The 144,179-nt window shown below is 39.1% G+C and overlaps 1 protein-coding gene across 2 annotated transcripts; it reads right to left on the bottom strand.

Annotated features, from left to right (window-relative positions):
* Positions 1-61,309: 61,309 nt before the first annotated feature.
* Positions 61,310-130,524, bottom strand: MSR1 (macrophage scavenger receptor 1; the record flags this gene model as incomplete). 2 transcript variants are annotated; one of them, XM_081085119.1, is made up of 10 exons in its annotated part: positions 61,310-62,175; positions 70,875-71,063; positions 90,431-90,484; positions 94,782-94,871; positions 99,236-99,316; positions 107,490-107,676; positions 110,900-111,312; positions 117,334-117,447; positions 122,242-122,348; positions 130,421-130,524. In XM_081085119.1, the coding sequence occupies 10 exons, from the start codon at positions 130,522-130,524 to the stop codon at positions 62,042-62,044; spliced, it is 1,473 nt and encodes a 490-aa protein (XP_080941245.1). In that variant the 3' UTR covers positions 61,310-62,041. The 2 variants fall into 2 exon arrangements, with proteins under 2 accessions (XP_080941245.1, XP_080941246.1); XM_081085120.1 differs by lacking the exons at positions 61,310-62,175; positions 70,875-71,063 and adding an exon at positions 86,622-88,045 and having other exon boundaries at positions 130,421-130,496.
* Between the last annotated feature and the right edge of the window lie 13,655 nt (positions 130,525-144,179).

Here is a 144,179-nt window from a genome sequence, read left to right as displayed (position 1 = left end):
AGAGATAGTTAGCGAGTGATTATTTCTAAAAGAGTATGTAAGGCAGAGGGGAGCAGCAGTGCAAAGGCTCTGACGTGGGAGCATGCCTTGCAGGTTTGAACACAGTGGAGCAGAGTGAGGTAGAGGGAGAGGAAGAAGAGGCAAGCTCAAGAGATAATGGGGTGAGAATGAGGGGTGGAGAGATCAGATGGGGACTTGCATGCAGTGGGAGGACTTCAGTTTTACTAAGTGAAATGGGTCCAAGAGTAAGGTCGTCTGATGGCTATGTTGATAACAGGTTCTTGGGAAGCAATGGAGGAGTCAGTGAGACTCGTTCCTGGGCTATTACAGTAACTCAGGAAACACATGGTGGTAGGTGGTGAATCAGATGAGAAATCATTGGATTTTGGATGTATTTTAAGATAGAGCCAGCTACATTTATTTTGTGGAATTAGAGGTGAGGAGTGAGAAAAAAATGAATGAGCGAGAATAAAATATGAGAAGAGTAGGCTTGGAGGAGATAATGCCAAGAGTCCTGTTTTAGATTTGTTGTTTTGAGGTGTTACTTTTTGATATTAAATTAGTTGTGCGGATTTTAACAGTTGGATATGTGATTCTGAAGGTCTAGGATACACGTATATGTTTGCATGTTGTGGGCTTGTGTATGGTATTTAAAGTTATAAGACTTCTTAGATCACCAAGGATGTTAGAGTAAATGAATTGGGAAGAAGGTGAATAGAGCAGTGGGCTTGCATGAACAGGAGGAGGGATCAGCAAAGGGTACTGAGAATGGGAAGGCAGTGAGTTTGGAAGAAAATGTATCCTGAAAGCCACGTGAAGGAAGTGTAACAAGGATGAGAAAGAGACCACCTGGGTCCGCACTGTGGTAGTTCAAGTTAAGGTAAAGACTGAATGTTGACCATTAGATTTAGAAAGTAGACATTGTCGAACTTCTCAAAAGTGGTTTCATGGAGTTTTGTACTGGCAAGGCCTGATTGTTTTGTCTAAGTCCTTTTCCAAGTTAATCAGGATAGTTATTTTATACTTATTGGTTTGTATATTATCTATTCTTCCAACTAATATTGCTAATATTACACATTTATCTTGCAAATATACTTCATTCTGAAATATGTATGCTTATTTATATATATATATAAAAGGCTAATATGCTAAGTGTCTGACCATCCAACCGGTCGCTATGATGCACACTGACCACCAGGGGGCAGATACTCAATACAGGAGCTGCCGAGCTGCAGTGACTTGGCAACAGCAGTTCTCGGGTAACACACCCTGAAACCAGAGAGGATGGAGCCCAATTCCTTGACGGACAGAGTGATTCACCTTCGGATTCACCTTCGGCCCTGGGTTATGTTGTTGCTGGGGCACTGTGAGCCCCGAATCTGCTTTACTGCACACTTACATTGCGTTCCACACCCTGTATGACAGCAACTTTGCAGATGCCCTCTTGTACTCTCGAACCCCTCAGGGGATGTCAGAGAGCCGGTTTGGTTCAATCCCACAGGCCAGGCCAAGGGACCCCACCTGCCAGAGGGACCCCGCTCACTCCGCAGATGCCCTTAGAGCCATGGCACCACCCTAGGTGCGGCTGGCCAGGGAGGGACTGTGGAAGATTGGCTCCAGGGTGTGTCCTGCCTGTCTCACCCAGTCCCGCCCTGCCGGCCACCTTCTAATTAATTTCCTTTCAATGTGCATGAATCCATGCACTGGGTCACCAGTTTTCTTATAATTCAGTTATGGTTTTATTTTATAGAAATTAAACCTAACTTATTTGTATTTTATATTGTGAACTTACATACAGAGTCCTACTCTACTTTTCACCCTAATAAACAAATGTCACAGCAGCATTTGTTGAATAATTTACCTTCTAATTACTGCTTTAAAATGTCACTTTCACCTTAACCTACAATATTTCATATGATAACGAATGTTCCTAGACTTTCTGTTTTGTTTGTTGGAACACTTTATTCTTATACCAGTTTCATATTCTTTAATTATTCCTTTACAGAATGTGTTTCTAGCTGCTGGATATATATATATTAGAGGCCCAGTACACGCATTTGTACATGAGTGGAATCCCTCACCCTGGCCGGAGATCGGGGCCGATGGCGAGGGGCGGGGGCTGGGGGCAGGTCTTTATATATGAAGTTAAGCATTCATCGTCACCTGTTAGACTCTGTTTATAGCACCTCAATAAAATTCAGCCTATAGACTGATTGCTTCATTGTTCTTATTTTTGAAGAAAGCTCATTTGACTGATGGAAATGTACAGTACTCTAGCCAATCACCAAGCCCGAGCTCTAGATCCACCAACAAGATTTCTATTTCCTAAATCAGACACCCAACTTTTCTTTGTTACAGGAAATGGAAATAGATGTGTGTTGCCTTTTGCTTTTACGTCCGCTGCACAGTGGGTCTGTAAGTGGTCGCGACTGCGGAATGGCAGTGCCAACAGGGAGCTGGTGGCATTATGAAGTATGGCTCTGCCATCTATTTTCCCAGAACGCGTGCGAGGCTTTACAATTTCCTGGGAGTCAATTTTGTTTCTGCTGACAATAAGAGTCTTATTGTGCCTTGAAGGAAACAGCTTAACTATTAAATTTACTTAGCTTATTCTGAAAATAAAAAGTTTGTATTCCTGTAAATTAAAAATATTCAACTGTAATGTTCCGCTGCTCTCGGTGGCATTTATGCATTGTAGTTCCACACACAGTACTTTCTGGGTTCAATACAATGGGAGGAAAGGCCGTCACTAAAGGTGGCTGTTGATTATATTATGTTCTGCTCCCTTTTATTTAGAATTATTACTTATGGGGAATGGTGACCAAGCTCAGAAAGCAGTGCTGCTCCCCTAACCTCTCCCTGCAGGCCGAGCAAAACACTGAACATACAGAAGCACAGAGACAATTACCCTTAAACATTTCCTTACACATTTCAGTTATTTCTTCCTGGGTTTCCTGAATCAAATTAAACCTGGATAAACAGGGGACAAATCCTGAAAGATATAATGAGAAATGAGTTTGCTTTGAATTACTTGGAAAGGAAATGTCAAAATGGCCAATTTAGTGCCTTCAGGAATACAGTGGCTTCTTAAAGAATTAGAGTTCAGAAGGCAGCATGATAAGCAGTAAATTCCAAAGCAAGTGACCTGGCCATGTTCAGCCTCTTTCCTCCTTAGTCTCATCTCCTCATAAAGAGCCCATTTGGGCAGCAAGGACAAACTGGAGATTAGCAATGCTTTTTCTTCAACAGGGATTGGTTCCATTCTCTTTTTCTTCCTTTCCTCCAGGAAATTGGAAGTTAGAAAGCAAACTTCTTTTAGATAGGAGGAAGAAAAGGTGTGTGTGTGTGTGTGCGCGCGCGCATGTGCATGTGCGTGTGCGTGTGTGTGTGTGTGTGTGTGTCTGGGTTTGTGTGTATCCACTAACGAAGCAGTACTTCTTATGTTTGGCACCTTATCTCAGGTTTCAGGTTTCCTGCAATTCAGAACCCATCTAAATACTTCAATGGGGTGAGGGGGTTCAGCGTGGGAGTGATTCACTCACAGCTTTCTGCTGTGAACCTCCAGGTCCATCAGTAGACAGAGTGCTCAGACTACTTCTAAGTAGATACTAGTACATTTAATCAAAAGGCCCAAGACTCAGGGATGCCCCGAGAAGCTATGCCCCATGGTTGTGCCTAGTTCACGATGGCTGTCTGGCAAGTCCACCCTGTGACAAAATTCTTTCTCCTGGTTTTTCTGCTCAGTGCTCAGTCGTTTTTACTATTAATGCTACTACAAGAATTCTCCCAGCTTTCTACCACTATCCAACTTTCTGAAATTCCTACATCCTCACCACCACCCCAAAGGCAAGTCTACCAAGAGTTCTCTCTCGCTCTGCTTCAGTCAACTACTCATTTATTTTTTAGGATGAAGAAATCTTATTTTTAAAATATCCCCCAGGAAGCCCCTGGAGCTGCACTGGGGTCAGTTTCAATCATGTTGGCTCCAAAGCTACCAAACTCTGCATTTTCCATTTCACTTTCCATACGGAAGTAAACGTGGCTCTTAAAACCGTACTGAGAAATGAGAAACGTCCTCTTTCCTCCTGCAGCCCCTACCTTGTTTGGTTTTAAGAGCTCTGGCTCCAAATAAGTAAATGCATGACTCCCGAGGAAGTGAAACCCCTAAATAGACATGCCAGGTCTGTTAGAGCAAGAAGATAAAAGTCTTTGGAAGAGGCTGAGTTGAGCAGCACAGCCTGCGTCTTCACTGATTATGAAAGACCTTATTCTGTCCACATTTAACTTTTCTCATCCAGGAAATGGGACTCATACACATGCTCATAAATTAGTTATGGAAGATAAATACAAAAATATACATGGAACATTTCATACGGTACCTAACGCATAGCATGCTCAGGCAATGTTTTATTCCCTTGTTTTCTTATCCCACTTCCCTCCCCGCCCCATCCTCAGACCACTTACACTGAGTTCAAAATAGAAAAAGTACAGTAATTTTATCATAACTGACAGGTGGGAGCCCCAGTATCTGATCATAAACTATGAAACCATCCCGGTGTCGATATTAATCACCTTCTTCCAAATATACTCTAGTGATTAATGCTATGACTTCTGCCCCCAATTAACTCAATCGATCTGCTTTTATCAAACAAAAATATACTAATATGTTTAAAAATTATACATAAGTACTTATTCCACAGAGATGCACTTAAAGCACTTCTGAACAGCATAGGTCTTATCTCCAAGAAAACTAGAGATTGGTCAAAATTTGCTTCTCTTTTTGGATGCTTATGAGAACTGACAGAAAACCTTTGCAATAACCAAAGTGTAATTCTCCCTTGATATTTTCATTTTCTCTACTACTTATTGAGAGGAACCTGGCGGAAGTTAGAAAAGTAGTTGGCAATCAGCAAGCATGTTGGTTCAGGATGTTATGAACTGTCAAAAACCAGACTTCCCAATGTGATCACAAATTACCCCTCGCTGGCCCTATTACAGTGCATAATTGAACTGTCACCTACTTGTTTTATTCATTATGATAATGGATGCAGTTGGTAGAGGTATGCAAAGTGTAGCAAGCAAGGTTAGGGACTGTTAGGAGGACAATTTGATGTGTCCTGCATTTCAGCCTTTGGAAGACATCAGTCAAAATCTGGGATCTGTGTAAGCTGACATCTGAGCTCTGACGGGAATGATAAGCCATCTCTGCAGTGAGCAAAGTGCTGCTTTACCTGCAGATACGTGTTGCGTTAATAGTGTGTACTTTTAGAATCACTGAAGGTAACAACTACTTTTCCTTCTCCATCTTCTTCCTATTTCCTGTTTCCTACTCTTCCTCCTCCCCCTCCAACTCCCCCTCTTCCTTTTTCTCCTTTGCCCCAGAGCTGTGTAGAAAAGACTGCCTGCTCACTGCCTATATATTTTCACTCCTTCCTTAGTTGCACAGTCCAAATTTTATTTGGGGTTATAACGTACTCATCTAACGTAGAAATCATTTTCAAGTAGTTCTGGGTGATTACTAACAAATGAGTCGTGTGAGCTTTCTGGAAATGCTGCTGAAAAAAAAAGTGCTGACTCAATTGCTTCCTGGACTGGGACCAAAATGGAATAAATCGTGGCAGCTAATTTGGTCTATGAACTGACCTTCAGGACAGAAGCCACAGGTGAGGAGATAGAACAGAAAGATGGAAGGAGCATGAGTCCTGAGGACTCTGGAACCTCACAGTTTTGACAACATCTTCCAGGTTCCTTTGCCTGAGAGAAAAATAAAATTCTATATTGTGTAAGCCTCCTTTATTTATGCATTTTTCTTTAATGTGGAGCACATAAAAATCTAAGTGATACAAATAGCACTGTATGCTCTTCCATGAAATATTATTATTGTGTTTTGATATAAAAAAATAATAAACAACCCCAAAACACTACTAAGCAAACATGTAAAAAAAAAAATAAGAAAACACTGAATTTGAGGTCAATTAAGTCTGTAAAACAATTCATTCTAATACATACATGGCCAATGTGCATGCCCACAGTCTACAGGAGCAAATTAAAGTCCCTGTAGCTGCCGTTGAAAAGAAAATTAGTTCACTTTGACCCAGCCCTTCCTCAAACTGATTATTTGTCCATGGATCCTTTCCTTGCAAAACACTTGTTAATATCTTATAGAAAGGTGTCTTGGGGTCATTGTAGGAAACATTACTTTTGTGATGGTACAGAATACCGGGCACGATGAGGTCTGAGTGTTGTCTCTCTAGGTGAGTCTATCGTCTGAATTCCACTGGTTAGGTGCTTTCAGCACTAACATTCTATACAGCTGACAGGTTATGCCTGAGTAAATGGTTATCTTTTGGGTGTCCCTGGACCTAAGCAGATGCAAATAATCTCCCTTATATATACAAAAGCAGAAAACAAAGTCTCAAATTTTGAATTCTTCTCTAGTTTCAAAAACACCTCATCCAAGAGTTAAGATACTGCAATTTTCTCATGGCTTTGTTTTCTGACTCCCTTTACATTTACCCATATGTTTTCTGTTATGGGTATGTGGCTAGTGATTACATTCATGATTGAATTAGAAGATGGAGTGGGCCATTTATTCAGATGAATATTTTGAGATTATTATCTTTTAACTAATTTAACGCTGTCCACATTCAGCCTTGAAGTGGTTAACTAACACAATTGCAAACTATTACTCCTTATAACCACAGGTTAGGTTAGGGTTGTTGCAATCAGTGGGACTATGATTTTTATACTAAACAGAAAAGCCTTCTAAGCACTCTGAACTAAGCAACTTAAAAAACATTAGGAGAAAGAATATCCAAATGCATTTGCACTTTTGGCTAATCTTCTTATATTTAAAATTGCATAGTTTTGCTTTATAAATAGGAAAAGTAAAAATTTATATTAATTTTTCATAAAAATCTACTTTATGGAAATGTAGACCCACAGATTAATTTGAACTTCAAAAAATTTAATTGAATTTTCAAAAGTTTTCATATATTTTTATCTTTAGAATTTAACTTTACATACCTGATAACAGGTTATTTTACACAGGAAATTATTTTAACACTAGAGGCCTGATTCACAAAATTCATGCAAGAGTAGGCCTTCACAGCCACGGCGGCTGCCTGGATCCCTCCCTCACAGCCATGGTGGCTGCCTTGATCCCACAGCTGCAGCCCTGGCTTCATCCAGGAAGATCATCTGGAAGGACTTCTGGTCTAATTAGCATATTATGCTTTTATTATTATAGATGGAGCAATCTATAATAATAAAAAAGCCTTCTAATTACTCTGAATGAAGCAACTTAAAAAACATCAGGAGAAAGAATATTTGATCTATAATAATAAAAGTATAATATGCTAATTAGACCAGGCATCCTTCCAGATGACTTTCCAGATGAAGACAGGGCTGTGAGGGAAGCTCTGAGCCTGGGTGCCTGCCGGCGGCTGGAGGGAAGCCCGGGTCCAGGAGGGAAGCTGGTGCCGGCAGCCAGGGGAAGGAAAGCCTACTCTTGCATGAATTTCATGCATCGGGCCTCTAATATGGTATAATGATCACGAACACAGGCTCTTTATACTGTACAGGACAGCTAAATTCCATCTAACTGAACATAAAAAAAGTTTAAAATACACAAATCTACATTTGCACAAAAGAGGAATTAAGAAGAGATTCTTCATTTCACTGGGATTTTCTTCATTTACCAGTTTCTCTTACAGTTTGACTCTTGAAAGTAACTCAACAATCCACCGGAAACATATTTTGACGAACAAAACATGGTTTCATAGACCTCTTTTATAAGCATAAAGCAAGATAGACTGAAGTGCCTACACAAGAGTCAATTCTAAAAGGTGTCTGTGTATATTAAAAATCTGGTGTGGATGCAAGCCTATCAAATCCAGCTCTGCAGAAACGTCTCTGAACCCCCTTGAAGGTCCCATGGGACGGATGGAGAGCGTTACAGATGCAGGTAACACACCAAACACATTTGCTATGGCCACCAGCACAAAACAAGGCTGCGTGTGCTCCCCGTTGTTTATTATCTTGTTTTTGGTAGTGTTCCTGGTTGCCTTCAGAGACTGAGTTCGGATATGAACATTGAGTTTCGGTTACATAAGGCTCTGGTCGTTCTGTGACACTAATTGCAGAAACAAAGTGCCTCTCACTCTCTCTCTTTTTGTGGGCCACAGTCGGAATGATGGATGAATCTGTGGATTTATTCTGGCTCTAATGAGAAATCAGTGGTGTCGTCTGCGCAGGGGGATGGCCTGATCCAGCCAGATCCAATAACACTGCACCATGACCAGAATGTTTTTGCACTGCCCCGTGTGGTCGCCAAAGTGGACATAATATGTAGCTATTGAGCACTTGAAATGTGGCCAGTGTGCCTAAGTTATTGAATTTTTTATTTTATTTCATTTTAAAATATTTTAATTTAAATAGCCAGATGTGGCTTGTTGCGACCATATTGGGCAGCAGAGCTTTAGAAAGAGCTTTCTGGCTGATAGGTGAAGAATAAATTGTGGGCAGAGGTAAAAGCACAAAAATGGATACAGAGATGCCTATTAGGAAACTACTGACACAGTCTCGGCAAAAAACAGTGGAAGCCTGGGCCCTGGCAGAAGTAGCTGACAGGACTTGTTGGTGAATTCATATGGGGGAAGAATGAAACACCACACTGACCCAAAAATGACTCTTAGTGTTTTAGTTTGTGCAAATGAGTGGGGAGTGTCGATTATTCAAGATTATAAGACTAAAGAAGAGAAGATTGGAGGCTGGAAGAAAGTGTCTATTTTTTGGACATTTTAAGGTTTAGATGCTTATTTTTATTTTCTCAAGATAGCTACATGTTTTTAACTCTCTTTGTTCTTGGTTGTTCAATGATTTCAATAAATTAGACAACTCACGACCAGTGTAGCCCAACCTAAACCTTTTTTTCTGTGTGTGCTTTAAGACATTACTTGTTGGAAATACCTCATTTTTTTATTTTTTAAAATATTTTAAAAATATATTTCTTTATTGATTTCTGAGAGGATGGGAGGTGAGAGAGATAGAAAAATCAATGATGAGAGAGAATCACTGATCAGCTGCCTCCTGCACACCCCCTACTGGGGATTGAGCCTTCAACCCAGACATATGTCCTTGGCCAGAAACGAACCTGGGACCCTTCAGTCCACAGGCTGATGCTCTATCCACTGAGCCAAGCTTGCCAGGGCTGAAATACCTCACTTTTACCTGATTATATACTTCCTATTGGTAATACCCTCTGACATTTTATATTCTTTCAATTTGATTCTTTAAAAATACTGCACATACTCCATTAATTGATTTCTCTCCCATAAAAGGGTCAAGACCTAGAGTTTGAAATTCACTTAAAACTGATGACAAATCTTGCCTTTTCTCATTCTTCTCAAACTGCTGGGATTCTCTCTGCAGAAGCACATGCTATCTCTCTTAGGGTATTTACCATCCTCTGCCTTTTTCTTAACAAAACTCCTTTACTTTTCTTATCCATCTAATTTAATACAAGTCCTGTTATGGCAAATAATGATTATCTTTCACATTGCACAGAATAAAGTTGGTCTTCAAATCGGTGTGGAATTGAGTATAACGGGAAGATGTATTATTTTGCACTGTGTGTGGTACCACGACACCTAAACCCCAACACGTGATGTTTCAGAAATCATAGCTGGTCCATGACCATGGCTCTGTGTGTGAGACTCACACTCAACTAGCAATGGGTAAGAGCATCTTCCCTAACCTACTCTTCTTCTGTAATGCAGAGTTCTGAAGTTAACTTCTGACTCATGTTTACCCTGTGATCACATTTCATAATACTAATGCAACAGGATGACTCATTTCAGGAAACCACATCTCCCCTGCTTTGCCCTTCTTCCCCAGGACATTTCATCTTGAAAGTCTCTAATTCCAGGAGTATAGGAGGTGAAGGCATGTGTGTGTTGGGGGTCGGGGGGGGGGGGGCTGGGAGAGGTGAATGGGGGGGGAGGGGACATATATAATACTTGCAACAATAAAGATTTTTTAAAAATAAATTACTTATGTAGTACACACACACACACACACACACGTCTTTTTGTGCATTTGTTGTCAGAAAGGAGAAAGTTTAGGGTACATAGATTTCCCAGAAGAAAACCCCTAAAGAGGCTTTGTTGTTTTGGAACTGATTTCAGTGCATAAGCTGGGCTCGTACAAAGTCAGAGGAGATTTGGTGATGGGGAGACGCTGAGGGGGTTGCATTGAAGCCCCCAGACTGGGAAGGACACGAGGGCTTGTCTAAGTGTCACAGAGAGTCATACCTGCCCAAGCAGCTCCTTTGAGAGGGATGCATTCTGAAGGCTGCAAAGAACTCGACTGCTCCATGTGTTTGTAAAACACAGGACCTACGACATGGTTCCCAAGGGCTTTGGCATTGTCTGTTCCCTTCTCTCTTTTCCCCACCCACACAAAATTAGGGAGGGCGTTGCCAAAGCATCCAGCTTGTCTACACATGGAAGGACTCTAGTTTAAGGAAGATTCTATCATTTACATGCTCTATTCCTTCTGCTTTTCTGTATTAAAAGAAATCTACTGTGTGTCTAGGTGCGAGTGGGAACACACAGTGCCAGCACAAGGCACCTTAATGGAGGCATCAATCACACCCAGCACACGACGGGCTGTGAATACACAATGTGGGGGAGAGGAGGAGCACGCCATGCAGGCTCCTTTCTATTTTGGTGAAAAGTTCAGCACAAGATGTTTTCTTGAAGGTGGAACATTTTTCATGCTGTGTTTATGACCACAGAAATGGATTTGGACAGGTTCCTGTTTTTCTTTCTCTTCTCAAGAACAATTTAAATTAACCCAAATCACAATATCTCAGTGTATCTTTCCCTCTTATCGTTCCATATCTTATTTTGTTATTATTTAATTTTGAGTTTCATTCCCCGGCAAGAATTTTTTCAGTGTTGACATCTCATTGCACTGTTCGTTGGTTACTTTGGGTTGTTTGGAGATTATGACTGAAGAGCCATTAGCTATAGCACGCTGCTGGAAAAGGCTGTCCTATCTTTTTGGACAGCTCGTTTTCCTAGACAAAGAACACAGCAGAAGGTGAAAACTTCTTTGCCAGGTAGTCAGGTTGGCCAAATCACGATAAGCAATCAATGGATTGTAACATGGTCGAGACAAATAGTCTAGTCTCCTATATTAATAAAGAGTTTTTAGAAGAAAAATTATTAAGCTATATATACTGTTCCAGACTTTTTCCTCAATTGTCTGTTCAAAAGGCTTCTGGCTTTGTCTGGCAGTTTCCTATTGTTTTCTACCTTTCGTGGAAAATGTTGGCAGTTTTTAAACTCTTGTGAGATAGAATTTGTGGAAGTTGGGGGAAAGGAGGAGCAACATAAGGACAAAAGATCCCAAGGGCAGCTTTGGGGGTGCCTTCCATTCTCATCCTCCCCAGCACAGACTCCTGAATCTCCCTCACTGTGGTGGCCTGGCCACACCCCACTCTGACTAACCCAATCTGTGCTGAAGAAAAACAGTCCTAATTACCGATCTCGTTTCCAGTGGTTACCACAAATCTCCAGTTGGGCTTCAGCACTGCCCTTCAACCACTCATTTCCCCAGTCAGAAAACTCATCCACTCTCACGTCTTTGTTGCTGGTGGAATAGGATTTACACTGAGAAAAGCATTTCAGGGATCCACACAGACTCACTCTCCCAGAGCTTGGGCTGGGTCCTCCCCCTGGATCTTCTAAGGTTCCTGAACCTTATCCAATCAGAACCTTTCCCAGGTTTCCTCTGCCTTCACTCTGCCCCTTTGTGCTGCCATTTCTGGCTCCTACTGTGTGTTCTTCTAATTTTTTGCCTCCTCATCTGGTTTTACTGCATAACCACTTAGCCTTCCCAGGTGCCATCTTGGCTTCCACTGTGCATGTGCCCAGCAAAGGAATTCCCCCCACTGTTTTATTCCTCTCCCCATAATCTTGCTGCCAGACCAGTTGTCCTCTGGGGAGACTGATTCCTCCTGCAGGATTGGGGATTGCTCCGGGATTAAGTCCCTTCAGCATTCCCCAAGAGAGCCTGTAAATGCTGCAACTTCCTAGGGAATCAGGCTTCATGTCTGATTCAACTCCCTAGTTTATTAGGCTTACTGTCTGATTTCAGATGCACCCTTCCTTTATTAATAACTAGCTAGCTACCTGTGCTAACATCTTCCCCTCTTTTTCAAACCATCAACAGTCTCTTCACAGCCTCACTCTCAACAGGTGAACATGCTTCTTATTTACAAAAGAATGTTTCATTTTTTTCCTCTACCAAACTACCTCCTTGTATCTGGACACAGATAGTCTGTCTTTCCTCGGGTTATAATGAATGTTTCTGTTTGTCTATATTGATCCTTCTATTTATGTATAGAACACTATTGTTTCCCACTCAAGGTTTTCTTCCTACAAAAATCCTCTCTCTCATTCAGCATCTCTTCCTACACCCCACCTAGAATCATTTAAATCAGAAGATGATGAACTATTTCTCATCTTAAAACAGACCCTCTGCCTAGCACCTACATTGCCAACTAGCTGCTGCCTGATTTCATTGCTCTCTCAGGGAAAAACCCTCTGAAAACATTATCTATGTTTACTGCCTCTTTCGCTTCCCATTTTCACTGTTTGTTCTCTCTAGAAACTTTCCCTATTGGATTTTGTCCATACCGTACTGGAACAAATTCTGCCAAGGTCACTGAAGACCTCTATACTTTCCAATGCATTGCTTAATTCTTAGTGTTTGCCCTACTCAATTTTCTGCAGCATTTGGTAAAGTTAATCTCTCTTTCATCCTTTATATACTTCTCTGCCTGGCTAGAGAGACCATATTCTCCAAGCTTCTCCCTATCTCTCAGTATTCTTCCCATTGCTCTTTTTAATTAGATAGTCTGTCTCTTCCTTCTTCTACCTTTAAATGTTGGCATGCCCTCGGCAGTGGTTGGCAAACTGCAGCTCGGCAAACCGCGGCTCATGAGCCACATGCAACTCTTTGGCCTCTTGAGCGTGGCTCTTCCACAAAATACCGACTTCTGTGCACGGGCCACGAAGTTTCAATCACACTGTATGTGCACGCCTGCACATGGTATTTTGTGGAAGAGCCACACTCAAGGGCCCAAAGAGCCTCATGTGGCTCGCAGGCTGCGGTTTGCTGACCATGACTAGGGTCATGCTTTCACGTGGTAGCTTTGGGTAATCTCAGGTCTTACAGCTCCTTAATGATGACTCCCCAGACTTAGAGTGTGTGAGCTCCAGACTAAAAAATCCACCTGCTTATTTGACATATGTAGTAGGATGTCCAATAAGTAGCTTGAACTCGATATACCTAAAATAGAACCCTTGATTTCCCCTCATTGCTACAACCGTCACTTGACAAAAATCTCCACTCCTTCACCATGCTCAACTTGAAGGTTTTAGGTAGTTTCAGATTTTTAGTTCTAGAATATTATCAGAATTTTCTATGCTGTGCATCATTTTCACTTAAGGATTTCTTATTCAGAAATATATTGTACTTTCATCCTTTGCTCTACAAGATTGAAAGATTCCTTTGGTGATAGGACAGGACACCATGACACTCAGAAGGCAGGCAGGACCCTTTGTTACCTGCAGCTCCAGTTGGGAGAAAGCTATGAGGCAGTGCCATTTGGGGGGTGCATCAGGGCCAGGGGAACAACACGCAGAAGTCTATATATGGCAAGTGGTTACCCAGATTGTGCTGTACCTGTGGAGCCTGGCCACTTGGAACATTTATCTGGGCTCTGGGGCAATGGGGCTGTCCCTAATTGCCTAGTACCTGGCCCTGGGGAAATTAGGGGAGGTGTGTATAGTGGTCCAGACTGTGAGAGCCAGATAAGGAAAGTGTTTAGCTTATAGACTTAATCAGCGGCTGAAGAAGAGGAACTAGCTAGGGCAGTGATGGCGAACCTGTGACACGCGAACTCATTTTTTTGGTTGATTTTTCTTTGTTAAATGGCATTTAAATATATAAAATAAATATCAAAAATATAAATCTTTGTTTTACTATGGTTGCAAATATCAAAAAATTTCTATATGACACGGCACCAGAGTTAAGTTAGGGTTTTTCAAAATGCTGACACGCCAAGCTCAAAAGGTTCGCCATCACTGAGCTAGGGCCTCAAAACTAGGTTCAAGATAGCATTAAAAAGAGGAAAATAGCTATCACACATTTGACCTAGTATCATTCATCCATGCACGTATTTCGATGTGTATGTGTCTATGTCTACACATAAAGGTGTCCTGATTATTTTCCACTGGCTCTTCCTGGTCTGTCATCTTTAGGTTTATATTCAGATTTGTTTAGTTAAAACACTTTGTGGGGTGTTTTTTTGTTTGTTTTTCAGTTAGAGTACTTGGATGACAGTTTCCCTCGTAGTGTCTCAAATACGTTTCTTTAACCTTGAAATGAAATGGAATCTTCACAGAGTATCGCACCATTACCTCAGTGGTTGGTAGCTGCTCTTCTGGCTTCCACTGCTGTAGAGGAGGATCCTGACTTTTTGTCCCTTTTGTCTTTTTGTTTGCCCTGAATCCTACTTTTTTGGTTTTTGGGTTTGTTTTCCTTTTTCTCCCTGAGAGTTCAGAAATTTACAGGATGTCTTTAGGTGCCTCTTCTCATCACTCTGGCCTGGAGCTCTAAAAGCTCATTTAATCTGTGGCATCAGGTTTTAGTTCCCGGGAAAAAATTTCTATCATTTGTCTTTCTATTGACTCCCCACCATTTGTCTTTTTCCTCTTCCTAGTACTTATTTTAATCGTATATTAAGTCTCCTCTTAGATCCTCCACGATTCTTTTCTTTTACTCATGATTTTGTTTTTATTTCTTTGTTACTTTTTCTCTGTGCTTTGGACTATTTCTTGCACTTCATTTTCCAGAACACACATTTGAGTAATAAACATCTTCTCTTTCAACTCATCTCCTGAATTGTTTGGTTGATAAATTATGTTGTTAATCTATAAAGATCCTCTCATACGGTGCTTGCTATACTGGAATCTCTTTACATATTCTTGCTATTTGACATCAAATTATCATCTTATCTCTCAGTAGCGTTACTTCTCTGGATATGCATTCTGCTTCTTCTGGCCATTCATTCTTTGAATGTTGTTCTTTTTCAGACAGGTTGCTAAATTTCTTTTATTGAATGCTGAGGTTCAGGCACTAATGGGAACAGTCCCACAAGTAGAAGTCCACACCATCTCTATCCTAGAAGGGACAGTACAGAAGCAGACGACTGTCATGTCCTGCAAAGGCCCCTGGGGGTAAGTCGAGTGAATATGGATTTCCCTGTATCTCCAGGCCTTGAGAACAATCTAATTAGCAATCCACCTCTCCAGCTTCTTCGTGGCCCTTTTAGGGTGAAGAAGATCAGTTCTCTACAAAGGTAAGGGAGTTCTCATTATTTGAACCCCAAAAGTACCCAGATCTCTCTTAGCCCTCAGAAGTCATTTGGCTCACTAATTGCTCTATAATCTTATATTTTGCTTTATTTTTATTAGTTCACTCATTTAGATGTATATTATCTTATCCCCTCACCAGAATAAAAGGCCCCTGAGAGCCAAGACTTTGTGTGGTTCAGGGCTCTCTCTCCAGCGCTTGGCACATAGATAGTATGTGTTCCATAAATATTTTGGAAAGTTTGATGAACTAAGGAATGAGGAGAGTTTGGGAAGAAAAGGGCAGAGCAGCTGTGGGAGAGTGAGAGAAAAAGACAGAAGTGGAAAGAGTGACTAAGGGATGCTGCTGTGGAGAATATGTAAGGAAGAAATGTCAAAAAGCGCCTGAACAATGTTGAGATTTCTTGAGGTTCTTGTTTCTTTGTCTCAACAACATTCCTCAAGGATTTCAGCTTCAGGAGGTTCCTGAAGCTGAAATTAAACTGATTTGACTGTTTTATGTAGTTTGTATATAATTTTAATTGTAAAAATAAGAAGACATTTTATTTATATATGTAATCAACTAGTGCTAATAAGAAACTTTCATAGTGACATTATTAAATCACAGATTTGATTTTGAAAATTTCAAACCATTTGAGACATAGACAGCCTTAATGAACATTAATTTAGCAAAGCACATATCTGTAGTTAAATGCATCTACTATGGTATTTAGGGAACAAAATCATGCTTCTAGAGATTGGGCATTACATGGACAGAATCAAAAGGATTCTGAAGGTACAGAAAGACCAGAAGAAAAGTTTTGAAAGAGGTTCAGAAAAGCATATTGTGTCTTTCCCTCTGGAGCACAGGAACTTATCCACCATGGTGTACTATCTCTAATAAAAAATAAATAAATAAATAAATAAATAAATAAATAAATAATCAGGGAAGATTGGTTTTGCCTTGCTTTTTAAAGCACACTAGAAAATATCCAATTTTTTATGTGCCTTAGATGAGATTTGTTTAAAAGACTTAAACAGATAAAAGAATAAACATTAATTTGTATAAGTTCTACAATTGTGTGAATTTGTTAAATTTTATTTAACATGTGGATGAAGGAAAAAGAGGAAAGAGAGTGTGAAAAAGAGAAGGGAGGGAGGGAGGGAGGGAAGAAGGAAGGAACAGAAAGTAAAGACGGGAGGAATGGTGACAGACATGAAAGATTATGAGCCAGATGTCTTTCTATAAAAAAAAAACATGTACATATTTATAAAATCCGGGCATATTATATATTACTAGTAGCCCTGCACACGAATCCGTGTGCCAGTGGCTCTCTGCGGGGCCTTACCACTCCGTGCCTGCTGCCCAGAGGCTCTCCAGAGCCCAGAGGCCCATTCGCAGCCGGGCGCAGAACACTTGCGGCGGCAGCAAAGCAAGCATTCTGCCAGGGCACTCAGGCTGCCCACTCTCAGTGCCCACCCCCCTGGGCCTGGGGGACTCCTGCGGGGCTGAGAGGACTGGGCACCACCATCTTTGTGACGGAGTGATGGTTAATTTGCATATTACCCTTTTATTAAATAGGATTTGTAGAGCGAGAATAAAGCAAAGGGAAAAAAAAATTCAGGCATAAGCATGAGGAATCCTGAATTTTAGCTCTGATTTGTACAGTTTCATTTCTTAACATTTTGGTTTCTGAGATTTCTTTTTATAGAATGAGAATGTTATCTGTAGTATAATCTTATTGCCCTCCAACTATAGAACTTTAATGACAAGAATACATTCTGATTTAAAACTATTTTAATTACATTTCATCTTTTTTTCTTAATCCTCACTCAAGAATATGTTTTTATTGATCTTAGAAAGGAAGGGAAAGGGAGAGACACAGAGAGAGAGAAAGAGAATCATCCACTGGTTGCCTCCTGTACCTGCTCCTCCACCCTCACAGTCCCACCTCCGCAAACTTTCTGTGTACAAGGAAGATGCTCCAACCACTGAGCAACCCATTCAGAGCACATTTCATCTTAAGTGAGGAATTTGTGTGTATATGTGGTGTGGTGTGTACACATATATATATGTGCACATGTAAACACATAAATTTGTATGTTCAATGAAGTGAAGTTTTCAGTTAAAAATGTTAAATTTGACTAAATGCAGTTATATATTCACAAGAGGCCTGGTGCACGAAATTCGTGCATGGGTAGGGTCCCTTGGCCTAGCCAGTGATCAGGGCCGGTTGAGGCCTTCCTGGCTGCTGGCCAGGGCCTGCCTTCATTCTGCACCTCCTCCTGGTGGTCAGCTCACGTCATAGTGAGCCATCAGTCTCCCAGTTGAACTCCCTTGAGGACAATTGCATATTAGACAGATTATATATATATATATATATATATATATATATATATATATATGAATGCCTATTGTTTGAAGCAACTGTAGGAATCTGGTGAGAACCTATGATTTTGACATCAAGGATGTCAGAACACTTACATGTTTGCTTGACATCTTTCATCACAGTGCTATGAGTTCTTAGAATTGTCTAGCATATTACCTGAAATAAGCAATCAATGAACTATATTGGCAAACTTCAGCAAATGAAATGGGCCATATTTATTATATTACGCACATCAATAATGCTCAAAACATTATCTTTCCCAAGAATGTATATGCCTATGAATGTTAAGCAGGCAAAAGGTATGATGTTTTGAAAGTAAATCTGAGTCATTTGTAATTTTGTCAATTTAAACCTTTTCAGTCTACAATAGCTGTTAGGGTACTGTCATACATACATTTAGAAGGCTAAAATAATTTGTTCTTAAAATGCAAGTTTTTCCCCATAAATTTCTTTTTTTCTTATAGAGTAAATTGACAACAAATGCGTTGTGTTTTTCCTTTCTTGTATAAAATAGAACTTGATGATTATATTTTAATGAGGACTGTGATTTCAACATGTGAGGCAAGTAATTGCTCAGAAACCCTTTTGCAGTATTATTCAAATCATACTAAATATCTGAAAACTATACCAGAAAAATAAGAGACCAATTTTCAACCATTCTCTGTCACTGAATAAATAAAAACAAAAATGCTCACATCACACCTTATCATTATATCTCCCCTGCTGAGGTATAGCAAAAGGGGCAATTAAAAGATAACTATACAGAAATAATGGCTTAAATTTAGTATTGAAATAAAAGTCCAATGAGTTTGAGATTCAGAAGGATGTTTTTCTTGCTTCTCCCTCATCGCCATCTCTCCATGGATAGACTCTTCCTTGAACTACAGTGGTGTTAATGAGGGACACCCTTCAGATGGCATTCTGTGGTCTCCGCCTCAAAGGTTATGTCAGAGATATGCTAGCACTCTTTCTTTTCTGTATTTTTTTCTCTTTAGAGCATGTGTTTTTTACTTTTAGGGATGAGATCAAAGTAGTAAATGCATTTAGTTAAGCTGGTATATTAGTTTTCTATTGCTGCTATTAAAAATCGCTACAAATTTAGTGACTTCAAACAACACACATTATTAGGTTCCAGTTCTTTGTATCAGGAGTTTGGAATGGATGTTACTGGATTAAAACCATGTGTTGACAGCCCTGTATTCCTTCTGGAGTTTCTAGGAGAGGATCTTTTTCCTTCTCTCTCCAGCTCCAGGGGCCTCCTGTACCCTTGGCTGATGTGTACTCCCTTCCTGCACCTTCGAAGTCAGCAACAACAGGTGGGGTCTTTTCCATGTGGCATATTTCTCAACTTGATGTTTGTTTTTTAATCTTATTTATAATGTTTTCAGTGCACGGATATTTTTATAGCAACATAGTCACATGCACTGCCTTTACCAAGTATTAACCAATATACACATTCTGCAGAAAGAATCAATAGTGACAACTGTTAGGTGTATGAGAGAAGTTAGCAATCACTGTTTCTCTGCACGGGCTTCCCAGGGGAGCTAAGTACAGGAAGAAACAGAGCAACACTGCTGGGCAAAAAGCAGCCACCCCGTTATTAGCTGGGTTAGTGTGGAGTGCCTCAAGTTCAGCGTCCTCGTAAAACACACTTGGAGTTACAACCTTCAGAAGGGAACAGGTCACTTCCCATAAGCATAAATGCTAGTCCTATGGATTTACTTCCTTCTACCTGGCTGCACAATGCAAAGTAATAACCAGTCTGCGTTAGCTATGTGTACAAAGGAAAGAGTGAATGAAGGGGGAAATGGTTGGCTTACTAATTTCACCTGGAGGTGAGAGGAAGCCGGAATGAGGGTACCACAATGGTGGGCACTTCGACATGCAGTGACTCTGCCCATTAATAAAACAAGCCAAGCAATGCCTTTGAATATAATCAGGGAATGAAAGAAGTGATAGGTAAAAGGAACAGAGAGCATCTCATCCTACAACAAGATCAAAATTTTACAACAGCTTTAAAAGAATTCAAGCTCAATCAGCAGGAAGGACATATACTAGTATGAATCATGTCTAAACTCTATGGGTAAAATGTGCAAATAAATTTACTCCCTAAATGTCTGAAAAAAATTCCCAATGATGAGATAATAGTCACAGAAGTCATTACTTAAACTATCACAGCAGATGGGACTAATGGAGAATAAGCTTATTTGGAGATGCTTCTAAAGTAAACATAACTTTGGACTCTATGGGAAAGACTTTTTACTTATATCCACTGATCTTACATCTTAAATTTTTTACATGCAATATATTAAAGATACAAGTAAACACACAAAAAAATCCCATAAAGTATTAACTCAAAGATATAAGAAAACAAAATTGTTCCTTAAGAATAAATACTATACTTAACTCTAAGATAAATATAACCATATAAATAAGTAATAAAGCAGAGTTGGCCTTCATTTAACAGCTCCAAGCCACTACAATTCATGTATCTTCAACCATATTCTTCTTTTTCATAACCCTAATATGAAAAAGGCAGTTCTCTGAGTTGGGACTTGGAAATTAGCACATTGTCTAGGAATCTCTCCAGCAATTATCTCATTATATATGAGAGTGCACATTTAATTGATTTTCTATTTGTAGGCTATTTTGTAATTTTGTGGGTTAGAAATTAATTTGTACAGAACAATTGGTAATGCAAGCAATATTTGTCCATAGTAATACACATGAATTTTGTTCAGCGAGATACAAGTAATTTCTGTTGTGGAGAAAAGACAACCACAAATATCTAATTTTATTGCCCTAAAGGATAGGAATCTGTTTAGTATCAATTAACATTCATTTCAGCATACACACAGGTGCATATATGGTCTTCAAATTCTCTTAAATCAATTTTTGCATCTTATTAGTTTGCTCATTAATTTCTGAATTGAATAAAATTGCTAACTTCTGTTATTCTGTATTTGCATTTGACTCATAGTTTTAAAGTTATAAATCGCTATACACACAGATATCAATAAGAACATATTGATTTGAATGGATGTATAATAATAATTAGTGTTCCTGGGAAGTGTTTCAGAGTGGTCATAATGGGTATTGAGTTTCTTTATGACCAGTACAATGAGAACTTTTTTTTCATCTCTACCAAAAAAATGTGATAGCTTTTTGCCAAATCCATTAAAGTGCAGAGCCAATCTCTGCAGCCATGGCCTGTGTACTACGTAACCATGGGATGCCATTTTTACCATGCTACGCCAGGAGTCTGGTGACACTGTGGCTCTATTAAAGTAGAATGATAACATTTATTAAACTCTTATTATGCTGCAGACATTGTTTTAAATGTTCTACATATATATTAACTAGAGGCCCGGTGCACAAATTCATGCACAGGTGGGGTCCCTGGGCCTGGCCTGCAATGGGGCTGATTGGGGCCAGCCGGCCAGGGGGTGGGACCACCGGAAGTTGTCCAGCCATGGGAGGTTGGCTGCAGGAGTGCTCTGAACACTAGGGGGCAGCTCCTGCAATGAGCCTCTGCCCCTGGTGGTCAGTGCACATCATAGCAACCAGTCAAGTGGTCAACTGGTCATAATGGTCACTTAGGCTTTTATATATATATAGATTTATTTACTTGTTTTGTTTGATTGATAAGAAAGACAATTTAGTAGTATGGGGGAAAGTAGGCTGATGCAATCCTTAGATTCATAAGTAATTCACAATAAATCTGGGGAGGTGGTGGTAGAAATGCTTCCTGGAGGCAAGCATTTGGACAAACAGAGTAGCTTTTGTTCTTCCTATTTACTTAATAGTTCATTTATATTATCCCAACTGTTTTCTTTTCTTGTTTGTTTTTTGGTATCTTTTTTTTTCAAAGACACTATAGGCAAGAATTAAAAAATAAAATTACAGAACAATAAATGTAAACTCTAGCCAAAGAGGAAATGTTTTTTTTTTTAAATATGTGCTTTTAAAGTTATTAAAGCTTCATAAGAACACAGAGGCAATCTAAAATAATTCTGACAGGTAACTTACTACTCATGCTGACATTAATCCATGCTGACTGAACATCAAGGTCAACTGTCTAGAACATTTTAAGTTAATTTCAGGATTCTGGAAAGAATGGCGAGTTAGACCCTTTTTGTACATATTACTATGGTATTTAGGTTAAAATACTACATTTAATAACCCTTGAGGCATTAGATGTAAAATTATTTAAATGTTATTTCTTTGAAATAATAATAGAACTTCTTAAAGATCATCTTAAAAATTCACCCTTATCATATTTAAATGTCATCAATAAAATATTCTTCATGCATCCCAGACTCAATGCATACATTTCTAGTACTAAAAACAAAATCCTCACTATTTCCTTAAGGCAATGTAGGATATCTTTAGAAATATCCAATTTTTAATCAGCTCTTTATTGTTTGAGAAAAATCTTTACCCAGTTACCTCCCAAAAAATTGAAGGGAGAAAGTTGAGGATGGGTCTAACTTGAATTGCAGAAAGAGATAGAAGTGGAAAAAGAAAATCCTCAGAATTTGTAGGAGAAATAAATGCCCAGATTCAGACATGTGAGCAAACTTCAGTTAGTAAAATAAATCAAATCAATACCTTGGCACATTGTAGTGAAACTGCAGCATACCAAAGACAATAACCTTAAAAGCAACCAGAAAGAAAATAATTTACTTGAAAATAGGGAATTAGATGAAAAGCTCACTTCTTGCTACAAAATAAAAGCCAGAAAACTATGCAATAATATTTTCAAAGGACCGAGAAGTCAATAGAGTTACACAGTGAATATACTTAAAGCATGAAGGTGAAACAAAGATACTTACAGATAAAAATCTGTGAGAGTTTTCAACCAATATATAACTACTAGAGGCCTGGTGCATGAAATTTGTGCATCGGTGGAGGAGGGTATCCCTCAGCCCAGCCTGCACCCTCTCCAATCTGGGATCCCTTTCACAATTCAGGACTGCTGGCTCCTAACCACTCACCTGCCTGCCTGCCTGATTGCCCCTAACCACTCTGCCTGCCAGCCTGATAGCCCCTTAACTGCTCCCCTTCTGGCCAGATTGACATCTAACTGCTCCCCTACCGGCATGATCGTCCCCAACTGCCCTCTCCTGCTGGCCTGGTTGCCCCCAACCGGACTGGGGGACTCTGGCTGGGTGAGGCATGCAGTGCTTGCTGCCCCCATACAGGGCTGAGGGGACTGAGGCTGGATGAGACGAGGCTGAGGGGACTGGGTGCTGCCATCTTGTGAGGGCATGGCATTCAATTAGCATATTCCCTCTTTATAGACTGTGGATGCCATCATCTTGTGAGGGTATGACAATTAATTAGCATATTCCCTCTTTATTAGATAGGATACTCATTAGGCCATAGTCAGGAAGAAAAAAATATTATCATCACCAAACTATGTATGTTGGCCATGAAAATCCAACACCCTGATCTCCTGCTACAGGGGTCACAGTTGACTGTCAGCCCCAATGTGCCCTCTGGATGACATTATGTTTGTTTTCCTTGAGGCTTTGCTACTACCCAGGCTGATGCAAGCCAGTGACTGAGCATGGTGGGCATACCAATACAGCCCGTTTCTTTGACTTCTAATGGGCAGGAAAGAATGCTGATCAACCCAGCAGGAACTCTTGAACAGCTTCCCTGCAGTTTGAGACTTTTTCTACCATAATCTTCTTTCCCCTTCTCTGTAATCCTTCCTATTGTATTAATTATAATAATCACTTATCTTTCCTGTTGCTTTATAGTATCTTTATTTTAAAAAATATGGTATACACTTGGTACTAGAACTTCTCGTTGGTAGTCTCCTGAGGATAAATGTCGATGAATTGAGCAAGGAATCTTTTTTTTTAATATATTTTATTGATTTTTCACAGAGAGGAAGGGAGAGAGACAGAGAGCTAGAAACATCGATGAGAGAGAAACATCAATCAGCTGCCTCCTGCACATCTCCCACTGGGGATGTGCCTGCAACCCAGGTACATGCCCCCGACCGGAATCGAACCTGGGACCCCTCAGTCTGCAGACCGACACTCCATCCACTGAGCCAAACCGGTTTTGGCTGAGCAAGGAATCTTGATGGGATATCTTAATGGATCAGTTTCCTGGGATATGTCTTTTTTTTGGGGGGGGGGGATATATTTCTTAGTGGGTTCAGAACTGAAATGGAGTGAGGGGTAGTGTTAGTAGAGCCACCTTGAATCTGTGGTCACATCCAGCATGATGCTGTGCATCACAGATAATCAAGATTGAATGAAGGTATAAGTTCAAATCTGCCCTTCCTGTCAAGGTTGATAATTGTAACACACAACTTCTAATACCAGAGATTTAATCTACATTAACAGGTACTTATGTTTTCAGCCAGAAGATGATTCCATCATTTTCCTTTTCACCAATCATTCACAGGAAAGGGGAAGATTTTGCCAGTTGCCTTTTTTTTTTTTTTTTTTAGACTCTCATGTAGCCAAGCACCTTGGGAAAATGCTATATTCATTTGACTTTTAGAATAAAATAAAATCTCTTTTCCTAATTAGGTAATATCTGCTGTCAAAAAGGAAACCATAAAAGCATAATATTGTGCACTCCGGGAGACCTGGCACTGATAGGTCTCCTGTTGCAAGACTGCTGATCCACGAAGATGTGCCCGAAAAGAGGGTTGCGTTAAAAAAAAAAGAAGCATGGATTATTCCCTTTTCCCATTCCACTCTGCACATTCTCTTCAGTCCTACTTTTTAATTTCATCCTCAATAACATGGAAAGTGTTCTTAAAGCTTCCACGGGTTTTTAATCTTTATCCTCCTTTATAACACACAGCCTTCTTTGTGGGGCTCTGGAGTAAGGCTGTGACCACCTGGTCACTCAGACCTCAGGTCAGCCGGGATGATGCTCTCTGCCCCTGTCTCTTTCCATGATGTTGGCATCTGAGTGAGTCCTCAGCCTTCTCTTTACATCTCATTCCCTCTTCAGATCTTCGTTTTTCCCACGAGGAGAGAAAGCTTGACGTTCAAGTGGAGCTGGAGTGTTTACTGTCCAAGTTGCTGAGTCTCTTATAAAAATGGGTTTTGCTTTCCTTTTAGTTTTTTCCTGTTTTCAGTTTAGAACTTTCCCGTGTTTACAGCCAGGTAAAACAGCCTGTCTTCAAATCCAGGACAAAGTGCTTAAAGCCATGGAGACTTCGAAGGCACTAACATAGTCATGTAGAGGATTTCCTAATATAATGGGAACAATTATGCAAACATATAATTTGTAACATATGGTAAATTAATGGTTTTAAATAAAGAACCCAATTTTGATGGAGTTGGAAAATTTGGAGGGATTCCTCACATGAATCTCCACCTGTGAGTCCATGCAGACTCAGCAGAGTCTGAGCTGACTCAGCAGAGTTCATAACTCATGTCCAATAAACAAATGAAAGTTAAACTATATCTAGGCAGGGACTATTTTTAATTTTTAACTGGCTATCTGGGTCTTTAAAAATGTATAAATCTGGAGGTTGAGAATATTTCTAATGGAGACAAATATTTTAGTGTCTAAAAGTAAAACTTTCATCAAGATGAAATATGGGAGAAATGTCTAATTATGCATGTAGTTGCATAACTTTCCGTTTTAGAGGGCAATACAGTTAGACAGAACCTCAATAAATATTCCAGACCAGGTCCATTTTATAGATCACACAACTAAGTTTGGAACTGGTTAAATAGCTAGGAGGCACACATATAGAATATTCTAACCGACCTGAAGTAAGAATCAAGTCTCCTGTTTCTCAGGGCAGGGAATTTTATCATATACTTTCAGGATATCTTTCTTTATTACTTAAAATAGTGAAAGAAATAAATGTGTGTTACTGGAGCTAAGTACATCTCATTTAATACAAGAATCTTGAAAAATGTAAACAGGCCAAGCTACCACATTCATACAATGTTTTCACACACTCCACATTCACTAGTGCTCTCCGGAAAGGAATCAAGGTCGTTTTGGGCATAGAGATCCACATTATCTTAATTTCACCAAAATACTTTTCCCATGTTATTGTCATCAACCCAAAGCAGAAACTGGGCTTATTTGGAATTTGTCAGATGAGGCAACTCCAAATAAACCCTGGAGAAAGAAAAGCAATTATACCAATAAGAGATCCTTTCTTTTCCACCTTTTAAAAATGTGAATTTAGGGGAAAAAAAATTATTCAACAGTTTTGTTTCAATTAAACGCTTTTGTTATTATATTGAAAATTACTAGTTCTTAGAATAATCTTAATTGAAGTTTAAATTTTTATTGTATTTTTCTATTATTGAATAAAGCGAGAAAATTTTTAAATCACTCATTTCCCACCCTACTACATATTATTGATTGAGTTATATATGATGTATAATCATCCTATATAATAAAAGCCTAATATGCTAACTGTCTGGTCGTCTGGTCATCTGTTCAACTAATCAAAGCATAATATTCTAATGATATGCTAAAGCCACTCAACCACTCGCTATGATGTGCACTGACCACCAGGGGGCAGACAGTTGACCAGTCGACCAGTTGCTATGATGTGCACTGACCACCATGGGGCAGACGCTCCGACCAGTAGGTTAGCTTGCTGCTGGAGTCCAGCCAATCAGGACTGAATGAGATGGGCCAAACATGCCCTGGAGCCCTCCCACGTCCCTCCTTGGCCCTGATTGTGCACCGGTGGGGTCCCTCGGCCTGGCCTGCACCCTCTTGCAATCCGGGACCCCTCAGGGGATGTCAGAGAACCAGTTTTGGACCAATCCCACAGGCCAGGCTGAGGGACCCCACTGGTGCACGGATTCGTGCACCAGGCCTCTAGTGTGCATATAATTTAGTATCCAGATTTTATTTAATATTATCAAAAGCATTTTCTTGCAGTATATGGTACTGATAACTGCTATTTAAATGTGTGCCATCATTATTCACATTAGGTTCTTTATAGCTCTTTATTATTTTTTAAATGCTATGGAACTCTTTAGAGTTCCTTCTTCATTTAAATTATTTTTCTAGCATGAGTATCCTGAAGAGAGGTAACTTATCACAGGTGTTAGCATCTCTTCTCCTCTTGACAGTACTAAATATCGTTTTGCTTCCAGAAAGGTTATGTGCCACCAGCAATGTTCAGTCCCAACCAGCTTCAGTCCACCTTTACCAACATTGGGGAGTGCCCATAAAATGAATAAATAAGTTTGACCAAATGATTCCACATGGCAATCTTTGTTCTTAGTTTTCCAGTGTTGAAATGTGTCCTTATATTTCCTATCAAGTTTTATTTGTCTTCTGTACATTTTCTGTTCATGAATTTCGGTTTTTTTGTTGTTGTTGTTTATATATTGGTTCTTACATGGTTCTCTCTCTCTACAGATAACTTCTCATTGAACACGATAAATGCCTGGGGTAGGGGGCAGGGATGGACTAGAAGAGGTTAATGGGGGGAAAATGGGGACATATCTAATACTTTCAATAACCAAGATTTTTTTAAATTTCTTTATTGATTAAGGTATTACATATGTGCCCTTATCCCCCCATTCGCCCCCTACCCCCCCCCCCCACTCATGCCCTCACCCCCCTGTTGTCTGTGTCCATTGGTTAGGCTTATATGCATGCATACAAGTCCTTTCGTTGATAACCAAGATTTTTTTTAAAAAAAGAACACAATAAATGCATTTACTTTTGTTTTATCTACAAGGGTATTTTCCAGTCTCTCTCTTTCTTTCTTTCTTCCTTCTTTCCTTCCTTCCTTCCTTCCTTCCTTCCTTCCTTTCTTTTTTTTTTTTTTAGAAACAAAAACATAGATTTGTTGTTCCACTTATTTATGCATTCATTGGTTGATTCTTATATATGTCCTGACCACAGATCAAACCCAAAACCTTAGCATATTGGGACAATGCTCTAACCAACTGAACTACCTGGCCAGGGAAGTCTGCTTACTTTAATATGAAAAAAAAATTTAGGTGACTCTTTTCACTGTTGCATCATACCATAACCTTCAGAAATTAGGTCAATATCGAAGTTCATTTTCTGATTTTTTAACTGTTTTACTAATTATTTTCTAGTTCTTTAAAATTTCCTTTTTTGAAAGTAAGTGTTGTTTAACTCTCAAAAATCTCATTTTTTCCTTCAGTTTCTAAGTCCAACGGGGCCATTTGCAAAGGAACAAATTTGTGCACACAGTCCTTAAAGCATCTGAAGGCAGCACCACGGTAGGTACCTCATCAAGATCTGTTTTGCTATATCACCAAATTCAGTTTAAGTTAATTCTTTCTGCAATGAGTTAACATTTTTTTTCCAGTAAATAAATAAAACAGAGATCAAAAAATTTGTTTCCTCTCTGAGATCTCGATGGAAAATGGCTGAAATTTAGATTAAATGTTTCCACCAGCAGTGTGCCCAGCAGGTGAGATAAGTTCCAAACCAGAGCATGAAAGAGATGGTAGACAGAAACAACAGAAATTGCAAAGCTTACAAAAATCAATAGTATGTTATGGTCCGTGTGAGAGGAGCAGAAATTACTTTTAGGGGAATTATTGGAAAGCTGTGTGTCTGAGGACAAATTAGCCTTACTTTTAAGAGCTAAATGACTTGGAAGTACTCATTTAAAACTTCTTTATTTAGGCTAGGCCTAAGTTAGCAAAATTTAGTGGACAATTAAGGCTTGTCCCACCATGCATCCATTATCCACTAGGCCTGTCTGAAATGTCTTTTACGCTTTCAGGAAATCCATTTCCCCCTTTGGAAACACAGCTCAGTAGTATAGCTAGTACTTCAAGAAGTTTCACTGTTAAAATTCATTTAACTACGGTGATTTCTTGATTTGATGACACTCTTTACATACAGGGTGGGGCCAAAATAGGTTTTCACTTGTAAGTACACAGAGTTTATTCCTGTATTATTATATATTAAGTATTGACTTAGTTTCCATACAAGCAACTATAGACCTAGTTTTATTTTACCCAAGCCTGTATACCAATATGTATATGTTTTATAACTATCTCTGAATATAGCAGAAAAAAGATAGTCATAGACTTTATTACATTGATAAATCAGGCCAACCAATATTTTCTCACAAAATGACGAGGTGCTGTTTTGGGTTAAATTATTGGGATTACAGTGTTAGCTCTACTATTTGTTTTTATATCTTTGCAACTATAGATTTTGTTTTAGACAAATGTACTAGAAGAGAAAAGATAATTTAAGAGAAGTACTATTTATTTAAAGCTTGCTAAATCTGTTTTTAAATATGATGTTCATAGCTTGAGGTATAATTGAAAGCAAAAATAAATCAAAATTTTGAAATTTGAAAATATTTAATAATACACAATTTGATCTTCTGTTCTTTTAGGAAAAAAGCATGACAAACCACCGAAATTACATTACAAATAACAGAAATAATATTTCTTCAGATTATATTGCCATCCAGAGTTAGCCAACAATGAGCATATTAACCTTGGCCCTAATTTCTGTTGGAATATTTAATATTGTTTTCTACTCAAGAAAAATATGCAATAAAAATAGCTATTCCACCATTGGTACTGTTAAACATGAAATCTATCCTCTCTCCAGATCTTATCATGTTGATTTTGATTTTCATTCATTTGGTTTGAAAAACATTGAGTGCCTACTGTACTCAATAGCAGCAGTCTGCAAACTATGGCCTGCCATTCACTAGCACTTGTAAAGTATATTTTATTGAAACACAGTCACACCCGTTCATTCACACTAGAGTTGAGTACTTGTGGCTGTTTTCACACCAGAACACTAGAGTTGCGTTATTGTGACAGAGACCCTATGCCTGCAAAGCCTACAATATTTACCATGTAACCTTATACAAAAAAATGTTCACTGACCCCTACTCTACAGGATCATAAAAACTGATGGTGAACAAGGTAGATGCAGTTCCTGCCATCACTAGACTAGATGTAGGTATTATATAACCACAGGAGCGAGCATGACTGCAGTACGAGTGATGTAGAAAACTTCAAGTGTAAATTCTTATTGAAGCAGGTTTTCAGATTACAAATTTATTGACAAATGAGGCCTATATTCATAATACAAAATATATTAAAGTGTTCTGTGAAAATCATGTAGAATTTTCAGACATTAATAGATTGAAGAAAAATAATACCATTTGCTAATTTAAATGCTTCTATTCTAGATTATATGATAAAGGTAAGGAGAAGAGGTGGAGGGTTATCATAGATTTTCTCTTATTAATAATTATTTTATTCATAGTATCATTTCCAAAATAGAAGATTAATAAATTTTATTTGAATGACTGAAATTGTATGTTTTATATATATATACTAGAGGCCCTATGCACAAAATTCATGCAAGGGGCTCAGCCCCCGCCGCCACAGCAGCTGCCTCTGCCTCGGCCCCCGCCAGCCATGGCGGCTTTTGTCTGGAAGGCCGTCTGGTCTAATTAGCATATTATGTTTTTATTATTATAGATATATATAAATACATATTCACATAATTACAATTTTTTTAGTTGTTTAAAGAAATTATTTTTATACTAGAGGCCCAGTGCAGGAATCTGTACACCAGTGGGGTCCCTCATCCTGGTCTGTGGGATCAGGCTGAAACTGGCTCTCTGACATCCCCCAAGGGGTCCCAGATTGCAAGAGGATGCAGGCCAGGCTTGGGACCCCACCAGTGCACAATTGGGGCCGGGAAGAGACGTGGGACATTGGCCAGCTGGGGAGGAACCACCTGAGGGTTCCAGGGCACGTCCAGCCCATCTCGCCGAGTCCCGATCAGCCAGACCCCAGCAGGAAGCTAACCTATCAGTTGGAGCGTCTGCCCCCAGGTGGTCAGAGCATTTCATAGTGAGCAGCTGAGCGTTCTTAGGCCTTAGCATATCATTAGCATATATTATGCTTTGATTGGTTGAACGGCCAACCAGTTGGCCAGACACTTAGCATATTAGGCTTTTATTATATAGGATTCCAATTCTTAATTACAAAGTTTTCTTAAATGGCTTGTAATAAAAGATACATACAAGTAATAATGCAATAGAAATAGAAAATCGGAACCTAAGACTATGGGGATACAAATGCTAGTAGCCATGAAATTCAAAATAATTTTAAATTTGGATCTGAGCTTCCTCAAAATTATTACACAAAGGGAAATCTGATTTGTTTTAAAGTTCTCAATTAGGGAGAGAGCAAAAGCAAACCAAATCCTTAGAGAAATGTTAAACTTTCCTAAAATTATCTTAAAATGTTATTTCTTCCTTGGTAAAAATTAAATAGTTTAAAATTTTAATATATATTATTGATCTTCAGTATCTCTTTTAATATAGAAAAATAAGATATTTTGTGCATACTTATGCACAAAATGCTTACAAAATATCATTCCATATATTTTATATTATAAATATACTTTTCAATTGTCCATGAATTTATAGTCTGAAAACCTATTACATAAGAATTGATACTTCAAGTTTTCTACATTGATCTTTTGCAATCATACTTATGTCTGTGAATATTTAATATCTGCCTCTAATGTGGGCAGTACACATAGACACACACACACATTGTATTTTGTCTTCCCACACTGAAGAAAGTAATTTATATCAGTCAATTATAGTAAGATAGAGGAAGATCCCCGAAGTAACTAGTGAACTATTTTTCAGTGGTTTTTCTAAAGGTGTTTAGGGTGGCGACATTTTTGTGGATATAAACAGAGAGTATGGATGCCCTATTCTTTCAATCCTTAGATTCTCCAAGAGTTTAATGTTTAGATTCTCTAAAAGGGTGAATTCTCTGGTTGTTTTAGAAAGATCCTCTTTTCCTTGAACCTTTTTTAGTTCAGAAAAGAATTGCTTCTGGGAATCTTGTCTCCTGTTTTATTAAAACAAGGATCATGAAATTCTGCCACTGGTTTGCAGTGAATATCTATAGATGGTTTAGTTGTCACGCTTCAAGTAAAATTTGTCAGTGAATCCATCATGTTTTCTGATACTTTCTTGGCTGTACTTAGAAAAAAAATGAGGCTTCTTAAAAATACATAGGCATTCCCTAAGTCCATACTGAAGATATTCAACTTGTAAATATTTTCTTCTAACGTTACTTTTTGAATTATCTATTCTTGCTTAAAGTAAACCAAATGGGCTGATTTTTCAGCTTAGACCTAAAAGAGCACCATCAAAGTGTCTTTGCATGTGAAGATTATAATTATGGGGTCATTATTTTCCATAGCATCGCTTATAGCAATTTAGAATTAAAAAATAAGTGTGCAAAAATTAAGTATTTGTTGATTAAATTAAAAACATATAGTGGAATTTATAGTGGAAAGATGTATTTTTTCAAAAATCCCAAAATATATTTGCCAAAATGTTAACTTCAGCTAATGCTGATTGGTGGGATTTTTATTAATAATTACTTTCTTCATTGTGCTTTTCTGCAGATAATAAATAAACGTATTTTCTACCTATAATAAATGATTAATATTTTTTAAATTTAAGGGGTGAATTGACTTTGGAAAATGCTGTGTTGAGAATACGTGTTGATCATGGTGGTGACACAAGAGAACAAAATGATTTGGTTTAAGGAAATGACAGTCACTTGTTTGCTTGTAGGAGTAGGAGGAAGGGTATAAAAGGGATGCCACGGGAGGGAGGGAAGAGAAGGAATTGGTTTGCATTGACTCAGAAGATTGCAATGCGACAGTATGAAGCTCCTTGTGAATTCTCAGAAGTTGAAACACACCATCAAGGTGGTAGAATTCTTTGTGGGTTTACGAGTGTGTAGAAACTGCTGAAGAAGGAAAAGTTGTGCATTTGGATTTCCATAGGGTGAACCTGAAGCAACATATGAGGGTTCCAGAGCCAAGGCTGAAGGAGACCCACAAGAACAAGGATGGAGCAGAATGGTGGGGAAGATTAGAATCTCCCCACATTATAGAATTAGTGGCTCAAGACACTCTCTTCTGCTCAAGATTGAAGGGGCCTCAGCCACCCCTTCATGTGCTTGGAAGCTCTTCCAGGAAATATAAACTTCAAGTACACTTTCCTGATTTGCATCAGATGAAATCCCCCCACCAGCTCAGCAGAAGAACACTGTCAACACGACTCCAAAACAGAGGAATATCTGTGCTTAATAGGCTATTATGGCTCTGAGAATACTGCCTATTGGATCTGTAGGCTTTGAGATGGATTTATAGATATACACTGAGTAGCCAGATTTGTATGACCACCTGATGTTTGTAGGCAAATTAGCTATAATTTCGTGCTGAAGTTCGTGCGAGAGGGCCAGATCATTATAAATAGGGAAGCAGGTTGTTTACCACAACAGATGTGATTTTTCTCTGAAGATGGGGTAAACAATGCGATTTAACAGCCTTTGAACATGGGATATATAAAATAGGTCAGTATTACACAAACTTACAAGAGTGATAAAATTCATAAAGTTTTCCCATGAAGAAGCAGGTAAAGAAGCATTGTGCATCGAGAGATACATAATTATTTCTTTGGAAAATATGTATTTATTGTTCAAGAAAGACGGCCTATGGCTGTTGTATAAGATTCTCAAATGGTCCCTTTTCAGCTCTAAAGACAAGAAAGAATCCCCTGGAATACTGTTACCTACCATGGTTCTGTTTATTCAGCATTCTTTACAACATTTCTCTATGAGAAACCGGGGACATTCACACTATTTCAAAGATTGGAGAGAGAGATTTTGAGTTGGGAAGAATATACTACTAAAATATTACCGGATTGTCAGGCTTCAGAGTTGGAGAATAAAGATAGCTGGTAGAAAGTATGCTTAAGAGTCATGTGATCGGTAACAAATTAGAAATGTGTCCAGCTCTTTCTGAGCAGAATATCTGGCCAGCTACCACTAGTATCAATTATAGAAGCTCCCAGGGACTTACCTGGTAGACACTTTGGTTCTAACCACTCTCTTCTATGAGAAAAGATATCTGCATGTGGTTAAATTAAACTTTTGCAATAAATCATATGCAGAGTCACCCATTAGTGAAATTAGCTCAGGAGGCAGAAGGAAGAAAAGCAACATTAATTTCCACACAGGGAAAGAGCCCGAGTAGAGTTGGGACTGCGGTGACTTCACTCAGACACGGGAGTTGGACATGATGGATACATTCATCCTCTTGAGGTTCAATTGACAACCAGCAAGATCCAGGTAGTGAAAGTAAGGAGCTCTCCACCTTCAACCAGAGAACTCTCTAGAATGAGCCCCGGGACCTGGTCTGAGATTATGCCCATTGATTAGCCTTCCTATGGAGAATACCACGAGGCACAGAATCTTCAGGAACAATAGATACACATGTCCTGGCATCCGGCAGGCTACAGTCCGTATGGGGCAGATACAAGGAAAAGCACAGACCAGGGGCCCTGGTTGCAGAGAGGAGCGGCTCCTGTGGTGAATCTCCATCGTGAGATCTAGATGGCGGGGTTGGAGACAGAAGATGGCTCAGGGAAAGCTGGTCTTTTCTGTTCTTATTGGCTGGAGGATCCCATTCCTGATATACTTTCCTCACATCTGGGGGTTGGACACAGGGGTTTGGGGGCCTTGCTTTAGGAATAAAGACTCGAAATGGGAATCTATCTTTTTTTCTTTCTTAATTAAATCTAAAGGCGCTCTCTCTCTTGTTCGAATGAAAGACATCTGCACAGTTCTCAGATTGCAGCAGCCTACAGGCCACCAGGCTGCTGCAGAGGGAGAGGGGAACCGGTTGCTGGGCTTCAGTAAAGAGGAGGTTCATTGTGGGTAATTAATGCCCAAAGAGGAAGCTAGTGAGCAACAGGAAAATGCTGGGAGTAATACTCTCCTGAGACCTCAAAGAAGAGCCCTGCAGAAACCTAGATTAGAAAGAAACAAGAAAGGCTGGATGAAGACAGTGGGACTGTTTGTGCCTGTACTTCTTTTCTTTGACTCACCTAAGGTTTGAAGAGAGAATTTATGAAATAAATCTGGAAGGAGCTATAACTGTTTTGCTCACAGGAGAATGTAATGAGGGAGAAAATTGAGTTTTCATAGCTGGTAGGAAAAAACGACTTAGGGATCAAGCTGCCTTGGTTTGGAGCAAGCCTTGATTGGGCCACTTGGGTAAATGAGTGTCTGCAAGGCATGGACATGACCTGGCATTAGGACTTCGGAGATGGAGGATCTAGGGGAGCAGTAGCACAAGGCAAAGCATATCCTGCTGTGTCATGTGACCACCTCTGACCTCTGCCCTACAAAATGCGTGGTATGGGTGTGCGTGTATTCCTAATAAACAGGACTAAGCTTTGTGGAAGGATCAGCAAAAAACAGAAAAGGTGGATATAGAAAATGAGACAGAAATTAAAGGGAACTATGGACATACTTTTATAAATTAGTACAATTTAGGGAGAAAAGGAGTTTAGAGCTTCGCCATACTATGAAATTGGGGTTTGAGGTAATCCTATCTAGATTTAATGAACTGAGAAGACCCCATATTACATCTTGGTTAAACCTAACTAGCAAGCATACAATCTATTTTAGAAAAATGTGTAGGCAAAAAAATAATGTTTAAAGCCTCTGATAGCACTGGTGTTTATTTTCTGGGGAAGAACTATTAGTTTATTTATTCATTTCTTTCACAAGTATTTATTGAGCATCTACTATGTGTCAGCATTGTCCTAGGTGCCAGGGATACAGCTACTGATGCAAACAATGGAATTTAAAGCAGCCTGAAATGTTACCCATGTGATAGTTATACTTTAGCAGATAGGAAGTCTAGAGGTCCAATATTATTGATTGTATTGTTTTTTTACTTCAAAACTATTAGAAAAAGAAAATTTAAGATCGTCACCTTTGATGCTGTATTCCAACACCAATTCTCTGATATCAACCGGACATCTTACAGTTCAATTAAATTCTGACACTACCCAGAAATAGCTAAGACCCCACAAGTTAAAGGCACAGTACTTCACAAAACTCTTCAGGTTGCCATAACAAAATAACATAGGTTGAGTAGTTCAAACAACAGAAATTTAGTTTTCACAGTTCTGGAGGCTGGAGAATACGAGATAAATGTGCTAGTTGATTTTGTTGCTGGTGAGAGCTCTCTTCCTGGCTTGTAAATGTGAATGGAGGTAGCCCAGAATGGTAGGTAACCCACTTAGAGGAAATTATAAAAAGTTTTCTAATTGTCATAGCAAGTAGCATAAGATTGAGTTAACCAGATAAACATAGTAAGCAGTTTTGAGAGCTAATAATTATGCATTTATAATGGTATTAATTCATCTTTTATAATTTTTTCTAGTTGTATTTAGCTACCCAGACACTGCAACCAAGATGTATGCAATGATTTTATACAATAACTAGAGGCCCAATGCATGAAATTTGTGCAATGGGCTTGGACCTCACAGCCCCAGCTTCATCTGGAAGGTTGTCCAGAAGGACGTCCGAAAAGTTGTTCGGCTGTCCAATCTAATTAGTATATTATGCTTTTATTATTATAAATGTGTTATGGCCAGACCTGAATAAAGGATTAAGTATTGGGGGACTTTAAATTATTGGTAAGAAATTATCATATTTGTCAATAAAGGTTTGATTTCCCAGTAATGTTAACTGTTAGGGTTCTACCAGCAATTCAGTTTGCTGTTCACCTTCTATGATCTGGAGGTTTCCCAGTGACACAGGGGTGGTCAAAAATTTTTTAAAAATTTAATACTACAAATGGCCCCAAACCTTTGAATTATCCTGAACTCTGCTTTTTCTCTCACATCCCATTTTTAATCCATGATCATCCATTATCTTGGATTTCCCCCTACCAGCTGAAATTCCCTCCACTGGTTTTTCTTAAAGAAAAAATACAATCACAGAATAACTGTCTTAAAACTCATGATTTTAACATTATGTAATATAACCTCTTCTCCAAAAGCCAAGTTTATAACCTGCATTTTCTGGGCTCAATATGTGGTTAGGTTATGTTTTAGATCACAAAAGAAACAGAGAATACAGCTCTTAAGCAGTGAAAAATATTTATACAAGATTTCTGCTTTGGGCTTTTAAAACTAATGAAATGGAGTTAATTCAAGCTGTAATCTCCATGGAAACATTTCATTCTGAAGCCACATGATGGGCAATATCCGAATATGCAAAATTATCTAAGATGCCATACATTCCCATACCTGTTATTCTTGTGTGAAAGCTATCCTTCTAAATTTCAGTTACATTGAAAGTGCTCATTAAGTCAAATAGCTTTTATAGTGAACTTATTGGTCTCAAAGCACTTCAGTGGATATTTGGAAACATGCAATAATCAATCATATATGGCCTCAATTTTCAAGAGGCCTATGTGTTTGAATTATTTATAAAATAGAAATGCAGTAAAGACTTCGAGATTTTAAAAAATATGTTCTACCATGATTTCAGGGTGGATACTGTGAAGTTAATTGCAAACTTCTATGTGCATTTATTAGGAAAGGTGAGAGGATATGAAAAGTCCACTTCATGATAAGAGGGTGAACTAACAGTTGCCGATTACCACCCCAAAACATGACCCTGCTGGTATCTTGAAACAAGAGAACACTTGGCTTACCTCAGAACCTAATATTTAAATGGCAAGAAACTGCTGATCAGCTAGTCCTTGTGTAAGTTAAGGAAATAATGGTCTGGGTAGAAAGGAATAGGTACCAAGTAGAATCCCTTGGCAGCTCTTCTGATTGTGCCTGGTTGGACCAATTACTGCCCCAGCTCTGTATGGGGGCAGAACATCATCAGCAGCAGTTCAGTGCTGACTGGAGTCACTGGGGAAGCATCAGCAACGTGCTGACTAATGAGTGGATTATAAGAGAACTCCACATTGTGTTCATAGGTGGGTGACTATGAATTCGTCTTCATCTACCACCGCTAGGTGAATCAACCCTTTGCAAAGAGCATTGCCTAGAACTGAGATATTAACAGATGCCCTGAAAGACAAGCTTGGTCAGTGGAAGAGAAAGTGTAATGGGGAAAGTGTTAGGAATATATTAAATATTAGAAACTTTCTGCCCTAAAACAAACTCTACCACAATCTCCAAATACTCAGAAAGAGCAGAAGGTAGGACCTGGGGTTTCACCTCATCCTATCTCTCTACCTCCCTCCCTCCAATAACACATTACAGAATATGAATTCAAGGGACTACATAGATAAAAGTCCCTGAGAAGCATAAGGACCATAAGAGAAAGGCCCCAAAATAAACAATTTAAACAAATAATTTAAAGGCAAACAAAAAAAGAAATCACCTTTTCCTACTGCCCCAGCTACACCGCTAATTGGGGACCTTCTGACACAGAGATGACACCGGGATCCATTCTAATGCTACAGCAGATGTTGTCCTGATTCCTTGGAGTCCCTGTGCATGTATGTGGACATGTATATGAAAAGCAAACAGAGCAGCTCTTTAAGTAGCCCATGAAATAGAACTAATAGAAAAAATCCTAAGGAACAAAAAGGAAAGCTACATACTGGAAAAAAAGTGATATTCCATGAAGAAACAAGTCATAAACATTTGCAACAGAAAATATAGTCTGATAACATAAAAAGGAACACCTGACCAAATTCCAGAAGGAAATAAATGAATCCCAATGTATTTTGGGATTTTTAAGTCCTACTTTTCAGAAATTGATGGATCAAACAGTTGAAAAAAGTTTTCGAGGTTTTGTATGTATTGATAGTCTAATGCTATCAGGTATTCTAATAGGTATGCATTGTTGAGTGAAAATTCATGGGGAAGAAAAGTTAAGAGTATGTGACTTTCATGTCAGAATCGGGGGGAAACAAGAATATGTGTTGGATCTTCATATTTGCTTGTATTTGAGTAGAAGCACTGGAAAGGTAAACAAACAAAAATATTTATAAGGGACAGAGGAAGATGGTGGGTGTAAGGCATAAAATTAGATTTTTGTGTGTATATTTTAATGCAGTTTTGACTTTGTAGATACCTACACAAAAAATAAGTTGTTTTTTCTTAAAGAAGAAGCAGCTCAGGGCTTTCCAAGTCAACCACTTCAGATCCAATGGGGATGGCTTCTGGGATCTGAAGTTCCCCACTACAGAGGGATTGCCATAGGAAGGCTCTAAGACCCAAGTTCTGGAGGTCCTATTTGTGGGCACTAATGCTGTAGGTGGTGGCCAGCCCAACATTGTAGGTATGAAAAGAAGTCGGAGATGTGAGTCGGGTTTGAGGACAAAGATAGAGGGAAGATCCCCAGTTAGAACAGCTCTAGGGCAGGACCCCAAAACTACTTGTCAGAGATTTGCTCAGAGGTTGGGGATGCAACTATCAGAGCAGAGGGGAATGAGACACAGTCATCAAAACTCCGATCAATTGGTGTATCAGGCCATTTATACCAGACCTAGATAGACTAGGAGAAGGTGAGGGTGTTCCAAGACTGGCTTTGCAGGACTTTACTGTGGCTTCAATAAGGGCCAAGCCGATCCTGCTTGGCTGCTGGGCTCAAGGTAAATGAAAGGATTATGGAGAGAAGAGTGTCTATGTAAATCATGTAAGCAGGTCCTGAGGGAAAAGGTACATAGTTTTTTTACATTCTTATAGTAACGGTTGGGTTAAAAAGTGCTAAAGTACATCCATCATGTCATGTGATGCTCAGAAAAACTGTTAAATAACCAGAACTCATATGTCTGCTACTATTTCTTAGATAAGAAGACTGGTATCAAGTAAGTGAAATGGCAGGTTCATGTTCACCGAGAGAATCCAAGGCCATGCAGAGAAAGTACAATTCTTATTGCTGCTCATTGCCCTAGAGCAGTGGTTCTCAACCTTCTCTCCCTTTAAATACAGTTCCTCATGTTGTGACCCAACCATAAAATTATTTTCGTTGCTAATTCATAACTGTAATTTTGCTACTGTTATGAATCGTAATGTAAATATCTGATATGCAGGACGGTCTTAGGAGACCCCTGTGAAAGGGTCGTTCGACCGCCAAAGGGGTCGCGACCCACAGGTTGAGAACCACTGCCCTAATCAATAGTTTATTCACTTATCACTCATTCGAGTACCTGAAAAGTCAGGCACTAGTTAACAAGAGGCAGTCTTTTCCCTGAGCAGCTCAGAGTCCATGAGGTCCTTTTTCTGCTAATACTGTGTCCAAAAGGCATTTTCTTTTCCAGCCTTTAACTGCCACTGACAAGAAGAAATGCACAATAAAAGCATTAAATTCAGCTCCAAAGGGTGTGGAGACCTCACTGGGAGGCCAGAAAGCCCATTTATTCAGGGTCTAATTACTGACCTTTGTAGTTTGATGAGATTCCCTCACCTGTACAACCCACATGTTTGTTCCTTAGAACCTTCTCACTGATTATTAGCAGCAGCAGCAAGGAGAGGACAGGGAAATTAAAAAGATGAAACTCAAGTCCCTCAATTTTTCTACTTTTTAGTAGCCCGTGAGTAAGAGTGGTGAGGAAGCAGCTGGCCTACTGAAAAATGAGGTGATTGAGTCATTTGATGATCATTCAGCCCAACTTCCCTTCCTCCTTCTCCCCCACAACCATTGCCCTGGGTAATAAAGTTGGAGGATTCTCATGGGCACATGACAACTTGCCTTGGATTTTATGTTTTTCTATTCTTTTATGTTAAAAATTGTAAAGGCCTTCCCAAATATACTGAATTGTTTCCATGTTAAAAACATTGTTTGTTTGGTTGGTTGGTTTTAAGTTAATGGGAGAGTGAGTGGTAGAGATAATGTAAAAATTCCAGAAATGATAGACCTGCCATCAATCTGAGGTCTGCTAACCCAGATATTTTAAGATGGAAAACAACAACAAAAAACCATTATCAGAATTGAATGTGTGTGGGAAACAGCTTATTGTCTTCACTATCTGATAAGCATAGACAGAGAACAGGCCCGCCCCACCCTCCCCCCCCAAGGCTGGGTGCCTTTGAAGCCCTAGCAGAGGTCGGAGGTAGGCGCCACTTCTGTTTGTCCAGACAGTGGTAGCTGAAACTACTCCCCCATTTATTATTATGTAAATCCTTGCTGATGGGCCAGACTGCCTGTTGCAGGGGGTCACCTGCCTAAGGGCTATGCTATGGTGCTATGGGTGCATCCCAGAATCAATAAAAGCTTGGTAAGGCCTGAGCACGGGTGGAAGTCCTTCCCCTTGAGTTGGACTTGCCCGCCTGGCCCCCCAATATTCCCAAATTATCTCTTGTCTTCTCTTTCATTTGTGTGCGGCTCTGCTTCCAGTTCCTGGGAAGGAAACACTCAACATCTGGCGCCCGAAACACTCAACAAATGAGTAGATTATTTTTTAAACCATAAATGAAGGCATCAAGCAAACAAATTCAAGTGCATACTGCTTATAACTGGCTTCTAATAAAAGAATCTGCAGTTCACTGTAAAATATAACTTAAAAAATGAGATTGTTATTAAAATAATTAATTCCCAGGGAGACCTTGCTGGTCTGGAACATGTTTTTCACAGTATAATTTGATAAAACTATTTGCAACATCTGTCACAAAGAACAGATTGAATTTCGAGATAGCCACAGAAGTGTTATAAATAATACTTAAGGTATTGCTTTGTTTGGTTCCTGAGAATTGTCTAAAACCTGCCATCAACGGCCCACTAACAGTGATTCCAGTGACAGTCATAAGCTATTACAGTTTCCAGAACTGGTTGTAGGCGATTGGCTTCTTTAAAGAAGAAGGCAGCTGTTTGAAAATGTTGGAAACAGAATGTGGTTCCTAAATAGGCTTCTAAACAGAAGTTTGTGTTGGCCGGGCAGAAAATTGCAGCAAGGTGTTTTAGAAGTAATTCCCTCCCCTTGCGTAACTCAGATTGCCTGTCAAGCTTCTTTCTTCCAGCTGGCTCAGTCTTGCCTGTTCCCAACCCAACCTACTGAAAGGCTGAAGAACTGAACGAGAAGAAAGGAGGAAAACAAGCATTATCACTCACCTTTCATTGTTTTCCTTTCTTAAATATGACCACAACTGAGCAAAAATGTCATTATACTTTGACAAAGTGTGAAAATATGACCAGACCGATTGCAGGGAACTGGACTGACACCACATTAACCACAGACAGAGATTAAAGATGTACACACCCTGGTGAATCAAGCTCTATAAAGTGTGTCACTTTGGTACCTAAGGTAAAAATTGAGAAGGGGGCTGGAGATTAGAGATTAAAAGAATCAATAAAAAATAAATCTATTTTAACAAAATTAACCCATAAGTAATCATCTGTATTGATAGACAAATAGATTTCTTCTGTTAATCTGACACTATCTATAATAATAAAAGCATAATATGCTAATTAGACTGGATAGCTGAACAACCTTCCATCATTCCGGACCTCCTTCCAGAGGAAGCCACAGCAGTGAGGGCTGAGGCAGAAGTGGTTAAGGGTGATCAAGCAGGCAGGTGAGTGGTTAGGGGCAATCAGGCAGGCAGAGTGGTTACGGGTGATGAGGCAGGCAGAGGGGTTAGGGGCGATCAGGCAGGCAGGCAGGCAGGCAAGCAGTTAAGAGCCAGTGGTCTTGGATCGCAAGAGGGATGTCCGACTGACGATTTAGGCCCAATCCCACAGGCCTAAAGTTTCGTGCACCGGGCCTCTAGTAGTTCTATAAAGCCCTCAGCCCAAGGCAATGAAAATAAAAGCTATTGGAATACAATAAAACTTACTGGAATACAATAAATATACCATGCTGATACAAATTGTTTGCATTCACCAAATGGACTTGACATATTTTTTTTTTCCTGATATGCACCAATACAGGTTTCATATATTTAGTACTTTAAATAAACAACTTACAGATGTACATATATTAGGGTAATGTATCTTTGCCTTTTTCCTTTTCTATTCCTTTTTTATACCCTATTATTTCCATTTTCATCACTCCATGTTTGCCAGAAAATTCTAAAAAGTGGTTGGCATAGAATATACATAATTGGTTCTTATAAGACAGTCAAGGATACAAGTTGTCAAGATATTTCTCAAGGTTGTTTATTTCAGAATTAGTTGGATTCATGTTTTTTCTTTGTCTCTCAGTGGTGACAGTGACCCAATTTTTACTTTGGATTCTAATAAAAGTAGATTAATGTTGAAAAAAGCTTAACTAATTACTAATTGGTCCCTTTGACTACAGGAAAATTTGGATTCAAATTTCATAAAATCAATCTCACATTTATTGACTGGGTATCACCTGCCCTGACATCTCTTGTATGTATTTACCAACTACTTTCTGATTTCTCTACTTCAAAAGTCAACACATTTTGTGCTTGGTTTTTTTATTTTCTGATGAGTCATCACATGTTTATTTCACTCAGATGGCTGGTGAGTTATTTTCTAATTTGCAGTTTCCCTATTCCTTCTCTTCCTTTCCTCACTTCCTCTCTCTCTTCTTTCATCTCTCTTTTCCTCATTTCTCTATTTCCTCCTCTCTTTCCCACCCTTCTATTATCCTTTATTTAGGTTGCTTCTTCTTATAATTATTGAGTAAGTTTCCACTCTGTGTCAGTCACTCTTGGTTCCAGCAGCACAAGCACAGTTCTTTCAGGAGAAGGTCAAACTAAAACAGTGCTGCTCTGATAAGGCAACAGCAGAATGTGTACAGGTGCTACGGGAAAACCCAGAGAAAGAAGGGGGCAGTTCCTCAGAGGGGTAAAGGACTGAGGGGAAGAATTGGGAACATTTTCAAGTATTAATTTTTTAGGATCTGTCAGAGAAATGTGGAGGACATTTCAAGCAGGAGGGGGAAAAAATGTGTACAGAGATATTAAAATGCTCAGGGTGTTCATAGAACCATGAATAGACAGAGAGGAAGTGGCAGGCAAGAAGCAGGTGTAAGGGAAGATTTTTAAAGGCCCTCCATTCCATGGTAGGCACTGTGAATTTTATGTTACAGGCAATGAACTCCATACAGGGTTTTCAAGAGAGTAAGCAGAGTGGCTTACTCTATTTCCAAAAATCATTTATCATAGAAGTGGATTACAGACCCTTCAAGGAAATTCATCAACAAAAACTCTTATCTATGATCCCTTCTCAAATAATTTCATAAGCAAATAGCCTGAAACTGTGAACCCAGGAGCATCTCCTGCCAGGGGGGTGCTGACTGCTTCCCCCTTGGAGGCAGGCTGTGTGCCCAGCGCTGATCAAGGAGGAGATGGGTGGTCTGTGAGGATCCAGTCATAGCTGGTCCTGAGCCTCTAGCAAGGATCTGCTCAACGGTCCAGTCACCTCTCTTCAGCATATATTTTGAGTACATCCAATTTTTGCTATCAAAACCTGTTACGGCAAGTGGGGGGATCCAAAATAATATCAGAATAAAGGCATTCTTCTGTGCATGCTTCCTAAGGGCACCCCACTGCTTCTTGAGGGAGACCTCAGTTATTCTGTTGTGATTATGGTCCATTTTCAAGTGGACGTGGGGCAGCTCAGAATATTTGCCATTAAGTTTTAATCAATTCCTTACAAAAACTGTGGCACATCACATACAAAATTGCAGTCATCTCTTTGGCAGCTTTAGTAGAAAAAGTGGAAAATTGCAGAAAATTGTAAAAAAAGAAAACAGTAGAAATGGTTTACCCTTACTGATGACCTTTGCCTCAAATTCTGCTAATCTATAATTTTAGTCAATGGCTTAAATTCTGCTTTCGATTTTCTTCCTTGCGTGAAGACTGGCCCCTTGCATCTGGCATCCCAACTGAGTATTTACTCACCCCTGATTACCAGGTACTGAGTAGTTAGGTACATATTCAAATCTCTAGCTCTAAATGGTGATAAATACTTATTATAGACTACCATTTTTAAGGATATATAATGGAGTCAAGACAGTCTCTTCAATAAATAGTGTTGGGAAAATTGGATAGATACATGCAAAAAAATGAAACTAGACCACCAACTTACACCATACACAAAAATAAACTCAAAATGGATAAAGGACTTAGATGTAAGACGGGAAACCATAAAAATCTTAGAAGAATCTATAGGCAGCAAAATATCAGATATGTCGGAGCAATACCTTTACCGATACAGCTCCTAGGACAATGGAAATTAAGAAGGAAATAAACAAATGGGACTACATGAAAATAAAAAGCTTCTGTACAACAAAAGAGACCATCAACAAAACAACAAGAGAGCCCACTGCATGGGAGAACATATTTGCCAATGTTACATTCAATAAGGGTTTAACCTCCAAAATTTATAGGGAACTCAAACAACTTAACAAAAGGAAGATAAACAATCCAATCAAAAAATGGGCAAAGGACCTAAATTGACACTTTTCAAAATTGACATACTGAAGGCCAAGAGACATTCTCAGTCACTAATTACCTGAGAGATGCAAATCAAAACGACAATGAGATACCATCTCACACCTGTCAGAATGGCTATTATCAACAAATCAACAAAGGACAAGTGCTGGCTAGGATATAGAGAAAAAGGAACCCTCATGCACTGCTGGTGGGAATGCAGACTGGTACAGCCACACTGGAAAACAGTATGGAGTTTGCTCAAAAAATTAAAAATAGAACTCCCATTTGACCTAGTAATACCACTTCTAGGAATATATCTCAAGAAACCAGAAACACCAATGAGAAAGAATGTATGCACACATACGTTCATAGCAGCACAATTTACAATAGCTAAAATTTGGAAACAGCTTAAGTGCCCATCAGCAGATGAGTAGATTAAAATACAGTGGTACATTTACACAATGGAATACTATGCTGCTGTAAAAAAAAGAAAGAACTCTTACCATTTACAACAGCATGGATGGACCTGGAGAGCATTATGCTAAGAGAAAGATAAATATCACATGATCTCACTCATTTGTGTAATATAATGAACAACATAAACTAGTGAACTAAAACAGATCCAGAGTCATAGAAGCATTGAACAAACTGTAGAGCGTGGGAGGGAAGGCAGGGGAGGGTGAGAGAGGGAGGGTAAGAGATCAACCAAAGGACTGCATATAAGCATAACCAAAGGACACAGACAGTAGGAGGGTGGGGACATGTGCTGGGGGTGGGGAGCAGACAGGGAGAGGTCAATGGGGGTGGGGGGGGAAGAGACTTATGTAATACTTTCAACAATAAAAGTTTAAATTAAAAAAAGACTGCCATTTTACACACATATTTTGTGATTGTTTTGTCTTCGATTAAATTGCACACATTTCAAACTTTTCTTGCAAACATTCCAATCTCCCTTTGTATCAGATGACTGGTTTTTAATAATCAATAAGAGCTATTGGCTCCAAAATTTACATACATTTTTTAACTTATAGGTCAGTTTGCACTAATATGTTGAGAGTTTTTACAGTATATTAATGCGATAGTATCAAGGCTATAATCTTTGTAATAAAACTCCATTCTCCTCTCCAGACTTAGAATTGTGATAATTTACTCTACTTATTTGCCTCTTAATCAAATATGACCTTGCATTATATCTTATATTCTGGTGCAATTATTTGTGTTGTAGGTTTTCTCACAATAAACTGTAAGCACTCAGGAAACATGAAATGTATGCTGTTCTTTTCTAGTTCCCCAAGCCCTCAGATATTACTTGGCATATTCATTATTAAAAATGTCCCATCAAGGTTAAGTATTTTGATAAGAAATTTGTTTATACTCTAATAAATTTAATATATAACCCAGAAAAGTAGATTTTCTTATAAGCTTACCTATCTTGTTTCCTTATTTCTCTTGTAATTTCTATTCTCATTTGCTATGAAACTTTTCAATTTTATGTGATAGGAGTAGCTAAATAGCTCCCTGAAACAATGGGAAAGTAGATTAAAACATAAATCATATTTTCCAGTATATAAATGGTGATCTTCCCCCAAAGAGGGCTATATTTCAAATAGTCACTATAGTGCAATATAGGTGAGAGAAGCATAGGTGAGAGAAGATACGAATGCTATTAAAAGTAAAGCAAAACAGCATAGAAAGGAAGAAGGAAAGAGAAAGAAAAAAAATACAATTCATTCTGACGAGAGAAGTTTGAAAGAATTCAAGGATTGACTCATAGGAAAGGAGTAAGTTCTGAAACAAATTAGAGGAAATTTAAAAATGAGCTTTGATTATGCAGGGATAGAAACAAACAAATGTGTTCTTCCTAAAGAAGAAAAAATTTACCTCCTTAACCCTAGAACTAAAAAAAATAGTACTTATAAATAAAACCTTGTAAATCAATCAGGGATGCTTGAGAAATAAGAAAAGCATACAGGTAAGACAAAAATATATATTGAGCCTGGCCGGGTGGCTCAGTGGTTGAGCGTTGATCCTTGAACCAGGAGGTCATGGTTTGATTCCCAGTCAGGGCACATGCCGCCAGGGTTGTGGGCTTTATCCCCAGTAGGGGGTGTGCAAGAGGCAGCTGACCAATGATTATCTTTCATTGATGTTTCTGACTCTTCTCCTCCCTTCCTCTCTCTGAAACCAATAAAAACATATTTAAATATGTATATTGAAAAGGAACTGGTATTATTTCTGAGAGAAATACCTTTAAAATTCTCTTCTAAATAATATCAATGTTTTTCAACTCTAAAAAGTTGAAAACATGTTTTCCAAGTTACAGAAGAATAAGGAAAGTGTTTCAATATCATTCAAACCAGTCAGGTAAATTTTAGCTCTTTCAATAGCTAGTATTCTCTCACTTTATAAAATTTGCAGAACATGGTCCATTGTTCTGGACCTTATTTCCAGCTAAAATATTAGCATAACTTAAGGGAGGGAAATTGATTTTTTTAAAGAATAAAATAGAGTGTAGGGGAGCAACAAGCTTCTAAAATTTAAGAAACTGCCAGCAAAAATACCAATTGGCATCCAAAATCATACGCTCATATAAATTGATATTGTGTTAAAAGTTGAATTCCAGAAATAATTCTCACTCATGGTTTTCATTTAATTGCCAAACATTGATTGCATTCTTCCCATGCACAAACCAGTGTACAAAGATTTATAAGTTGACAAAACTCCCTAGAAAGAAGACATTGGACCCTACCATTATTTTTGCATCTGGGGCAGCAGCCAATATTGGCACTAATCGACTCAGACATCAGAACAGTATATCAAGGTGATGCTTTAAGATTTCATTGAACCTGCAGACTTTAATATTCTGCCCAAGTACTGAGGATGTGTTGTTTATATTGTCCTTAGAGATACTAATATAGAGACTCTTCAGTCCTAAGCTGTTAGGAGTGCAGGTGGGAGGTTTGGCTGATAAGGATTCTCACCCTCCCTTAGTACACACATAAATAGGACACAACCTTTGATACAGATTTACACCCAAGGGAATCTGGCCAAAAGGGATCTCTTATTGTCTTTATGGGGTGGTGGATATAGATTGATTACCTATGTCATACCTAACATTTCATTTGTTATTCCATAAAACTCATATAGAGTACTCATGAGCAAATTCATGAAGAACACTCAATCTCTGTCCCGCCCTCCCCCACTTTCTAGTTTTTAAAAAATTTAAATATAATTGGTATACAATATCATATTAGTTATATTAGTTTCAGGTGTACAATATAGTGGTTCCAAATTTTTATACCATAAAATGTGATCACCCCACTAATTCCATTAATCACCTGTCACTGATATCCAAAATATATAAGGAACTCAAGAACTGAGAGCCAACATGGCCAGTAACATCAGCATTAAGTTATATACTGGAGCTTGGCTGCTTCAAGAAGAGAGCATGTAGTTTTACAATGTGTTGTTCACAGATAAGGCATTTTTAATTGTGAATGTACTTATTGAAGGCAATGGAAGTATTAAATGTGTTCTCATGAGTCAGTATTTGCAAATTGAGGAAGGCTTTCCCTAATCCTCTCTTCTCATATGGTTTTATTTCCCGTTTTTCTCTTGTCTCTTTTTGATTCCTAGATCTTTCTCTCTCCAGCTCTCCTTTGCCTCTCATCCCTAAAGCTGAGTCAACAAATGGGAACTCACTGGTAAATGTATTCCACGGCAACCCATCCTGTTGACCTTTTCTGGCTGTTTGGTAGTTATGTAAAGTGGTCTGTAGTCAAGGCAATTAAGGTCTCTAAAAATGCAAACTGCGTGACTACAAATTTCTGTGCTTTCCCTGCTTCTCAGTAGAGGAACTGATTACAGTGTCTGTTGGCTTGAAGTGTGACAGGAGAATACACAAAGAAAAGTATACAAGATAAACTTCTCATGGTGTGTTGCTTTTGGACTGGGCACAGTTTAACAATGTTCAGTTGGCATAAACATATCTTTCATAAACATTGTCTATAATCCCTGTCTCTACCTCCACGATTTCCAATCTATTCTCAACCTCCATTCCTACCACTCCACTCTCCTGTCTCCAAGTCTATAAAAATTTACTAGGTCCTAAAATGCAAAGGACACATGTTACTTTTTAAATTTTGAACACTGCACCATTTGACACTATCATCCCCTCTGAAAACAACTGTCTTCAAATAGTGTACCCTATATTACTTTTGTCTTTAAAATGTAGAAAACAATTAAAATTGCAAAAAGGTTAAATAATGTGATGAGCACCTATGAGGCTACCATCTATCTTCCAAGTGAAAACATTAAAAACATAGTTCCAACTTCCTTAATGTTTTCTGATTGCAATCCCATTTTTCTCAATCCCCATTTTTCAAATTCTTAAATAACTTCTATTGATTTGCATTCTTTAAATTTTAAATAAATGGAGGTAAACTGTATTTCTCTATAGTAGTTTTTGTTTAGTATTACTGTTTTCAAGTCAATCATATTTTTGGCAGAGATTTATTTATATTGGTATATATGGCAATAGGGTATTTCTTCTTAGTCTAAATATAGTATATTCATTGTTAAGAATTGTGTACAAATTGAAATATCTGTACTTATCCTCAGAACAACCAATAAAATCTCAATTTTGAAAGAAAAATAAATATATAAAAAATAAATGAAATATACTTTAGTTGACTGCACAAAAGACCACCTGAATAACTTGCTAATCAAGTAGAGTTTATTAACTGACTGCGGTAAAAAAGAACACAGCACTGACATAGTTTTCAAAGTGTTTTAGAAGGCAGAAAGTAAGGAAGGATATTTATGGAGTTTTAGAAATGGAGCTGGGAGAAATGGGGCATTTTAAGGTGAGTCATACAAGGCAGGAAACAGTTAAGTGATACCTTACTGTGGTTTAGCGTTCTTAGTTACTGCTTGGCTTGCTTTCTGTCAGTTGCTAAGTCATATATTTTGCCCATTTTTCTATTAAGTCTATTTTTCTATTTTCATTTTATTTCGATCTTGTTTTATGAAAACCAATTATTTTCTTATTATGTGTATTGCAATATCCTATCTCAATTTTCACCTTGTCTTCTTTTCTGTGTTTTATGTATTTAGATTCCTATAAAGTTTTTTAATGTAGCAAATTCATCAATATTTTCATTGTAGTTTATGTATTTAGTCCCATTCAAGAAATATTTCCTTATAAGGAAGTTAGAAGGAAATCCTCCTGTGTTATTTTTTTTCCTCCTAGTTTTACAGGTTGGCATTAAACATTTGACCTTTAATTTACTAGGAATTGATTTTTGTGTTTGGTATACACCAGGAACTGATTTCGTTTTTTACCATGTCTTCTCAGTATAACAGAGAATATCTTTTCTAACTTTCTACCATATATCATGTTTTCATATATGTTGGACTACTCCAGGATCTAATTGTTCATGCTATTTCCTATGCAATATATACATAGAAAAGCTGCAGAAAGAGTGAGTATCATGACCATGCTGGGTTAGACTTCCTGTGGATATAGGGAACCACACTGGCCATCTTCTATCACCCTCCATTGCTAAGGTTCAGGTGGGAGAGATAATAAATGGAAAATAGCAGGACTCTAGACTCCTGCCTGCACAGAGAGAGACTCAGGAATGAATTGAATAGAACCACTTAGCTCAGAGATGGCATATGAATCTAGTAAACCTGGAATTTAAAAACCATAGTTTGAGAGCCAGTCTCTCAGCTTCTCAACATATTAGCCTTGTTTTGAGTGTTATCATAGTGAGACGGAGCCTTTGAACTACATCTCTGAAATTCAGGAGGTGGCGCTTCAGCACAACCAGCTGTCTGAACAGGAAACCACTGCAGGTAACAGAGTCTAGGAGACACCTCCTAACAACTGGCCCCTAAGCACGGAGACCCTTTTCTAAGGATGTGGTGAACTATCGGGTGAGTTTGTTCATCTATCTATCAGGGGAATCAAGAATGAGTAAGTATCTCTTCTTCCTGCTGACAGAACAGTTTTTAGTTTGAGCACCAATCTAACCTCCAGGCAGAAGAATAGAAAAATCTCTTAGAATTCGATTGCTGCCTCTGTTAGGTAAGCTGGGACACGGCAGCAGCTCCAACTCCTGGCTCCTGTGGGGCACTGTGCTTCCAGTCCCCATTACTGCAGAGCTCTGTATCTCATCCTGTCCCAAGGCTGAAGGCTAGCACCCCAGGTGGCTCGCCACACTTGGGGTGATTTAGCTCATTCCACTTGGATTCTGCCTGAATAATTTCCTGACATAAGTTCCTATTTATTTCAGAACTTACTCCTTTCCTATAAGAGTCAATCCTTTTAAGAAGGTGGACCAGAGTCATCTGTTTTAGTGCACTGTTAACACCAGTTTCAACAGGTCTATCCTCTTGCTAGTCCCCTCCCTGCTTTCCCTTTGGTCTGGAGGCCTCAATCCTATTATTGATGAGCACATATGCTGATCACTGCGCTGCTCTGTACAACACTTAGCGAGGCTGCCAATGAGTTAGAAGACTGCCATGTTTCTTCTTGATAATTATTACATTAATATGATAGACAAGACTAGTGAGTCCAAGAAGGTTGACCGATTTACCTAAGATTACAAGTAGTAAACTCATTGAATGCAGAGGCAGGATTTGAACCCAGATGCTCTGTTCCTCCCATTGTGCCTTTTCACCTATCATGCCATGCACTTAAATTCTCATTCCCATGTTCAATCTGCAAGCTGGGTCATCTTACTGCATTATTTCAGATGCCTCAGCACAGTGTGTAACTAAATATTGACAAATCTCTCAGCCAGCCCCATTCTATGTCCCCTGTGCCCTGTCCAGAGTCGGGAGGGGAGGTGTCCTTCACCTTCTCCTACTCTGCCTTCTTGATAAATCCTCGAATATTACAAATGATGGGAAATCAACAGTTTTCTCTATTTTATAACATTTTTTAAAATTTCCAGTTTCTTCTATTTGCAGTCTATAAAAGCTACTGATTCAGGGATGCCATCATTCTTATTTGAGAGAATATTTAGCTACAGAAAAGTTTTATAACTACATTATTATATTTTCTCTCAACTACTTAAGTTGGAAATTGTTTTCCATTAGGTTTAATTTCTAAAATGTGTCTTGAAAAGTCAGAAAAATGTCCGGAGAGCTCAGCGGACATGCCCTGGCATCAAGACTCAGGGAAGGTTATGCTTCCTCAGCTAAGCAGATGCGCAAGTCATTTAAAGACTTATTTTAAAGTTCAAAAATGAAATTATTACTGTACAGGGATATCAACATGGTACTTAAAGGGTACAATAGGAAAGCAATGACTGATACTTTATATGAACAAATACCTTTTTATGGTCTATTGACAATTCAGTGCGTGAAGTAGCAGTTATTCGCATTACCTTCTAAATGGAGCATTGTTCAGAAGCACTGGGCTGTAATAATATGCCTCACATTACCAGTGGAATAAAGTGATAAAGGAATTGAACTATTTTGGAATGATAGCTGGAGAGATGCTATGGGATCGATGAGTTGGCTGCGTAAGAGAGACAGGCAGCGGGTAAAGAGAGCTCCACCCCTTCTGATTGCTGACTAGGGCACATAAGCAGGGCTGATACTTTAATTGGGTAAAATAATAAGTCACAACACCAGAAGGGGGCATAGTTTTTCTTGGTCTCTCTTTTTTTTTTTTTTAATATATTTTATTGATTTTTTTACAGAGAGGAAGGGAGAGAGATAGAGAGTTAGAAACATCAATGAGAGAGAAACATTGATCAGCTGCCTCCTGCACATCTCCCACTGGGGATATGCCCGCAACCCAGGTACATGCCCTTGACCGGAATCGAACCTGGGACCCTTCAGTCCGCAGGCCGACGCTCTATCCACTGAGCCAAACTGGTTTCGGCTCTTGGTCTCTCTTGATATGAGCAGAGATACATTGGGGTTTACTGGACCAGAGAACCCAGTTGGCATGGGCTACTTGGGACCATAAGACCCTAGCAAGCTGGGCAGGGCCCCAGGAAGCCCTCCAGGCAGGCAGGAAGCCCTGTGACAATCGGCACTGAGGCAAACATCTGGTGCTTTGGCTACCTCTGCAGCAGGAGTAATAAGAAGACAGCTTTGCAAGCCATGGGGACGCAGCATTCTCAGGAAACAGGATGGATACCAGGATTACAGCTGTGCTCATGATTTGAGATCACACCTGCTTGGTGGGGACTGGGTCTCTTACACGTGTTCACTCTTATTTCAAGAACTGACCAGGATGAGTCATTAAGTAACAGAGACTATTTATTTGCCAGAGCCTTCTGCAGATTATGAATCATAAACTCTATAGCTCTTTATCCATGGTGGTTCTTTCTGTCCACCTCTTATTTACCAGTTATATCTTATTCACTTTTGTTTTTCCCACAGTATGTAGCTATATGCCTGCCTATTGTGACTCCTTAGTGAATGTATGATAATGCTCTCCTTTTGAAACCAGCCCATAAGATGGGGGGACATATTGTTTTAGTTGCACATAACAGATCTTCTTAGAGAGAATAATAACTATTAGGTCACGGTCTGTTGACAGATTTGAAGGAGGAAAGTAAGACTCCTGAGTCATGGACATAGTGAAAAGCATAAAATGAAGACCTGTGGTGCTCAAGCAATTACTAGGCACTGGATGCTAACTGACAGCCCGAGAGGATAGGAAAAGGGTTGAGGAGAGGTAGAGAACTGAGAAGCAAAGGGGAAGTAAAATCAACCAATGAGATTGTTCCCGTGGTGGACAACAGGACATTTAATACTTGGTCCTGAGATGCTCATGCTATTGGGAATCTCATGGTTCTCTGAACTCTCCGGTTTGTGTCTGTGATATTTTGGGCATAATGGAATTTCAGCAGTGCCCAAGAGGCAGTGCAGGAAAAGAAACTTACATTTAGGGTTCGTACTTGGGACATGAGTATGAACCCTAAATTTAACTAACTTAGAGGAGGAGGAACAGGAGTCTCAGACTGACCAGGTTAAATCCTCTGTTCTGACTGTTCACTCCAGGGAAGTTCTTGGAGAGACTGGAAGGGACTTAGGCCTCCTTCTGGGGAGGGGAGACAGAAATCAATCTGTTTAATTTAAATTTAAGGTATCTGTTAATTTTACAAGACTTCCCTGTTCTAGTCCATAAGGGAAAACAATTCTCTAATTCGCTACACAGCTTATCTTTCCACTTTGTTATTCAGTATGGATCTGGCATTAATATGTGTATATATATATGGATCTTTAAAAACTTCTGATTACTGCCCTAACCGGTTTGGCTCAGTGGATAGAGCGTCGGCCTGCGGACTAAAGGGTTTGATTCCGGCCAAGGGCATGTACCTTGGTTGCGGGCACATCCCCAGTAGGGGGTGTGCAAGAGGCAGCTGATCGATGTTTCTCTCTCATCCATGTTTCTAACTCTCTATCCCTCTCCCCTCCTCTCTGTAAAAAATCAATAAAAAATATTTTTTAAAAAAACTTCTGATTACTACAAAAATACATTTATAATCCTTCAAAGTGACGAACTTCTTAAATTAGCATTCTATTGTGGACTTTCATATTACAAAAGTACTTGTTTGTTTTTATTGTTAATCCTCACCAGAGGATATTTTTCTCCATTGCTTTTTAGAGAGTGTGGAAGGGAGCGGAGGGAGAGAGAGAGAAACATTGATGTGAGAGAGACATATTTACTGGTTGCCTCCCCCATGTGCCCCAACCCAGAATTGACCAGGAATTGAACTGAGATCCTTCAGTGCATGGGGCATGCTCTAAGCACTGAACCACACTGGCCAGGGCTAAAAGTCTATTTTTAAGATTCCAGGGGTGGGGAGCTAGAATTTCAACATCCAAGATTTAAAGTGGACAAACAGAACTCTGCCCGTTGTCCTCGTCACTAAAGCTTATAATACAGCTCCCCTAAGTATTGTCATTCAATGTTGAGAAAACCTCCCTTCTGAATGATTCTTATAGAACACCAGCATACCTCCAATTTTCCTCGAATTATTTTACTAATTTTAGTAACAGAACTGTAAGTACTTTTGTTATTCCCACATACACGGATGAGAAAACTGATGGTCATTGATTGATGCTTATGGAATTTAAACTTCTATGTGGTGGAACCAGCACCAAACACACCTGACCTGGAGACCTAAGAACAGGAGTGACCGGTAAGTGAGGGGGGAGTCCAGCCTGTGCCCCAAATTCTTTCCCTAAAATGTTCCTCGGAACACTGTGCCTCTTACACGCCAAGGTGCACCTTGCATAAACCTTTTAAGAAAAATATGGAAATTAAAGCAGAGACTCTATTACTAACTATGCTGGCACCTGGCAATGTCATAACATGAATTATACAATAAAGCAAGGCAATTATGCCCAAATGATTAATCAAAACTACTAAGAAACTTACAATATTACCATATATTAAAATTCATCCTACACATGTCTAATTCCATACTCAAAATTACACTAAGCCAGACTCATTCCTTGAGTATAAACTAGAGACATTTCCTCAGCCTCTCTCTCACCTTTTCTTCCTAGATAGCAATAATAATACGGCTAGTTTAAACAGTAGATTATGCAGCTTACACAGATTTTCAGATCAAATTTTATCACAACAGTGACTCTGTGAACTAAGAGTGTGGAGATGTAAAGATCTTGTTTAAAGACGACATCGTCAAGCACAGACAGTGTTCCTGGCTTGCTTAATTTCATTAGGGGCATCCTGACCCTTCAGTCCTCACTCTGTGACCTGCTCTAGATTGCTATGGATCAAGAGAAGAATCCCTTTCAGCTGAAAGAGGCCCTTTCTCCAGCTAAACGGCTGCCTGGTGTTAGGCATCGCCGGTACCTCAGCCTGCAGATCACCACCTTTTCTCTAGCCACCCTCCTCACTAGATACTACTTTCCCTTCTATGGTGATAGGGTGCCTCTTAAATCCAATTAAAACCTCCTAACTTGGAGTTTCTGTTCTTCCAGCAAACTGTTGGTTTCATCCTTCTGTGGCACTGACATAAAAAGCCCCTCGGGGCCAAACCACGTTCTTTCTCTTTGGGTCATAACCACTTCCCAGGAAGGGCCCAGGATCCTCTTCTTTCTTCCTGGTTTCCTGCTTGTCAGTAACACTCCGCAGCCTGACCGACAGGGATGGTGCTGTGGCAGGTATGGCTGACGGGCTGCACCAGCAAGGGGTTTGCATCAGGTCCTGGCTGGCATTCTCCAGGACCAGCTGGTGTTCCCTAACAGGTGTTCCCTAACAGGTGTTCCCTAACAGGTGTTACCTAACAGCATCTAAATGAAACCCCAGCAGAAACCGGTTTGGCTCAGTGGATAGAGCATCGGCCTGCGGACTGAGGGGTCCCAGGTTCGATTCCGGTCAAGGGCATGTACCTGGGCTGTGGGCACATCCCCAGGGGGAGATGTGCAGGAGTCAGCTGATCGATGTTTCTCTCCCATCGATGTTTCTAACTCTCTATCTCTCTCCCTTCCTCTCTGTAAAAAATCAATAAAATATATTTTAAAATAAATAAATAAATGAAACCCCAGGCCCTTTGGGAAGTGAGGGGGGAGAGGAAAACAAAACAAAACTCAGTGGGGACAGGAGAGCATTGATGGAGAGAGAGAGAGAAGCACCCAGTAAAGGACTGGAGCTTTGGGAGGCGGAGGGAAGCCGATTCACTGGGCCGCCGCTGCTTCCTGACCTGAGATTTCCGCTGCGGCTCCACTCAGGATCCATCTGTGAAGGTTCCTCTTTCCTTTCTCTGAACGCCCAAGGGAGGCCGAGAGCTGCTGTCCGCACCGGACAAGCCACGTGCCCCGGGCAGCCTTGGGAATGTCCCCCTTACTGTTTCTTTATGTTTTTTGGGTTTGTTTTTTTTTTGCTTACAAGGTAATCATCTCCTCACTGACTTACACTACCCCGAGTCACACAGCATGCTCCCTGCCTAAGGACCCGGGTCAGTGAAAAGTTCTGGATACACAATTACCTTCCCGTCGTAATTCAGAGCACTATCGCATTTTTAGCCCCAATAAAGCTCTAATGTGGGAGGGCCTCAAAGTCACATCAAAAGGAAAAGAGCACGGCCTAGAAAACAAAAGTCACTTCAGCGTAATTCAGTGTCTTTACCTGCATTGACGCTATCCAATGTGGGGGTGGCTAGTAAATATTACGGGTACGAGAAAATGAATGGACTTCTGTTTGGTTCTTGACGTTCACCTCTGGCCCGCGCCATCACGCCTGGGTTACTAAGTCACGCTCCTATGTTGTTTGCTAGGGTTTGAGGGTTAGAGGTAAAATGACTTCCCTCAAGCACACGCAGCAAGCGAGAGGCACACACAGGACAGAAACCCGGGTCTCCCGCTGCCTGCGCAGAACACCGACCGCCTCCCATGGCTGTCTGATCAACATTAGCCTTTTTGTGAAATGACGCTGCTCTCCTGTCCATGGAGAAGATACTTAGAAAATAAGAATGAGCCCTAACCAGTTTGGCTCAGTGGATAGAGTGTCGGCCTGCGGACTAAAGGGTCACAGGTTCGATTCAGGTCAAGGGCATGTACCTTGGTTGCAGGCACATCCCCAGTAGGAGGTGTGCAGGAGACAGCTGATGTTTCTAACTCTCTATCCCTCTCCCTTCCTCTCTGTAAAAAAAAATAAATCAATACAATATATTTAAAAAAAGGACATAAGAATGAATTAAGTTTTTTGTGTGTGTTTTTTTGTCTCTGTAGGAAAAGCATAATCCACAGACAGAATGTTATACATTTGCTTTATCTTAATATAACTTTTCTCAATGTTAATGATTAGCTGATAACATTGTGATTCTATTTGAAAATGAAAAATAGAGCAGACGTGTCCTAGCACAGGGAATGTTTGGTCTGTTGTCTCTACGTAAACGTAAGTCAAGTCTACAGGCGGTGATCTTCAGTTACAATTCGAGTACACAGCCACCGGTCGGAACCAGTTAAACGACAAACTGGTTCTCTTAAATGCCTGGATTCCTTTACTACCTGTGATACAAAATAAAACTCTGCTTTGAGTAGGAAGTCAACTTTAGAATTTGAATTATTAACATAGAAAGAACTGTCTTACCCAGCCGTGGGCAAACTACGGCCTGCAGGCCGGATCCGGCCCGTTTGAAATGAATAAAACTAAAAAAAAAAAGACCGTACCCTTTTATGTAATGATGTTTACTTTGAATTTATATTATTTCACACAAACACTCCATCCATGCTTTTGTTCCGGCCCTCCGAGGGTCCAGTTTAAGAACCCATTGTGGCCCTCCAGTCAAAAAGTTTGCCCACCCCTGGTAACCCTACTACAATCCCAAGTCACTTTCCCCCAATTGATTTGCTACCACACGTCTTCAGTATAGATGTTTAAAAATATCGCAAACTGGCCTACCTTTTAATGCAGAACTTGTGACGCATGGTGAAGTGACAATTAGCAAATTGGTTATTCCTTGAATCTCCTTTCTTCCATTTTCCAGTCCTTCTTTCTTCCTCTCCTCCTTCCTCCGGCCTTCCTCCTCTCCCGTCTCCCTTCTCTCCCCCTTCCTGTTTTTTTATTTTTTATTTTTAATCTGAACTCTCTCAGGTTATTCCTTTTCACCCTCTGATCACTCTGGCAGCTGACCTGGATATCAGACAAATTGGTTCTCTGAAAGCCAGCTTGCCTTCCCTTATAAGCCCTAATTCAGAATAGTAGCTGTTTTCACTTTATTCGTTGAACCTTTAGAACAGGACTGTTTTATGAATTTAACAAAAGAAAATAGAAGAATAATTTATGTCATTAACTGCATCAGTCTTTTTAGGGAATTATGGTAAGTATGAAGCATCAAAGACTTTTCTGAAAGTAATTGGAATGTTTCACAGGTTTGATTGAACTTACTTGGCCCTAGGGAGATTCTTAATGGGTGATTAACAAATGTATTTCAGTCTGTTTTTTCCTCCGTTACCTAAAATTACTCTAGCTAGGAGTGTAATAGAGTTTTTCATTCAGGGAACTTCAAAGAGCTTTAAGGTCACATTCAATTCTAGAGTTATTAACAATAATATGGTATCTTTCCTTTTTAAAAATCACTTGTGTACTTGACATTTTTATAGAAAAACCTACAGTAGAAGAGTTTGATACTTGATGTAATTCTAAAAACCTGGGCCCTGTGTTTCAACCTCAGAAAGCACAGTTAAACAACCAAAATAATTAAAAATAATCTCATTTCTTTATAAACTAGAAGATTCTCAATATCAGGCTCATGCAGTTATTGGATGCCCCATGTTCTCTTGTCCACTTTCCTGTCTAAGGCCCCTCATGTCTCCCGGTGCAGAGCAGCGCTTCCTTTATTCTCTTCAACACGTCAGGTCTTGTGCAGTTGTGCATGTTGGTTGCTGACTAAGCAGTCTAAGAAATGTTTGCTGGTTTTATGCCTGCTGCTGGGTCGTCTGAGTTCAGCAGGGTGGGAGTTTAGCAAGGAAGATGGACATGAACGTGGAGACAGCTGGGACAAAATGGAAGCCATGAGGATGCGCTGGGACCTGCATTAGTTTCTCACTGCCTCCAGCTCTGCTGGTTCCGGTGGCCGCAGGAGAAGGCAGCGAATTCACCAGGGAGCTAAAGATGCACCAGGCCTAGGAGTATGGGACACGGAAGGAGGCACCTGGGGGACTTGGGGAGCTACAGGCACTTCTGTCCGGTAAACCAGGTCAGCCAGCAGAGCAGGGACAACCTGTGTGTGCTGTGCGTGCTCTGTGGCCCCTGCCCGACATTCTGAGCATAAAGATACCGATGGCTGTGGCTACACACAGTTTCTCAATCCCACGCAACATGTCTTCTGTGGTCCGTGACAGCAAGAATGGTGCAGGAAAGGGAATGTTGGAAAATGTAGCTCTAGCATAGCTAAGTGGATGCAATATACACCCAGCATAGTGGTGGGAGGCAGGGACTTCATGGAAAGACACAGGATAGTTGACACTTCTTTCTGCACTTCAGACATTAGCATGCTGTTGGTTTAGATGGAGTAAGGAGACGCATTTACATTTTAAACACAGTGTATTAGAATTGCAACAGGTAATTATTCAACTTAAGTTAAATGCATAACAACCTGAGCTCCATGTTAAAAACGACACTTTTGATCCATCAGTTATTTACACACAATCTGGCAAAGGTGGGCCTGTTCTCCTACATCAGTGATGGTGAACCTATGACACGCGTGTCAGAGGTGACACACAAACTCATTTTTTTGGTTGATTTTTCTTTGTTAAATGGCATTTAAATATATAAAATAAATATCAAAAATATAAGTCTTTGTTTTACTATGATTGCAAATATCAAAAAAATTTATATATGTGACACGGCACCAGAGTTAAGTTAGGGTTTTTCAAAATGCTGACACACTGAGCTCAAAAGGTTCGCCATCACTGTCCTACGTCCTGCTTTCAACTAACTTTATGATTCAGTAAAAACTGTCAATACAGCCGGCCCACGTGGCTCAGTGGTTGAGTGTCGACCTATGAATCATGGGGTCACAGTTTGATTCCAGGTCAGGACACACTCCAGGATTGAGGGGTCTATGCCCAGTCGGGGGTGTGCAGGAGGCAGCCGATCAATGATTCTCTCGCATCATTGATGTTTGTTTCTCTTTCCTTCTCCCTTCCTCCCTGAAATCAATAAAAATATACTTAAAAAAAAAAAACTGCCAATACATTCCCATGTAAAACAACCACATTATTATTGTTAACTAGAGGCCCAGTGCACAAAAATTGTGCACTCAGGGTGAGGGGTGGGTCGCTCAGCCTGGAGCCCTTGGGGGATGTCTGACTCATGGCTTAAGCCAGCTCCCTGTGGGGGGTGGGAGTAGCCGCAGTCAGCCATCCTTAGTGCTGCCACCAGGGGGCAGCTCCTGCATTGAGCATCTGCCCCCTGGTGGTCAGTACACGTCACAGGGACTGGTCATTCCGCTGTTTGGTCAATTTGCATATTACCCTTTTATTATATAGGATAACTATGCTATTAACCGTGTCATTTCTCATGTTAATACATGAGCTTGTAAAACCTTCTGATAAAAATTGTACATGACCGAAACTTACCATTTACAGCCAAGTTATTGCTCATCCAACATCATGACAGCTGGATAAGATTCTTTTTTAAAAAATATGCAGGAATTAAAGCTTTTGCAAACTTGGCACCAAAGAAGTTTTCTCAACCTTCTCATTATTCAGAAAGGAATTCAATTAAAATCAACTAAATAGATTTCAAAGAAGACAAAAAAAATGACAAAAATTGCAATCTCATAGTGAAGATATAATTGGAACCATTGATGGAAATTGTTTCCATATTACTGACATTTGTAATCTAGAAGCCTTAAACTTCAGTATATTTAATTCAATGTATAAATCATAAAATTCCATTTGACAACTTAGATGTTAAAATGGTTCAAAAACAAACATATAGTAAGTATGAAGGTTGTTAATATGCTTATTCAGTGACTTTTAAATATTCCTTATTTGGGGGCAATATTCTTAATCTCTTAAATATTCATTAAACTGATTTTAATGGATAAAAGTAATAAAAATCATTTTGCAGCAATTACATAAATGTGAGTGAAATATAATCCTGTATAATAGAGTTAATATACAAATTGATCCTCACACAGTAACACCGTCACAAGATGGATGTGAGCACAGCGGGGGTGGGGGCAGCAGCCGCTCCACAGGACTTCTTCCAGGGATCCTGCAGCCCTGTGGGGGGGCGGGGGTCCTGGGGGCCACTTCACTCAGCTTCTGTCAGGGTTTCCTCAGCCCTGCATGTGTGCCGCAGGGGTGGGGCCTGGCAGCTGCTCCGCATGGCCCGGAGTGGGGCATTGGGGTAGCACTCCAGGACTTGGGGCCGTCCCATGGTGTGCCGGCCATGCAGGGTGGGACTCTGGGACTTGGGGTGGTCCCAAGGTGCAGGAGGTGGGAGGGGGGAGGGCTCCCGGGTCTTGTACGATTTCATGCAACGGGTCACTAGTATGTTATAAAACGCAAGTGACTCCAGCGTCTTCAGCATGCGTACAGGCTCTCACACCCCACTGTTTGATTTTACATTCCTCGATAGATGATTCTCTCCCAAAGCAAAATACTTCATTCAGCCATATTGGACCCGTACCTACAGAAATCAGATACAATTGCATTATTAGGAAGTATAGTTTAGTTTTGATATTTGAGTGGAACAAAGCCATTTATTTACTCACTAATTTAACAGAATGTGTTGATCATTGTCTATATACAAGTTCTGTGCTCTTTATTAGGATTCAAAAATCAATCCCCAGCCCCAGAAAACTTTATATTTTGTTGATGTGTAAAATACTGAAATCCAAAGTGTAAGAGCTGTAACAAAGGTGCACAGTTCTACAAAATTACAGATTAAAGAATGGTTGGTTTCCTCTAAGCATTTAGAAAATTATTTTTATTTTTAAAAATAAGGAAAGAAATAAGATTCAGTAGTAATGGATATAGGCAATGACCTGATGATTCAAGTGTATGGATATGGGGTAGATCTGGATCATAAGGTATCCTGGAGTTCTTAGCCTCTAGTATTTTAATTTACATGGGCCCGGTTTCCCAAATATATTATCTATTTTTAATTAACCTAAAACCACTACTACCAGTGAAGGTCTTACAAACTGTCCTGTAAGAAGACCATCGATTATTTTTTTTAATTGATTAAGGTATTATATATGTGTCCTTATTCCTCCCTTGTCCCTCCACCCCCCCACCCCCCACTCATGCCCTCACTCCCCTGGTGTCTGTGTCCATTGGTTAGGCTTATATGCATGCATACAAGCCCTTTGGTTGATCTCTCCCTTACCCCCACCTTCCCCTACCTTCCCTCTGAGGTTTGACGGTCTGATCCATGCTTCTCTGTCTCTGGATCTGTTTTTGTTCATCAGTTCATCTTGTTCATTATAATCCACAAATGAGTGAGATCATGTGATATTTATCCTTCTCTGACTAACTTATTTTGCTTAGCATAATGCTCTCCAGGTCCATCCATGCTGTTTCAAATGGTAGGAGTTCCTTCCTTTTTACGGCAGCATAGTATTCCATTGTATAGATGTACCACAGTTTTTTAATCCACTCATCTGCTGACGGGCACTTAGCTATTGTAAATTGTGCTGCTATGATCATAGGGGTGTGTAGGGAGCGACTATAGAGTTAAGCCTCGGACTGACCTGTTGGCAAAGCCACAAACAAGTCCCAGCTTAGAGGACACAGCCATCTTAGCATAATTAGGCTTGACCTTATGAGGCTCCCAGATCCTATCTGGGTAGCTAATGGCTGTGGGAGGTGCTGCAAGTGCTGCCAAAACAAGTAAAACTCATAAGAACATTTTAACTATGGTGACCACTACCTTGTTTACCTCTGGCTATAAAATAAAGGCTCAGCTTGCCATCTTTCTCTGTGGCCTTAGCCAGGCACAGGAGATCCACCTAGACCCAGCTTATTCTCTTTGTCTTTTCTTTAATCCTTCGATGCCCCTCCTCAGGCACACTGAACCCTTGGCTGTGCTGGCCTGGCACAGGGGTGAATATATCCTTTCTGATTGGTGTTTCTAGTTTCTTGGGATATATTCGTAGAAGTGGGATCACTGGGTCAAATGGGAGTTCCATTTTTAGTTTTTTGAGGAAGCTCCATACTGTCCTCCACAGTGGCTGCACCAGTCTGCATTCTTTGCAAGGGCAGGCAAATACTGTAACAAGAAAATGGCAAAGCTCACACCCTTTTCTGATTCTTCCTCAAACACATTAGAAGGAAAAACAATGGCTGTCAGCAGTAGGCTGCCTTGAAGATATTCATCTAAATAAACAAACTAAACTGCCACTTTTAAGATAAGGATGTTATTTTAATCATGAATAAGAAAACAACTGCTTTTTTGGAAGGAATTCATTGCAAGAAAAGATAACTTTAAAAAAGGTTTGGAAATGTCTTTAGAATATTTTCTAAAAATTTTCCTAAGTGTTTCATTTATTAAAGTTCTCCTTTCTTTTACGCTTATGACAGCTAGAAATAGAACCTTTGAAAACTTCTAAATGAATGATTTCATTGGGTTTTGTTAAACATACTAGTACAATATGGCAAACCCCCTAATGAATTTTCAAGAACATTTCATGCCACCAGGAAATTGTTGATTTAGCATCTAAATTTCAGCAAACACCTTTGCAAACTGGTGGAGGGCTTTTTCATTTGGATCAATATGTTAAAAGGTCCTCTTTCTGTCACAAGAGCTATATGAAACATACTTTGAAATACGAGATCTTTGGGTCACTGTAAAACAGAGTTAAATAAAACCTCGTTTTTCAGAGGCATATGTAAAGCACATACAATGACATCGCTCTTCCTGATTTTTCAAATATTCTGTTAGCTTCATAAGTTAACAATATGTGCATGATTATTTATGTATAAATATATAGTCATATATATGTATAATATAAGAATAAATTAGCAGATATTGGGAATTTTGTAATCACAATGTAGATAAAATTTGACCCAGTCTTAAAAAGTGGATAGAGGTTTCCATGCATAAAATAGAAGTCATTCCATATAGTGGGGGCAGCATGAACATGTTGGAGGTATTAGGGTAGTGAGTAGTCTCCTGGCATCCAAACACAAAGTATATTAATGAGCAAGAAGGAAGACTGATAGGAAGCTGGGACCACACTCTAAAATACTTTGAATTTTATATTGTGAGTGACAACAAGAAATGACATAATCAGAAGTACATTTTAGAATCGTGTCTAGTAGAAATGTGAAAGTTAAATTGAAGAGTCTGTAAGTTAATAGGATGTTGATGTAGACATTTTCTGTGATGACTCATGTTTTTATTTACTTTTTGAATTAGACAAGAAATTTTGATTTCCACATGGAAAATAAATTAGTGCAATCACTTAATTTTTGTATAATTTGTGCCTTCGCTAGAAAGATCCAAATATAAGACAAATTTATATTTTGGTTTACATCACCAAGGTAACTAGGAACATTGTATTTTTCATTTAATATAACAGAAATTAAATCATTAGGATTCAAACAATCTATTGGAAAAGCTAAAGCTATCCTGGACTGATCAATTGTTAAGATGAGGAACTGGAGAGCTCACGTGAGCTTGAAATGTTCATACCGGGATTGTCTGTTCTTAGAAACCACAGTAGCAGAATCCATGAATGTTAGAAAACCATTCTGGAGTCATAATAATGAATATCTCAGCCCACTCTTTGAAGAATTTACAATGTAGGCAGAAACACTTAAAGTACTTTTGATCTGTTATCTCATTGAATCCTCAAATAACCTTCAATGTTAAGTGCTTCTATATGCCATTTTACTGTAAAGTAAAAATCGGAGACAATAAGTAACGTTGCTCAAGGTCACACAGCTAATGCATGGTGGCGCATTCCCTTGCATCCGCCTAGAGCCAGGCTTTAATCAGTGATTCACTGCAATGCTCTGCATTATTCAGTTGGGTTGTTCAGCAGATGTTTTGGGCGTCTACATGAGTGAACAAAATCAAAATCCATTTTCTCTTGCACTGACTTCCCAGGAAGGACCTCTGCTTTAGGCAAATGGAACAACTGAGCTCACATATGTAATCAGCGGCAGGGCTGACACCTGCATCTAGAAGTCCTAACTCTGACCCCACTATTGTGCAAAGCAGATTGTGCTACCGGTAACTTTGGTCTTTTCTATGTAGGAATGACTCAGACACAGTGAACATACTAAGTCTTTTCACATATGATTTTAAAATTTACTCTTCTAATAATCTTGTAGAATAATGGCAATTATCTCCATTTCATGGGTAGATAAACTGAGACTCAGAAAGCATGTATGGCTTTCTCAAAGAGAACAGAGCTAGCAACAGAACATAAGGCCCTTTACAGCTTGGAGATATTTATTGACTACATAGGAGCCCAAATAGAGTTATAAAAGTAATGTTCAAAGATTTGTCATTTTATTTTTATGTTAATATAGTCAGGACTATTGAGCCTAAGGGAAAAATTTACTTAATACACATTTCCCATATCCTTCCAAATTGGTTTCTGCATTAAAAATTAATGCTAAGGTGGCAAAAAATTAATACAATTTTATCTCATGTGAACCTCAAAGATAAAAAAGCAAATTTGTTTTTATTTCTTCAGGTAATAACTGTTACTCGAGGATTTTGTTGCTGCTGCTGTCATTTTTATTTTTTTGCCTCCAAACTATCCTTTCTACTTAGTGGAAACTTATGCAAAATTGATGAGTATGTTTTAGATGTTTTCATTCTCTGATCCTATCTGTCATCTATCTATCTGTCTGCCTGTCATCTACCTAATCATCTACCCAGCTTCAATTCCTTTAACATTTTAGGGCTGTGTCGGGACTAACCGACTTGGTGTTCCCAAAGCAGACATGATCAAGGCACTGTCCATGGCTTCTGGGGTTCATGAGCTTGGTTTGTGATGCTTGAGAGTATGTTTGACAGATTATACCATTTTCCCTCCATCTCTTCTTTTAAAAGAAAGCAGACAGTGTTGTTCTTTGAGGGACTCTGAATTTCTTTAATCTAATTTCCACTAACCCACAACTTTTATGGGGAAAAAGGGAATCAGATTTTATACATTAGCCAGATACTTAGCAAAGTGATGAGATTTTTCAACTAGCTGCTGAATAGATCTCTGTGGAAGTAAAAATCACAGTTAGCAATCTCTGCATGAAGGTGAATTAAATCCAGTTACGGCTGAGTGACATGAATTTGTATCCCTTTTAAGCCTTTGGAAGTGCTTTGTCAACAGCCTCTCAAGAAAATCACTGTGTTTTCAGATCAAAGTTGAAATGGAACGGGAATCAGAATAGAGAATGGTGAAACAGACTAAAGTTCTGGATTCTAGCTTTGTGGTCCTAAAGAAGCCACTCCTTTTCCCTACTTTATTATACATGCAAAATAAAGGGATATGGCTAAAGTACCTCTAAAATTTCATTTACCTCTCAAAATCTAGGATTCTAAGATTTTGAAGAAGCCAGCTCTTCTGACACGAAGGTCTTAAGCATAAAGAACTTAGAACATTCTGTCTAGTACAGAGACAGGTTATGACAATAATCTAGACCCCCCAAAAAACCCATCATAATAGCAGTATAAACTTGGGCAAATTTTGTGACAGCTGACAGTTTTATTTACTTTCTCTGTGAAAAATTGGGGCTATAATATCTATTCTTCACAGGTACAATGTGCACTAAATGAGATCATATAATCAGCACTTGCTAAACAATATTATTCCTACTTCACCCTGTCTTTGTTAACCATAGTAACAAAATAGATGTGCTAAGAACTCTATAGGCTCCATATCAGGTTCCATAAGATCCAACATGTAAACGTCTTTTACATGCAAGGTACAGTAGGCAAGAATTTGAGCTCCTATCCATTGAGATATTTTATTTATCTTTGAGATTATTTTTACTCCTATTTATTGAAGCTTAATTCAGAGGTATAGTTATATCTTTGATCGCCTTCAGTTTATTCTTGTATTTGTTTTAAATTCCACTTAGAAATTTGATTATGAAATGGGGAAGGGGTGATGAATAGAAGATGACAGTTATCTTAGAATTGTCTTTTGTTTCTGCTCTCAAGTTTGGGGCTTCAGCACAAACTTCTGTAAAACCGGAGGAGAAGAGGAGATAGCTGGCTGCTCCAGGCCCAGTTTATGCTTCCCGCATTAGCATACGGGCTCAGACAGGCTGGAACAAATTCCCAGAGTACCGCCATTGACAAAGCTCATCCAGGCTGCTGCAGGGAGGCCACTGGGACAAGGGATTGGAGAGCCTGCACAGGGAGTGAGTGACTCACTGCCCCTTCCCTGACCCCATGCAGTGACAGGCAAAATGCTTCTCAGTGCTTCCTTAAGTTAACCTTTTGGTCCACTGGGGTGGGGTGGGGGTGGGGGCGGTGGGGGGGGGGGGTTGTGGAGAGAGAACATTCCACTTTAGCAAAAGACACATCCAAATGGAGGAACCTATTTAAAGGAGAATGCTTTAAGCTTTATTCCTATAAGTCATTTTCCTTGCAGCTGCAAAACTAATTCTTCTTAACGCTAACAAGGATTCTCTCTGGTAAGCCATGTTTGCCATTTCAAAACTGAGAGAGAGAGAGAGAGAGAGAGAGAGAGAGAGAGAGAGAGAGAGAGAGAGAGAGAGAAGGGAGAAACTGCATGGAGAAAATTGTATTCTTTCTTTAATGGGGAATTATACAAAGAAGACAAATGCAAGTGTTTTTCCTTCCTGTTTGAATGTTGGTAGTAATGTACTGGTATATATACATAAAGTATTAATCTAATTTTTCTTACTTTACTAAGAAATGACAAATAATTAAAATTCTAATGCATCCTTTTCTCTCCCCAACCCTTCCACTCATATTTCTGCTTTTGTCTCTATGCTGCATTCAAAATTGCTTTTTCTCCCCCTCCGCTCCCCAGTTAAACTGTAATTTAAGGTGGAGTGGAAAAGTAAGGGGGAGTGTAAGCAGCTTTACATAAAAAGGTTGTTTGTTGTGTCTAATCCCAAATCAGCTTACAAAGTAAGCCTGTTTCTTAAAATAAAACATACAACGAAGCAGATCTTGAAATTTATTTCTCGGACTCTTGTTCTTCAGAACAAATAACCTGAGTTTTATTACCTCTCCCAGCTCATCTTGCTTTGCGATTTTAAATTTCTCATAATCAATCACGCCTCACTTGTTTGGTGCTGGATTCCACACAGTGAGTAGAGACTAGAGCTGGGTCTCCTTGGGTGGAGCGGGGAGATGATCTGGGTTCCTATCTAGTACATGCAGTCACACTCTCTGCTCAATAAGAAGTCACATTCAACTCTGTGAGCTTTGGAGCATCACTCTGCCACTGTACCATACAACACAGGTCTGGCCCTTCTAACTTCCAGAGGATGGAAACTAACCTATAATTATACAGCTGATGGTGCTCTCTGCCTCTATTGCGCAATGCCACCAGGCAGGCTTTGTACTGGACACTTTTTGTTGTTGTTAATCCTCACCTGAGGGTATTTTTCCATTGATTTTTAGAGAGAGTGGTAGGGAGGGGGAGAGACAGAGAGAAACATCCACTGGTTGCTTCCTGCACCCCGACCAGGGCGAGGGATTAAGTCTGCAACCGAGGTGTATGCCCCTGACTGGAACTGAACCCCGGACCCTTCAGTCCGCAGGGTCATGCTCTATCCACCGAGCAAAACCGGTTAGGGCGTGGCACTTTTTATATGCCAGCTCTTTTAAGATTCAAAATAAACCTGGCTTGGAATTATTATTATTATTATTCCCATTTTATTGAAATAAGAGATTGAAATCTGAGACATAAGTATCAGCACTAAAGTTTCAACTCATATCTCCTTCGTTATCAAATGCCTGTTCCTTCTGATTCACTTCAGCAGGTGCTTGAAAATGTAAACAGGAAACAAAATTCTGGCATACTTTGCTGTTTTATCAATAACACTCTAGTATAACATATAGCACCACCGACTACCCTAAATGCACAGCCTCAGTAAAAATGAACATTCATCTTAGAGAAGTGGCCAGTTATCTGAAGGAAATTGCCTTCATGTAGCCAATAATAATAATAATAATAATAATTTCACATGAGACTAAACTCTATTGTTTCATTACTTATTTAAATAGAAAACATTTTCTTGCCAGTATTCTATACTATATATGTATGTATGTATATATATATATATATATATATATATATATATATATATATATATTTTGCCAGTGCATTAGACCAGAACTCCCTCGAGATATAAGCAGGAATGAATAAAAGCTGTGGGGCAAAGAATATTCTACTTGTGAAACTAGGCCTTAAGGTGAATGCAGTGTTGAAACAGTGGCGATTTTACCATCTGGGATAGAAGAAATTAATAAATTGTACCACCAGGCTTGTTCCTTAGAGATACAAAGCTAAATGCAGAGTTGTCAACTCTTTGGATAACGTAAAGTGTAAGTCATCTTGATAAAAGCTATTTTAGAGTATTTTTCTCTTTTTGGATTGAGCTATTCAGCCAGTCCATATTGATTGAATTATCTAGACAATTGGCAAACTATATTTCATTTTTTCAACAAAGACACATCCTAAGAATTCAGATCATCATCACATACTGGTATTTCCAAAAATGCAGAGTTTTTAGCTATCACTTCCGAGGTGAGTAATCAGCATAGATGACAGCTGTATGCCTTCTATTAGAAATGAGCTGTCCACTTTATAGATTCTAAGTCACCTTATTAATTCGCTTGTCCTACTTTGTCAATCACTCTGTTTTCCTCTATGTTACTGCTCTGCAACTAACCAATTAAATCTAAATAAAATTTACATATTAAAGGTTGAGAGCATATGTCATTTTAAATTAAATGTCCCTTTCTCTTCATTTCTACTTTCTAGGAAAGGCCATTTTAAAAAATCCTACACACAATTTTTCTTCCTATGCTGTAAGTTTCTATCTCTACTTGCTTCTACATATTAGAGAATGCCTATGCTTCATTTAAAAAAAAACATTTTAAATATCTGTAATATTCTCAACAATAATGATAATTTTTTTTAAAAAAAAGTACCTTGTCTTGCCCAGCCTGTGTGGTTCAGTGGTTGAGCATTGACCTATGAACCAGCAGGTCAGGGTTAGATTCCTGGTCAGGGCACATGCAATAGGGCACATGCCCGGGCTGCATCCACAGGAGGGGGCGTGCAGGAGGCAGCCTACCGATGGTTTTCTCTCATCATTGATGTGTCTCTCTCGCCCTGTCCCTTCCTCTATGAAATCAATAAAATATATATTTTTAAAAATTACCTGGTCCAAAACGAGCTCCCTTGTGCACATTTAGAACACCTTGGTATCCCAAACTCCTGCAGATGACCAGTCCACCGCGTAGTTCCCAGTGGTCATCACAAACTGTGCCCCACTGGTCATCATGGAAAATCTCCACTCTGCCTTCATGAAGGCCACTACCGCCGACCAGTCGTACTGTCCGAGGTGGAGCTGTAACAAAAGTCAGCAGGGGTTAGTTATATATTAACACCATTTCACAATGCTTTAAAAATCTGCCCTGACCAGTTTGGCTCAGTAGATAGAGCGTCGGCCTGCGGACTGAAGGGTCCCAGGTTTGATTCCAGTCAAGGGCATGTACCTTGGTTGCGGGCACATCCCCACTGGGGGGTGTGCAGGAGGCAACTGATCGATGTTTCTTTCTCATCGATGTTTCTAACTCTCTATCCCTCTCCCTTCCTCCCTGTAAAAAATCAATAAAATATATTTTTAAAAATCATTTTAGCACTTTTTTTCAATAAGCTCAACTATTGGAATACATTTTAAACTTTCTAGCATCATGCACTTAAGAGTTTAGTTTATAAGCATGGCATTAGTCAAAGGTGAAGATTAAAATCTATTCTGTTTTAACATTTATGTAAGTTGTGTATATGAGAACACTTCAAAGATTATATCTCAATGATTTTAAAACTCAACAGCTACGAGTTTTTAAATGTTATATAGCTTTTCATACTATTTAGAAAATTTTATAACAAAAAGATTTATTATTTTCTTGACACACTAACACACAAATTGGAAAACACAATCCAGTGACTTTCAATGATATAGGAGGTGGAGAAGATATTTTATAATATCAGAAACACAAAAATAGATGACCAAATATCCTATCTTCTAGTAAGAGGTACAAGATAACTTGGATATTTATTATAAGGCTACTGGATTTTGTCCCAACATGTTTTTCTTTCTTTGAATGAGATACAAAGCAGACAATTTTTGAAAGGCGACAATAAGCTTTCAGATCTCTTAAGGGTACTAATTCCATCATGAGGACCCTATCCTCATAATAGCATCTAAACCTAATTATCTCCTAAAAACTCCACCTCTAAATATCATCACAATGGTGTTTTTTGGCTTCAACATAGGGAGAGGAGGATGAATGAACATAATTCAGTTCATAGCAGTATGCATTAGATTCACAGATGGCTGTCCCCACAAGACTCAGTAGGTCTTGAGTGGGACAAGTTCCCACAGGATGCTGAAGCTGTTATTTCTGGGACCATACTTTGAGAACCACTAACCTACAAGATCACATTACATATTTAAATGAGGAGACATGTTAATCAGACACACCTGCTGATGCTTTTATAGAATCCTTTAGAATGTATATTTATTCCAAATTAGAGCCCCGGTGCACAAAAATTTGTGCACTGGGGTGGGCGGGGGGAGGTGCCTCAGCCCAGCCTATGCCCTCTTGCAGTCTGGGACCCCTCAGAGAATGTCCACCTGCTGGCATAGGCCCGCTCCCTGGGGGGATCGAGCCCAAGCTGGCAGTCGGACATCCCTTTCGCAGCCCAGCAGCCCTTGGGAGATGTCCACTTGCCAGCGGGGAGCAGGCCTAAGCTGCAGTCAAACATCCTTAGTGCTGCTGAGGAGGCAGGAGAGGCTCCCACCACCACCGCTGTACTAGCAGCCATCAGCCTGGCTTGTGGCTGAGCAGAACTCCCCCTGTGGGAGTGTACTGACCACCAGAGGGCAGCTCCTGCATTGAGCATCTGCCCCCTGGTGGTCAGTGTGTGTCATAGTGACCAGTCATTCCCAGTCTTTCTGCTGTTAGGGTCAGTTTGCATATTACCCTTTTATTATATAGGATAGAGGCCTGGTGCATGGGTGGGGGCCAGCTGGTTTGCCATGAAGGGTGTCCCGGATCAGGGTGGGGGTCCTGCTGTGGTGCCTGGCCAGCCTGGGTGAGGGACTGATGGGTGTTTGCAGCTGGTCACACCCCCTTCAGGGTGGGGGGTCCCCACTGGGGTGCCTGGCCAGTCTGGGTGAGGGGCTGAGGGCCGTTTTCAGGCTGGCCAAGCCCCCCCCACCTCTCCCCCCCCCCCCCCCCCCCGGTGATGGAAGCTCACAGCCTCTCCTTTTTTTCTTCTTTTTTTTTTCTTCTGGGATTTATTTACCTTCTATAATTGAAACTTTGTAGCCTTGAGAGGAGTGGCAGGAGGGAAGCTTGGCTTCCTCCATCGCCAGGGGCAACCCACTACTGCTCGCTCCAGCTCCGTGGCCACAGCCGGCTGAAAGCAGGTATCTGGGGTTTATTTACCTTCTATAATTGAAACTTTGTTGCTTTGAGTGGAGCTCTGAGCCAACGTGGCAGTTGGGAAGCTTGGCTTCCTCCATCATTGGGACAACCAAGCCTCCTGCTTGCTCCAGCTCTGTGGCTGTCGGTGGCCATCTTGGTTGGGTTAATTTGCATATAGTTGCTCTGATTGACTGGTGGGCGTGGCTGAAGGCATAGCAAAGGTATGGTCAATTTGCATGTTTGTCTTTTATTAGTGTAGATAGAATGGCTGCATATTACTTCCAAATTCCCTATGCTTGTGTGATTTTGAAGGGGCGTAAGTCCTCTAATGAATATTTTTGGGCTAAATATGTTTGGGATGCCTATCTGTCAACTAAATATTTTTCAATTAGAAATCAATTACAGAACTGTTACCATATTTTGCCAATCCTTGATCATCTATGCACTAATACAGAGAAAAGTGGCAGGCCAACAGGCTCTTTCAACTACTCTGCTTTGCTGATGGAGAAAAGTCCATTTTGTCATTCTGAACATCCACAATCAGCATTTGCTTTGTCAGACTGCAGGTCAGAATTTCCTTAGAATTTAGCCAGCTCATTATATGTATGTAAATAATGGCTATGGTTTCTTTGCTATCAAGCTAACATATTTAGTCAGACAGATTTTCTCCACTGGGGAATATTTACCTTGCATCTAAAGATTTCAGAAAAGAGTAATGTTTGTTTTTTGTTTTTTTTCAATGTAGATTTTCTCCAGATTCAAATCAGGTAAACACAGATAAACACTGACCATGTGTCCCTTTAATGACTCTTTGTATTAGTCATTACTTGGTAATTGGCTAAAAACAGAAACACAAACCAAAGTGGAAATGATAATGTATGTAGGAACCACAGGATTTCCTATGATCCCAGGGATAAGAATATATATGTAGGCATCTAGAACAGCTGGACTAACTCGACTCTGCTCAATAATCTCTCTCCAAGTTTTATACAAAAGCCTCTCTGTAAATTGCTTCATTCTTTTCTTTTGTTGCAATACAGATATCTGTTCCCCAGTCCACATGTTAAAGCGTGTGTTAATAATGCCCAGGTTTCTATTTTACAGTCTCCTTCTCAGTGACAGTTCTAAATGTCCAGGGAAGTCCTCCTCTGATTTAGTTTGAGTTATATTGCCCATCTATAGTCTTAATAGCTTGGGCCAAAGACAGTGTCACTTGTATTTACATGGTATTACTGGAGTGAGGGTCAGAGGCATTTCCTAGTTGAAGGGGAGTTTTGAGCAAAGACAGTAAGTTCATTTCATAAAAGTCATTTTAATAATCTTTGTGTATTTATGCAATATTAATTATACTGCCTATTTAGCCCTGTGTTCTTTTTCATATCTGTGACTGTAGAGTGTAACTGAAATTATAATCCAGGAGGCAGGTTACTAGACACTTGTTCTGCCTCTGACATTGTTTGTTTATGGGCCTTATTGGAACATTTAACCTAAGACCAAATTTTTCAGCTGCTTAAAAGGGAAAATGATATTTGCTCTTAGTTAAATGTGTCTTCACATAATTTTTCTGTACCAGGCATTTTAATGGGTTCCTGGAAAAATTTGAATAATATACAAATCCTGCCTTCAAGATTCATGTATTTTTGAGATCATTATGAAAGTTGGAAGAAATGGTGCATTCTTTAAAATGGTATACAAGTGCAAAGTTTTTATTTTTACAAGATTTGAAAATTTTGAGGTTATCATTTTCTGGTGAAAGCATTGGAATAAATATGTTGTATGTGATATTAATCACTTTATTCATTAATTTTTTTTTTTTTTTACTAATTCCCTGTTTAATGAGTATGCTCCTCAAAGAGGAGTTCTTAATCAACTAGGATAAGCTTCTGTAAAGAGACAAAACCTACCCCATGGTTTCAGATGTAAGTTTATTTGATCTTTGTTACTTACAAACATGATTATCTATTATTTTGAAGAAAGTCTTCTATACAGTGAAGAATAAATTATGGCCCATGGGCCAATTTCAGCCTATTGTCTGCTATACTAATAAAGTTTTATTGGAATGCACCATACCCATTTATATGTTGTTTAGGACTCCTTTCAGGCTAAAACAGCACAGTTGAATAGCTGTGACAGAGACCTTCTGGCTTATTTGCTATCTGTCCCTTTTTGGCCCTTTATAAAAAAGCTTGGCAACCCCTCTTATAGTTAAAAACACAATAGACAAAGATTTCAGTAGGGATACTCCTGCCAAGTGATCCCTGAAATAATAAAGGTTATGATTCATCTCTGCTTTCCTCTCTAATAGAACCCTTTGAGAACCTTTCAGTCCCTCACTTCTGCTTTTTTTATTTTATAATATAACTAGAGGCTTGTTGCACAAAATTTGTACAGGGGTACGGTCCCTAGGCCTGGCTGGCGATCAGGGTTGATCAAGGCCTTCTGGTTGCCAACTGGCGCCTCCCTTCATTCCGAGCCACCCCCTGGTGGTCAGCACATGTCATAGCAAGTGATCGGTCTCCTGATCGAACTCCTGCGGGGACAGTTTGTGTATTAGGTGTATATATATATATATTTTCAATTTGCCCAAATAAGCCTTATTCTCCTTAATTTCTGGAGCTTTTGTCCCTTTCTGGAATGTTCCCTCAATCCCCCCTCACCACCTCCCTGTACCTCCCCCTCCCCCACACACACAAACCTCCCATTTCTACACTCTCAATTCTCCCCTCAACCCCCCAGTTTGGACAAGATTCCAACTTCCAACTCCCACAGCACAGCTGACCTATCAAAACACTGCAAACTAGTTTATTTTATACTAGACAGAAATCCTTGCCATTATCTTTTTAGCACCTGACAAAGTCTAGATTTTCACTTAGTAGTTAGTTGCTAAGAGTTATGATATGAATGGATGAATGAATGAATGAATGGTGAGCTCTTCTTGATATGCAAACTGCATTAACTGAATGAATTAAATTGGTAAATGCTTAAAATATCAAACAATAGAAGCAATAAAATTTAGTATTTTACAAGTCTCTAGAGGGAATATAGTCTCTATATGTAGAAGCAATACGGGAAATTGTGAAGAAAAAGATTGATTTAACTGAATTAATCATGAGGTTTTTTTATGGAGAAAAATGACATGGCTGTCTACTGAAAGTCCCCAAGGCAGGAGGGTCTGGTGGGAAGGTCTGATCAAAAGCCTTACATATTCCAAAACCTGATTTTGTAGGGTTAGAGGATTTATCTCTCAGTGGCAGACTAATGTTAAACAGAATCTTGGGACTAAATGTCAATTCAATATATAAAGAGAAATGTAATTGCCTAAAAAACTGAAATATTTGTATCTGCTTGACAAGGCCATTTTCTCCCCATGGGCAATCTTTATAGGAAGTCAAATTACAATAAGTGAATTCTTCGTTTAATTAATTTATTAATTTACAATGAGACATAGCAGTGAGATTTTGCCTCTGGGACTGGACAGCAAGCTCTTTGGTTAACACATTTTCCTTTATATATGTTAATACATTCAATCAAGTGAGGTGATTTGACATTTATCTCTGCTCTGATTCATTGCAATTTAACTTGTTAAAGGCAATCTTACTATTCCTACTTCCTAGTTCTGGAGGGAAGAATGTAGTATGATAATTTCTAAAGTCTGTATAGAAAATAAAAACAATATATTAAAAAAACAATATATAAAATATTTATTTAAATAGTACATTCATATTTCTATGACCATATGATACCAAATAAAAATATGTAATAGAGCAGATATTTTATAAAACGGTTTATAACTTAATCTGAGGAAATTACACCAAATATAATAAAAGTTAACAAGTTCAGAGGCTATTTTTATTTTATTATTGCAGATTTATTTTTAAAGGGGGAAGTAAAACAGAAATATATTAATTTCTCAAAATAGGGAGACAGTTATACAGTAGATGGATAGTTTTTGAAACATTAAGCACAACTGTCAAAAAGATCATATAGAATGGGGGAAAAGATGATGATATAATATTAAATGACTATTTTAATATTTAAAATTTATTTCAATTATGCAAAATATCCTATCTAATAAAAGAGAAACATGGTAATTAGCCGTACGTCCGCTACCCTTTCCATTGGCTAATCAGGGCGACATGCAAATTAACTGCCAGCCAAGATGGCAGCCAGCAGCCAGGCAGCTTGAAGCGAACATGAGGCTTCCTTGCTTCAGTGACGGAGGACTCCAATGTTCCCCGCCTGCCGTTGCCAGCCTCTGAGCTTGCAGTTTGAAACATTGTTACAAATATAGAAGCTAAACAAAACCCCAGAAACCTGCTTTCAGCCAGCCGGGATCTCAGAGCTGGAGTTAAAACAGTGTTTCGATTATACAACCCAAACAAACCAGATACCTGCTTTCAGCAGCCAAGGCCTAAGGGCTGGAGCCAAGCCTCAGAGCTAAAGCTGGCCCAGAATTAAAAAATAAAAAGAAAAAAAGGAGCGGTCGGGAGCTTCAGTCACCCGCCAGCCTGAAAACAGCCCTCAGCCCCTCACCCAGACTGGCCAGGCACCCCAGTGGGGACCCCCACCCTGAAGGGTGTGTGACCAGCTGCAAACAGCCATCATCCCCTCACCCAGGCTGGCCAGGCACCCCAGTGGGGACCCCCACCCTGATCCAGGACACCCTCCAGGGCAAACCAGCCGGCCCCCACCCGTGCACCATGCCTCTATCCTATAAAGTAAAAGGGTAATATGCCTCCCAGCACCGGGATCAGCGGAGCCGAGAGGCCTCCCAGCACTGGAAGCAGCGTGACAGGAGGCAGCACCCAAACCCCCGATCACCCTGCAGCTCTGTGTGTGACAGGGGGCGGGGCCACAACCTCCCTATCGGCCCTGCTCTGTTCATGACAGGGGAAGGCGCCCCAACCCCCTGATAAGCCCTGCTCTGTGCCTAATAGGGGGGAGCTCCCCAACCCCCTGATTGCCCTGCAGCTCTGTGTGTGACAGGGTGTGGTGCCCCAACCCCCCCCCCACACACACACACACACACAGGCCCTGCTCTGTGTGTGACGGGGTAGAGCCATAACTTCCCCATCGGCCCTGCCCTGAGTGTGACAGTGGCGGCACCCCAACCCCCTGATCGGCCCTGCTCTGTGGGTGATAGACGGCGACGCCCCAACCGTCCCCACAGGCCCTGCTCTGTGTGTGATGGGGTAGAGCCATAACCTCCCCATAAGCCCTGCCCTTAGTGTGACAGGGTGCGGTGCCCCAACCCCCTGATCCGCTCTGCTCTGTGCATGACAGGGGGTGGCGCCTCAACTCCCCAATCAGCCCTGATCTGAGCCCGACCAGGGGCTACACCTAGGGATTGGGCCTGCCTTCTGCCACCCGGGAGCAGGCTTAAGTCAGCAGGTTGTTATCTCCCGAGGGTTCCCAGACTGCGAGAGGGCACAGGCTGGGCTGAGGGATGCCCCCCTCCCCCCCGAGTGCACAAATTTTTGTGCACCGGGCCTCTAGTTTATGTATAAAAAAGACTGGAAGAAAGTATCTAAGCATATTAACAGTAATTCTGGGACAGAAATTGAATATGTAATCTTTGTCTAATTGTATATAATTATTTTAAAAACTAAGAATAATTTGATAACATAAGTAGTGACTGGATATTCATTAATGCTTACTATTATAACAGGTCTATGAATTCATAAAATTGAGGGGAAAGAACAATGCCAGAATGACAGATAATTCTATTTATGTAAGATAATGCACAACACAAAACCATCTATTGTTTATGCATACATACATATGTAGTAAATGTATGAAAACCTGAATGGAAAGAAACATATGAACTCCAAGATAACATTTTATCTTGGAAAAGCACGGGAGGCAGGCATAACTAGAGCTTCAACTATGTGAGTTAAAATTATGTATCTTAAAAAAAAATACCTACAGTGTGGTAAAATTTCAGTATCTCTAAAACCCAGGTAAATGACTATTTATTAGCTATTTGTTATTTATTAGCTATTTGTTCCTCCTTCTTTCCTTTATGTGTGAAATATATTTTATTTAAAGAAGACAACACATTCACAGAGATGTTGATAGAGTCATACATGAACCCTAAAGAAATTATAAAGGTAGGTCTCTCCTTAAAAGTTAGGAAAAGGTTACTAGGGATCTGCTAACCTCTATTAGACAGACAACATTCTAATTTGAAAAGAGAAGTTGGTAAGAATGTGAATTCTGGGGCTGTTTGCATGTGTCTATCACTGCTGCTTGGGTGAAGAACTGAGGTTAAAAATGACTTGAGGAGTAGAATTCATTTTCAATTATGATATTGTTAACCTTGTGGTCCTTTTTATATCATTTATTTAAATTGGGATTTAGAGTTAAATATATTACAATGGTAATTATTATATTTGAGCTCCAAAAGCAACAGGCATTTAAAACAATGATTGCAGGTTGACCTGGACGTCCTTGCAATATGGCAAGATTCCTCCAGGAAGGGAACTGATTTTTATTTTTAAGACCATTATCTGAAATAGCTACTTAGCTATGAAAGCCACAACCCAGATATCAGAGGTTTGGAGAAACAAGTTACATTTCTCTGGAAAAGGAAAGTAACACATTTTGAATCTGACTCTGGATGTTAAGAGAGACAAACATTCTGGAAATCCTAGGACAGAATAAAGTGGAGAAACTAGGGCTGTGGTCTGGAAAAGGAAAGTAACACATTTTGAATCTGACTCTGGATGTTAAGAGAGACAAACATTCTGGAAATCCTAGGACAGAATAAAGCGGAGAAACTAGGGCTGTGGTAACAAATGCTCACAGTTGTGCGGCTTAAAACAACAGAAATGCATTCTCTCACAGCGCTGGAGGCCAGAGTCTGAAATCATATCCTTCCTTGCCTTTTCCCAGCTCCTAGTGGCTTCTCGGTTTGCAGTTGCAACTCTCCAGTCTCAGCCTCTTTCTTCACAGGATCATCACTGTGTCCTCCTTTTATCAAGGTGTCAGTCATTAGATTTAGGGCCCACCTGAATCCAAATGACTTCCTATTAACTTAACTGTATCTGCAAAACCCTCTTTCCAAAGGTCACATTCTGAGGTTTTAGGTGCCCATGAGTTTTTAGAAGCACGAATACACCCACTGTCACGTGGGTGGCAGGGATTTGAATGAGGATATATGGAGGAATATAAGTTTTCTATGTTTTCATCAAACTATTTTAGACAGGAATCACTCAAATTGCTTTAGAGCATGAGGCTGGTGCTCAGACACTTTCATTTCAATATTAAAGCACAAACTGACCCCTAAGAGTTGAGACTGCAGAATAGCTGGGTAGTACATATTTTGGTTACACTGCAAATTAGTTAGCAAAGTCAGCCATGAATATACTGAACACCCATAGTTCAACTGCTGAATAACTAAACGAAAGTTTGAGAATTTGTGGCTTCAAATTAAACTGTACTAAACTCATGACACTGAGTAAATCGAACTTAATCATGAATAAGAGTGTATTACTTCAATGTATGACAGTTCAAACATAGCAGAGGGCTATTATTTTCAATATTGTCAGTTTTTGAATTGAATCATCAGATAGGACTTCAAAATATTACTAAAAAAGTGGTAAATATTTAAGATGAAAGAAGAACTTGGTGTTTAAGAAGACCTCTCCAGTTGGACAGATTCTCATAGGAATGTGATGTTTAAGAATAAGCTTATGTGTGGAAAACAAACAAACCTGAAAAATCGAGGGAAACCAGAAAAGAAGAGCGTGGTCATCGGTGTAAGTTCTCCTCAGGGTGTCATGAGCTATAAGCTGCTCCGACCACTGGATTTTCAAAATGCCAATGAAATCACAAGGTCTGGATTTCAAAAAGCGCACTGCTTTCTTCAAGGGACAGTGTTCATTTACTGGAATATTTGCCATAATTTTAAATCAATCTTATTATTTGTAATATGTCATTTCTAAGTGAGTCTTAGTTTCTAGAGTTACGAAGGAAAATATTTAAAACTTTATAAAGGGGAATTTTATTTACTTATTTGTAGGGTATTTAAATTTTTGCTCTCCACTTAAAACCCTAGGTCATAAAAATAATCAAGCCATCCATCAATATGTGAAACAATGCTAATTTAGAAAACTCACATCATAAAAAAGCATAAATTACATTATTATTCTTTCTGATTTCTGAAACTGTAGGCCTCAGCTAGACCTCATGGAAGAATTCATGTTCCTCTTTATAAGCTGTTGAGATGTAAGTGACCTCTTTGTGGTTTCATTTGCTCATTTATAAAAACAAACATAACGCCTACTTCCTAAGATTGAGGTTTCAAATATGACGATATGTATAAAACTGTATTTTAAACTGTAAAGGACTATGTAAACGGTAGTGATAGAATTATTCATTATGTTTAATTCTGAAAGTTATTGTAGGAACCTGTGAAAGCATAGACTCTAAGGGATTTGAGCTGTGGATCTTGTGGAGAAAAATGTCCCAATTTGGCCCACTAACATTAAATCTGTCCGGTTCTTGGCAGGACTGACTACTCAGTACAGATTTTCTGACTTTTTATGAAGAGAAAATAATTTTCCAAAGTAACTCAGTGTTTGTACCTTGAATTGGACTGGAAAGTAAATGAAAAGACAGTACCTATTCTCCTCGGCACTGTGCGCTATATTTTGTTTATGCTCGTAACTGTCCAGAGTTCTGCGAGCTGTTACCAGGTTGACTTATTGGAATTGTGAGAAGACAATAGTGTGCGTGGTCTTTATTACCTCTGCATTCGATAGGAGAGGCCATAACTTGTGTCTAGCAGCTGTGCCCAGAGGTATTTAAGGACAGATCACTTGATGCCTCAAAAACCCAACAGAAATTCAGCAAAGAATGCTCCAGCAAACATTGCTTCCATTTGCTTAGCTTAAATCTTGACTTTTTTTTTTTTTTTTTTAGATACTCTCAAAAACTCAAAAGAAAACATGGATGACATATCTTGTTTTGGGTAATAACAGAAGGAAAAATAAAATCTGTAAAATATGGTATTTCTCAACCTGTGGGTTCTTAGTGAGGTTGAGCTACTACTTTATTTCAAAAGGGAGGGTCTCAGGGTTTATTCTTCAGAGAAGGGGCAGGCTCCTTATCAGAAAATGGCATGCTTCTCTAGATTAGAATCAGGAGACCGGGGCCCAAGTCCCAGCTGAGCGACAAACTTCCCGTATGACTCTGGCCATACTATTTTGCCTTTTATTTTCACTTTTATTTCTTTCATTCTTATGATATCTCCTATAATTCCCTCTCAGGACTTTTGTGAGAATTGCTTTAGTTCACAAATGTACTTTGAAGAGGCTTGAGAGGGAAAGTTAGGTTATGGTGAAATACGATATTGAACCAAAAGATATAATTCAAAATCAAATTAACCAAGATTCAAACTGCAGACCCGCCACATATATAGTATTGGGTGTGTGATTTTGCACAGGTTGCTCAACTGACTAAATCCGCATGGGTAAAACTAAGTGATAGTTTTCTGTGAAGTTTAAGTGAAGGAGGTATACAAAGTATCTGGCACACAGGGGTTACCCTCTGTGTTATAAGCGTTATTGTTATTAATAATATAAATTAGATTTCTGGCCTAATTATTGGGATGGGTGATAGCAGCACAAAAGAATCAGACATTAAAAACAGTTTCTTAATGACTTTGCCCTTCAGAATCCTAATGAGAGATTTTGGAAATTAAGTATATCTGACCACAACCTAAATCTCTGAAATCAGAATTTCTGAATGTTACTGGTAATTCCAGCCACCTGCATATGACAAAAGCTGTAGAGGTCATTTAGATGATCTCCATGGCCTGCGAATAGCTGCTAGAACAATACTAGAACATAGAAAGGTTACTTAGTTCGAAGTCTTTCACATTATGGAAAAACTCACCTAGTATATTGCTGTCCAATAGCAATTAGCAGGAGTATTACTAAATATTATTGGACAGCACAACGAGGTTAATCCATGTTTTCAGGGTCCTTTTGCCTGCACCCTGAGATTCAGAAGAGGTGTTCCTGTCTATGCTATCACTTGGCATTTACCTCATCTGATAGGACAATGAGTGTGCCCTTCTTTAGACACTAAAATTGTTAGTCAAGGAAAAACTCAGGATCCAAGCAGAAACACGAAGAATTCTTTGGAAGGAAAAGAGGTGGCATTATTTCCCAGACAAGGGTAGGTGTGTAAAGAAGCATAGCAAGAAGCATAGCAATTTTTATTTTAAAAATAAAATGTTTAAATTACGCAAAACATCATTAAAAATGCCGGTGTTTTTCCTTTTGCTACAGATTCACATGAGGATTCCTTTAAATCAGCGGTTCTCAACCTGTGGGTGCCAACCTGTGGGTCGCGACCCCTTTGGGGGTCGAATGACCCTTTCACAGGGGTCGCCTAAGACCATCGGAAAACACATATATAATTACATATTGTTTTTGTGATTAATCACTATGCTTTAATTATGTTCAATTTGTAACAATGAAAATACATCCTGCATATCAGATATATTTACATTACGATTTGTAACAGTAGCAAAATTACAGTTATGAAGTAGCAACGAAAATAATTTTATGGTTGGGGGTCACCACAACATGAGGAACTGTATTAAAGGGTCATGGCATTAGGAAGGTTGAGAACCACTGATCTAAATAGTTCCCTGGAATGAGCATCTGAACGGTCGCTGGGATGCTCCTATTTTACTTTGCAAGGGATGAAGCCGGAAGTTAAGAATTTTGGGGAACCAGGAGTGGGGATAACTGTAGCACCCCAGGAAAGGGTCAGGAGTCCGCAGGTGGGTGGTGTTTACTGGACACTTCATGTGCAAAGAAGTAATCGTGTTGTTCTAGGGAATTTGTTCTTAAGATTCATGTTGCAGGGCAGTGCATTTCCAGAGGCCAGGGTGAGGGGGCGAGTGATAGGCTGTGAACCTCTATGCAGGTTGTGCTTTACTTGGAATGAACTGAACGACCCTGTGCTAGTCTGAGACATGTTTATGCAGAATCGGAAGCAGGACCCCGTTCTCTGAAGGGCAGGAGACCCGCTGGTCCTCTGAGGTCGTGGAGGAATGGGAAGTGGCATATTGGGTCTCTCTACTCCAACTGCATCCCGGCACATAACTGGTTGAATTTCAGATTTTGCTGGTGTAAAAGACCTGGTTGGAGCTGGAATGAATTTCCCCCTTCTAAGTGGCTCTGTTGAGCCGCTGTGAGAATCAGCCGGGCTAAGGACTAAACAGGACAAGTGCTAACTGCTGGATCTGTTACTGATTGAAATCTCTGTTTCCCCTTACAAAACGGATTAGTTACACACACCATCCGGAAACGCGTCTATTGTGCTAATGGAACACTTATGTGTTTAGCAACAATCTGTGGAATCACATAAAGCTTTAAACATTCCATCACTGTGGAGAATGGGCAGCACCTGTCTGAGTGACCTGGCGCCATTGCTATTCAGGTACACTCTGCTGTGCTAAGTCATAACTGTGGCTACCGAGAAAAGTGAGGAGATGGAAAGGAGACTCAATAAAACAGGGACATCAAAGCAGCCAAATTATATTGGAAAATGTTAAAATTGAGCCAGTAACTGAAATAAAGATAGAATAGTAACAGGTGGCTCCTTCCCCAGCACATAAGTAACTCTCACTGCTGACAATGGAAGCTCTGTGCACATCCCAGGAGACTGTATTTCTCTGTAATATTCTTGGGGGAGAAACTGCAGACAGTGGGTGGAGGAGTAGATGAAGATGGAAACATACACAAATAAAGATTCATTGAGGGTGCTTGTTGGAAGTGGACCTAATGGAAGTCATGCTGTATGAATTTTTATCCCCTTCAGGTCTTCAAATTAGTAAGCCCATTCTGGAAAACTACACTCATGACAAACCTGTCTCTCTTCCTCCTTCCTCTCTCCATACCCTCCATAATACATGTGTGGTATTGACATGAAAAGATACATAAAACCAGTGTGGGAGTGTTGAATGGAGTCATAGTGACAAACAGGGACTGTGGAGATGGATAGACTTGGCTTTGAGCTTCTGCCCTTCCACTTATTAGCAGTGGAAGCCTCAGCTGCTAATCTATAAAATGGGAATAATAATAATAGTACTTACCTCAAACACCCTTCTGAGGATTAAGTGAGATAATGTACCAAAAGCTCCTGGTGCACAGCAAATGTTCTCTAAATGCTCATTATTATAATTATTTAGTGATTGGAGAAGAAGGTTTACTTTGGTCACTTGAATACTTTGAGAAAGACCAGAATTCATTTATGTTTGAATTGAGTCCTCAGTAGACATCAAGTGAAAGACAAGTTGATGATTCATATCATTGCATGAGTTTCAAAATAAGATAACCCAAAGTCACATCCCAGTTATAGTCTCATGGGCATGAGTGAAGCACAGCAAAACATACTATCAACCCGCATCTTAGTAATAGGTATGTTTAGGACAGAGCCTCACACGGTATTTAATTTTACGGCAGGAATTCTTTTGCTTGCCTGAAACACATAGCCTTCCAAGTCAGGGTGAGAACATAGCAGACAAACCATGTGACTAGCATTAGAGCTTGGTTCAGATTTGCTTTCTTTTCATTAGACATTGTTAAAGTTGGTATAATTTGTGCATTTGAACTGGGCATTTAGCATCTATTTTTGTCTGAAAAAGAGAAGCCCTTCTCCCCTAATTTGGAAGATTCAGGTGAGTATTACACACACTAAGAATCTATTTGTAGTTGGAGTTGTCAGATAACTTATGAATGGAACCCCCTGGGATTGTCTCCCGGGATCTCTGGGATCTGAGCCATTCTGTGGCCAATATGGACCAAGGCCTGCTGGCTAGTAAATAGGCTGCTTGGGCTCTACCTGCTGCCCAGTGCAGAGCAGGGGAGGAGGTCCTGTCCAATTAAACCATGGACAAAGAGATCCAACTAGTTTCAGATGTTTGTACTAACTGGCTAGTAATATTTAGGACTATCCTGACAATTGGCGAATTTCTCCCCTCGTCTTCCTTCTCCCACTCCTACCCTCTGAGACTTTGGTGTCATGTAGGCCCAGACCCAGAGCACCACTGACAACCCTGATTTATTTCAACACTTCAGCAGCTTTCTCATCAGCAGTGTCTTGAGCTCATGCTTTGTCTTTCAGAGTCTGGACTATTGTTTTATGAGCCTGACATTTTTTTTCTGACCTCTACTGACAGCCTCTGGCCCCTTGCATGCACTCAGGTTAGTTGCTGTTTTTATTTATAATTTATGGTCTTCTGCTTGGCTCAAACTCCTTGATTTGTGATCTGGTCACACCTGCATTGCTCAATCTAATGTGAAATCTTATCTTATTTTTTAGCATCTCTCTTTCTGTCCATGACATTGCTTTGGCTTCTTGAATTTTCATTTTGCTTTCACTCCTTCTAATTACAGATTTGAAATGTCTACATTATACCAACAAGGAATAGCAATCAGTTCAGAAGAGAACACTGTGAACTATACCTTATGTATTTAAAGCACTTTATCATTATATAGAGCACCTACACACACACAGTGTCTCATGTGATCCTCACAACAACCCTGTGAGGTAGGTGTTCAGACGTCCATTTCACAGGGAAGGGAGTGGAAGTGGTGAGATACATACAGGCACACTACTCAGAATTCTACTAGATCCTAATGCTGTGAATCCTGGGACTATGTGTTAAACCTTGAAGGAAGGAGGAGTTGTGAAAATGTGACCTATTAATAGAGAGTCAAGAATGACATGGAATCTCACATATTTCCTATTCTTTTTTCTTGATCATCCTTTTCTAACCTTTTCTCCTTTCTCATTTTTAGCCCTTTCTTCACCTACACAAAATATTTCCAGTTCTACTGAAATATTTCTTTTCTCCAGGATCTATATTGGATATTTATAGCACAAGATATAAAGAGCTTTTTAGAATTAAAAAAAAATTATCAGCATTATTTTTTAATGACAAAAAAATTCTTACTTGAAATGGCCAGGTAATTTAAGAAAACAAGTTTTGGTTTTTATTCAAATGTGTTGAATGAACTGTTACCTCACTATAAAACTTGAAAAAAAAATGCTGTAATTTGGTAAGAAGACAAGAAGGTACACTAAGCAAATCAAAATCAATTTATCTTTTTAATATCCTAAGGAATTAAAAAATCCTGATCTCCTCTAAACTCCGATAGAGCCCTGTTCTTCCTCCAATAGAGTTCCACTGTATTTCATAATTGCCTATTTACATGTCTATGTCGTTCAGGAATAATTAGCTCAGTAAGGCCAGATACAACAGCAAACTTATTAGCTGTGAAGTTCAGCTCCAGGAGGTATAGGATAAACATACGTTGAATGAATGAATAAATGAATGAATGAATGAATGAATGAATGGATTTTCTTTTATGTTATCCCTATTGCTGGCTGAGGCATGTTTTTGAAAGTAAAGAACCCACACTTAGTCCATACCCATGGGATTTCTCTTAGAACCCAATGGGCTAAATTGGTTCAGCAAGCACTTGATGAGTGGGTGGCAGAGGATTCCTTGCCTGGTGCTGAGGGCCGGTTGGAAAACATGCCAGTCAGTACAATGGAAGGGATACCAGTTAGGGATACTAGGGGATGGTAGCGATGGTGGGATACTAGAGTGGGGAGAGGTATGAGCTTATGCTCATAACAGAGGCCCAAACAGCACCCAGGACCAGGAGAGGAAGCCGTGAGGAAGCTGGGCACCACGCTGGAACCAAAGTTGTTTGGAGGAGCCACAAAGGGATCTTGGAGTCAGCTGTAGTGGTGACTTGTCCAGAGGTGAAGGGCCTTTTAAGGAGATGGTAGCAGAAGGTGTCCCGTCAACCCACCTGATCTTAAAAGGGTCCTGCCCTAATATGATCAGGGAGTGATACCGGTCCTGACACGTATATAAAAGAGGAAATCAATTATTATTTGTATTATATTTAAATCATGCCTGAAAAAATATAAGACTGTATATTAAAATAATTTAATATACATTTTTATATATCAGAATTAATTGAAGATGTGGGGAATCAGGCACTTTCATATAGAATAAATTGGTACAGTCTTTTAGGAGCCATTTTCAAGAATCCATCAAATTGCAAAATGCATGTCATTTTTGAACTATTGATTCTACTTCTGGAAAATTCTCTCTATTAAAAAGTATTCCCACAAGATCATGTATAAGAATGCTGTATGTAGCATTGTTTATTAAAGCCAATTCAAAGCAAACAAAATCTTCAAGTGTTCATGGCTAGTGGACTGAATATTATGATAATTATGGTACAGCTGTACAATGGAATGATGTATAGCCATTGAGAACAAAAAGGTAGAGCCATATGTACTGACATGGGCAGATGACTGCCATATTAACTTTAAGTGAAAAGCAGAACATACTGTATAGATGTTTGTGTATATGATTCTTTCTTTTTGAAACATCATAGAGTTATATACTCTCTGTGGAGTCTGAAGGCTATATATACTTATACACAGAAATATCTCTCTTAATGCTTTCTCAAAGAAAGAATGCACATGAACTTCAAACATCCAGGAAAATATCTAAAATTGAAAACACTTCTGAACACATCTAAAAAGCATTTGATAACCGGAGGCAACAGAAAGAACACTGTGTGAATGTGTTTGATTTACAGACTACAAAATAAAGAAGTCCTGTATTTGCCAAGATTAACCAGTCATAGTTAAGTAGCTCAGAGAAAGTCTCAAGGAAAGGAGAAAAGGATATAAAAAAGAACCAAAGACAAAGGTAGAGATAATGATAGAGAAAAACATAAAGATAGGGAAGAATGAGTTATACAAGGAGCTCAACTGAAAATAAATGGATGACAATGAGAAAGGAGAAAATGTGGAAGAAAGTATACAGTAGATCAAAGTGATCAAAGGAAAAAAGATATACTAATGTTTTCACTATCTTAATATAATAACAACACCAATAATTATTGAATAACACTAAAGCACTGTGAGGAGACACACAATGCTAGTGTTACTTAATTCAAGGGCAAAGAGATCAAAAATGCAACATTGATGGAAAGGCGATGTGGTTACACATACTTTAATGCCTGGCATTCACAATAATGATGCTAAATTGTCTAAAGATGGCATCTACACACAGAATTAGGTTAAAATAATTACTTTTGTTAATGCAGAGAAATTGGTACTGAATTTTTAAATTACAATTATTATGGAAAACTGCTAGCTCTGTTTGTATGTTAAAGGATTTGTCATAATCTGTGCATTGATTCTACTTCTGAAAAATTCTCTATTAAAAATATTCCCACAAAATCATGTATGAGAATGCTCTATGTAGCATAGTTTATTAAACCCAAATCAAAGCAAGCAAAAATCTTCAAGTGCTCATGACGAGTGGATTGAATAACATATTATAGTAATTGTTGTATAGCTGTACAATGGAATAATGTGTAGCCACCGAGAGTAAAAATGTAGTCATATATACTACTGACATGGGTAAAGATTATGATCCATGTGTATGTGTACCAGCTATTCCCACAGACATATACACACACATCGCAAGTAGCTCCTATTGGGAATACATGGGAGCAATCCGTGAATTCTGAGAAGTAGGGATTCCTTATTCCTTTCCATAATCCTTTTATTATATCTGTGTAGAGTTGGCGAAGGCAATGATTGCCTATGGCATATGGAAGACTTCTCGTCTAATATTAGTTTGGAAGGCCCAATTTACAGATTCTCTACATTGCAATATGAGGTTAGCCTCCATCGAACAGAGATTCCTTTTGTGAAATCTCTTCTTTTGTAGTTTTGAAGGACTCTTACATAGAATACCACCTTTCACATTTTTAGTTAAATAAAACAAAACACAAAACCCCCCGCCACCTGAGAGTTAGTCTGTCAGGGTTCTTAGATTGTCCAGATTCCTATATTAATATTTCTGTTAGCTCAGGTAACAGGTAAGGTGGCTGTAATTGTTCCTTCAACGGATAGGAATTGGCTTGAAAATTGAACAATTTTCTACATGGAATTTTTAGAAAATTGTGCTCATCACAAAACCAAAACACAAATGGGTAATGAGATTCAACGTGTTGTACAATTTTAATCTACTTGTTTTACTCCAATTAGCACAGTGTGATTGTAGAAAACGGGGGCTGACTTCCACAGACTCTCCACGGATCAGTGCTGAAGCTCTTCCTCAGCATTGCCTCAAGCCCAGACCACTACTATCAACGCTTGTTTATTACAGAGGTGCGCAGAAAAAAAACAGAAAAACAAGAAACTATAAACTTACATGCCATGCTTCTACTCCCTTTTTCCCCTTTCTGGCCTTTTTGTCCAGGATTTCCTTGGGGGAAAATAGAAAAAGAAAACAAACAAACAAACAAAATTAAAAAAAAAACACTTTAAAAATTCTAACAATTCACAATGCTTGCTTTAAATGGAGACAGAACATTACAGAGTAATCTAAAATATCACTTTATAACAACCTAAAGAATTCAAATATAATGCTAATGTTGATGATGATGATGATATTATTTTAGAAGCCCTATTACAAACCTGGCACTGTTCTGGGTATAACCTTTGCACACATTATCTTAAATAATGTACAAGGGCATTAAATATCCATTTTCCTAAAAGCAGGCAAAACTAAGGTATAATCAACTGGGTTTGGGCTTATTCATCTTTTTTTAAAAAATAAATATTCCTGTTTCTTTTTTTAAAATATATTTTTACTAGAGGGCCAATGCATGAAATTCTTGCACGGGTAGGGTCCCTAGGCCTGGCCGGCAATCAGGGTCGATCTGTGGGGCAACCAGAGGGCGATTAGGGGGCCTCTGCTGGCACTCGCCCTGGCCAGCCTGGCACCACCCGCTTGCCAGACTCTCCCCCCACAGCAGCTGCCAGTCTCCTCCCTCTGTGGGGTGACTGGCAGGGCAACTGGGGGTGGGGGGCCCAGTTGGCACCCTCCTTGGCTGGCCTGGGGCCTGCGGGCTGGGGTAGCTCCTCCGTTGAGCATCTGCCCCCAGTGGTCAGTGCGCATCATAGTGACTGGTCATTCTACTGGTTGTTCCGCCATTAGGTCGATTTGCATATTAGGCTTTTATTATATAGGACTGATTTCAGAAAGGAAGAGGTAGAGAGAAAAACAAACATCAATGGTGAGAGAAAATCATGGATTGGCTGCCTCCTGCATGCCCCGATTGGGGATCGAGCCTGTAACCCAGTCATGTGCACTGACTGGGAATCAAACCGTGACCTCCTGGTTCATAGGTCCACATTGAACTACTGAGCCATTCTGGCTGGTGGTTATTCATCTTAGTTGTTCTCTTGACTTTGCCTTCCTCCCTACCCCAGGAATCCTGGAATCTTCCACCTCAGTCTAAACTGTGTTGTTCTATTCCCATTAGAATTTATCTGTCTTGTTTTCTATCTCCTTAGACTGGTACATCCCAAAGACTGGGCTGTGAATGAATTTCTGGGAGTGCAATCCCTGACCTATTGAATCAGAAATGCTGGGGGTCAAGCCTGGCAAGCTGTTTTAACAGGCCCTACAGATGATTCTGGTGTCTGCTCAAGTTTGAGAACCACAAACCCAAAGAAATTCCATGCATATTTCAGGTCTGTGCTAACACTAACATGTTTTGCTGTACAGAATCAATCATTCTCTACTCTCTATTCCCATAGCATTTTGTCCTGCTTCCTACAGGCTTATGACTTAGCACATTGCATCAGAGCTAACTGCTTCTGCATTTCTCTGTCACCTGATCCTTGACGGAAGCGACTATGCTATATTTATCCTGAACACACAGTAAACTCTCACAAAACTGTGTTGACTGGGTGCATGAATGAATGAATGCCCTTCCAAGTACTTGGGCTAGTGGGCATTTGTTTAACTTTAGGGCTCTAAAAGTAGAAAAATGCCTAAAATTTGTAAAAGCTATAGCTAAAAACCAACATGTATACACAGCTTGCTTTATGATAAAAATTGTTTGAAGCACTTTAAGGAATCTATTCATTACTTATAGTTCATAGTATATATTCATTTATAAAATTAATCATTATGATTTAATGTTAATAGGAAGTTACAAATAAACTCTACCAGAAAGAGACCCAAACAAAATCTTACCATGATTTGTTTTTTATAGAAAGTCTAAAACATGGGGTCCTCTTATTAGCACTGTTTTGTAGATAAGAAAACTGCGGCACAGAGAGGCTAAGTGTGTGGAGAGGCAGGATTCAGTTATAGGATTCAAATATGTACTATCTCTGTAAGATACAAATATATACTATACTACCCCTGTTTTTCCCCAAAGGGCAAAGAAAATATTATACATGGAATAACTATGTGCCCCCATGAAATTCAAGACCAAGCCACTTTGACAAATGTTTAACCCCCCAAATGAACAATCTAAGATTAGATATTTCACATAAACTTTACAGAATCATCATTTTAATTAAACTTTTTAAAAATATATATATTTCTTGTATTTATTTCAGAGAGGAAGGGAAAGGGAGAGAGATGGAAACATCAATGATGAGAGAGAATCACTGATTGGCTGTCTCCTGCATGTCCCCTACTGGGGATTGAGCCCACAACCTGGGCATGTGCCCTTGACTGGAATCGAACTCGGGACCCCTTAGTCCACAGGCCGACACTCTATTCACTGAGCCAAATCAGCCAGGGCTAATCAAACTTCAAAAAGTGTAGTCATTGTGAGGAAATTTCTGGAAGATAACTCCTCAAGGGTGGGTAACTAGCTTGTCTTGTGTCCTCGCCTGCAAGCACAGTATATGAGGCCATGTAGGCACTCAGTTAATGAGGTAAGCTATTTCTCCTCTAATAGGGCAATTTGTGTTATAGTTATTCTGGGGTTTATTCCTAACTTCTTCCCTGACCACTTACACAGGAAAGTTGTGCAAAGTTAACAGACTGTTGGGAGAACAGTCTGTCTCTCTTTAACATTCCTAAAATTTCGGTGTCATTTCCTCTTTTTGTATAAATTTCTAGAAAGACAAATTAGTTCATCATAAAATTAATCATTATAAACTGCACCAGAAAGAGTCCCAAACAAAATATTACCATTATTTGCCAAGGATCCTATCTAATAAAAGGGGAATATGCTAATTGACCCTCACACCATTGTAAAGATGGCAGTGCCCACAGCCAATAAGGGAATATGCTAATTGACTGCCACGCCCTCAAAGATGGCGGCGCCCACAGCCAATAAGGAGGGAATATGCTAAATGACTGCTACACCTTCAAATGTGGTGGTGCCCACAGCCACAAGATGGCGGTACCCAGTCCCCTCAGCCTCGTCAGGGCAGTAGGCCTGCCTCTGGAGGCCCCCAGTTCCCTCAGTCCCCAGCCTCCCAGGGGTGGGCAAACTTTTTGACTCGAGGGCCACAATGGGTTCTTAAACTGGACCGGAGGGCCGGAACAAAAGCATGGATGGAGTGTTTGTGTGAACTAATATAAATTCAAAGTAAACATCATTACATAAAAGGGTACGGTCTTTTTTTTCAATAGTTTTATTCATTTCAAACGGGCCGGATCCCCACGGCTGCTCTAAACCCATAGGATGAACATCACCAAGAGTGAACCCTAATGTAAACTGTGAACTTTAATTAGTAATAATGTATCAATACTGGTTTGTCATTTGTAACAAATGCACCACACTAAGGCAAGTTATGAATAATAGTGGTAACTGGCCTGGCCAGTTTTTGAGTTTTGACCTATGAACCCAGAGGTCACAGTTAGATTCCCAGTCAGGGTACATGCCCAGGTTGCGGACTCAATCCCCAGGAGTGGGTGTGCAGGAGGCAGCCGATCAATGATTCTCTCATCACTGATTTTTCTGTTTCTCCCTCCTCCTTTCCTTCCTCTCTGAAATCAACAAAAATATATTTAAAAAATAAAAATAATTGTGGTAACTGTACGTGGATAGGTGGCATATGGAAAGTATATATTTTTTTGTGCAATTATTCTAGAAACCTAAAACTATTCTAAAAAACATACTCTATTTTTTAAAAATGATAAAGATCATATTCTCTTGGTCATAATTTACTTTAAATTAGGAAAAAATAAACCTGTTCAAGTCTAAATGTCTGTGCAAAGTTCATAATTCAAGTTTAAGCTACTGACTAGTGTAAGGAATAGAAATAATATCATGTATATAAATCTTAAATGACAGGAATAATGTTGATTATTAAGTAGTAATATGTAATAGCAGGCAGTTTATCTTGCATAGGATAGGATTTCAGGCTCATCTGTGTTTTTCTAAATATACCTTGAGAGGGTTTGGCTGGTTTTGGTTAAAGAAATATTTATACTTTGCTTGTTTGTCTTTGCCAGTCTTTTCCCTCTCTTTGTTCTAAAATAGATACCATTCTTCATGGTGATTTATGGTTGTGTGGAGTTTATAAATCCTCTGTTGTTGTTGTTTAACATTTTCCTTGGGACATAGAAACTTTCCTCAGGAGAATAATAATCAATTTCAAAATGTATCAGACCACTAAATATACTGCATTTGAGGGCTACTATTCATGCTGTGATGACCATTGTTATGTAAGAAGCTGAAAAAATACCTATGATCCAGTATTTATTTTACATTTTCTATGAAGAAAATACATTATTGTAATACCTGGCCTCCCAGTCTTTCCTGCTGGTCCTATGAATCCTCGACTTCCAGGAAAGCCAATCGATCCACGATCACCTTTAAGACCTGGAGGACCTGCATGGTTAATGAATAAAAAATAAATAAATAATAATTCATTTTTCATTTAGACTCCAGAGAATAACGAAACAATATAGTTTCATTAGTGAATATGATATAGCTAACTCTCCAAATAATAGTATCTTTCCTAAAATTCCATATACTATATCTATACAGTAAGTAGAAACATTCATTTTACATCTAAATAGTAGGTAGTAACATTATTAGTACATTGTAGGTTTTCAATAAATAACATTGTTATTACAAATAAAAACATATCAGGGGGGAAAAGTCTTGGCGTTTTAACCAGAGGGTTTATGTTATCTAATCAGGAATCTTCAAATGGCAGGATTTGCTGTAACTATAATGATAACTATAATCATATATATCTGTATATATATATATATATATATATATGGTGTATACACAGTATGCATATATACAGTTGTATACATAGCATACAGCCTAAAAAAGACCTGACATCAGTTCTTAAAACAGGCTGATAGGTTAATATTTATACCTTTCTTCATTCTCCAAGCAAGGCAGTCAGACCTTTGCACTTGCAAGTATTAAGATCTGTCTCTCAAATTTACAAATAAAAACTGACTCTGAACTTTCTTTTCTCTTTATCTTAGAACATTCTCCACTTTTTATAGCGTACCACTCACTGGTGACTCCCATGTGGACCATTTTCTCTATTAATCCAAACAGACCATACGAGCATGCACATTGTTCCAGTCCCTGCCCACTCTGGAGTTACAAAGGCTCTTATCCAAACAGATCTTCCAGTGTGGAGACAGACGGTACCAAAGTTAACAGATATACATAGGAGGTAATTTTGGAGATTAAAATTTTAGGAAAACAAAGAAATGTAATAGAGAATGCCTCTGGGGATCAGAAAGAGCCTCTCCAATGACGGCCCACTGAGTACATCAGAGTGACCTTCAGAATACAGCTGTTCAACCAGAGAGTATGTTACCTTCTCAATAAGTGAACAAATGAATCCATAAAAAAAGCACATGTGATACTAGAAATTACTCAACTGACAGGCCTCTATTATGGGATGTTTAAGCCGACTCCATATAGCCCAATGGTTTTTTTAATGATGTCTGAAAATGTGACCCCTACATAAAAGCACCACTATTGAATTTTATTCCAAGAGATCAGATTCTCTAAGCCTTTTAGGTAGCAATTAACTAATTCTCTGCAATAATCTGTGGCAAGAGGAAAGGATCTGGCACCTGCCTCTAATCCACAGGCAACACAAGTACATTTTACACAGAATCTCAGCTATGAAATCTTTTAAGGGGCCTTACACCTCATTTGATTCAAGTCTGTCATTTTATAGAGGCAGGAACAGAAGACAGAGAGATCCAATTATTTATATAACGCTGGTCTGACCATGATTCACACATCCTGGGTCCCTAGCTCTCCATTCTGGCTTCTTTCTGTGGTCTAGCTGACTGGTTAAGAACACGGAACCTGCAGTCCTGTCCATCTGGGTTCAAATACTGGCTCTGCCTCTTAGCTGCTGCTTGATTTCTGGCAGGCCACTTAACCTTCCTGGCATCTGTAAAATGGTATATTATTTGTCCCTGTATCACAAGGTTGATGTGATTATTAAAAGAGCTAATTAATGTAAAACACTCAGAAAAAGTGCCTGCCTTATGATAAATGCTTTCTTCGCCCTCCTTCTCCTCCGCCTTCTTTATAGTAATATAATTATTACTTCACCAGCCTTTTGTGAAGACTGCTAAACTTAGTTTTATTTAATGATATGTACATAGTTAGCAGTGCCATTTTTTTTTAATTCATTGGCACAACATGTATATTTAGCAAGCACTGTCCCGAGGAAGCCTGAGGCGGGGCCTCTCTAGATCAGTCCGGCAGTAGGAGTGGGCTGGAATAAAGACAGGCCTGGAAATAAAGTCTGATACCACATGGTTCCCATACTCCAATATACAACATGAGGCTAGGGTTCATTTATCCTCCAGAGGCATGATTCCATGGTGGAAAATACAGACCACATAAGGAAAGTCAACAGCCCCAGTGGATGAGAATTTTGCAGCCAATGAGTCTTTGGTTCTCCCTCAAGGCATTTTATGAAGGTCATACCTCCTGTGCCTACAGGTCAGGCTCCCCTGTGATCTCATAATGGGAAGAAAGGCTACCAAGAGGTTTCTTTAGGAACTAGGAGGTGTTCTTCAAAGCATTCCCAATGTGATGAAATCACCCTAAAAGTGGCCCCCCCCAAATCTCATGTGAGATCAGGAATCCTTGATCATGACACTCATCACCCTTATGTAATTACTTATCATATTGTAAGTTCTGTGAAGGAAGAAACTGCATTTCTGTGCACGGGATCCACAGAGGCCTATGAAGCACCAGGCACAGGGAAAGAACAGTATCTCGAGTAAAAGGCAATAATAGGTCCTTCTCCCTGGCATAACTCCGAGGAAATGACACTCTGAAATAAATTTCTATCATATTATTTTGAGGTAAAGCATATTTTAGCATAATATCCACCCTGTACATGAGTAAAATTGTGATGGTATTGATTACTTAAGACCACCAGCACAACCACTTAAGTTTCTCAGATTTTCATATTATTGGTGTGAGTCTAAGTGACTTTGACGTTGTCAAGCTGAGTTTAGTGGGTTTCATTAGATGTATAGGTGGAATTTTAATAAACTTGCTCAAATCAGTAAGTAGAATTATCCTGACAGTCCATTATATATTCTTAACTTCTTTATTCCAGTACCAACTATGGCCAGTTAGGCAATTTGGCAGAGGACAAAACAGAATGCGGCAATTAAGGAAGGAGGAATTCATTAAGAGAGATGCTTGATGACTTGGGTACTTCTGCGACAGTACACCAAACCAAGTGGTGACCTAACCATCTAAAAGAGTCCACTTATCACCCCAACAAATGAAATCTTTCTGTTATGAGGGCCTGGATAATGCCTATCTGTGTACCGGTAAATGAGTAGTACCAACAGCAATAGACTAAGCTCTCACTACAAGAATCAAAGCAGCTTTGCCATGGCATTTGTTGATGGTATTAACTAGAGCTAAGGCTTGTAAATCCTTCTTTGTGTTTCATGCATCCATAGTTCAGAAAGAGCTGCAGAAGATGCTCCCAGATGAGGCTTTGCAGGGCAAGTTGTAACCCATTCTCCACTTTTATGGCTGAATTATAAAGCTGTGACAGTTGTACTATGTGATGGAGGAGCTGACAGGCCTCTGACAATAGCAGCTCTGGCAGCTGACTACTACTGGTTACTTCACCTGCTTAGGCCATTAATGCACCATTATTAAGATCTGCTTAATGCTAGTCAAGTAGAAAGACTTTTCTGAATAAAGAATCTTCCCTGACAGTACTTTCAAATGCGCACAAACAACCCATTATATATATAAAATAGGTATTTATTTCTTTGAAATGATTTTTCTCACATAAACCTCATACAGCGACTTTTTAAACACAATGATGTAAAGGTCAGGCAGGTGTAAAATCCATGCTTTTCATTTTTAAAAATTATTTTTCTGATGTCACCTGGGGTGGTCAATACATTGATTGGAAAAAATAGTATTTCATATAATCAGAAGACAGAAAAATAAGATGAAGTATATGATATTTAGACACTTTGGTCAGCACAAACCATCTCGTTATAATTAGACCATGCAATATACTCCCCACTTTCAAAAAACATGTGGGTGTTTGATTTCTAGCCAAGAATAACATGACAATCATGTTATTGTTACTGTCTTCTTTATTTTCTTGAGATCAAAGAAAGTTTATGCTCTTTCGCCTTTTGTGTCTTCTACTATCTTCTTTCAAAATATTGCTTTCGATATTATAACATAGACAGAGAAAAATCGTTTGAAACAGTCTTGCTCTAACTAAAATACAGAGAATGTCTGTCAGCACAGGAAAAAATCACCTGCATTCTAGTCAATATTTACATTTGGATTTCATAGGTTTATGCAGATATATTCCACTTAAGGGCTACACAAGAAATATAAGCGAACTTGCTTTTGACTTGTATTAATGAATATTTTTGTATCTCAAAAACCAGATAACTTGCAAATATATTTAAAGTGAAGATGATTTTCATGTGCTCTTTCACATGTGATCTAAACCTAGATCACTGCCATATACTGTCTTCAGCCCATGGTACAGAGACTCCCTTCATTTATGAGGTTTATGAACCACCCATGTGGTTGCTCTGGCTAAAGCGTTTAACTTTCTTCCGAATCAGTGTTTGCCATTCAGTACATTATAGTGATTAGGCTGCTGGAACAGGTAATGTGCCCTTCAATGCATACACACACTGCACACATACATGGACATGTATATGATTAAGTAGTTTCTATTATCATACCTATTGGACCTGGAAGGCCTGGTGGACCAGTTTCTCCAATGAAGCCTCTATCTCCTTTTTCACCTGGGGGTCCAGGTGGCCCTTTAAAAAAGAAATTACAATTACTGATCATAGTTTTAAAACAGGCAAAATGAACTTATTTGTTAAGACAATTGTATAAGTAAATCCAGAGTCTGTTATTTGTTACACAATAATGAAGAATAAATAAGAATGAAGCACACCCATATTGAGTAATGCAATGCCCTATTATGGTAAAAATGAGCCAGCCCTAAATTAGACAACCTAATTATGTATAAATATTTATGTGTGCCTAGCACTTTTCCAGGTTCTCAGAAGCAGGGGGCAGAGAAGAGACAATGAATCAATGATGGCGCAAACCCACAGTAGTATTATGCACATGCTTGGCATAATTCACTGTATTGAGTTCCATACTGTGTGGGAAATGTATAAGTAAGGACTTATAACTCATAACAGATACCCTCAAGGGAAACAAAACCACACATACTAGACAACCTAAACAATGTTGAAAGTGACAAACTCAGATATTTGGTAGGTTCAGATCAGCATGGGTAGCAATATTTGAAAAGGCTTTATTGAGGGAGTGGGATTTGCAGGATATTTTGAACACTGAAGAGAATGACATGAAAGAGAATTCTGGGTAAGTGGGAGAGATGTGGGGAATGGCAGGCAGGTGAAAATGAATAAAGGAATAGTTTTTCAAGTAAAATATTAAGTATGGTCCATATATATATATATATATATATATATATATATATATATATATATATATATATAATTGGAGGGGCTGCAGGGAATATTAATGACTAGTTGGCCTCACAATTACCAAGGTATCCCTGAGCAACACTTATACAGTCATTTGAATTTTTTGTGCCCAGTAAAACAGATATACGATATGTGGTGATCACTTCTTTAGAATGATGGTACTGAGCATGTCTTTAGAACCTAAAGGTATGCTAACTAGTATTATCTCTTCTGTACAGAGTGCACAGGGCAAAAATACCATTCCCTACCTTTAAAGCAAAACACTAAGCAATTTTTTGAGCTCCAAGAGGAAGAAACAAACCAGATGCATCATCCTATTTAATAACAGACAAATACGGTAATTGACCGTACCTTCGCTATGCCTCCCATTGGCTAATCAGTGAGATATGCAAATTAACACAACCAAGATGGTGGCCGGCAGCCACGCAGCTGAAGCAAGCAGGAGGCTTGCTTGCTCCAGTGATGGAGGAAGCCAAGGTTCCCTGCCTGCTGTGGCCCAGCTCTGAGCTCCGAAAGCAACAAAGTTTCAATTATAGAAGGTAAACAAACCCCAGATACCTGCTTTCAGCAGGCTGTGGCCACAGAGCTGGAGCAAGCAGGAGCCTGGCTCTCAGCTCCAGTGACAGCAACAAAGTTTCAATTATAGAAGGTAAATAAATCCCAGAATAAAAACAAAAAAGGAAAAAAGGAGAGGCTGGGAGCTTTAGTTGCCGGCCAGCCTGAAAACGGCCCTCAGTATCTCACCCAGACTGGCCAGGCACCCCAGTGGGGACCTCCACCCTAAAGGCGGTGTGGTCAGTCTGAAAACAGTCATCAGCCCCTCACCCAGGCTGGCCAGGCACCCCAGCAAGACCCCCACCCTGATCCGGGACACCCTTCAGGGCAAACCAGCCGGCCCCCACCCCTGCACCAGGCCTCTATCCTATATAGTAAAAGGGTAATATGCAAACTGACCCTAACAGCAGAAAGACTGGGAATGACTGGTCACTATGACACACACTGACCACCAGGGGGCAGACGCTCAATGCAGGAGCTGCCCTCTGGTGGTCAGGGCACTCCCACATGGGGGAGCTCTGCTCAGCCACAAGCCAGGCTGATGGCTGCTAGTACAGCAGTGGTGGTGGGAGCCTCTCCCGCCTCCTCAGCAGCACTAAGGATGTCCAACTGCAGCTTAGGCCTGCTCCCCATTGGCAAGTGGACATCCCCCAAGGGCTGCCAGGCTGCCAGAGGGATGTCTGATTGCCAGCTTAGGCCCAATCCCCTGGGGAGCAGGCCTAAGCCAGCAGGTGGTCATCCCCCGAGGGGTCCCAGACTGAAAGAGGGCACAGGCTGGGCTAAGGGATGCCCCTCCCCCCGCTGAATGCACAAATTTATGTGCACAGGGCCTCTAGTCCTATATAATAAAAGGGTAATATGCAAATTGACCCTAAAGGCAGACCAACCAGGAATGACTGGTCGCTATGACATGCACTGACCACCAGGGGGTAGACACTCAATGCAGGCATATCATTATTTTAAATCCTTAGATGATAAAATAGCACTAACAATATCTGCTGAAATTTGTAGTTATGCTTCATGTCCAAATCATTATGATAATAAATTATTTACTTTGTTCTCAATCTTGCCTCATATTGAGATCAAATGTTAAGTAGGCTCTAACTACTTACACCTGCCCCCTTTTTTATATTCTTCCAGTGTTCATGCTCACCAAGTTAGATATATTTAATCTGGAAAAGCCTTAAAGATTGTTTAGTCAAACATACTTGTAGAGGGTCAGAGAGAGTGAGTTATTCAAGGTCTTAAAGCTAATTGGGTAAAACCAAAACCAGAACCCTTTTTTCCTGACATCATAGGCCAGTGGTCAGCAAACTGCGGCTCGCGAGCCACATGCGGTTCTTTGGCCCCTTGAGTGTGACTCTTCCACAAAATACCGACTTCTGCGCATGGGCCATGAAGTTTCAATCACACTGTACGTGCGCACCCGCACGTGGTATTTTGTGGAAGAGCCACACTCAAGGGGTCAAAGAGCCGCATGTGGCTCATGAGCCACAGTTTGCGGACCACTGGGCTAGGCTATAGTATTCCAAATTTAATTGACTTCATTTTTGACATCTGATCTTCCATTATTCCTGAGATTAATTTTTCCTCTATAGTGGCTAAAGACACATCAATCTATTTTCAAATTCCAATAATTAATTGCACCCAAATATCCAAATTTAAATACCACCAATTGCTTATTCTTCTTCCGTACCATGAAATATATATATTTGGATTTTGCTTTTAGGTGCTGGAAAAATACATTAACATTTTCCCAAGTGAGCATTATGTTATCTTTTTTCACTACTGAGACATATTTTATTTCTCTTAGCTTCCTGCCTCAGTGCTCACCTACTTAAGTCATGTTGTCCCCCACTCTCTACCAAACTGTTTACCATTTTAATAATTTAGTCCTTTAAACTCTAATTACTATAATTAGCTGAGAAATGTATTAAAACATTTTAATTTCTTTTATTTTTATAGTTATTTAGCAATTGTTAATATAAAGAAAAGGACAGAAAGTAATGATATGATCCTACAACCCACAAATGATAAAGAACTCATTAATTTATAAAATATACACTGAGTGGCCAGATTATTATGACCACCTGACGTTTGTAGGCAAATTAGCTATAATTTCATGCTGAAGTTGCTAGAGGGCCAGACCATTATAAATAGGGAAGCAGGTTGTTTACCACGACAGTAGAAGTAATTTTTTTCTGAAGATATGGGTAAACAATGCGATTTAACAGCCTTTGAACATAGGATATATATAAACCTGAGCGGCCATATTATTATGACCACACCATCAGTACTTCATTGGGCCACCTGTTGCCTTCAATACTGCAGCGATTCTTCTTGGCACCGACACCACGAGATGTTGAAAAGTGATGCGAGGAATCTGACACCATGCCTGTCCAGTTCTGTGAGATTTGATGGTTGTGGAACCAGCTGCTTGATGGCTCTTTTAACTTCATCCCACAAATGCTCAATTGGATTGAGATCTGGTGATTGTGGGGGCCACCTAAGCAAGGTAAAGTCTCCCTCATGTTCTTGAAACCACTCCTGCACAGTACGAGCACCGTGGCATGGCACATTGTCTTGTTGGAAGAAGTCATCTCCATTGGGATATGCCATCAACATGACAGGATGAACTTGATCAGCAACGATACTTAGGTATGTTGTGCCATTCAGACTTTGTTCCACACGAATTAAAGGGCCCAAATCATGCCAGGAAAACATGCCCCAAACCATAACACTGACCCACCAGCTTGAAGAGTTGCACTCATGCATGTGGGGTGCATGCTTTCATGCTGTTTCTGCCAAATTCTCACTCTGCCATCTGCATGATGCAACTGGAAACGTGATTCATCGGACCACATGACTTTTTTCCAATGCTCGACTGTCCAATCCTTGTGTTCCTGTGTGAATTGGAGACGTTTTATCTTGGTAACTGCAGACATCAAAGGTGTTCGAACAGGCCTTCGGCTTCCATATCCCATATGATGCAGTGTACGGCTAATCTGCCTACAAATGTCAGGTGGTCATAATAATCTGGCCACTCACGTTCAAATATATTGCACGTTCAAAGACTGTTAAATCGCATTGTTTACTCATATATTCAGAAAAAAATCACTTCTACTGGTAAACAACCTTCTTCCCTATTTAAAATGGTCTGGCCCTCTGGCAACGTCAGTGTGAAATTATAGCTAATTTGCCTACAAACGTCAGGTGGTCATAATAATTTGGCCACTCAGTGTATATTTCTGGGTTGCAGTTTAATAAATATCTATTTATAAATGTATTTTATGGCTAGATGCTACAAAGAATATAGAAATAGTCCTTCATTATAAGGAACTTATTGTTTCCAAGAAGATCTAACATTTCACTACAAGGTAATATGAGATACTTTTATATATGACAATCATATTAAGAATACTCCTGTGAAAAAAATACTGTTCAATATTAAGCAAAATATAAATGTCAGCAGCAGTATTACTATGGTGGAACCAGAGAAGGCTTCATGTAAGAGCTCACGTATTAGATGGACATTGAATGGTAGATATTTTCAGATACTAATAGAAGAGGAAAGATATTATTTCAAGTGAAGGAAAAGACCCGAGGCAGGATGTATGAAAGTATTGGGTATGTTATAATCACAGTAAAATCAATTGAAATATTTAGGATCAAAACGAGAAAAGGAGAGCATGAAACATTAAAAAATAGTTAAGAAACACATTACACAATCCTTTAAATGGTAAAAAGAGACATATACTATATGTCTAATGAGGAGGCAGTGAGAGGCTTTTTGTAATCTAGGTTTCCTTCAGGAACACTGCATTCTAACAAGAATGTAGAAAGGATTATAGTGTGAAGGATTGAGGCAGGAAATGATTGGGAGACTATTTCAATAGTCTGGCAGAGCAGTGATAAAAACAGCTTACACAAGAATATAAAGGGTAGAACATAAGAACCAACTGCCTTGGGAGAAAGAATAAAAAACAATTAAATGGCCGAAACCGGTTTGGCTCAGCGGATAGAGCGTCGGCCTGCGGACTGAAAGGTCCCAGGTTCGATTCCGGTCAAGGGCATGTACCTGGGTTGCGGGCACATCCCCAGTAGGAGATGTGCAGGAGGCAGCTGATCGATGTTTCTCTCTCATCGATGTTTCTAACTCTCTATCTCTCTCCCTTCCTCTCTGTAAAAAATCAATAAAATATATTTAAAAAAAAAAATTAAATGTTCTATCTTGGAAACTTGGAAGAATGCCATTGCCAAATGCCATTACAAAGTGTAACTTGACAAGATAGTACTGAAAATGAAAAGAAATAAAAGTTCTAGTTTCACGTAGTCATTCAATACACATATAGTTGCTCACCCACTATATATCAGGTGCTCTAACAGGTGCTAGAAAAGACAGAGTGTAAGAGAGACAAGACCCAACTTCCTGGACTCACATTCTATTGAAAGATATATAATAAACAAATAGCAAATGAAAGTGGAAAACAATTTCACATAGCCATAAGTACTATGAGAAACTTAAAGAAAATAAAGATAGAGAGATGGAGAGAAGAATGAGAATGAGGAAGGGAGAACTCATCTCTAAAAAGGTGATTTTGAGTGGAGCCAAGAAGGAGTGGAGAGGTAACAGAAGGACATTTCAAGACAGAGAGAGTCTATTGCTCATTGCAGATAGCAACAAGTGAAACTAGCACTTCCTCCTTATTAACTTACACTTTTTGGCGATAGAGAGAGAGAGAGAGAGAGAGAGAGAGAGAGAGAGGGAGAGAGAGAGAGACAGACAACATGGGTGTGAGAGAGAAACATTGATTGATTTCCTCCCACACATACTCTGACTGGGGACCGAATCTGCAACCTAAGTATGTGCCCTGATGAGGAATCCTTTTGGTGTATGGGAGAACCCTCCAACCGAGCCACAGGGTCAGGGCTTACCTCACAGCTTTTAATGGCATTTTCATTCTTCTAGATTTCTAAGCTAGACAGAGGGAAAATTAGAAAATAAGGGCAGATAAGGAGATGGGTGCCAGACCAAGTAGAAGTTTAGATTTTCTTATATGTCCAATAGGGAGATATTGGAGCATCTTAGCTTGAGAGAGGAAAGGTCTAATGATATTTTTAAACTAGAGGCCTGATACACAAAATTCATGTAAGAGTAAGCCTTCCTTCCCTTGGTTGCTGGCACCGGCTTCCCGCTCGCACCTGCAACCCGGGCTTCCCTCGCAGCCCCAGCTTCGTCCAGAAGGACATCGGATCTAATTAGCATATTATGCTTTTACTAGAGGCCTGATGCACGAAATTCATGCAAGGGGCTCAGCCCTGGTAACTGCGGTGGCTGCCTCAGCCCTCACAGACCCCGGCTTCGTCCGGAAGGACGTTCGGCTATCTGGTCTAATTAGCATAATATGCTTTTATTATTATAGATATGTTTTTATTGATTTTAGAGAGAAAGGAAGGGAGAGGGATAGAGAGATAGAAACTTCAATGACAGAAATACTGATCAGCAGCCCCCTGCAATGCCCCCTACTGGGGATCGATCCAGCAACCTGGAATGTGCCCTGACCTGGAATCGAACCATAAATTCCTGGTACATGGGCCAACTGTCAACCACTGAGACACCCCAGCCAGGCTAAGGATATTTTTTGATAGCACTCTTTTGCTCTAAATTATGTGGAATGAATTAAGAGTACAGTTAGGCTAAACAATTGGGAAGCTGATGGAGTACATTGAACTGGAGTATAGTTGCTTGAATTAGAATAGTAGCAGATGAAATAGTGAAACTGAATTTTATTTGAAATATTGTGAGTTAATAGGACTCATAGATGGATTGGATGTAGGGAGTGAGAGGAAAATGTCAAAGATAGTCTCCAAGATGTTTGAGTGAGTAATAAATTGAACAATGATACAACCAACAGATAAGACCGGGAAAGCAACAGATTTGGGGGTGGATAGAGTGAGATGCTGAAGAATCAACGATTTAGATTTAGATTTGTAAAGTTTAGGATCTTTATTTGAAATCTAAAGTGTAGTTAGAGAGAAAGCTGATTAATGAAAATTTTCTTTATCACCTATTTTAATGTAATAATTAAAGAATATATACGTGTTCTCTATAAGTAAGCTATACTGCACAGTAATAAAGAGAACATCCCTGCAATCCAAGAAATAGGTATCTAATCTACATTCTACCAGACTCATTGATCTACTTCCTTTTCAAAGATAGTTAAAAAGATAATATGAAGTTTGTGTGTCTCATTTCCCTGCATTTAAAAAATAAGCTTTCTTATTGCATATGTATATATCTATAAATAAACATTATTTACTTTTTCTGAATTGTAAGCATTGGAAACAAAAATGTACTCTATATAGTCTTCTGAGACTTGTTCTTTATGAGAGACGAACCTAAACAAAAGAATACAAAAGGCTGAAAGTAAATATGAAAAATACTAAAAATGTAAATAATTAGAAACTAGTATAAAAATACTAATTTGCAAATTCACCTTGCCTTATAAACAAATGAAAAAGAAATGGACAAATTCATTTATTTTGGAGAGTTCACAGACTTTTCTAATTAATAATACAATAGGGTAAAACATAAGAAAGAATCTGGAAGTTTTGAAAAAGAGAATTAACAAGCTTGATTTATAGACAGATAGAGAACTTTGTGCCTTACAGAAAACTTGGAACAATGACTGATTAGAACCTAAGATTTCTTTTTTTTATCCCTTTCTATTTAAAGGATACCAGGAGACTGTTACCCAACCATGTCCTAATATGATCTGAAGATTTCTTTCTATAGATATTTGTAGTAAATGTATGCTCAAAAACTGTTTTAAGTCATAGGATTTTGAAGATCAAATCTCATGTGTATCATTACATTTTAATATATCATTTTCTGGAAGAAAAGAAGGTATTTTACCTTGAATTAAAGTGATATTTTTCAGTGTCTGAGAATGTTCCCAATCTTTCAGTCTGAGATCATTAGTGATGTTGTTCAATAGTTTCACTTCTCCTTTTATTTCCTGTTCCAAATGTGCTTGTTTTTCTTTCATAGACATAATTTCTGCTGATGCATTGTGCACACGCTCCTCTAATTTACTCATCTCCTGCGAAGCACAATCAAGCATCCACAATTTTTGTTACACCATTATTTAAAAAATATATAAGCTTAAGAAACCCTGGAAGCCAGGTTTAAAAAAAATACATATAATATTACAAGAATATTATGGAATAAGATTAAAAAAATTAGAGAACTATTTTAAAAGATTAATTATTTGGTTTTGAAGCATTTCCTCTTTTGACTGAACAGCTGAATATTCACACCCTCTTCCCTGCTCCCCCCTTAGTTGAATATATCTAAGGTATTCTTCTATTTCCAAATATATAGATGTCAAAACGCTAATAAAATAATTTTAAAACACTTGTGATATGATTTTTAATTATCTGAAGTAAAACTTTTTTATACTGTACTTATAGTAAAATTTAATATTCCAATTCTGTGAATGTGACCGATTGAATATATAATTGTTTTATATCAATAACAAAGTTTAATGCCATATTTTCCAGTGGAAATGAACATTCAGGATCGCTTTTCATATTCAATACAATCTCAACTAGCATATTAACAATATCTTATTTTTAATTTTTATTGCCTCTGTATTTGAGATTTCATTATTATTTTGTTTTTAATGGCATTTATATGCCTGCATGCATATATGCACATATAGAGAGATTGTGAACAAGAGAGATAGTACTTGTTTGATTTGGGACGTGCTTTAATTTTTGACTCAATAATATATTTAAACTAGGGGCCCGGTGCACGAAATTCGTGCACTGGGTGTGGGGGGGTGGGGGGGGGAGTGTCCCTCAGCCCAGCCTGCCCCCTCTCACATACTGGGAGCCCTCAGGCGTTGACCCCCATCACCCTCCGATCGCCTGATCGGCCCCTTGCCCAGGCCTGACGCCTCCGCCAGAGGTGTCAGGCTTGGACAGGGGACCCCCATCTCCCCCCGATCACTGGCTCTGGCCCCCGCCCAGGCCTGAGGCCTCTGGCCCAGGAATCATGCCTGGGCAGGGGACCCCCATCTCCCTCTGATCGCTTGCTCCACCCCCCGCCCAAGCCTGACGCCTCTGACCCAGGCTTCAGGCCTGGGCAAGGGGACCATCATATCCCCCCAATCCCAGGCTCCGCCCCCCACCCAGGCCTGATGCCTCAGCCAGAGGAGTTGACCCTCATCACCCTCCAATCACCAATCACCGGATCGGCCCCTTGACCAGGCCTGAGGCCTCCGGCAGAGATGTCAGGCCTGGGCAGGGGACCCCCAGCTCCCCGCGGTTGCAGGCTCCGCCCCTGCCCAGGCCTAACGCCTCTGGCCTAGGCGTCTGGCCCAGGCAGCGGGGACCTGCAGTGGCAGCGGGGGGCGCCGCGATCGTGGGCTACGCTTTAGGCCCAGGCAAGGGACCCCTAGCTCCCAGGACTGCCAGCTTCGACCGTGCCCAGCTCCCATCGCTGGCTCCACCCCTACTTCCTGCTATCACTGGCCAGGGCGGCAAAGGCGCCTGATTCTCCGATCATGGCTGGGGGGCAGGGCAAAGGTCGCCCCAGGGCCGCCTTTGCCCTGCCCCCCAGCTCTTAGCTCCCCCCTGGGTTTCAGATCACTGTCAGTGGCAGGGGGCTTCTTCCTGCTTTCCCTTTCGCCTCCCTGCATTGTGCCTACATATGCAAATTAGCCGCCATCTTGTTGGCAGTTAACTGCCAATCTTAGTTGGCAGTTAACTGCCAATCTTAGTTGGCAGTTAACTGCCAATCTTAGTTGGCAGTTAATTTGCATATAGCCCTGATTAGCCAATGAAAAAGATATCGCCGTACGCCAATTACCATTTTTCTCTTTTATTAGTGTAGATTTTTACTCAATAATATATCTACCTATTATAATACTTAGCGGCTGCCTTATATTTAATAATTTAATGGAAATATACTGCATATATTTTTCATAGTTTATTTGATTCCTCTTAAGAGTTTTGAGCTGCACATATTTGATAATTTTAAATTATGCTATAATGAACATCTTTTAAATTTTTTTTATTGATTTCAGAGAGGGAGAAGGAGAGAGAGAATCATTGATCAGCTGCCCCCTGCATAACCCCTATTGGGGATCAAATCAAGCCTGCAACCCGGACATGTGCCCTGACTGGGATTAGAATCATTGACTTCCTAGTTCATAGGCCAACAGGTCAACATTCAACCAGTGCACCACACTGGCTGGGCTGAACATCATTTTATATATGTGTGTGTGTTTCTATAGGACAGCGTCCTGAAAGTGAATCTGACCAAAGGGTGTAAATATTAAATTTTTTGTTCAATATTTTCACACTGTCCTCCAAATACTTAATATCATCTTAAAATCTTACTAATTCTACATTAGTGCCTACTTTTTGCACCTAAATTCTTGGCACTATCAATATATTTAACTTGGCAGAGTAAAAGTAGACACAATAAATTCTTGATACTTAATTTGCTTTTCAAACTATGATAAGGTTAAGTGCCAAATCATAAAATTTTTTATATTTTCTTTATTACTTTTCCTTTCAAGTCTTTTCTTGGTTTTTCCGTTGGGCATTGGCCTTTTCTCTTTCTGATGTACCAAACTTTCTTATCTATTTTGATAATGTTTTGTTTCTCTGCTCTACTTTTATCAGAGTTGAGTAGTTTCGACATAGACCATGTAGTCCCAAAGGTAAATATTTACTTGACCCTTTAAAAGAAACTTTTGCTTACAACTGGTCTAGAATATATCTTGCTCTTCTGTCTTGTATATTTGATGCTATTATGATAATACATGTAATACATTATTCAAATTTTCATTTTTAAATTATACTTAATTTACACATAAAAGTTATGTATACTTCCTGGGAGTGACAAACTATTTTAAACTAGATTTTTAAGGTTATCCATGTAAGGGATGAGGATAAAAAAAACTGGGGGGTCTATTGTAAAATTTACAGAGTGCCCATCTTCCCAGATCTGCTAAGGTAATCTAAAACTCAGAATTGGTTTAGGCAGCTGCAAGAAATACTATACCAGGTTTTATTATACTAAAATACATTGAGAGGCTATATCCAATGGAAAAGTATTTTCCTTTTTGCTGGGATTCTGGAAAAGGAACTAGATAAATCTATCTGAGACCTGGTAATATTCTGAAAGGAATCTGGGTAGGTAGGATGATGTTCAATCAGGGTTTGCAATGTTTGCTCTCCTGCTCCTCTGAGGAGATAGGAGCTAAATGAATTCAGTGGCAGCATGTGGCCTTCTAATAAGAAAGTTCTTACCTCTTGTTGTTTAATTGTATTCTCTTGGACTTTGCCATTCAGTGTTTCAATACTGAGCTGCAAAGCAAGTAATGTGGTGTTCAGACTTATTAATGACTTGGAGATTTCGTCTATTTCATTTCCATGTTCCTGGACTGAGGAAGCCACGGTTCTCAGTTGGAGAAGAACATCATCAAATCTTTGATCAGTCATTACACTGACATTTTGGAAATGCTCTGAATCTATGAGATTGGCTTGTGTATCTGAAATATACTGGATTCTTTTCTCCATGCTGCTCAGGTTTCCTGTGACAACTTCTCGAAATTTTATATCCTCTTCACGGTCATTTCCTTTTCCCATGAGACTCTGAGATGAATCATCAGCATTAATTGAACCAACTGTGCAATTCATCCTTTCCCATTTTAGGAGTTGAGCTGCATATTTAAGCAAAAATAAGCAGAGTCATGGCCTGTCTCCTTAGATGCATATATCATCCCAGTCTAACATTCTGAATGCTCTCCCAAATTAGGTATTTATTTTAAGTAGACAATGTATGATCCATAGTAGCATGTTGCTGAGAGGGTGACAGTCTCCTATTCCCACTTTACTTTAGAATTTATTCCAGGATTAAGCCATTCTTTCTGAATTGCTGTGTATAAGAATCTCCTGGACCGTTGCATTTGGCTTTTGCAGTAAGAGAGATTCCACAGATTATAAAGTGCACTGTACCCTACTCCTTGGGTCTGTTGTTAAGATAAAATGAGATAACAGAGTATCTGAAGTTAGCATGTTGAATATATTAGTTCTCATCACGATAAATGATGATGATAATAATAAAATATGTAGTAAAATAGAAGTATTAGTGTTATCCACTGTATGAATAAATTGTTGGTTCATCTTCCTCATCCTATCATTAATCTAGCAAAGAATTGTCATTTTCAGTTTACACAGGCCTAATTTATAGTTGGTGGAACAAAAAATTGGGCAAATAATATTCTTACTTTAAAAGGTATTATTTTTATAAGATTGGTCTTTGTCTACTATGAAATATATATTCATAGCAAAAATTTAGAGAAGATAAATAATAGGGAAAAACTACTTACCATTAATCTCTTCCAAATTAAATGCTAACATTTTGGTGAACGTATATCAAATCTGACTTCTGTTTTCACTATCATATTATTATTACAAAAGCAAGACTATATTTTGGGGATATACAGAGCTGCTGATTTGTACTTCCAAATAGACATATATTCTCTAAACAAGCTAATTATCCTTCTGAAATTATCTAGAACAATATAATATGCTTACAGCTTCAAAAAATGAAAAGCAAAATCATTAACTTTGCAGATAAAAATAATACATATTTATACAAAATAAAGAAAACATTAAATACTATTTTACCACTAATCAGTGGTTAAGATTTTCTTATTTTTCCATATCTCTATATATTTTTCTCTATCATTTATACCTTTTATCTACATATACTAGTATATGTCTCTTATTTATATTAGTTTTATTATATAAGTTTTTCCATATCTGACCATTAAGCAATAATTAACTTCCCATAGTTTAAAAATATATCTACATAATCAGCTATACCTGACCTGTCAGTTTTCTGAGTAAAGATGATATAGCAATAGTACCATCTTTATAGGTTTTTGAGAATTAAATGAAATACACATGAAAAAACATTTAGTTTCCACCCTTAGCTCAGGGTACCTGTTATATAAATAAGACGTTGGTGTTTACACAGCATCAAGCTACCTGATTCTGGAAACTGGCTCTACTCCTCATCATTAGCTGGGTTACTCTGGGAAAGTTACTTATCTTCTCTTTGCTTAAGTCCTCACAAAGATCTAGAAATAGTAACTATCTCAACAGTGGTGCTAAGGATGAATGAGATAAGGCATATAAATCTCATAGCACACAGATGGCACACATGAAAACTCTATTCAAATTTAAATGCCTTATCCATGAAAAATGTTATGTTAGTTATAGAGAAAACAGATTTTACCACCTTTATTAGTACTTAAAGAAGCTGTTGATAATGGTTGCTATTGTAGCCATTATTATATTAGGTATTAAATTATATATGCACTTAAATCCCAATTTTTAAAAACACACATTATAACCTATTTTCCTAGTTACATTCTCTTTACATTTAGCTTAACTGAATTAAGCTAAATTTGACTACATGTTTATATGATCCACAACAGAGGCCATTTTAAGTGTGCATAACTTTATACTTCTTAATTTATCAACAAGTTGGACAAGAAAAGTATATTTCTTACTAAGATTGTATCCCATTTATTAAATTAAGCATGGGAAACACTTTTTGGATTGACAGCCTCATTTATGAATTCATCAATGCTATGATTTATTTATTAAGCACCTACTAAGTATAAAACACTGGGAATAAGATAGACTGAAATTCAAAGTGTCCCTTATTTCCTTTTATGGTGATTATTACTTTTTTGATTTTTGTTGTTGTTGTTTTTAGTTAGCAGGTAAGAATTCAGGTTCTGGATTAGAACTGCTTGGATTAACAATTCTTGCTCTTTCCTTTACAAATTGTGACCTTGGGCAAATTAAGGTGTCAATGCTTCTATTTCACTTCTATATAAATGGGATAATGGGATACTAATAGTCAGTGTTCAAATAATTAAATGAGCTATTTTATGTGAAGTCCTTAGAATATATCCTGGCACATAATAAGCATTTGTTAACTTTCAGCTTTTTTTGTTATTGTTAATATTTTGGATTCACTATCTGTGATTTATGCATCTATATGCACATCATTGATTGCTAGGAGCAATTAATATTGTGTAATATGAAAAATTGGAGGAAGTTCCATATTGCAATAAGTACAGTAATCTCTGTGCTTTATTTTACTAGGCATATGGATATAATTATTCAACCATATAATTTTAGTTATACTGGAAACAATTTCTATATTATATGGGTAACGAAACTCTTGTTCACAATATAAAAGAGACACCTGATATAACAAAATGTCATATGACCAAGGGTTTTTAATTGACATCAAGTTCAACATGGATTGACAATAAAGGTTACATTTTACTAATAGATTTAAAAACAAAACAGTTCTTGTTTCCCCAAATTCTGAATGAGAACTAATTTGATCCCTACTTTTTTAAGAATGTTTATCTCTGTATCATAAATCCAAGAGTTCCTATTTTCAGATCTTCCTTTCTCTCACTATCATTGGAGAGATGGCATTTTTTTACTTTTCTATTTACATCTAAAGGAGACAAGCTTGTAGGGCTTGTGTAAAGACCTAGGGAGAGAGTTATATTTGATTCCATGGATCACATTTACTCTTTCATGTTGGTAATACCTTTTCCTACCAAAACTCTATATTATTCTGAGCTAAAGAATATGCAGTATTTCAGGGACAATTTATATATATATAATATTGAATTATATTTGACTAGAGGACCGGTGCATGAAATTCAAGCATGGGTGTGTGTGTGTGTGTGTGTGTGTGTGTCCCTCACCCCAGCCTGCACCCTCTCCAATCTGGGACCCCTCGAGGGATATCTGACTGCCCATTTAGGCCCACCGGGATCAGGCCTAAACCGGCAGTCGGGCATCCCTCTCACAATCTGGGACTGCAGGCTCCCAACCACTCACCTGCCTGCCTGCCTGATCACCTCCTACCACTCCCCTGCCAGCCTGATTGACACCTAACTGCTCCCCTGCCGGCCCAATTGCCCTCCCCTGCAGGCCTGGTTGCCCGTAACTGCCCTCCCCTGCCGGCCTGGTCACCGCTAACTTGCCCTCCCTTGCAGGCCTAGTTGCCCCCAACTGTCCTCCCCTGCAGGCCTGGTCCCTCCCAACTTCCCTCCCCTGCTGGCCTGATCGCCCACAATTGCCCTCCCCCGACGGCCATCTCGTGGTGGCCATCTTGTGTCCACATGGGAGCAGCCATCTTTGACCACATGGGGGTGGCCATCTTGTTTGTTGGAGTGATGGTGAATTTGCATATTACTCTTTTATTAGATAGGATTGTCCAGAGACATTATGCTGTTCTACTAACGCAGTGATCCAGTAGGTTCTTTAAGAAAAGAGAGCATAGAGAATAGATTTTAAAATTAAGGAATATCTTTTCATGGATATGACACTTTAAATTTAAGCGGAGTTTTATGTACAACATTGTACTTCACCCACCAACTCATATTTGCCAAAACAAAGTGATTACTATTATTTTAGCAGGGACATATTTGGCCTATAATTGCAATTTTTTGGTATCAATAAAGATATGTATTGCATTTTAGTTCTTTTTTTGTAATATATTCTGATCCACAACTTAAAGTTATAAATGGATGATCAATTATTCATTATTCAAGAGTGATAAACATGGCAAGATCTCCCTATTCTTTTTTTTTTTATATATATATTTTATTGATTTTTTACAGAGAGGAAGGGAGAGAGATAGAGAGTTAGAAACATCGATGAGAAAGAAACATCAATCAGCTGTCTCCTGCACACCCCCTACCGGGGACGTGCCCGCAACCAAGGTACATGCCCTTGACCGGAATCGAACCTGGGACCCTTGGGTCTGCAGGCCGACGCTCTATCCACTGAGCCAAACCGGTTAGGGCTAGATCTCCTTATTCTGATGAATTTGGGTGCTAACATGAACTTATTTGATTTAAACATTTTAAACTTCTTGTCAATCTTAATAGGTACTATTATAGTTTTAATAAACAAAACCACTTTAGATCAATCATTGTAAACCCTAAACTAAATGTGCTGACTCGGTAGTATTTTCTAATAACTCAGAGATCCTGAACTTGCTGAGAACCCTGCGCTCTTTTCAAACTTCAGTTCACGTTCTGCACTGGCCTATTAGAAAGTAGTTGTACTCTTGGGCTGGCGCTACAGACGATGTTTTGTATAAAGGCAATTAAATTAACCCAATCATAACTGGCTTACTGTTAATAATCCCAAACAATAAAGTATCTTTCAGTTGTGTCTTCCGAACTACAGATAAGCACGTACATAAAGCACACAGATAACCTGAGTTCATCAGGAAGGTAGCTTCATGAGAGATAATCAGGTTCTTAGGTGGCTGCGGTGGTTTGAGTGACGGGTTTCGATTGTTACTAGTCTTTGTTTTTTATTTTGTTACCAACGGCCAAAATAGGAGTTAATCTTTATCTGGGAAAAGTATTTTCCTGGCTGAAATTACAGCAACTCTTTTTTGTGTTTTTATTGGTCAATCATATTTTGTTCTTAAAACCCAATTACCCTGGAAGACAGCAGACCACAGAGGTTAGGAGTCAAGTATTGTGGGTGGGAACTGCAAGTCCACTACTGGACAGTCTCAAGCTCCTTTTGTGGGTAATGAGGGCGAGTTTACGTCTGCTCAGGGGTAACTGGAAAGGTGTATTTAGACAATCTGTGGAAAATTTATAGTCCAGTTCCTGAACATAGTGAGTGCCTAAAATTGAAAGCTACAGTTATAATTGTTGTTTTATTATCGTTTCTGTCTTAGCATAATTTTGGCTCTGTCTTGGAATATTCCTTTAGACTGCTTCTTAGCAGAGAAGGTTTGGCCTTGTATTTAGGAGCATTTTCTCTTTAAGCTGATTAGTCTGTGCACAAAAAATGTATCTTACTCCCAGCCTATCTCTTAGTAGATTATATGCCCAGACATGTTGTCAGTCATAGAGAAAGGAGAGCTACAAGGTATATAAATGCAAATGCCAATCAAATACATAAAAAAATGCTGCTGAGGCGAATAATACTTACAAATTTCACTGAGTTATATGCAAGCCACCCACCCCTGTAGAAACCCTCAGATCTATCCCCTAATTCAAGTCAGACTCTCCAAAGAAATATGTACCTGGAAAACATTATGTTGAGCCCAAGTAAACTGTTCTAATTTTTAGAGATGTTTTAAATAATGGCCTTATGAAATATGTGGCCATATAAACTGTAAAGGTATTACTGAAGTGTAGGCCATTATTTTTTTAAGACTTACAGGAATATTTCTTTCTGCTCTCAATACTAGGAGTAGATCTTTATCTGAACAATTGGCTTGCTTTTATATTTTAGGCATTGTTAATGTAAATGATCATATTCATATTTTCACATTGGCAACTAGAATACTTACCTTGAAATTTGTGACCCACCACTAGACATCTGTAGGACTTCAGAGGATAATATATTTTTGAAATAATCCTTCCTATAGCTATATTTTATCTTAATATTTCATTTTCTATTCTATTTCATTGTTTCTATTCTTTCACTGAGTAACTTTGAAGAATCTATTTTTTCATTTGATAAATTTGAGGAACACTTTGTGATATGAAGTTTACCTTATGAATCTCCCAAATACAAAACCCTGAGTGCTTCTTTTTTGCTTCTACAGTAACTAATTCACATGCTGAGCTGCTGGGTTTCAGAACTCTAAAATACTGTACCTGCCACTATTCCAAGGATGGGTATGAGAACTATAAACACAACGAGATAAAGGGCAATCAGGGCAGCTTTGACGGACTTCAGTTTCTTAGGAAAGGCAGGGCCATTTTTAAAACCTAAAAAACAAAAGCCCAAACTACAGTTAGAAAACTTAATCCTCTTACTTAATCACAATTGTTATGATCTGCAGTTATATTGTAAGTAACAAGCCTACTGAAATAAAAAGGGGGGGAGGGGATAGGTCCTTGTTTATTCAGTAGGAAGAAGGGGCAATCACAGACTAAGCCAAGATAGGCATCACTGTGGACATTTGTTTTACTTACCCATGAACTAAGCATGCATGAAAAAGTTCATGCATTTATATCACATATAATGTAAAGGTAGTTCAGATAGTGGGAAACATGCTTTAATTATGTTTAATTTATATAAGATATATCTTCTACAGTTTGTACTTGTCTCATTGGGGGGCATTAGTTGATACATTTTAATATTCATACCAACATATGCAAACAATTTTATTCTTCTGTTTCATATGGGAATATATTCTGGGTGAAAATAAAAACCCTCAAGTAACTATGTAATTGTGATCTTTATCTTATATTAAGTCAGATAAGAGAAACATTTATTTTCTATGATGATTATACAATTTTATTTTTATAACCAATCTCTATAACTTTGTATTTGGATACCTCTTACGATGTGAATAAAATGTAAAATAAGAAATTAAAAAAAATTCATTTTGACTAAATTTTGGAATGAATCAATGAAGTCCATCCTCTGTATATATTAGAACATATTAACATTTCAGTATTATTAATTTATAATAAACAGTGATTCACATAATGGATACTAATTGTGGAAAAGATAAATTGATGTAGAAGGAATCTCAATAAAAGAAGAAGAAATTTCTCAGATTAAGTTAATAAATCCACTTATTAAAATATTTTTCCTATGGGCATTGCTCTTGTTGCTCATTTTTTTTAAAAAAAGTAAATTTTGTTTTCAGGTTGTAAACTCCAAAATTAAAAACAAAAGTTCAGACATCTACAGACAGTCCTCAGGTTACGTCGGACTCGACATACGTCGTTTCGTGGTTACATAGCCATCTCCCATTTATTTATAAAAAAAAAAAAAATAAGCTCCGTTATTTCGATGTATGTACATATGTGCTTTATGTTTTTTATTATTTATTTACCACAAGTAAACATCAGGAATTGTTATCTTTCTTTTAAATTTTTTTACTGTTTCACTTCATTACTGCTGTGTATGTATTCCATGTGAGTGACGTAGGTGCTTATTAGGTGGGTTCCCACTTATGGCAAAAATCGCGTTATGTTGCGCCCTAGGAACAGATCTCCGACATAATCCGAGGACCTACTATATACTAATAAAAGCGTAATATGCTAATTAGACCAGACGTCTTCCAGGCGTCCTTCCTGACAAAGCTGGCCCAGGTGCCTGCAGTTGCAGCCGGCCCAGGCAAAGCCACCCCTGGTCCTGGGTGAAGCCGCCTCTGGTTCCGGGCACCAGCTTAGCAAAATCTTGCAGGAGGAGAATTCTGTCTGGGTTTCCCCGAATTCCCTCAGCCCCTACTCACCCCTCTGTAAAGGCAAAGAACAAGTGAGGCACCTTAAATAAAACTTAGAGATCTCCAGCAACTGATCCAGTGGGCCTCTCTCATCACAGTCAGACTGGATGGCATTTGAGTATTTATCTAGGCAGCATGACAGAGAAACACAAGCTCAAGTCATGATCTCTGCCCTTAAATAATGCACAATCTTATTAGAGCGAGTGGATGATAAAAGCGCAGTAATGAATCAGAATACAGAGAGGAACAGAGGCAATTGTTAGGGTGATTTTCCAACAATTAGTACAAAGAATATGTGCTATGGATTAAATTAAAAAATGTGTGGAAGTAGCTGCTTCATGAGTATGGCATCCCTTCCTATTTTAAGGAAGCTGAGTCCCATGTGAACTGGGTACTATGCTATGATATTTGAGACACAGAACAAGGAAGGCCCTAAGTGGACTATGCTTTGATATTTGAGACAGTCTTTATTGTTCAATGTGATTTATTTCTGCACGCCTCAGTTTTGTAATAGTTAAATTACTAGAATAATACATCTTGCTATAAAATATTACTAGAAGATCAAGTGATCAGGTGACATTTATTATTTTCTATAAATGAACATAGTCTCTGGTATGCTAAAGTGATAGGTATTATAGAAATATTCAGACAGGGAGACCTACAGGCTTGATCGCAAGTGAGGTTTACTATCACAACCCAAATTTATTGCTTAAAAAAAAAAAAGCAGGGAGCCAACTAGAAAATGAACCAAATATAAGCCCTTGAAGGGCAAATGTAAACTGCATAAGCTTTGCTATTACAAGAGCAATAAGAAAGAATTCAGAGCCAAGAATGAGAAGCAGATTGCATCCACTCTCAGTTGCTGCTAAAGAAAAACAATGGTATACTATGAAAATACTTAATACAGATTGTAAAGAGATTTGTTCAAAGAGGATTTCCTAAAGTAGGTGGCATTTCAGTTAATTTTTTTAAATGTGAAGAGGTTAGCTAGATAAGAAAAAGGTGTAGGGACACTGGATTGGAGGAGGGTGCAGGCCAGGCTGAGGGATCCCCTCCCTCCCTGTGCCATGAATTTTGTGCATTGGGCCTCTAGTTGCTCAATAATGTTCTATGAGGAAATGAAAATAAAAGGAGAAAAAAAATTAAGAGGTAAAGATAAGCCCTAGCTGGTTTGGCTCAGTAGATAGAACATCATCTTGCGGACCAAAGGGTCCTAGGTTTGATTCCAGTCAAGGGCATGTACATTGGTTGCAGCTCCTCTAGGCCCAGGCCCTGGGTGGGGCTTATGCAGGAGGCAACCAATCCATGTGTTTCTCTCACATCAGTATTTCTCTCTGTATTCCCCCCTCTCTTCTACTCTCTCTAAAAAACAATCAATGAAAAAATTTCCTCAAGTGAGGATTAACAAAACAAAACAAAACAAAAAAAGAAATATAAGAAAAATAAAGGGAAACAATAAGGAAAGATCTAAGGAAAAAGAAAAAGAACAACCACAATACAAGCAAGATGGGGTATTCTATCTGCCAGATTGACTAAGCCTGAAACCCAGGAGTCATCTTCTCCTTTACCTCTAATTTACAATCAAATTTTCTGTAGGCTGCAATTTAAAAACCCTCAAATGTGTTATTGTGTGTGTGTGTGTTTTGTGGGGTTTTGGGGTTTTTTTTGGCCTTTTTTCTGTTCCCATTGACTCTGTTCTCCTTCCTCGATCTCTCAACATCTCCACCTTTAAAAGCTTTTACTGTTATCTTTTTTCCTTGTCTCATTGGTGTCTCATCCACCATCTATTGTTAACACAGCATATAAGATCCATCATGTCTTGCATCTGTGGTCTGTATTTCAGGCTTTTCTATGTATGACTTTATATAAGATGCTATAACTTTGCATTTGCTGCTTCCTCTAACTGAAATATCTCTATGGCTCCTTCCCCACCCACCTCAACTCCTGATAAATGCTTAAGGATTAGCAGAATTAAAGCACCTCTGTCCTCACACCTTAAATGGACCTCTCCAAATACAGTCAAATACTGCTTCTTTTGAAGTCTTCTAGTACCCCGTACAAACATCTGTTTCAGCACTGTTATGTTCAGAATTGTGTTTCTCAAAAAGATATTGCTGAGAACTAATGTGAACTTATTTGGAAATAGGGTGTTTGTAGATATGATCAAGTTAAAGTGAGGCCATACTGCATCAGGGTGAGGCCTAATCCACTGATTAATGTCTTTAGGATAAGAGGCCATGGAGACACCAGGGGAGAAGACCACATGTAGATGGAGGCAGAGATTGCAGTGCTGAAGTTACAAACAAAGGGGCAGTGCTAAAGATAACCAGGAGCCACCAGAACAGCGGTTCTCAACCTGTGGGTCGCGACTCCTTTGGGGGTCGAACGACCCTTTCAAAGGGGTCACCTAAGACCATCGGAAAACACATATATAATTACATATTGTTTGTGTGGTTAATCACTATGCTTTAATTATGTTCAATTTGTAACAATGAAAATACACCCTGCATATCAGATATTTACATTATGATTCAGAACAGTAGCAAAATTACAGTTATGAAGTAGCAACGAAAATAATTTTATGGTTGGGGGTCACCACAATATGAGGAACTGTATTAAAGGGTGGCGGCATTAGGAAGGTTGAGAACCACTGGACTAGAAGCTAGAAAGAGGCAAGAAAGTATTCTGAGCCTCAAGCCTTCAAAGGGCCTATGGCCTTGTGGAGATCTTGACTTAGACTTTTGGCCTTTGGAGGTGTCAGAGAATAAATGTCTTGTTGTTTTAAGGCACCTACTTTGTGGTAACTTGTTACAGCAGCCACAAGAAACTGATACAAGTACCAACCACCTATGAGTTTCTTTTTTAATTTATCTTTATTGTTGAAAGTTATACAGATGTACCCTTTTTCTCCCCATTGATCCTTCTAGCTCATCCCCTCCCTGCACCCCAGGCCTTCACCACCCTATTGCCTGTGTCCATTGGTTATGCATATATGCATATAAATTCTTTGGTTAATCTCTTCTCACCCACCCCACCTTCCCTCATGGTGCTACAATCACAGACCTCTCCAGGACCTAGTCCAGTGGCTGGGAAATCAGATAACTCAATCAATCTTGTGGATTAATTTAATCTATTATAATGTTTCCTTACTTCAATTTAAATTTATTTTGTATTCTCTCTCAAGACAGGGAGAGACCTGCTTATCCAATAAGTCTTATTTTAACATTCATACATATTTAAGGTAGGTTACAAGACTAATTTTACATAGTGTCAATAACTCTAAGGACAACCTCCCTGGGCATCCCACCCTTCCTCTACTTACTTAGAGGTAACAAAGCTGTCACTGATCGAGCATCAAACTTCACAGATTCTGAACAGCTGTCAGTGTCCCCATCTTGATCGGGAAAGCTATCCCACCATGCCATACCTCTGTCAAACACATGGAAAAACATTAATTACATACAAAATGGTTAGGACCCTTTGGCATAATGTTTCCAACTGAATTTTAGAATTAAAATTCAATTTGAGCAAGAAAATACAATTAACTAAATTTACATATCTAATATATATATATATATATATATATATATATATATATATATATATATATATATTATACCTACCCATAAGTTTTAATTGTAACAGTAAGACAGACTCGCACAGGACCTACTCATGTATCTTTCTACGCACACATGTACATCTGTGTTTGTAGGTGTGTGTTTTTTGAGAGTGAGAGGTAGCTTTTCTTTTTTAGCTAAAACAATATTTTTTCCAAGTGACAGAAAACAGTAGTTTAGCTGAAAAGAACAACAAAAAATCCCTTAGAAAAAATAGCTGTGCAAAATTTTAAGCAAATATTTCCTGTAGTCTTTCATCAGAACTTGATGAGCCAGTTTTTCTTTTGCCAAGGCATCTGTTTACCACTTTGGGCAGAAAAAAAATCTAATCACTAGATTAGGAATTACAGAAAAAACTTAGTTTTGTTTTTGTTTTGTTTTTTCTTTTCTTGTATTTATTTACTTATTTTTCAGGACTCCTCATTATATACATTGGAAGTATCATAAATATGTCCTTGTACCCTTTTTTTTTTTAAATTATTGATTTCAGAGAGAGGGCAAAGGAGAGGAATAGAGAGATAGAAACACTGATGCCATGACTTTATGGCTCATGGGCCTACGCTTAACCACCAAGCCACACTGGCAGGGCTATCCTTGTACCATTTAAAGTACAGTCCATATTCTATGATACAATCTGTGCCTATGTATCTTGAAGATGCTTCAGAATCATTTTAAAGGCTTGATTAAAAACAGATTGATGGGATTTACCCCCAGAGTTTCCAATGTTTGTGGTGGAGGAGTTAAGAATTTGCAAATCCAACTAATTCTCTCTAGTAATGCTGCAGCTTGCAATCTGAGGATCACGTTTTAAAAACATTTTCCATGAAAATAAATTATACTACTTTTTTTGGAAACAGTTCAGTTCATTTGATTGATAAATTTAGAATATAAAGTATTCTTAATAAATATTTGTTGAATAAATGATCTGATTTGTGTTTGGTCAGGTATTAGTCTCATATATTAGGTTTGTTTTTATTTTTTAAACAAGATAGAAGTTTGGAGACAGGGGAACCAAAAAAGTGGGCTTCTGCTGATAGAGAATTTCTTGGTAAATAGGTTTTGACCTTAATTCAGATTTTTTTCCTATTCTACACTCTTATTCTTTTTATGGCTTCCTTAAGCATGAACCAAATGTTAGGGCTGGGTGACTGTGGTGCACTATGAAGGCACTGCCAATCACCTGTTCCTAACAAGCATCACTTTCCTCTTGTCAGCCCACCTGACATCTAGCTATGGCTATTTCCCATTGTAGCTCTCAAGAGAACGTTACTAACATTTTGGTTGGGACAATTTTTTTTTTTTTTTAAAGGATGGTCTTAGTTGTATTTTAAAGGGGAAAAAAATGTAGCAAGTCCAGAAAGATAATACAGTGATTTAATTTTGGCCTCAATGAGTCAAAATGAATGTTATTTTTTATCCATATACTTGCTCAGAATTCCGACATGTATGTTTTCATAAATTTGCAATTTAGAACCTACAGGTCTGCTTTGGTTTAAAGAACTTTTATTGGGAGAAAGAAAGAATTCCTTTTTTTTCTCCCTTTCTTTTTAAAGGTGGATCTAGAATGCTAGATGCTCCATCATTATAGATATATAGTAAGTATTGGGATATTTTTCAATCAATAACTTTAAGATGGAAATACCTATTCCTACATGTAGGCTAGTCCAACAAATTACTATTATGTACCATTACCTCACATACTGTGCAAGTCACTAGACAGCCAAGATCAACGCGTATAGAACACCAAGCACCAAAGATCTTATGCACCAATATAAAAGACTAAAATATGTAAATTATCACCAGATAAATTACCCTATCTAATAAAAGAGAAACATGGTAATTAGTGTCACTCCGCTACCCTTCCCATTGGCTAATCAGGGAAATATGCAAATTAACTGCCAGCCAAGATGGCGGCTGTCAGCCAGGCAGCTTGAAACTAACATGAGGCTTGCTTGCTTCAGTGACGGGGGAGGACTCCAACGTTCCCCGCCTGCCACTGCAGGCCTCTGAGCTGCAACTCTAAGTAACTATGTAGCAAATATATAGAAGCTAAACAAAACCCCAGAAACCTGCTTTAGTCAGCCGGGCTTCAGCCAGCAGGATTGCAACATTGTAAGCAAAGGCCAGAAACCTACTTTCAGTAGCAGAGGCCTAAAAGCTGGAGCCAAGCCTCAAAGCTAAAGCTGGCCCAGAATAAATAAAAAAAAAGAAAGAAAAAAAGGAGAGGTTGGGAGCTTCAGTCACCCCCAGCCTGAAAACAGCCCTCAGCCCCTCACCCAGACTGGCCAGGCACCCCAGTGGGGACCCCCACCCTGAAGGGTGTGTGACCAGCTGCAAACAGCCATCATCCCCTCACCCAGGCTGGCCAGGCACCCCAGTGGGGACCCCCAACCTGAAGGATGTGTGACCAGCTGCAAACAGCCATCATCCCCTCACCCAGGCGGGCCAGGCACCCCAGTGGGGACCCCCACCCTGATCCAGGACACCCTTCAGAGCAAACCAGCCGGCACCCACCCATACACTAGGCCTCTACCCTATATAGTAAAAGGGTAATATGCCTCCCAGCACTGGGATCAACGGAGCCACAAGGCCTCCTGGCATCAGGATCAGCGTGACGGGGGCAGCGCCCAAACCCCCTGATCGCCCTGCGGCTCTGTGTGTGACAGGGGGTGGGGCCACAACCTCCCTATCCGTCCTGCTCTGTTCGTGACAGGGGAAGGCGCCCCAACCCCCGATCAGCCCTGCTCTGGGCCTGATGGGGGGAGCTCCCCAACCCCCTGATTGGCCCTGCTCTGTGCGTGACAGGGTACAGAGCCCCAACCCCCCTGATGGGCCCTGCTCTGTGCGTGACAGGGGGTGGTGCCGCAACCTCCCCATCGACCCTGCCTTGAGTGTGACAGGGGACAGTGCCCCAACCCCCAATCGGCCCTACCCTGAGCGTGACTGAGGGTGGCATCACAAGTTCCCAATTGCCCTGCTGTGTGCAGGACAGGGGGCGGTGCCCCAACTCCCCAATCGGCCCTGCTCTGAACCAACCAGGGGCTGCACCTAGGGATTGAGCCTGCCCTCTGCCACCCGGGAGCAGGCCTAAGCCAGCAGGTCGTTATCTCCTGAGGGGTCCCAGACTCAGACTGGGAGAGGGCACAGGCTGGGCTGAAGGACCCCCCCTCCCACCCCCGAGTGCACAAATTTTTGTGCACCGGGCCTCTAATATATATATATATATATATCCACCTCTGATCTTATTTCTGATCCAGCTCAGAAACATTTCTTTAAATAATACAATTAGCTACAACAGTGTGTTTTCTACATCAACCTAATTTTTATTTTTCCCAGATTTATTGGTGTTGGCATATATCTATTTATATCATCTGTTTATTATAATCATTATTTCTATTTTTATGCAGAGAGACACACAGGTTAAAGTTGAATGTAAAGGTAAATAGAGATGCTAGCCAAGCACAGTCACGTCATCCAGAGGTCAGGGTCTATTCTAGTTCACTCTCATCCACCAGACCCATATCTGATTGCACGGCAACTCCTGACTTCCTCCTCCATTTCTTCCACTCTATTCCAGTTTTGTGGTTTTTTTCCCCATTTCAGCTCATTTTTCTGTACCACAGCTAGGCTCTTTCGGTAGTAGAAATGGAGTTGGCAATAAATGGGGAGAATCCAAGAGATACTTAAAAAGAGAAGGAAATTAAGACTTGATGAGCAAGCATCAAAATATAGCACTTTAACAAATACTAGGAGAAAAAAATCAAACAGAAAATATGTTTCAGGAAAAAATGGAGAACATAATATGGAGAACATAAACTTGAGAACAAACATATTTAATGAGCAAGTAAAGGAAGAAGAATCAGCATTAAAGGTAAGGAAGAGCTTTTGACACTATGCTAGAAGAAAGCTGGGTCAAGGAATAGGACAAAGAACTCCAAAGCATGCAAGGACATCCAGAGGCTGCTTGCTACATGGAATTTGAGCTGTTTGGCTTGTATGATAAAGAAGCAGATTCTTGAAAAATCAAGAAACAGTAAATGTGTAAAAATGACAGGCTTTGAGTGTGTGAACCAGAAATCTGGTCATGTTCATGCTCTTCTGCTGAGAAGGGACACTGAAGATTGCACTGAGATAGTGCATTGAGGGGAGTTTTATTGGCTGTGCCAGGTCTCAGGCTTGTCCTCTTTCTGTATTAGTCACCCCCTTGATGTTCTCACTAGCTTCTCTGCTTCAGATACAAACTTAAAGGCTGGTTGATGACTCTTACACCGATGTCTGTTGTCCAGAACTCTCCTCTTAACTCCAGACCTCATATGCAATGGTCTAACAGCATCACAACTTGGATTTCCTTATGGCCCAAATCTAGGAGTCTTCCTCATCTCATACTCCACATCCAATCTATTGTCACTTTCCCTTCTGCCATCCTGGTTGGAGCCTCATCATCTTTCTCAACTGGTCTCTCAGCTTCACGCTTACTATTTCCATTTTATATACTTATTTATTCTCCATTTACCTGTACAGTGTTCCTCTCACAAAACAAGTCTCATCATGTCATTCCACTGTGAACACCTTCCCATCTCACTCAGCTCCCCATTAAAACCTCACTCTCTTAGACAGACTGACATTTCTTGAGTCTCATATGTAAAATTACAACATATCTCTTTTACTTCCTCAAGTCCTTCCTGGCTTAATTTTTGTTTTGGTTTTCAAAAAAATGTTCACTGATATGAAATACATTTTTCTTATTCATCATGTCTATTGTCTGTCTCCTTTCACCCAAGTTAGATCCATGATTCATTTCTTTAGTTCAAAGACCAGAAAGTTCCTTACATTTGGTAGAGTCCAATTACGTACATAAATACATTATAAGAAATTTCATAAATTAATGAAAGAATATTTTTTTGCAAGATGACTAGGTTTCATATATAGGGTTATGCCTCAAGCAAAGTTTGTATTTCACTATTGTGAAAATTTTTAAAGTTCTTCTTTTATATACTGGAAAATGAAAAGTTTTTCTTTGAATTGTGTGTAAATAGGAAACTGAAACAAGACATTTCACCCTCAAAGTTCCCACTTTACCTAAAATGCATTCATTAGATTTACTAGATTACTTCAGTTCTTTACTGCATTATTATTGCAATTTTTAAATAATTTTAAAGAACATACACATATGAAGTTAGCAGCCAGTTAACAATTTACACAATTCAAAGGTGCCTTTAAATGTTATTTCCAAGGTTAAGAGAAAAAAGTAACTTCACATAAAGTTAACAAGTCCAACCAAATGTCAATGCACTGACAAAGGACTGAAATCTTCTGAGTTTGTATTATCTATTAAAAGCGTGATCTCATGAGAAGTGAAACACATCTCCTCTGCAATATCAGCTTTTAGTAAAGTGGGTGAAGAGTTTACAGAAGCTACGACAGGAAATCCATGTGAAAGAATTTCAGTGTTAACTTGTTTGGAAACACGCCTTTTACGTTTTTCCTTTTGTTTGCTGATTATAAAAACACGATAACAATGTTTGAGGTAAACTGGGGGAAAGTTTCTATCATCCTTTGTCCTAATATAAGAAAAATATACTTTCATACTTTTATATAAAATTTGAGTCTTTTATATAAAATATCCATGTTGCTTAGTTGATTCATAATGACATTATCATTTGGTCTTATATATTTCCCTTAACATCAAATCAATATTTTATATTTCAAATAATTTTTAATTTATAATTATGGGCTACATGATAACTCTTTAAATATATGAATCTTATTTATATAGTCATTTTTCTATAATGTAATTATTTTTAATTTTTCCCTTCTCCTTTGGAGGACAATATTTACTAATATAGATAATGTAAATATTTCCATAATATCTGTCTTCTTTTGAAATGTTATTTTAAGATAATTCCCTATATGATAAAACTACCAGTTAGCAGAAAAACTATTTTAAACTTCTTGGTATCTACTGCCTAACTGCTCTTTTTAAAGATCATACAAATTTACAAAGATTACAGTCAAATATGAGTATGACAATATTAAGACAAATTCACCACTAGTCAGCAATAATATTTACTTTAGAATCATTTTGACTTTGATAAGAGTTAATACCTCACGGGTGGCTTTTATTTGTATTTTTTGTTATTAGTTTGTAAGAGATATTTCCATGTAACTATTTTTCTTCTTGGGTTTTGTTTATTCATATCAATTGCTTATACATCCTCAGGAGATCTTTATATAGATATGAATAAACTCTTTATATGCAATATATATTTTATGCAGACTTACTTCTTTTTTTCCCTTTATTGAATAAGATATTACAAATGTGTCCTTATCCCCCTAATGTTCCCTCATCCCTATTTAGATTTGTCATCAAACTCTTAAGGTTAACTTTATCCTTAAGATTTGGGGTAAATAATAACTTTGTAACTTTTATTATTAAAAAAAACTTTGATTTTGCATAAAAAGTTTAAAAAATGTGTATAAAATGAAAATAACCAACGTATTTGAGAAACCAATAGTTCTACACTTAAGAAATGTGTTCATAGAAGGGATTAAGGTAAGAAATGGACATAACTATATTGTGCCGGGTACTACTGAAGTTCATCCTTGGTAGTGAAGGAAAAATAGCATCATTTTTTTAGTATAAAGTCTAGGATTCAATATTGGCTGTGCAATTTCTGAACTATGTGACCTTTGACAAATATTTTAATTTATTTCATTGCAGTTTCTATATATATGTAAAATATGATTATAATTTTAATTTAAAGATTTATTGTGAAGACTTAAAATAATTTTTGTAAATTGCCTGGTACACAGACAACCATCAAAAAATGAATCACCTTTATTTTAAAATAACAATTCCTTTTTATCTGTACCTTTTCTATTTTATCCTCACAGCAGCTCCATTAGTTATAGAGCAGTATTGTTTCCATTTTACAAGGCTAGAAAGCCAAGACCTAAAAGGTTTGAATAACTAGTTAATGTTGTAGAACTAAGGAGCGAGGAAGCTTAGATTTGTGTGTACTTCCAGAAAATCAGCTTTCTAACTATTGCATAAAGCATTTATAATCTCAGTTCTATAACTTTTTTTATCTCAGAACACTAATCCCTATTTTATGCTGTGTAAATCTTACCCATTCTTTAAGATGAATCTAAATTCTAACAAATTCATGAACATTTTTTTTAATAGTCCTTTCTCTCTTTGAAGTAATTCTGGCCTCTCCTATATTTCCACAGTAGTTGTCTGTACACTTTCACTCTAGTCAAGGTACCCAAATTGTATGTTTTTATATTATATTATATTATATTATATTAATCATATTATATTATGGTGCTCAAGTTAAATAATAAAATTCCTGAAGATAGTAACTGTATTTTTATATTTTGAGTGTATATTTCCCTATGACTAGTCCAGAGAAGTGCATAGATAGATACACAACCAACAGTTCTTACATTATCATGTAAAGCTAATAAAAGATATTAAATTAAAGCCACAAGTATAATGTGAAAATTAAGGAAATGTTTCTAATTAAAGAATTTAACCATATTTTGAATAAAGCCAATATTTTTCAACAAAATATACAGTTATATGCTCAAAATTTCTTACCAGTTTAACCTGCAAAGTATTTAGTATATTTTATGTATATCTCTATGTACACACACATAGTTTCCATTTATGGAACACCTAGAACAAATTTCTATTTTTTATCATTGAAACAACCAAACCAAATTATTAGTGCTACAATAAAAAATCTATTAGAAATGATTAATTTTGTGTGTGTATATATATATATATATTTATATCTCACACATCCTATACACACACCCAGACACAGAGGAGACACATATAATTAATAGAATTTTGAAAAAACATTAAAATAAACTTACTTTACTGTTTGTCCTAAGGACGGCTGAACTGATTTATCCACTTCCCACTTTTTACAATTGAAATGTAAAATCTTTATCACATAGTATTTCAGCATCTGATACATGAAGAAGGGAAATGACACACTGAGTGTTGAAAATCTTTCTTAACAATGCATTTCAATCATACTCTCACCAAAGTACAAGTTTGCAAAATCTAAATCTGTCTTCCCATCTAGGACATTACAAAAGAAAAAGAGAAGTAAGATGAAAAAGAAACAGGGGTTATTATAACAAGGAATAGAATATATGGAAGATTAATTCTCCCTTTTTATGATGTGTATGCCTTCTATAAATTCCTATTCTCTATTATCTTCTACTAGAGGCCCAGTGCACAAATTCGTGCATCAGTGGGATCCCTCGGCCTGGCCTGTGGGATTGAGCCGAAACTGGCTCTCTGACATCCCCCAAGGGGTCCCAGATTGTGAGAGGGCGCAGGCCAGGTCAAGGGAGCTCACTGGTGCACAATCAAGGTGGGGAGGGACGCGGGAAGTTGGCCAGCCAGGGTGGGACCACGGGAGGGTTTCAGGGCATGTCTGGCCCATCTCACTCAGTCCCGATTGGCTGGACTCCAGTAGCAAGCTAACCTACCAGTCGGGGTGTCTGCCTCCTGGTGGTCAGTGTACGTTATAGTGACTGGTAGACTGTCTGCTCCCTGGTGGTCAGTGAACGTCATAACAACTGGTCAACCAGTCGATTATCTGCCCCCTAGTGGTCAGTGCATGTCATAGTGAGCAGCTGAGTGGCCTTAGTATATCATTAGCATATTAAGCTTTGATTGGTTGAACGAATGACCGGATGACCAGACACTTAGCATATTAGGCTTTTATTATATAGGATTCTCATCATATCCTCTTTCATACAATGTAAGTTTGATGAAAAATTCCATGTTTAAGTGATTTATTTTTCTTTTTTAAAATATATATATTTTTATTGATTTCAGAGGGGAAGGGAGAGCGAGAGAGAGTTAGAAATATCAATGAGAGAGTCACTGATTGGCTGCCTCCTGCACAACCCTCACTGGGGATCAAGCCCACAACCCAGGCATGTGCCCTGACCAGGAATCGAACCATGACCTCCTGGTTCATAGGTCGACGCTGAACCAGAGCCATGAGGGCTGGGCAAGTGATTTGTTTTTCTTAACTTTTCCCACCCCTACATCCTTATCTCCTGCTTCAAACACAAAACACATGAGGAAAGGAAACAGATACTAAGTAAAAGTAATAATATAACAATGCTCACTTTGGCTCTGTTTATACTTATGTTGGCATTATCTACAGACCTCTTTTGAGCACCTAACCAATTATTTATTTCCCTAGAAGAAGAGAGCAGGAAAGGGGGTCTCAAGCATTGAGTCAGAGGAAAGAAATGTCCTTCACCTTCTACCACCCTGTCTGAGTTTGCAGTTTTCATCTCATTTGCTTGATCACATTTAAGAAGTTCCAGAGTGACAAACATAAAAGGCATACATTACATTAATGAAGCTAATTTTTAGATCTAATTCTTCTGGGGAAAGGTGTTCAGTTTATATTCCATAGGCACTTCTTAGTGCTCTAAACAGGGGGAGATCATATTTTCTACCACAAATGGCCAAAATAATCTTGCCATGCCCTTGAGTACCACAGAACACTATCTTCTCCAAAGACAATATGCCTGCAAGAAAGAATGCAGGAACAGTGCACTGTGCTTGAGAGAGAAAGTAACAGTATCACACAGCCATTCTTATTTTTCTAAGATTAGATAATATTTCAATTGCTTCCTTTTTTATTTTTTATTTCTTTGGCTAATCCCTACCCGAGGATATTTTTCCATTGATCTTTTAGAGAGAGTGAAGAGAGAGGGAAAGACAGAGGGAAATATTGATGTGAGAGAAACACATTGATTGGTTGCCTCCTGCACGCACCCCAGCCAGGGCCCAGGCCAGGGAGGGGCCTGCAACCAAGGTATATGCCCTTGATTGGAACTGAACGCAGGAACCTGCATCCATAGGCAGACACTCTATCCACTGAGCAAAACTGGTTAGGGCCTTTTTTATTGAATTTATTGGGATGACACTGATTAACAAAACCATACAGGTTTCAAGTGTACAACTTGATAAAATATCATCTGCGTACTGCATTGTGCACCCCCCAAGCAAAGAGACTTTTTGTCCCATTCCCCCCACTTTGCCCACCTCCACCTACTCCCACCCCCCATTTTCCTCTGGCTGTCATCAAACTGTTGTGTTTATGTGTTATGTATATATTTTTTTTTCTTAATCCTTTAACTTTCTTTCATCCAGTCCCCCAAACTCTCTTCCCTCTGACAGCTGTCAGTCTGTCCCATGTATCCATGTCTCTGTTTTTTGTTTTGTTTTGTTTTGTTTTCAAATCCACCTGGCATTTTAATAGTAAATTCTTTTAAAAAATATTTGCCGAATTCCCATGAACCACATAGTAAGTTTGCCCGTAGTTTTGTTTATCTTTACAACAATTTTGAGAGAGAATCATTGATCGCCTGCCTCCTGCACGCCTCACACTGGGGATGAAGGCCACAACCTGGGCATGTGCCCTGACTGGGAATTGAACCGTATCCTCCTTCTGGTTAAGAGGTCAATGCTCAACCACCGAGCCATGGCTACAACAATTTTTTGAGATAGGTACTATTAGTGTCCTCATTTTATTAATGAGGAAAATGAGGCTCAGAGTTTAAATGGTTTGCCCTTATAAATTGTTGGGCCAGAATTCAAATCCAAACATTTAACTACAGGTCCCATACACTTTTTTCTTCTTTTTAAAAGTTAAATTTATGGGGTGACATTGGTTAATAAAATTATAAAGGTTTCAAGTGAAAGGCTTATAATAATAATAACAGAGACACTGAGGTAAGCTGTGAGAGAGAGGTCTAGCCAGGTAGCTTCAGACAAGAAGTAGGGTCACTGAGGTGGATCAAGGCTGACCTGCAGATAGGCTATTGGGCTATTCCTTAACCACACTAAGTTTATCATGAAATTCTTAGTGAGGAGCAACTTACACTAACATCAAACTCACTCTATTTCCTTTATAATTATTTGGGTATAAATCTTATTTTAGATGTACATATAAAATATGAACCTTTTTGGGTCTTTAAAAAAAATCTGGAATTTGAAAAACCTAAACTTGAATACCCCTGTCAACACTTCATTATTAAAAAAGTCAGACTGGGAATAGTAAGCTAAGGCACCAACTTTCCAAACTTCTATCCTAATGAGGTTTAATTTTGTCAGAGTAGGCTATATTTCTAGCATGTCTCTGTAATGTTGTTATGTGTATATCTTTCTTTTCACCATGCTAACCACTTCTGTTTGATTACTTCCACATTCTTCAAAAATGAAATTATGCATTTAAAAAGCCCCGTCTCTCTCTTTGTGTACGTGTGTGTGTGTATGTGTGTGTAAAAGTAATACATAATGTATTATATTATATATTACATGGTATTCTCCATTAGGTTTTTCTATATGTAAGATACCTTATTAGGGAACCATGTAGAAAATATATTCAAGTCAACTTAATGATTAATTGGAAGAACAGAGGGAATGTCTAAGGAGTTGGAAGCTTGTATTAATTGTTTCATTTGATTTCACAGAAACTTTGCCAGGTCATCTTTCTGATTAAGATATTGAGGCTTAGAGATATTAAGCAAACTTGGCAAGAGTAGAGTTATGAGTCATCAGACCTAATATTCAAACCCAGTTAAGTCTGATTTCAAATCTTGGAAAAATATACATTTTTCTCAATCTAATATCAGTGTATGCATTATTAGAGGGTCTCTATCAGAAATGTTATATTGAAAACAAACTACAAACATGGACATATTCCAGATCATTGGGATAGTGGCTTTACAATCAGTTACTGCCATGGGATTCCAATGACTTTGTTTCTGTTGCCTGTGGACATATGTGTCTAGAGTGAAGGCTATATAACATTATCCCCAGTGTTCAGATAAAGTTTTACAATCAAAGAGAGAAATGGATTAGAAGAACTGACTAAGGTCTCATAGGGCTCATTGTGGTAAGTCATGCATTCTGAACTCATAGGAAGATATATTTTACACTCATTAAGAGATACTTTTGTATGCCCCAAAATGCAACAGGTCATTAGTTATCCTATATAATAAAAGCCTAATATGCTAAGTGTCTAGTCATCTGTTCAACCAATTAAAGTGTAATATGCTAATGATATGCTAAGGCCACTCAACTGCTCCCTATGACGTGCACTGACCACAGGGGCAGACATTATGACCTGTAGGTTAGCTTGCTGTTGGGGTCCGACCAATCGGGACTGAGTGAGATGAGCCAGACACTCCCTGGAGCCCTACCAAGGTCCCTGGCCAACCTCCCGCATCCCTCTACGGCCCAAATCATGCACCAGCAGGATCCCTCAGCCTGGCCTGCACCCTCTCGCAATCTGGGACCCCATGGGGGATGTCGGAGAGCTGGTTTCAGTCCAATCCCGCAGGCCAGGCCGAGGGACCCCACTGGTGCACGAATTCATGCACCGGGCCTCTAGTAAGGTATATGATACCAAGTATTTATGTGATAAATTTGTAAAGATAATATTTTTTCATACTCTGAATTCAAAGCAATAATTAGATGGTGAGTTAAACATTTTAATAATGTTGCAACACATTTCTATGTGAATATAAAGCACTATGTAACTATCAAAACATACCTCATTGAAATTTATATTGAAAAATTGCATCCTAGCAGAGCTTTTGTTTGATGATCCTAAATAGAAAAAGAGAAAAATCTTTGATGTTATCTGTAACATTTTATATAACCTTATGTGAATAGAAGTTTCCTACACAAATATTATTGAAGTTAAAATACAGAAAAAGACTTAGTATCAGCACTAAGCAGTATTGTCCACCAAGCCTATCAAAAATGTTTTGGTTCACCCACAAAATGATAAATTGATATTGTTAAGGGTTTAGTATTTTTGTAGGATTTTAAAATTTACTTTATACATGCATTATACTTCAAAAGTTGGTTAAAAACTATAGACTTATGAAATCTAGGTCTAAATTTATGTTTCTATGTTGCAGTGTAAAATTACATTAAAATATCAGTACTCAGTGGAGTGGAAGGACCAATGTACTTGTTTACTTTTCCAACGCACTTCAGCAGATTGTCAGTTTTTAGAAGAAAGTGCATGGAGGACTTGTATCCAGCCCCAACATCTAAAGAGCTTGGAAGTCATCATTCATGTCTCTAATAAGAAAAATTAGTTGAACAAACTAAAAATTAATCATTTTTCTTGGAGCCATTAAAGAGAACTGAGGTCCCAGGGCAAAGTACCACCCAAATTCAGAAAGGAGACTAGAGACCCAGAGCTGAGGTTACCTTACCTGGAGCAGAAGGCTTGAACAGGAGCATAAACTGGTGAGAAAACTTAAATGGTCACGTGGCTGAATTGCTGGAGGCTGAGTGAGGACTAGTGTGTGAAGTGGGAGACTCCTAAGGGCTTCAGTCTTAGGGGCATCCCCACACTTTCATGGGCTTCATCTCTAAAAATCTCACCAGGTATTTACAGTGAGGAGCCAAAAAAACAAACCAAAAAAAAAAAAAAATCACTGGGTGCCTCTGGTACAGGGAGCAGAAAAGTAACCATGTTTTAAAATTGAATTTATTAGAGTACATTGAATAATAAAATTATATAGATTTCAAGTGTACAATTCTATAGTACATCATCTGTCTATTTACTCTCTTCTACCTGACCTACCCTCCTATACCTTTGGTAATCCTCATACTATGTCTATGAGTTTTTTTGTGGGTTTTTATTGCTTAACTAGAGGCCTGGTGCATGAAATTCATGCATGGGGGGGGGGGGAATGTCCTCATCCCAGCCTGCACCCTCTCTAATCTTGGACCTCTCGGGGGATATCCAACTGTTTAGGCCCAATTCCACAGGCAGTTGAACATTTCTCTCACAATCTGGGACTGCTGGCTCCCAACCGCACACCTGCCTGCCTGCCTGATCACCCCCTACCACTCCCCTGCCAGCCTGATCGACACCTAACTGCCCCCCCATGACAGCCTGGTCACCTCTAACTGCTCTCCCTTGCTAGCCTGGTCTCCCCTAACTGCCCTCCCCTTCAGGACTGGTCCCCCCCAACTGCCCTCCCCTGCAGGCCTTGTCCCCCCCAGCTGCTCTCCCCTGCTGGCCTGGTTTCCCCTAACTGCCCTCCCCTACAGGACTGGTCCCCCCCAACTGCCCTCCCCTGCTGGCCATCTTGTGGTGGCCATCTTTGACCATATGAAGGCGGCCTTCTTGTGCGAGGGTATGATGGTCAATTTGCATATTACCTCTTTATTATATAGGATTCCTTCACTTGTTTCACCCAGTCCCAGCTCTCTCCTCTGACAGCTGTCAATCTGTTCTCTATATTAAGAGTTTGTCTCTATTTTGTTCAGATGGTATTTATTCCTCTGACTGGCTTATTTCACTTAGCATAATACCCTCTAGGTCTATCCATGCTACAAAAAAAGTTAAGATTTCTTTTTTTTTTTATGGCTGAGTAGTATTCCATTGTGTAAATGTAGAACAGATTTTTTTTATCCAGTCATCTACACTAATAAAAGAAAAAGATGCAAACTGTTCGTACCTTCACGATGCCCACCAGCCAATCAGGAGTGAGTATGCAAATTAACCTCATTGCCTCCATGGAGACTGACAGCAGGGAGGAGGCAGCTCTTAGCACTGCTTGGCCTGCTTGGCTATTGCCGTGGTGACCCGGGAGCAGGCAAGTCCAGCCTGCAGGTAGCTACCAAAACAGCCTGCTTGGCTGTCACCTCGGCGACCCAGGAGCAGGCAAGCATGCCCACAGGCAGCTTCCAACACGGCTTGATTGGCTGTCATCACGGCGACCCAGGAGCAGGCAGGCAGCTCCCAGCATGGCCTGCTTGGCTGTCACCAGGGTGCCTGGGAAGCAGGCAAGCCCGGCCTGCAGGCAGCACCCAGCACGGCCTGCTTGGCAGTCACTGCGGTGTGGAGCAGGCAGGCCCCTCAGAGAGCAGAGAACCATGGGGAGGGGCCCTAAGCCATCAGTAGGACACCCCCTGAGGGCTCCCAGATTGGAGAGGGTGCAGGTCAGGCTGAGGGACACACACACACACACACACACACACACACGAATTTCATGCACCAGGCCTCTAGTCTATTATGACCACTTGGGCTGCTTCCAAATCTTGACTATTGTAAACAGTCCTGCAATGAACATAGGCATGTATATATTATTTCAAATCAGTGTTTCAGGCCTCAATTCATGTATTTCCAGAAGTGGAATTGTTGAGTCATAAGGCAGTTCCATTTTGAATTTTTTGAAGAAAGTCCATACTGTTTTCCATAGTGGCTGCACCAATTTGCATTCCACCAACAATATACCAGGGTTCCCTTTTCTCCACCTCCTCACCAGCATTTGTTATTTGTATATTTATTGATGATAGCCATTCTGATTATACTTGTGAAGTGATATCTCATTGTGTTTTTAATTTGCATTTCTCTGATCATTAGTAATGCTGAGCATCTTTTCAAATGTCTATTGGCCATTTGTATGTTCTTTTTTTGAGAAGTGTCCACTGAGGTCCTTTGCCCATTTTTTAAATTGGATTGTTTGGGTTGTCTTTTTTTTGGGGGGGGGGGTTTCAGTTGTTGGGTTCTTTATAAATTTTGAATATTAACCTCTTATCAGATGTATCATTGGTAAATATGTTTTCCCATTGAGTGGACTGTCTTTTCATTTTGTTGACGGTTTCTTTTGCTGTGCAAAAACTTTTTAGTTTGATATAGTTCCATTTGTTTATTTTTTATTTTGTTTTCCTTGCATGAGCAGATAGCTCAGAAAAAATATTGCTATGAGAAATGTCCAAGATTTTACCATTAATGTTTTCTTCTAATATTTTTTGATTTTGAATTTTACATTGTTTTTAACCCATTTTGAATTTATTCTTGTGCATGGTATATACTCATTTATAATAAAAACATTCAGCAAAGTAGGAATAGAGTGAAGATACCTCAACATAATAAAGACCATATATGACAAATCCACAACCAACATCATACTAAATGGGCAAACACTAAAAGCATTTTCCTTAAGATCAGGAATAAGACAGGGACATCCACTTTTACCACTCCTATTCAACAGAATGCTGGGAGTTCTAGCCATAGCAATCAGTCAAGAAAAATAAATAAAAGGCATCCAAATTGGAAAAGAAAAAGGAAAAGTGTCAGTATATAAAGATTACATGATACTGTACACAAAAATCCTAAAGACCCCACCAAAAACCTAGTAGAGTCCAGCTTTCATGGCTCAGCAGTTGAGTGTTGACCAAAGAACCAGGAGGTCACAATTCAATTCCTGATCAGGGCACATGTCCAGGTTGCAGGCTCAGTACCCAGGTTGTAGGATTGATCCCCAGTGGGGGGCATGCAGGAAGCAGCCATTCAGTGATTCTCTCTCATCACTGATATTTCTATCTCTCTATTCCTTTCCCTTCTTCTCTCTAAAACACAAAAATAAATAAATAAAAATAAATAACCTACTAGAACTGATAAATTTAGTAAAGTAGCAGGAGCCCCAACTGGTTTGGCTCAGCAGATAGAGCATCGGCCTGTGGACTCAAGGGTCCTAGGTTCGATTCCGGTCAAGGGCATGTACCTTGGTTGCGGGCACATCCCTAGTGGGGAGTGTGCAGGAGGCAGCTGATTGATGTTTCTCTCTCATCGATGTTTATAACTCTCTATCCCTCACCCTTCCTCTCTGTAAAAATCAATAAAATATATTTTTTTAAAAGTAGCAGGATACAAAATTAATGTTCAGAAATTGATGGCATTTTTATATACCAATAATGAACTATCAGAAAAAGAAACTAAGAAAATGTCATTTATAATTGCATCAAAAAAAGGAATAAATTTAATCAAGGAGGTAAAAGACTTACACTCAGAAATTATATGATACTGAAGAAAGAAATTGAGAAAGATGCAAATACGTGAAAGCATATACCATGTTCATGGAAAGGAAGAATTAACATCATTAAAATTTCAATACTGCCTAAAGTAACCTATAGACTCAACTCAATTCCTATCAAAATACCAACAGTGCATTTCACAGAACTAGAACAAATATTCCAAAATATTATATTTTACATAAAGATCCCAATAGCCTCAGCCATCTTGAGAAAGAAGAACAAAGTTGAAATTACCATTCTACCTGATATCAAACTATACTACAAGGCTATAGTCATCACAACAGCATGGTGTTGGCATAAAAATAGACATATTAATCAATAAAAGAGAATAGAGACTCCAGAAATAAACCCACACACCTCCCTGCTCCCCTCCCACAGCCCTGACCGCTCCACTGGCTCTGCTGCTGCCACCTGCCCGGCACTCCCTCATTTTCAGCTTTCAACACAAAATTACAAGGTTTGTCAAATGGCAGGAAAGTATCCCAGGCCCTAAAAGTCATGCTTCTTGGACAGTTGGGGAAGTACATGGGGTAAAGTATGCACGAAATACTAGTGACTAATTTCCTTGCAAGTTCAGCTGACTCCCCAAAGCAATATTAATAATTTTCCCTTTCCTTGTGATTCATGTCTTCATAAAAAGACAGAAAAATACCAGTTAAGGAAAAAATTGAATGTGAACTAATTTCTAAGAGATATTTTTTAAAAACATGAATGTACATTGCTCTTGGTTTAGGGAAGTGCAACTTCAGAATTAAAGCGACAGACCCCTGTATAAGCTTAAAACTGATAAAAGTGTCACTTAATTAAAGTCTGAGCAAACTTCATTAAGCAAATTCCTATCCAGAAGTATCCTGGAATCATTATGGGATGTCAGCCTAGAAGCTCTATATTATAGCCAAGGGAACTGTAGTTAAGTGGATATCATTTTCTTTATTAGCATCATTAAAATTTCAATACTGCCTAAAGTAATCTATAGACTCAACTCAATTCCTATCAAAATACCTACAGTGCATTTCACAGAACTAGAACATACATACTTTTACATACTTCCTACCCTTTTCTTCTTACAGCAAAACCTCTTCCTTTTTAAAAGGGAGAACTTAAAGACTCCTCAAAAAATTATCTAGGGTCACCTGGCCAGTGACTGCCGGGGTCCAACCCCAGCGGGTCCAGGGGTCCCCAAAGGTGTGGACGGAGTCAGCGAAGAAGGAATGACACGGAGACAGCGTTCAGTTGATCAGCAGCCTAGCCAGGATCTCTAGCCAAGTTCTGGTCAGGATCTCCAGTGAAGTTCTGGTTAGGATCTCCAGCCAGGTTCTGTGTCCATGGTCTCTTGCTAGGTTCTCCAGATTCTCCAGCCAGGTTCTGTAGCCATGTTCCCTCGCTAGGTTCTCCAGCCAGGTTCTGTCCAGGTTCTCCAGCCAGGTTCAGTCACCAGGTTCTAGTCAGGTTCTCTTGCCAATTTCTGTAGTCAGGTTCAGTCCAGGATCTTTTGCCATGTTCTCTCCAGCGAAGTTCTTCTGTCTCTAGAGAACGTTCTGTGTAGGTTCTGTGCCTAGGTTCTGTCTCTCTCTCTGTCCCCTAAGTTCTGTCTGCTGTTGTCTTGTTTCAACTGTATTTATACCAGTTGATTCCAATCCTATCAATCTCTATTCCAAAGGTTAGGGCGTTTCTTATCTCCATTCCAGGGAGTAAAGATTATGTAGCTTAAGCATGATTGTTTGTAGTGATTAACTACCCACCTGGCACTTAGTTAAGGAGTTTCATCCCCTCCCTAACTTCAGGGAAAAATCCCTACATGGGGAAACAAGCTTCCTCGGAGAGGTGACCTTGGTTAAAACACACAGCGCTAAGGGGAGCAAACATATTAAGAACAGTATGCTATATACGCCAGGTCCCTTGGAACAGCAAGCATGGACCAGCTCCCGGCAATTGACAGAGCATGAACTAAGTCTATAGTGTCCTTTCCACTTCCATGTCACATGGATATTTAGCTTTCATGAATACACATAATTATTTATCTATACTTCTCTGTTTTCTCTCTTAAAATCTTCAGAAGCCACTGCTGATAATTTTTAGGAGTGCTTCCAAAGCTCAGCTCTGTCTTTTGCTGTTCGATCTGCCTGCAACGGCTTTCAGAGAATAAAGGGATCTTTCTCTTTTGCCTTCTACCACTCACTGATGAACTCTAACCAGGAACCATATGGTGAAGGTGATTCTGAACAATGTAGTTACTAGCATCTCCTCGAGGACACAGAAAAAAAATGGTAAAAACAGAATAGCAGTATTGTGCAGCAAGGCAAAAAGCAATACTGCATATTTAGTCTGAAAACTCAGAAAGGGACTTATCATCTGAAGAAGGACTGGAGGTTGAATTGCTGAACAGGAAGAGAAAATTCTGGATGGAAGAAGCAGTGTATCCAAATGCCTGAAAAAGGCAAGAGCATGAAGAGCATCAAAGACCAAAGGAAGGCCAATGTGGCTGGAGAAAAACAAAACAAAACAAAAACACAGAAAATGGCAAGCGAGGTTCCAGATAAAGCTGAGTTACATATGAGGCTAATGGATTGAGAAGCTTTTCTTGATCTTAAGAGTAGTGGCAAGACTTTTATGATTTTGAAGTGGGATTAAGGAAAAAGTTGACTCGTTTGCAAAGCAATGTGGAGAATAAATTAGAGGTTGGAAGTTAGATTAAGGGCAAGTAGACTAGGTAGAAAGTTAGGAAAGCTGATTGACTTGGGTGGTATCATGGTAATGGGGAGAAGTGGATAGGGATATTAAAAGGAAAGTTTGCCGAAACCGGTTTGGCTCAGTGGATAGAGCATCGGCCTGCAGACTGAAAGGTCCCAGGTTCGATTCCGGTCAAGGGCATGTACCTGGGTTGCGGGCACATCCCCAGTAGGAGATGTGCAGGAGGCAGCTGATCGATGTTTCTCTCTCATCGATGTTTCTAACTCTCTATCTCTCTCCCTTCCTCTCTGTAAAAAATCAATAAAATATATATTAAAAAAAAAATCAGCTTCCAAAAAAAAAAAAAATTAAAAATTAAAAAAAATAAAAGGAAAATTTAATGGGACTTGATAATGGGTTAAATGGTGACAGATGGTAGGTTTGGTATTTTCTCATTTACTACTCAAGATCTACTTTTATCTCTTTTCACCCTTGTATTTTCCCCAATAGGCTAACCTTTTTGCACTAAAATAAATGCCTCCCTTGACCTCTGGCTTCTAGTTAGGTTTGGCAAATGGGCAGCCAGCAGGATATTTGTGAAAGGAAGGATGGTTAGTTCTTCATGTTAATTGCCTAGAAACAGAATGAATATTTATTGTCTGGGAATGTTAGGTGGCCTCTTACGGAGCTACTTGACCTAATTAAGCAGAACATTGCTGGGTCTGATAGACAGAAACCTAACTCTCATTGTTATGATGATTTCAATAACTTCCCAGTTCCAGACTGTAATAGTTTTAAAAAAAAATCTACTACTTTTTGAGCTATGGGACCCTTGAGCAACCCACAAGTGACAGGACTTATGGTAAGCAGAATAATTCCCTCGCCTAGGAAGATATCCACATCCTAATTCCAAGAACAGCATTATGTTACAGGGCAAAGAATTAAAGCTGCTCATGGAAATAAGCTTGCTAATCACCTGAAATTAAAATAGGGAAATTATTCTGGAGTATGTTCTGAGTGGATCCAATGGTATACTCAGGATCCTTTAAAGTAGAAGAGGAAAGCAGAAGAGAGTCAGGAAAAGTGATGTGGTGATCAAAGAATGGCCAGATAAACTTAAGGTTGCTGGCCTTGACAATGGAGGAAGAAGGGCTTTAAAAACTGTGGTGCCTGCTAGAAGCTGGAAAAGGCAAGGGCAGATTTCCCCCTAGAGCATCCATAAAGCGGTGCAGCCCTGCCAATACTTGATTTTAGCCCAGTCAGATCTGTTTTGGATATCTAAGCCATAGAACTATAAGAAAACAACTTTGTGTTCTTTTAAGCCACTAAGTTTGTGTTAATTTTTATTACAGCAGTAGAAAAAAACTAATATAGGACTGTATTCCTTTCCTAGGGCTGTCGTTCAAAATACTACACTGGGTTGTTTAAGCAACAGACATTTATTTCTCACAGTTGGAGATTGAAGTCCAAGATCAAGGTGTCAGCAGTTCCGATTTCTGCTAGGCCTCTCCTTGACTTGCAGATAGCTGCCACTTTGCTTCTTCTTCACATGGTCATCCCTCAGTGCCCACACTTTCCTGTTGCCTCCTATGTATTCAACTTTCCTCTTCTTATAAGAACACCAGTCAGGTTGGATTAAGGCCTCATTTTACCTTAATCACCTCTTTCAAGGCCCTATCTCCAAATTTGGTCCTTTAGGTACTAGGGCTTAGGGTTTTATCATGAATTTCAGGGGGACACAATTTAGTGGATAACAAGGGTTATATTATAAGCCTCCTCTGATGCCATCTTCAGAGCGTCCTGGGGAAAATATACTCAGGTGACTTGCTGAGCCTTGTGAATTAGAGCTCAGAACTCATGCCATTTTGGATGCTGTCTTGGCCCAAGTTCATCTAATAATCAAGTTGATAAGCTGGCCTTCTCTGGGGAAAGCCAGTAAGTCTCTTCCACAAGCCACCAGCACATGTACAAAGTGATCTCGCAGCAGAGATGAGAGTGACTCCTGAGCTGAACAAGGATATCTGGATATTGTTGCTAATGAGTTTTCAATACGTCAACAGCAGCAGTAAC

Source organism: Myotis nattereri (assembly GCF_964212035.1).
Source record: "Myotis nattereri genome assembly, chromosome: 2".
Classification (NCBI taxonomy): Eukaryota; Metazoa; Chordata; class Mammalia; order Chiroptera; family Vespertilionidae; genus Myotis; species Myotis nattereri.
Note: the sequence above shows the minus strand (reverse complement) of the source record. Positions and strands in the feature narration are given on the sequence as shown.